Source organism: Capra hircus, chromosome 1 (assembly GCF_001704415.2).
Source record: "Capra hircus breed San Clemente chromosome 1, ASM170441v1, whole genome shotgun sequence".
NCBI lineage: Eukaryota > Metazoa > Chordata > Mammalia > Artiodactyla > Bovidae > Capra > Capra hircus.
This window is the reverse complement of record NC_030808.1, coordinates 7,426,663-7,570,841: the sequence shown is the minus strand read 5'-3', so window position 1 is coordinate 7,570,841 and position 144,179 is coordinate 7,426,663.

Here is a 144,179-nt window from a genome sequence, read left to right as displayed (position 1 = left end):
TTGATCAGTAGAGATTTTAGCTAGAAATCTGCAGTCATTTGTTTATTTAGCAGATATTCATTGCAAGGAAATCAACACTGGCTATTTGCTGGAAGAACTGATGCTGAAGCTAAGGCTCCAATATCTTGGCCACCTGATGTGAAGAGACAGCTCACTTGAAAAGACCCTGATGCTGGGAAAGATTAAAGGCAAAAGGAGAAAGGGGTGGCAGAGAATGAAACGATTGGATAACATCACTGACTCAATGGACATGAATCTGAGCAAAATCCAAGAGATGGTGGAGGACTGGGATTCTGGGATGGTGCAGTCCCCAGGGCTGCAAAGAGTCAGACTTGACTTAGCTACTGAAGAATGACAATTCATTGAGCACCTCTTGGCTGCCAACTGTTTTTCTAAGTGTTGGGATGCAATGGTGGGCAAAGACAGCAAAGTCTCTGAGCACATAGAACATGTAGTACTGGAAAGTAACCATTGAGAGTCAGAATAATGAATAAAAAATGTACATTCAGATAGTGATAAACTATGAAGAAAAGAAAACAGGATGAAGGGATGGATGGGGAAGGGGAAGAAAGACATTTATTAATGGTGGTCAAAGGTGTCTTATCAAGAAGGTGATAACTGTACTGAGACCAGAACTTTAGACCAGTCCATCCACGTGAAGAGCTGAGGTAGTTGTTTACTAGGAAGAGGAATGCACAAATATAGGGTTTTGTTCTAAACGTTTTCAGGAACAAGTAGAAGCTGGGTGTGAGTAAAGGAATAGTTGGTGAGGGTAATAAGTGTGATGGGATGTGAAGTCAATTAAGTAGAATGCTGCTTATGATTATATTTTATTTTTATAATATAAAGATATTTCAATTTTTAGATATTTGAAAATTTGAATAAGTGATTTCAGTTCAGTTCAGTTCATTTCAGTCACTCAGTCATGTCAGACTTGTTTTCACCCCATGGACTGCAGCACACCAGGCTTCCCTGTCCATCACCAACTCTTGGAGCTTGCTCAAACTCATGTCCATCAAGTTGGTGATGTCATCCAACCATCTCATCCTCTGTCTTCCCCTTCTCCTTCCCCATTCAATCTTTCCCAGCCCCAGGGTCTTTTCTAATGAGTTGGCTCTCCGAATCAGAAGGCTAAAGTATTGGAGCTTCAGCTTCAGCATCAGTTCTTCCACGAATATTCAGGACTGATCTCCTTTAATATGGACTGGTTGGATCTCCTTGCAGTCCAAAGGACACTCAAGAGTCTTCTCTAACACCACAGTTCAAAAAGCTTCAATTCTTCGGCACTCAGCTATCTTTATGGTCCAACTTTCACATTCATACATGACTACTGGAAAAACCTGGGAGAGGGGAAAAAATAACTTCATATTGGAATATGAACAGAAAGATGATTACAATAAACTTCAACATGTCAAAGTTTCCGTAAAGAAATGTTTGCACATTATCTGAGTTCTTGCCACTTATCCTGAAACTGGGTCTTCTTTTGGCTTTAAGAACACCTTCATTTTCTTATTTTTCTATGACTATAATAGATAAATTGGCTTATCTTCTCTTTCTGATCTCTATATTTTAGATTTTGATAGTATAATTGATCTATCAACTATAGATATATAGATAGATATTTAGCCAATTTTAATGTACCTGTTCAATTATTATTTAAGATAAATATCCAAAATGAAAGTGCTGGGTTAAGTAGGATACACATTTTACATTTGAATAGTAAGATATTTAACATTTACAGATGTGTAAAGAATTCAAAGGACTTCCCTTGCATTTTTGCAGTCTCACATATAGTTAAAGTATTCCAATAAGCACTTAGAATTGGAGTCTTTGAAATTAATCATTCTGTATTTATTTGTAGCATTAACTTTGGTCCAGTTATAGTCTCCACATTCTTCTTGATATTTTTATTATTTATTTTACTGCTTATTTTTATTACAATTCCAATAATAAAAGACTCCCTCCCCCCAAATTCTATGATTGTGGTCTCCAAAATTATTTAAGAAATTTCAGAACTCTTCAAATCAAGGTTATGTTCACAAATGACTTAAAATTTGTTTCAAAAACGTAAGCAATTTTGAATATCCTTCTGTGTGATTTTGCCACAGATATATTTCATAATTCGGTACTAAGTTAAAATGTTATTTATTAGATTTCAGTGTTTCAACGTCTCCCTTTGCAGCTGCAGATGATAGCCTCTCAGCTACACTGATGAATTTATGGGAGGTTTACATGAGGAGGAGGCTGCCAGCTGGTCAGCTCACAGTTCAATTTGGATAAAAACAAGGTCTGAGAAAAAAAAGATACAAATGAATTTATTTACAAAACAGAAATTGACTCACAGAAGTAAAAAACAAATTTAGGGTTACCAAAGGGGAAAGTGTTGGGGGAGGGATAAATTAGAAGTTTGGGATTAATACACAAACACTACTATACATAAAATAGTTAACCAACAAGGACTCACTACATAGGACAGAAAGCTATACTAAATATCTTTCAATTATTTTGTCCTATCCTATACATGTATACTCATTTAACACTTGGTGAAGGAAAAAAGCATTAGCTTTTGTTTCAGACATAAAATATGAAAAGATTAATCAGCCAGTAGGTATGTCTCCCTTGAAAGTTTTATCCTATTTCACCTGAATTTCCTCATTTGCAAAAGACAGGTCAAAGCTACTTCCTAATAACACTTTACATACATGTATTTACCATTTAATTGTTTGGATTTGAGGGTAAAAGCATTTTACCTTAATTAGTTATCACACAAACACTGTCCTTTTACACTCTTTAAAATCATTGAGGATGTTATAATGCTTTTATTTATTTCTATCAATGTCTCTGCATTAGAAATTAAAAATGAAAAGTTTAACTAATACAGTCTTGTACATGAATTTTATTTCAATAAAAGCAAAGAAAATAAAAGGTAAAAAGCTTAAAAATACCTCTAAATTATTTAAAAACAGTACTTTTAAAGAACCTATTGCATAATAAATTAAATTATGTTTTTTCATGAAAAATACTTATTATTCTTCAAAAAAGTAAATAATGAGAAGACTGATATTACATACTTGCAAATCTGCCCAATATATTTAATAGAAGAGGACAGGATTCTTTTATCTGTTTTTGTATTTGTTTTTCAAAATATTGCTTTTATTAAAATATATGAAGAAAATTCAGCCTCATGCAGATAGGTAGTTGGACAGCAAAGCAATATTTCAATTGTATTTTCTGATAATTGTGAACATTCTGCTTTGATATTACAAAGACAAGATAAATGTCAATTTCTGTTTCATCATACAGAAAATTAAAAAGATATGTGCATGATTTAATAATCTAATTCATCATAGTTTTAAGTGAATAAAATATTTTATGTATATATCCTATCTTTGCCAACAAATGTCCGTATAGTTAAAGCTATGGGTTTTCCAGTAGTCATGTGTGAATATGAGAGCTGGACCATAAAGAAGGCTGAGCACAGAAGAATAGATGCTTTTGAACTACAGTGTTTAAGACTCTTGAGTCCCTTGGACAGCAAGGAGATCAATGGAGTCAACCCTAAATGAAATAAACTCTGAACATTCATTAGAAGGACTGTTGCTGAAGGTGAAGCTCCAATGCTTTGGCCAACTGATGAGAAGAGCCAACTCATTAGAAAAGAGCCTGATGCTGGGAAAGACTGCAGGCAAAAGGAAAAAGAGAAGCGGAGGATGAGATGGTTGGATTGCATCACCGATGCAATGGATATGAATGTGAGCAAACCCTGGGTGATAGTGAAGGACAGGGGAGGCTGGAGTGCTGCACACTGCAGGCCATGCAGTTGCAGAGAGTTGGACACAAATTAGCGACTGAACAACAAAAATCCTGTCTTAGGCCCTGTTATTTTTCAATAATGTAACATAACAGCACAGTCTTTCTAGTGAGTCAGATTAATCCTAGCTCTTGAGCCTTCTAGTTGTGTGAAATTCTTAAAATTTCTGACTCTCAGTTTTGTTAGAGTTGTTTAATATGTATGGGTGTGCATACTAAGCCACTTTAGTCATGTCAGACTCTTTGTAACCCTATCGAGTGTAGCCTGCCAGGCTTCTATCTCCATGGGATTCTCCAGGCCAGAACACTGGGATGAGTTGCCATTCCTTCTCCAAGGGAACTTCCCAACTCAGGAATTGAACCCATGTCTCTTATGTCTCCTGCACTGGCAGGCTGGTTCTTTGCCACTAGTGCCACCTGGAAAACCATATGTGTGTGTGTGTGTGTGTGTGTATGTGTGTATATATATGTATATATAATATATATATAATGCATAATATATAATGACAATTAAAGATTATTCTCCCTGTATAAAAGGATCAAATTATAAATTATTGTGAGGGTTAAATTGTTTCAGGTTTGTTAATATTTTTCACTTTATCAATTTAAAAAATAAACCATAGCTCATAACAGAAACCATTTATGAGTGTGAAAGTAAATCTTTCCTTATCATTTTGATCATCAGGTTGCATTTTATATAAGAGAGAAAAGCACTTTCTTACACCTTTCTAAACATAATTAAATGTTATTTGAGTCCATTAGACATGACACCTGTCAGGTAAGCTTTTAACAATTACCTTATTCAAGATATCTGCAAAATAATCTCCCAGGTGAGATACTTTTTCTTGGTTTGCTTTTTTCTTTCTTCTCAATGAATAGTTTCTGTACTTTTTCTTATTGCTTTGAAGTTAAAAAGTCAATTATCTTTATAAAAATTTTAGAAGCCCAAAGTTGTTTCAAATTATATATAGTTGGAACAATATAGACCTTTTAATAGTAAGTAATGGAGTGTTTTCAATAGATGTGATAATAACAGGTAAGTTTATTTCTCATCCTATGTAGAACTGAGAAATATTTAACTACCCTGTTATTTAGCATAATATATTTAAAATAATGATGACAATAGCAGTAAATAAGAACTAAAACAATTCCTGATGCAGATAATCATGTCAGGGACTCACAATGGTGTGATCACTCACCTAGAGACAGACATCCAGGAATATGAAGTCAAGTCGGCCTTAGAAAGCATCACTACAGACACAGCTTGTGGAGGTGATGGAATTCCAGTTGAGCTATTTCAAATCCTGAAAAATGAAGCTGGGAAAGTGTCAGCAAATTTGGAAAACTCAGCAGTGGCCACAGGACTGGAAAAGGCCAGTTTTCATTCCAATCCCAAAGAAAGGAAATGTGAAAGAATGCTCAAACTACCATACAATTGCACTCATCTCACACACTAGTAAAGTAATGCTCAAAATTCTCCAATCCAGGCTTCAGCAATATGTGAACCATGAACCTTCAGATGTTCAAGCTGGTTTTACAAAAGGCAGAGGCACCAGAGATCAAATTGCCAACATCCACGGGATCATCGAAAACCAAGAGAGTTCCAGAAAAACATCTATTTCTGCTTTATTGACTATGCCAAAGCCTTTGACTGTGTGGATCACAATAAACTGTGGAAAATTCTGAAAGAGATGGGAATACCAGACCACCTGACCTGCCTGTTGAGAAATATGTATGCAGGTCAGGAAGCAACAGTTAGAACTGGACTGGTTAGAACAACAGACTGGTTCCAAATAGGAAAAGAAGTACATCAAGGCTGTATATTGTCACCCTATTTATTTTACTTCTATGCATTGTACATCATGAGAAACGCTGGGCTGGAGGAAGCATAAGCTGGAATCAAGATTGCCGGGAGAAATATAAATAACCTCAAATAGGCAGATGACACCACCCTTATGGCAGAAAGTGAAGAGGAACTAAAGAACCTCTTGATGAAAATGAAAGAGGAGAGTGAAAAAGTTGTCTTAAAGCTCAACATTCAGAAGATCATGGCATCCGGTCCCATCACTTCATGGGAAATAGATGGGGAAACAGTGGAAGCAGTGTCAGACTTTACTTTTTGGGGCTCCAAAATCACTGCAGATAGTGACTGCAGCCATGAAATTAAAAGACGCTTACTCCTTGGAAGGAAAGTTATGATCAACCTAGACAGCATATTAAAAAGCAGAGACATTACTTTGCCGACAGAGGTCCGTCTAGTCAAGGCTATGGTTTGTCCAGTAGTCATGTATGGGTGTGAGAGTTGGACTATAAAGAAAATTGAGTGCTGAAGAATTGATGGTTTGAACAGTGGTGTTGGAGAAGACTCTTGAGAGTCCCTTGGACTGCAAAGAGATCCAACCAGTCTATCCTAAAGGAGACCAGTCCTGGGTGTTGATTGGAAGGACTGATGTTGAAGCTGAAACTCCAATACTTTGTCCACCTGATGCAAAGAGCTGACTTATTTGAAAAGATCCTGATACTGAGAAAGATTGAGGGTATGAGGAGAAGGGGACAACGGAGGATGAGATGGTTAGATGGCATCACTGACTCAATGAATACGAGTTTGAGTAGGCTCTGGGAGTTGGTGATGGACAGGGAGGCCTGGTGTGCTATAGTTCATGGGGTCACAAAGAGTCGGACACGACTGAGGGACTGAACTGAACTGAACTGAAAACAATTTCTGATTTTTTGTCTCTTCTATGTACTCTGACTATTTACTTAAAAGTAGAAAGATGTAGAAAAGGAGCCTTGAACACATATGTTATTAATAAGATTGTCAAATTATGTTCATTCTGAATTGATAATTATGATTAAGATGAATAATTTTAATTGTTATCAGTTTCAGCCTTTATCTTTACAAATTGTGTGTCAAAACTTTCTCAAAATGATCAAAATATGAATATGCTATTTGTAACCAGGAATACAGTGAGGAGGAGAGGTGTGACAAAGTTGACATCTGTTCAATAAATATTTTTTTCAATCAACGTGTCTTACGATTCTCTACAATGTCAGTTGCTCCCCACCTCCTTTATTTGTCTTGTCTTGGAAAATACATTTTGAATGGGTTTCATGAATTCGTTTTTATGTAAGAGATGAATTCTATAAAGTCTAGACAAAAGTAAATTATTCAACGAGGTAATGTTGGCTTGAAATGGGATAGATTTACAGTAGATAATGCTGTAAAGACAAAAACACCTTGAACTGTTGAGTCAATAGGTACTCTTAAAGATCCCACTCAGATTGTCATGCTGAACTACTGCATTGTCGGTTTTCTTTTACCATGATGATTTCTCTTGCACTTTGTCCTGTCTAATCTTTTGTCTCTCCAGACATTTGCTTTGTTTTGGTATAACTCTGGCTGGAAAAAGTGGAAAATACTTTGAATGAGGTTTTCTTTAATACCAAAATTGTTTCTCCATTTCTCTGCATAACCTTGAAAAATAAACCATAACAACAAAGACAAGGAAATATGTGGTTAAAAAAAAAAAGAAAAACTTTGTTGACCCTTTTATCACTGAGAAAGACACTTTTACAGTTTCTAGAATACCAGTTAAAAGGTGATAGATGGGTGATGGATCATTTATTTAACTATTCTTATATTAGATTGATATTTTTATCTAAATATGATTATGGGGCTTAGGTTGAGCACAGAAGAATTGATGCTTTTGAACTGTGGTGTTGGAGGAGACTCTTGAGAGTCCCTTGAACTCCATGGATCACAAAAAACTGTGGAAAATTCTTCAAAAGATGGGAATATCAGACCACCTTACCTGCCTCTTGAGAAGTCTGTATGCACTTCAAAAAGAAACAGTTTGAACTGGACATAGAACAACAGACTGGTTCCAAATTGGGGAAGGAGAACATCAAGGCTGTATATTGTCATCCTGCTTATTTGAGTTATATGCAGAATACATCGTAAGAAATGCTGGGCTAGATGAAGTACAAGCAGGAATCAAGGTTTCTGGGAGAAATACAAATAACCTCAAAATCACAGAGATACCACCCTTATAGCAGAAAGTAAAGAAGAACTAAGGAACCTCTTGATGAAACTGAGAGAAGAGTGAAAAAGCAGGCTTAAAATTTCAAAAAAACGAAGATCATGACATTTGGTCCCATCACTTTGTGGCAAATAGATGGGAAAACAATGGAAACAGTGACAGACTTTATTTTCTTGGCCTCCAAAATCACTGCAGATGGTGACTGCAGCCATGAAACTAAAAGACACTTGCTCCTTTAAAGAAATGCTATGAAAAACCTAGACAGTGTATTAAAAAGCAGAGATACTACTTTGCCAATAAAGATCCATCTAGTCAAAGCTATGGTTTTTCCAGGAGTCATGTATGGGTGTGACAGTTGAACTATAAAGAAAGCTGAGTGCTGAAGAATTGATGCTTTTGCACTGTGGTGTTGGAGAAGACTCTTGAGAGTTCCTTGGACAACAAGGAGATCCAACTAGTCCATTCTAAAGGAAGGAAATCAGTTCTGAATATTCATTGGAAGGACTGATGCTGAAGCTGAAACTCAAATACTTTAGCCATCTGATGTAAAGAACTGACTCATGGGAAAAGACCCTGATGCTGGGAATGATTGAAGGCAGGAGGAGAAGGGGATGACAGAGGATGAGATGGTTGGATGGCATCGCTGACTCGATGGACATGAGTTTGAGCAAGCTCTGGGAGTTGGTATTGGACAGGGAAGCCTGGCATACTGCAGTCCATGGGGTCACAAATAGTTGGACACGACTGAGTGACTGTACTTTATTTGGACTGCAAGTAGATCAAAAAAGTCATTCCTAAAGGAAATCAACCCTGAATATTCTTTGCAAGGACTGATGCTGAAGCTAAATGTTCAGTACTTTGTCCACCTGAGGCAAAGAGCTGATTCATGGGAAAAGATGTTTATACTGGAAAAGATTGAAGGCAGGAGGAGACAAGCACGACAGAGATTGAGATGGTTGGATGGCATTACCGACTCAATGGACATGAGTTTCAGCAGACTCCAGGAGATGGCGATGGGCAGGTAAACCTGGCATGCTGCAGTCTGTGGGGTTGCAAAGAGTTGGACATGACTTAGTAAGCGAACAACAACAACAACAATGATTGGTTATAGTAAAATTTAGTATGATATTTTATGAAAACATGTATGCATAGAGTAAGAGAAAATAAGCAAGCAGCATGCAGGAATTTGAGGTTTTGATAGATAATTTAGAGGAAGTTATACCAATAGCGCTATGTAGGGTGAATAGTAAGGTCAGTTGAGCAAAGTGAAATAAGTATGGAGGTTTGGAAGTGAACTGGGCATAAGTTATCCAGCTATTCTTTCCCATTCTCCTTTGCTAGATCATCCTCTTTAGCCAGTCCTTTTTCATGATTTTATTCATGCTCATTAATTTAAAACTTAGACATTCAGATTATTCACAAATGTTATGTCCAGTTCATATAATCAAACTTACTACTAGACTTGTCTATTTGGGTATCTAAAAGTCACTATAAACTCATAAGTCCAAAATTGATATTAGTGCCATTATTCCTAAACCCAGATTCCCTATAGGACAGAGTTTCCTATCTTCATGAATAGTATGATGTGGAGATAAAAGTCAGGCAAAATAAAGAGTTTAAAGATTTCTTGATTAAAAAACTAGTCATTGGTCTTTGGTGGAGATGATACATTTGTAAGATAGTTTTGACTTAGGAAAGAAAAGCTAAGATGAAATTGATTCAGAGCTTACTGATTTTGACATGACGATGAGAAATCCAAACTGAAATATGTGGATGACTTCTGAAGCTGTGCAGTGAAATGATGAGGAAAGTTCACCACTGATAGCCAAGAACATTGAGATTCAATTGAGGTAATTTGAATTTGTGTTATGGTGGCAGCTGTTCAGCTGGTGCGTTCCCAGCTGTCCACGGAAGTTCTTGCCTCCTTTCTTTCTTGGTAATATAATGGGAACTGCCCACGTGGTTGCCTAGCTAGACTCCATTTTTTTTTATCCTTCTCTCAATTTAACTTTCTATTGGAAAAAATGTATTAATATGACTCCTCCATGTTCTCCCTTCTTGCATCTTGCTGATAGTTCTTGCTGATGACCTAACTTACACTGTACACCAAGGCCTTAAAAATGGCAGAGCCACAAAATGAAAGAGATAGATATTCATGATTGAAGAACCATCTGACCATCGACCATGCTTTTCTTATAAGAAAGAGAAGTAAAGTTTCATTTTTTCTTTAAGTTGTTGAATTTTAAATATCTTTGTTATAGTAGATTAATCTCTCCTACCAATGCTAAAGGGAGAGTACACACACACAAAAGTGTTTTGTGGCTCTAAGATTTACTGATGATGTGACCTGGGATAACTGATATAAACTCTTTTGATTATACTTACTATAAATAGAGACAGTTGATAAATCAACAGTTTGTTTAGTGACAATATAAAGTGCATATGTTAATTACAGACCTTCTAATTCCTTTGATCATTAGATGGCTTACTATTTATTTTTCAATCAAGGCTTGCCAAAGATGTAGTGTATTAAATAAATAAATGTTAATGTGATAGAAAGTTCATTTTCCTGCTAAGTTCAACATTCTAGTTACTATGCTTTACACTGGAGTGGAGTTTTTATTAAAAAACTAAAACTCAACAATGCCATAGATGGTATTTATCCTTAACTAGTGTAATTTTCTAGTAAAACACTAACAAACATGAATAGCATCAACAAGTAGCTTGCCTTTGCAAACTAATGAGGGTAAAATTCAGTTACCTTGATTCTTTATTTACCACAATAATTATATTTTTCATGTGGAATATATGAATTGCATTGTAAATAATTTTTATGAGTATATGCAATAAAAAACAGGTAGTAGGAAATTTTTTTGAATTGTGCTATGTACTTTTTTATACAGTTTTTAAATCGAGTAGTTTATTCACCTTGAATAAAAAGAATGGCATATTCATTAGAATGTATTTGAAATAGAAATTTATTGAAACAGTGACAATGTACTCCTATGACCTTTTGGTTTTTATTTTTTGGCACTAATATACAGCCTCACTTTTCCCCAGAGGAGAATTTGTTTTCTTCTGACTAAAGGAGGACCATGTTAAAGAATGAATCCAGTATTATAGAACCATGGGATTTTCTAAAGTGGCTAGAAAATAATTAGGAATTTGAAGGTTTCACTTTCAAATTATTTAAACACACTATCTCTATCATGAATGGGACTAATTTTCTAAACCATTCACTGGGATACTCAGAAGACTGAGAAGTAAGTAGGGAATGCTTTGGTTCTTAGTTACCTTAGTTTAAATCATGATTGAAACGTTGATGGGAGACCTGAAGGAGTGACACCTCAGGCTTAATTTTGGCCCCACAGAGCCAGAGGGACACAACTTTCTCACCCTCAGACTCTCCTGAGGGGAGGATGGACTTGCGGTGGGACAGAAACATAATAGAGAGCAAAGGCATATGCCCCTGACTATGAATGAAAACTTTCTAAAACAGTGAATAGAAACTAATTCTCCATGATATAAGGAGCATTTTCATATTGCGAAGAACCTGAAGATGTTTCTATCAATCACTAAAAAGAATCAATCAATTAAAAAAAAAAACACAGAAAAGCAACAATAACAAAAACACACACACACACACATACAACATTTATGATTTAGGGGAACATTTAGAAGATGAACTTGTATTTTGATGGCATTTCCAGGGAAATTGACTCACATAGCTGTGAAGAATAAAATGAAAGCCATCTCTCCAACAGAAAGTCATACTGATCTTTAAAGGATTGAAGAACATTTTTAAACATAAAAAAGGAGAAAACCATTCAGAAATGAAGCATCAAATGTATGCATGTTTGGGTGAAATTGGAGACTGAATTTAATGAAATTCCTTGGGGTTATAAAAAATCGAACAGATGTACTCTAGGAGTTGTCTAAGTTTGGTGATGCTTATAAACATCTGGCATTACTGAAAAGATAAAGTATGAAAAAAATGTAGAACCTGCAATTTCTGGTTCAAGAACTTGGAAGTCCCCACTCCATCTTAATAACAAGAGAAAACCTGGACAGACTAAAAAAGTCAGCAACGCTGCTTGTATCTATAATAGAGGGAGGCCACAAAGCAAGTCACTGCTTCTGAAACTGAAAGACAGGTTAATAAACATCATGACTTCCCCAAATAAGGACCCCTGAGCAAAATCTACCTTGGAATTAGTGCCAGGGAAGATTGACAAGTTGTTGGAGACTCAGTGTAGATAACCAGGAGAGTTAAAAACTCCAGGGAGATTGTCAGAACTACACCCAGGAGCTCAGCCAGGTTCTGACAGTAAATACTGGAGAAAATTTCTTTCCTGAGACTAGTTATTCTTTACAAGGTCTGTCATCAGGGGCAATGAGTTAAGCGGTGCCTGTGGAAAATTCTTCAAGAGATGGGAATACCAGACCACCCTCACCTGCTTCCTGAGAAATCTGTATGCAGGTCAAGAAGCAACAGTTAGACCCTGACATGGAACAACAGACTGGGTCCATATTGGGAAGAGTACACCAGGCTGTATATTCTCATCCTGCTTATTTAACTTATATGCAGTGTACATCATGCAAAATGCTGTGCTGGATGAAGCACAAGCTGGAATCAAGATTGCTGGGAGGAATATCAATAACCTCAGATACGTAGATGACATCATCCTTATGGCAGAAAGTACTAAAGAGCCTCTTGATGAAAGTGAAAGAGGAGAGTGAAAAAGCTGGCTTAAAACTCAACATTCAAAAAGTGAAGATCATGGTATCTGGTCCCATATTTATCACTTCACGGCAAAGAGATGGGGAAACATTGGAAACAGTGACAGAATTTAATTTCTTGGGCTCCAAAATCCCTGCAGCCATGAAATCAAAAGAAATCCTTGGAAGAAAGCTATGATCAACCTAGATAGTGTATTAAAAAATAGAGACAATAATTTGCCAACAAAAGTCCATCTAGTCAAAGCTATGGTTTTTCCAGTAGTTATGTATGGGTGTGAGAGTTGAACTATAAACAAAACTGAGCACCAAAGAATTTATGCTTTTGAACTGTGGTGTTGGAGAAGACTCTTGAGAGTCCCTTGGACTGCAAGGAGATCCAACCAGTCCAGCCTAAAGGAGATCAGTCCTGAATATTCATTGGAAGGACTGATGCTAAAGTTGAAACTCCAATACTTTGGCCACCTGATGTGAAGAACAGGGTCATTAGAAAAGACCCTGATGCTCAGAAAGATGGAAGGCAGGAGGAGAAGGGAATGACAGAGGATGAGATGGTTGGATGGCATCACCGACTCAATGAACATGACTTTGAGCAAGCTTCAGGAGTTGGTGATAGACAGGGGGAAGCATGGCAGTCCACGGTTTCACAAAGAGCTAGATAAGACTGAGCGACTGAACGGACTGAAACTTCTGGCCTATTCGCAGAGCCTAACTGACCGTGAAAAGGCCTGCCCACTCTGGCTGTTGTGTCTCACTCATGGGACTGGGGGGAAACCATGAGAAATTCTTGTTAAGTTCACAGTCCAGGAAAATACATAAGCAAGGAGGCAATTGTTTCAATGCCACTTCTGCCACTAAAAGCTGGTGAAATGTTGGACAAGTCACTTATCCTTTCTGAATTATAGCTTCTTCATTTGTGAGGGGAGATATTTATATCTTATATCACTAAGATCTTGCTGGCTCTGAAATTTTATTTTTCATAGTGCAAAATCTATCTGCTAAATGCATTCACTTAGAAAGGAAACTCAAACTATTGTTATTTTCCACTGTGCTCTGTGAAAGAAGTATAATTTTAAGGTTAAAATAACATGTTTTGCAGCTTTTAAGCAATGTGACTAAACACACTGAAGATTAACATGCGCTTTACGATTTGTTGAAATATAACGAGGCAAACTCAGTAAACTTACCTCAGTCTTTTCTGAAACCTCTTATTTTACATTTTTATAGGAACCCTAGAGTAAGACAGGTACTTCCCTCTGGTTAGGGAGGCAGGAATTTGGGGTATAATTATTGACAATGGTGCTGGGAGTGCCAGGAATTCAATCATGATCTTGCATCTAAGCCACCTCTTTTGATTCACTTTTTATTAGTAATAATTGTGATGCTCAACTTCTTCATATGTCTGTTGATTCTTGTGGCTTTTCGGCTGTTCCTATATTTAAGAAAAACATGGCTATTTATTGGGCACTTAAAATCAAAACAGATACTCTGTTGTTAATTCTCTTTTTCTGTTCAAGATTTCAAAAGTCATTAATAGCACAATCTATGAATATTGTGCAGCAGTGTTTATAGAAATTTATAGAAATATCCAAAAGTACAATCTGAAATTTTACACTAATATGTTCTTACACTAATATGAAAGATATTTGGCTATAGTCAGCTCTGTTCTAATTTACTTTTGAATGTGAGCTAAATGAATATAAAATTGTTCCTGTCAAAGTTTTATGAGTTGTTGATCATCACAACTAGTCATTGAGGTAATTTCAAGATAAAGCCAGAGAGCGAGGGCTGGTTACTACATTATTTGTGTGTGTGTGTGATTTTTCTTTCTTTTATTGTCGGGAAAATGACTCTTCCCCTAATATATAATAAATTGGCTGGCCAATATTTGGCAGGATCAAAAATCTTAAAATCTGAAAGAGTTTGGGCTGGTGGTCTTAGAGAATGGCTCTAACTTCCCATAAATAAGTTTTATTATTGATATTTTCTGATAAACTCAATATATGTATTAACAGCTATATAAAACAGAAAACATCAAAAAATATGCTTTATAAACTTGTAAGACTGTTCACATTGGTGTTACATGTTTTTACAAGACCGGTGTCTGTGCAGTAAAATATATAAAATGATGGATTCCTTGTGTTCTGTCCTATTTTGTAGTAGATTCCAGTAACTGCCAAGACCACATTGGTGGGCTTATGAACGGTGATATCCACACTCCCCACCCATGGTGAATCATTTCATGGTGAGACTCATGAAGGGTGGAGAAAGTTTCAGTGTCTTGAGGCCTCTTGAAGAAAAACGTACTGTGAAACTGTGAGTTTCTTGTCCTAAAGACAATACAAAATTTGCAAGGATTCAGTGACATGTGGTTAGTCCATCTTGAACTCATTATTAGGAACTTGAAAAAAAATTAGTATGGTTTCTGCTACAGTGTTTTTTTAAAAAACATTATGATTAAATGTATGGTTGTTTGTTTTTGTACACCCTTTTGAGTTGGTAATCTTTATAAGTAGGCTAAAAGAGAAACCTACATTCTATTTTATAGTAGAAATGTAAAATTCCTAAGAGCTCTATGCCTTATGAACTTTATATGCACTGAAATCCTAGCTAGAAAAATAGCATTTAGATAAAACTGCCAAGAGCACATAGCCTTTCATTTTGTATTTCTTTTATTCTGTTTCATTTTGTGCCCTCTCTCTGTATATATAGATACACACACGTATACATGTATATATATACACATCTATGTAAATTTATAGGCTTCCACAGTGGCTCAGATGGTAAAGAATCTGCCTGCAGTGCAGGAGATGCTGATTCAATCCCTGCATCAGGAAGATCCCTTGGAGAAGGAATGGCAACTCACGCCAGTATCTTTGTCTGGAGAATTCCATGGACAGAGGAGCCAGGAGGGCTTCAGTAATGGGATCGCATACAGTGGAACACAACTGAGGGACTAATACACACATACACACACACACACACACACACACACGTGTGTGCATGCTAAGTTGCTTCAGTCGTGTCCGACTCTTTAGAACTGTATGAACAGGCTCCTCTGTTCATGGAATTCACTAGGCAAGAATACTGGAGTGGATTGCCATGCCTCCTTCAAGACAATCTTCCCCACCTAGGGATCAAACCCAAGTCTTTTAAGTCTCCTGCATTGACAGGTGGATTCTTTACAACTAGTGCAGAATATCTAAATGAATGGGAAGTTATACTTGTTTTTCGTGTTTCAGAAGGCTCAATGTGGTTAAGAGATCAAACCTTCTGAAAATAGCCTGTAAATGCATTTCATTCTCAATTAAAACCTTAGAAGGAATTTCTGAACAATTTGATTCTGAATGGAAATGGAAATGACCAATAATAATCAAAGCAACTTAGGAAAAAACAAAAATGAAGATGAACAGTACCTGATTTCAAGACAATATAAATCTGCATTAATTGAGAAAATTTAGTACTTAAAATTAAATATCCAAACCAATTGAACAGTATAGAAAGTTTATAAATAAACCCACAAATATGGACAGAGACATACATACATAGATAATTCAGAGGAGAAACATTTACTTTTTTCAACAAATGTTAAGGGAACAAATTGATCTCAGTGTGTTAGTTTGCTAGGGCTGCCATATAAAATTTTATGAACCGAGAAACAATAGAAAATTATTTCTCACAGGTTGGAGCATAAAAGTCCAAGGTCAAGTTGTTAGGAGGGTTAGTTCCTTCCGAAGTCTCTCTCCTAACTTGGGGATGGCTGTCTTTTTCTGCTCTCTTCACATGGCCTTCTCTCTATGTTTGTGGTGTCCTGATCTCTTTTCATTAGAGCATGCCCTTTTCACCCTTTTTTTTAACCTTGATTACCTCTTTAAGGACACGGTCTCCAAGTACAGTCACATTCCGAGGTTCTGGGGGGTTAAAACTTCAACATATGGATTTTGGGGGCACTCACTTCAGTCTATGACAATATCCATTTGCAAACAAGTGAATTTCAATCTATACCTAAATATCTGTCCACAGAAAGATTTGCAAGTTAAATGTGTATAGCAGAATTATTCATAGTTGCCCAAATTGGAAACAACCTAAATCCTCCTCAGTAGGTGAATGGATAAAAATTTTGTTATATTCTTACAATGGATTACTATTCAGCAATAAAACAAATGAACAACTGATACACGCTACATCATGGCTGACCCTCAAAATCACTGTGCCAAGTGAACAAAGCCAGGCATAAGAGATCACATATTTTATGATTCTATTTATACTAAACGTCTATAAAAAGCAAATTTATAGACCAGAAACTAAATGACTAGTCGCCTGAGGCTGAGGGTGGGAATAGGGATTAACTGTAAATGGCTACAAAAGATCTTGTTAGAGGAGATTGTAAAAATGTTCTAAAACTGATTTATGGTGAAAATTGCATCACTTGATAATGTTCCAAATAAGATATATTGATGGCAAATATATAATAGCTAAGTGTATTAGTCATTAGGAAATTGAAAAGTAAACTTTAATAAGATATCACTACACACCTATTGAAATGGTTATATTTAGAATGACTGGACATGTTAATCATTGGCAGTGATGTGGAGGAATTGGAACACTGACACTCTGCTGGTGGAAACAGAAAATGGTACAATTGCATTGGAAAAAAATTTGGCAGTTTCCTTTAAAAATAGATGTGTAGCTTTTACAAGATCCAGCTATCCACTCCCAGGTGCTTGTCCCAAGGAAATGAAAACATACATCCATACAAAAAAACTTTATAGAAGTGTTTGAATAGCTTTATTTGCAATAACTAAAAACTAAAAATAATCCATCATATGGATTAATAAATGATATAACCTAACAATGGAAGAACACACAGAATGAAAAAAAAATCATCTATTGATAAATTTAACAAGACAGTGAAAGTCACTCAGCCATGTCAACTGTTTGCAACGACATGGACTAGGTAGTCCATGGAATTTTCCAGGCCAGAATACTGAGTGGGTAGTCTTTTCCTTCTCCAGGTGATCTTCCCAACCCAGGAATTGAACCCGGGTATCCCACAGTGCAGGTGGATTTTTTTACCAGCTGAGCCACAAAGGAAGCTCTTAACAACGTAGGTGGATCACAAAATAATTATACTGAGTGAAAGGAGCCACATAAACAGCAACAACATCAATTTGTTGCTATTTTGTCACCTAGCCATGTCTGACTCTTTGTGACCCCATGGACTGCAGCACGCCAGGCTTCCCTGTCTTTCACCATCTCCTGGAGCTTCCTCAAACTCATGTCCATTGAATCGGTGATGTCATTCAAACATCTCATCCTCTATCATACCCTTTTCCTCCTGCCCTCAATTTTTCCCAGCATCAGGGTCTTTTTTAGTGAGTTGGCTCTTTGCATCAGGTGGCAAAAGTATTGCAGATTCAGCTTCAGCATTGATCCTTCCAATGAATATTCAGGATTGATTTCCTTTAGGATTGACTGGTTTGATCACCTTCTAGTCCAACAGACTCTCAAGAGTCTTCTCCAACACCACAGTTCAAAAGCATCTATTCTTCTGTACTCAGCCTTCTTTATGGTCCAACTCTTACATCCATACTAAGTACTGGAAAAACCATAGCTTTGACTATACAGATCTTTGTTGGCAAAGTAACATCTCTTCTTTACTATGCTGACAAACCTAGACAGTGTATTAAAAAGTAGAGACATTACTTTGCCTACAAAGTTTGGTGTAGTCACAGTCTAATCAAGAGTGACAGAAATTATGTAAGGGAATTCCTGGTTTGGGAAGGGTGAAAGCAAGATTGATGAGGTAACTTATATGTGATGAATATGTTGACCATCTTAATACTGGATGGTGTATTAGTCAGGGTTCTCCATAGACACAGAACTAGTAGAAAGTGTGTGTGTGTTGAGTGTCCATAAAGAAAACTTATTATAGGAATTGGCTGAGACAATTATGGAAGCTAAATTTCACAGTTTTCAAGCTGGAGACCCAGGAAAGCTGATAGTGTAATTTAGTGAAAATTGGAATGTCTGATGATTGGGAGCATTCTTGTCCAAACATAGGAGAAGATGAATGTCTCAGCTCAAATAGAGCAAATCATCCTTCCTCAGGCTCTCAGGGTTCGCTGGTGCACACCAGCATTGGTAAGATTAAATCTTCTTTCTTCAGTCTACCAACAGGCAATGTATTATGTAACAATGCAAGGACACCCAGATCTAAACCTAAACAAAATATTCATTTCAGTTTTTTGTTTGCTTTTATACAGAAACTTACATTGTACTCATTCTGTGCCAGAGGCCATAGTAAGGATAGTGAAAATATACCCTTCAGTTCAGTTGCTCAGTCGTGTCTGACTCTTTGTGACCCCATGAATTACAGCATGCCAGGCTTCCCTGTCCATCACCAACTCCCAGAGTTCACTCAAACTCATGTCCATTGAGTCAGTGATGCCATCTAGCCATTTCATCCTCTGTCGTCCCCTTCTCCTCCTGCCCCCAATCCCTCCCAGCATCAGAATATTTTCCAGTAAGTCAACTTTTCTCATGAGGTCGCCAAAGTATTGGAGTTTCAGCTTTAGCATCAGTCCTTCCGATGAACACCCAGGACTGATCTCCTTGAGGATGGACTGGTTGGACCTCCTTGCAGTCCAAGGGACTTTCAAGAGTCTTCTCCAACACCACAGTTCAAAAGTGTCAGTTCTTCGGTACTCAGTTTTCTTTACAGTCCAACTCTCACATCCATACATGACCACAGGAAAAACCATAGCCTTGACTAGATGGACCTTTGATGGCAAAGTAACATCTCTGTTTTTGAATATCCTATCTAGGTTGGTCATAACTTTCCTTCCAAGAGTAAGTGTCTTTTAATTTCATGGCTGCAGTCACCATCTGCAGCCTTACCTAAGCCTTATAGCAGCTCTCTGAGGTTTTTAAAAATTATTTACGTATTTGATTGCACTAGGTCTTACTTGCCACATGTGGGATCTAGATCCTGGACCTGGGATCAAACCCTGGCCCCCTGCACTGGACCACCAGGGAAGTTCCTTTCTGAGGTTTTATAACCATATTATTGAAAATCCTTTCTAATGGTTGTTTAGACCAGCTACTACTACCACTTCAGAGTATCAAATATTCATATCTTCCACACTTTATATAATTTCAAATAATATAACATATATTGCTACTAAATATTTTTTATTCTTTTTTTAAATGAGTTCTAAAATGATAATCTATTAGAATTTTAGAGGAATGCATTTCCAATTGAATGCTGTTTTTAAAAGGTATTTATTCTCAAGGACTATTCATAAGCGTGTGTATGTATTGTGGTCAATTGCTCAGACATGTGTCTGACTCTGAGAACGCATGGACTGTAGCTCACGAGGCTCCTCTGTCCATGGAATTTTCAGGGAAACAATACTGGAGTGGGTTGCCATTTCATCTTCCAGGGGAGTTCCCGACACAGGGATCAAACGTGCTTCTGCTAAATTGGCAGATGGATTCTTGACCACAGCACCACCAGGGAATCCCTGTTGATAAGTAAACAGACTGATTATTTGCAGTTTTCAAGTTCAGAATTTATCATCTAATTTTTACCTGACATTCTGTTATTCATTCATTAGCATTTCCATAAACTCAAAGATGTACTTTTTTTCAAATGAATGATCTTGTTTTTAGGATTTTTTTTATGTCAATGTGCAAAAGCCTATTTTATTTCTGTAGAGAAAATCCATATATTTCATCATATTTCTGAACGGCATCAGGACTTCCTCTCACAAATTATTAAGCTTCTTGTCTTTAAATGCTATTATAAGACAATCTATCAAGGCAGTGTGGTATAATATAAAGTTCTAGGTTTTTCCAAAGTTCTTTAAAATACCTCATACTTTATAGTGATTTGTAAGAAGCATTTCTTTTTTTTAATCTTATATAGGTGATACATTTTAATATTTGTACAAAAATGTAAAGTAGGCACCTGAAATTTAACTTACATAGTTAAACCCCTTTGCACAGATTTATTTTTTTTTCTTTTTTTTTTTAAAATTTTTATTTTTACTTTATTTTACTTTACAATACTGTATAGGTTTTGCCATACATTGACATGAATCCAGCACGGGTGTATATGCGTTCCCAAACACAAACCCCTCTCCCTCCTCCCTCCCCATAACATCTCTCTGGGTCAGCACCATGTACCAGCCCCAAGCATGCTGTATCCTGCATCGGACATAGACTGGCGATTCGATTCTTACATGATAGTATACAAAATAAAAGCCATATGATTATCTCAATAGATGCAGAGAAGGCCTTTGACAAAATTCAACATCCATTTATGATAAAAACTCTCCAGAAAGCAGGAATAGAAGGAACATACCTCAACATAATAAAAGCTATATATGACAAACCCACAGCAAACATTATCCTCAATGGGGAAAAATTGAAAGCATTTCCCCTAAAGTCAGGAACAAGACAAGGGTGCCCACTTTCACCGCTACTATTCAACATAGTTCTGGAAGTTTTGGCCACAGCAATCAGAGCAGAAAAAGAAATAAAAGGAATCCAAATTGGAAAGGAAGAAGTAAAACTTTCACTGTTTACAGATGACATGATCCTCTACATAGAAAACCCTAAAGACTCCACCAGAAAATTACTAGAGCTAATCAATGAATATAGTAAAGTTGTAGGATATAAAATCAACACACAGAAATTCCTTGCATTCCTATACACTAATAATGAGAAAGTAGAAAAAGAAATTAAGGAAACAATTCCATTCACCATTGTAACGAAAAGAATAAAATACTTACAAATATATCTACCTAAAGAAACTAAAGACCTATATATAGAAAATTATAAAACACTGATGAAAGAAATCAAAGAGGACACTAATAGATGGAGAAATATACCATGTTCATGGATCAGAAGAATCAATATAGTGAAAATGAGTATACTACCCGAAGCAATTAACAAATTCAATGCAATCCCTATCAAGCTACCAGCCATATTTTTCACAGAACTAGAACAAATAATTTTAAGATTTGTATGGAAATACAAAAAATCTCGAATAGCCAAAGCAATCTTGAGAAAGAAGAATGGAACTGGAGGAATCAACTTGCCTGACTTCAGGCTCTACTACAAAGCCACAGTCATCAAGACAGTATGGTACTGTCACAAAGACAGACATATAGATCAATGGAACAAAATAGAAAGCCCAGAGATAAATCCACACACATATGGACACCTTATCTTTGACAAAGGAGGCAAGAATATACAATGGAGTAAAGACAATCTCTTTAACAAGTGGTGCTGGGAAAACTGGTCAACCACTTGTAAAAGAATGAAACTAGATCACTTTCTAACACCGCACACAAAAATAAACTCAAAATGGATTAAAGATCTAAATGTAAGACCAGAAACTATAAAACTCCTAGAGGAGAACATAGGCAAAACACTCTCCGGCATAAATCACAGCAGGATCCTCTATGATCCACCTTCCAGAATACTGGAAATAAAAGCAAAAATAAACAAATGGGATCTAATTAAAATTAAAAGCTTCTGCACAACAAAGGAAACTATAAGCAAGGTGAAAAGACAGCCTTCTGAATGGGAGAAAATAATAGCAAATGAAGCAACTGATAAACAACTAATCTCAAAAATATACAAGCAACTTATGCAGCTCAATTCCAGAAAAATAAACGACCAATCAAAAAATGGGCCAAAGAACTAAATAGACATTTCTCCAAAGAAGACATACAGATGGCTAACAAACACATGAAAAGATGCTCAACATCACTCATTATTAGAGAAATGCAAATCAAAACCACAATGAGGTACCACTTCACACCAGTCAGAATGGCTGCGATCCAAAAATCTGCAAGCAATAAATGCTGGTGAGGGTGTGGAGAAAAGGGAACCCTCCTACACTGTTGGTGGGAATGCAAACTAGTACAGCCACTATGGAGAACAGTATGGAGATTCCTTAAAAAACTGGAAATAGAACTACCTTATGACCCAGCAATCCCACTTCTGGGCATACACACTGAGGAAACCAGAATTGAAAGAGACACATGCACCCCAATATTCATGGCAGCACTGTTTATAATAGCCAGAACATGGAAACAACCTAGATGTCCATCAGCAGATGAATGGATAAGAAAGCTGTGGTACATATACACAATGGAGTATTTCTCAGCCATTAAAAAGAATACATTTGAATCAGTTCTGATGAGATGGATGAAACTGGAGCCTATTATACAGAGTGAAGTAAGCCAGAAAGGAGAATGGCATTGTAACATGTTTTTAGGATTAGGTATTCAGTTCAGTTCAGTCACTCAGTCATGTCTGACTCTCTGTGACCCAGTAAACCGTAGCACGACAGGCCTCCCTGTCCATCACCAACTGCCAGAGTCTGCCCAAAGTCATGTCCATCAAGTTGGTGATACCATTCAACCATCTCATCCTCTCTCATCCCCTTTTCCTCCTGCCCTCAATCTTTCCCAGCATCAGGGTCTTTTCAAATGAGTCAAATCTTCATGTCAGGTGGCCAAAGTATTTTAGTTTCAGCTTCAACATCAATCCTTCCAATGAACATTCAGGACTGATCTCCTTGAGGATGGACTGGTTGGATCTCCTTGCAGTCCAAGGGACTCTCAAGAGTCTTCTCCAAAATCACAGTTCAGAAGCATAAACTCTTCTGTGCTCAGCTTTCTTTATAGTCCAACTCTCACATCCATACATGACCACTGGAAAAACCATAGCCTTGACTAGACGGACCTTTGTTGGCAAAGTAATGTCTCTGCTTTTTAATATGCTCTCTAGGTTGGTCATAACTTTCCTTCCAAGGAGTAAGCATCTTTTAATTTCATGGCTGCAGTCACCATCTGCAGTGATTTTGAAGTACCCCCCAAACAAAGTCTGTCACTGTTTCCATTGTTTTCCCATCTATTTGGTGTGAAGGCATGGGATCAGATGCCATGATCTTCATTTTTTGAATGTTGAGTTTTAAGCCAAATTTTTCACTCTCCTCTTTCACTTTCATCATGAGGCTCTTTAGCTCTTCTTCACTTTCTGCCACAAGGGTGGGTGGTGTCATCTGCATATCTGAGGTTTTTGATATTTCTCCTGGCAATCTTGATTCCAGCTTGTGTTTCTTCCAGTCCAGCATTTCTCATGATGTACTCTGCATAGAAGTTAAATAAGCAGGGTGACAATATATAGCCTTGAAATACTCCTTTTCCTATTTGGAACCAGTTTGTTGTTCCATGTCCACTTCTAACTGTTGCTTCCTGATCTGCCTACAGATTTCTCAAGAGGCAGGTCAGGTGGTCTGGTATTCCCATCTCTTTCAGAATTTTCCACAGTTAATTGTGATCTACACAATCAAAGGCTTTGACATTGTCAATAAAGCAGAAATAGATGTTTTTCTGGAACTCTCTTGGTTTTTTGATGATCCAGCAGATATTGGCAATTTGATCTCTGGCTCCTCTGCCTTTTCTAAAACCAGCTTGAACATCTGGAAATTCACAGTTTATGTATTGTTGAAGCCTGGCTTGGAGAAATTTTTAGCATTACTTTACTAGCATGTGAGATGAGTGTAATTGTGCAGTAGTTTGAGCATTCTTTGGCATTGCCTTTCTTTGGGATTGGAATGAAAACTGACCTTTTCCAGTCCTGTGGCCACTGCTGAGTTTCCCAAATTTGCTGACATATTGAGTGCAGCACTTTCACAGCATCATCTTTCAGGATTTGAAACAGCTCAACTGGAATTCCATCACCTCCACTAGCTTTCTTCGTAGTGATGCTTTCTAAGGCCCACTTGACTTCACATTCCAGGATGTCTGGCTCTAGGTGAGTGATCACACCATCATGATTATCTTGGTCATGAAGATCTTTTTTGTACAGTTCTTCTGTGCATTCTTGCCACCTCTTCTTAATAGCGTCTGCTTCTGTTAGATCCCTAACATTTCTGTCCTTAATTGACCCCATCTTTGCATGAAATGTTTCCTTGGTATTTCTAATTTTCTTGAAGAGATCTCCTGTCTTTCCCATTCTATTTTTTATCTCTATCTCTTTGCATTGATAATTGAGGAAGGCTTTCTTGAGTAGGCTGCCTCAAAAATAGATACACAAAAGGCCATCAGGCCCATGAAGACAGGTTCAACATTATTAGGTAATGCAAATTAAAATATCAATGGGATATCATTTCATTCCTGATAGAATGACCATCACCAGAAATGAAGAGATCATGAATGCTGATGTATATGTGGAGGAGAGGGAACCCAAGCATTGTTGGTACCACTATTGGTACAGCTGTTATAAAAACAGTATGGAATTTCCTCAAATAAATAAAAATAAGTGAAGTAGCCCAGTCATGTCCTACTGTTTGTGACCTCATGGACTGTAGCCCACTATGCTCCCCCATCCATGGAACTTTTTATAACTAAAAATAGAACTACGACAAAAGCCAGCAACTCCATTTCTGGGAATATATGCAAAATAATTTGAAACACTAATTCAAAAAGGTATATGCATTCCCATGCTCATAGCAGTATTATCTACAATAGCCAAGACATAGAAACAATGTAAGTGTCTCTTGATGGATGAATAGATAAAGAAATTGTGATTATATATACAATGGAACATTATTCAGCCATAAGAAGGTAAGGAATCCTTCCATTTGCAACAACATGGTTGGATGTTGAAGGCATTATGTTAAGGGAAACGAGTCAGACAGAGAGAGACAAATACTGTAGGATCTCACTTATATCTGAAATCTAAATAGAAACATAAAACAAACAAATGAAACACTCACAGCAAAAGAGATTAGATTAGTATCAAAAGTGGCAAGTGACTGAAGGGGAATTGAAGGAAGGTGGTCAAAAGATACAAACTTCTAGCTATAAGATATAAGGGTGTAATGTACAATACCATGACTATGGCCAACTATGCTGCAGGATATATAGAAAAGAGAATAAATCCTAAAACTTCTCATTACAAGAATTTCCCCCTTTTCTCTCTTTTTCTTTCTTTTCTTTTTATTGTATCTGTATGAGAAGATGAATACTAGCTGACCTACTGCAATCATTTCACAAAATATGCATATCAAACTATCATGCTGTATGCCTTAAACTTGTAGAGTCAATTATTTCTCTAAAATAGGAAAAAGAAATCTCAGATTCACCATTTGAAAATATTCACATTTCTTTAGTCACTTGTATATGTTTTTTATCCTGCTCTCTTTTGGGTGAACTATATTAAAAAAGAAGTGGATTTTATATTTATGTGTTCACTGATTTTCTTTTTAAATAAATAAGAGCTGAACATCGTATATATCAGGTTTTTTGCACAGGACATGGGGAAAATAGTTGTGAATACAACAGCTTATGTTCCTAAGGAGTTTGATGGCTAATGGTTTAGACAAATCATTAGATTGTTGTTGCTTAGTATCCATGCTGTGTCCAAGTCTTTGCAGCCTCATGGACTGCAGCATGCCAGGCTCCTCTGTCTTCCATTGTCCCCTGGAGTTTGCTCAGATTCGTGTCATTGAATTCATCCTATTAAAGTATTCAATTCATGTCCATTGAATCCTTAGATAGGTACCTGTAATAAAGTTTTAGAGTGGCTACTATGGAGCACAGAAGAGGAAGTAACTAAGTCTCCACTGAAGAGTATGTTAGAACAGTAGGTCTTGCTTAGAAAGGTTTGAGGAGAAACAGATTGTTGAACTGAGTCTTGAACACTGAGTTTTTACCAGATGGATGAAGGTTGAGGGGGATTAGCCACTGAGGAAGAAAAGCATTACAAAAAATAGATGTATGATGGTGACTGAGATATTTCAGGGACCAGAATGCAGAGTCTTATATGGGACTGTTGTGTTTATTAGAGGCCCCTAAAGCAGGAAGAGAATAGATATGAAATGGCCTTGTATGTGACACTAAAGCATTTGGAATTTATGTGGTACACTCTATGCTTGGATAGCCACTGGAGACTCTAATTAAAGAAAGAAGAATGGGTTTCAGAATGAGCTCTGTGTGACATGTGAAGATAAATGAACCAAAAGAAGGCAGAAAATACACATAATGACTATTTTGTTAATCTAAGGAAAATTACGATAGTGACAGTGAGAATGGAGAGTAGGGGCTGTCTCTGGGGTATTTTGAGAGCATAGAATTAGTAGGTTGGTTTGGTGGGGCAATGGGGTATCGAGAAGCTGGTAAGGAACAGAAGGGGGTCATTATGACTCCTGGATTCCTGATCTTTGAAAAGCAGGTATAGCTGAAATATGTAAGATATGAAAATTCCTTTGTTTTATCTCATTTTATTGAAGAGTTCTTGCTTTTCTTAGCCCATTCTTCACACCAATCTATTCAATTCACTGATCAAAATCTAAAGCAGAAGAAATATATACAGGTTTCAAAAATAATGCCATTAAGTCGCAAGCAAACTGGCCTCTGACTATAACAATATCCCATTGTGTTCATTATCTTATCTTAAGGTGGAGTCATTCTTTATGTAAATTCCCAAATACTATTTTTTCTTATTTACTTTATATACTGTTACTGTATGGGCTTCCCATGTAGCTCAGTGGTAAAGAATCTGCCTGCCAATGCAGGAGACTTAAATGTTCAATCCCTGGATCAGGAAGATCTCCTAGAAAAGGAAATAACAACCCACTCCCATGTTCTTGCCTGGAAAATTCCATAGACAGAAGAGTCCAGTGGGCTACAGTGCAAGGGGTCGCAAAGACAACAATTTAGTGACTGAACATTCATGCACTATTACTATATGTGTTAAGAGTCTTAACTTTAGGATGAGTGGATAGAAATTACCCTCAAATATAAATTGCATGAGTTGAGGGCTATATTCCAGCATTAAGCACAAGGCTTCATATAAACAGTCTTGTTGATTGAATGAATGAACAAATAAAGAATTACAGAATAATAAACTCATTGTTTCATAATGCCAATCAGTTGCTCAGTCTGTTGGGATTTATTTAGAAATGAAATTTCTTTATGATACTATAATAGCAAAAACATTCAGTTCAACTTGGTTTTCCAGCTACCAATCATCTGCTCTCTAAATGCAATCTAAATTATGTCTGTAACCTGGTATTCTTTATTCACCAAATATAAATAATGTTTTCAGAAATTGTTTGGAAGCTGACCCAGTGGGCAAGCACTCTGAGTTACTTTAGATAGAACCTCATTTTAAGAAACGCACATATTAACTTAGATAGCACATTTCCTCCTTTATTTTGTCCTGTCACCCCATGGGCTATTGCTTGGAAGAATTCCAAAGCAATTCTGAATACTAACATGCAGAATTTTATGTGAAACTTACCTAGGACAAAGGCTTCTTGTATTTTTTTCAATGATCACTTTCTTTCATGGCCTGGCGCATAAAAGATGGAGACTTTTCTGCCTCTATTCCTGAATAATGGATTTTAGAAACATATTAGACATCTCCAACATAATATAAACCCAGGGAGTATGTGGTGGAATATCTTAGAAAGGCCCTGCCAATAAACACAAAGAATTAATCAGCCCACACTTTTGTTTTATTAGCCTACCCTCTCTCATGAGATATAGTGGTAGTAAACTTAATTCATCCAACATTCTTTAATACTTGCCAGATAAGAAGGGCTCCTTGCCCCTACTTCAGTGACAGGTTGATAGTTGCATTCTGGAAACATTTGTCCAGATCCAACAGCTTGGGTTCAATGCAATTTATTTACTTGGGAGTCTTTTGGCAGGAAGTGCTATACACTTACCTGGCAGAAGGGGAGAGGGTGGGGGACTTCACTTCAAATTGTGCTTCATTTTAAATTCACTCTGAAGGAGAATAACTACAGAGCATAACTAAGAAGGATTATTTACAGACCTTACAAAGTAGGGTTAAAAATAGCCTCACCCTAGCATCTGAGATGGAGTTTGATTATCCTACATGTCTTCTTTTTTTTTTTTTTTTGTACATCGTGACATTAAAATAATGAGTTTATTCATATATTGACTTGATAAAGCAAAAGCCAATGATTGCGGGTGATAGGATGCTGAAGAAAAGAAAGTGTCAGCACTTATAAATATGAGCTAATTTCAAGCTAACTATATTAGGATTTACTAGTTAAGAAAGCTGACATCATTAGTGGTATGTTATATTCTGTTTCACTTTGCTATGCATTTTTTTTTTCCTTTTTCCTCCCAACCTCTTTTTTTTTTTAAATTTTATTTATTTTTTTATTTTTTAAATTTTAAAATCTTTAATTCTTACATGCATTCCCAAACATGAACCCCCCTCCCACCTCCCTCCCCATAACATCTCTCTGGGTCATCCCCATGCACCAGCTCCAAGCATGCTGTATCCTGCATCAGACATAGACTGGCGATTCAATTCTTACATGATAGTATACATGTTAGAATGTCATTCTCCCAAAACATCCCACCCTCTCCCTCCCTCTGAGTCCAAAAGTCCATTAAGGATATATTTCCCCAACTTTAGCTACTTTCTGAAGGCAATGGCACCCCACTCCAGTACTCTTGCCTGGAAAATCCCATGGACGGAGGAGCCTGGTAGGCTGCAGTCCATGGGGTCGCAAAGAGTCTGGCACGACTGAGTGACTTCATTTTCACTTTTCACTTTCATTCATTGGAGAAGGAAATGGCAGGACACTCCAGTATTCTTGCCTGGAGAATCCCAGGGACAGAGGAGCCTAGTGGGCTGCCGTCTATGGGGTTGTAGAGAGTCAGACACGACTGAAGCGACTTAGCAGCAGTAGCAGAAGCAGCAGCAGCAGCTACTTTCTGGGGACCCTCCACTTTTATTTGAATTTTTATTGTAAGCCAGACACAGGATCATAACTCCAGCTTTGGATGTTCTTTTGATGCTGTGAAGCTTACATTCATATTTCAGGCCCATAGGGTTCTAATTATATATCTTCTCTGTTTCACATCAGAGATGTTCTCTAGGCATGGATGGAGAAAACTTACCAAGTCCCTCTTGCATTGGGGAGCATATTTTCCTGTTAGGAGGCCTTGGAGCTCCAATTTAGAGACATTTCTACACCTACTGTGCATTTCTGACAAAAGGGATCATAGATGGCTCGTCCTGCTTCTTGTTTCGTATTGTCTGCTCTCAGTTCAGTTCAGTTCAGTTCAGGCACTCAACCATGTCTGACTCTGTTCAAAACCCATGGGCTATAGGATGCCAGGCTTCCATTGCTCAAACTCATGTCCATCGAGTCGGTGATGCCATCCATCCATCTCACCCTCTGTCATCTCTTTCTCCTCCTGCCTTCAATCATTCCCAGCATCAGGGGCTTTTTATTTTCTTTTATGGCAAAGTGCTTGGATTTTTTGTTTTTCTTTTTTTATTTAATTTTATTTTTAAAATATAAATGTATTTATTTTAATTGGAGGTTAATTATGTTGCAATATTGTATTGGTTTTGCCATACATCAACATGTATCTGCCACAGGTATACGTGTGTTCCCCATCCTGAACCACCCTCCGTCCTCCCACCCGCACCATCCCCAAGCATCCAGTATCATGCATTGAACCTGGACTGACGATTCATTTCATATATGATATTATACATGTTTCAATGCCATTCTCCTAAATCATCCCACTCTCTCCCTCTCCCACAGAGTCCAAAAGACTGTTCTATATATCTGTGTCTCTTTTGCTGTCTCGCATACAGGGTTATCGTTACCATCTTTCTAAATTCCATATATATGCGTTCAGTTCAGTTCAGTCGCTCAGTCATGTCTGACTCTTTGCGACCCCATGAATCGCAGCACGCCAGGCCTCCCTGTCCATCACCAACTCCCGGAGTTCACTCAGACTCACGTCCATTGAGTCTGTGATGCCATCCAGCCATCTCATCCTCTGTCTTCCCCTTCCTCCTGCCCCCAATCTCTCCCAGCATCAGAGTCTTTTCCAATGAGTCAACTCTTCGCATGAGGTGGCCAAAGTACTGGAGTTTCAGCTTTAGCATCACTCCTTCCAGAGAAATCCCAGGGCTGATCTCCTTCAGAATGGACTGGTTGGATCTCCTTGCAGTTCAAAGGACTCTCAAGAGTCTTCTCCAACACCACAGTTCAAAAGCATCGATTCTTTGGCGCTCAGCTTTCTTCACAGTCCAACTCTCACATCCATACATGACCACAGGAAAAAACATAGCTTTGACTAGATGGACCTTAGTTGGCAAATTAATGTCTCTGCTTCTGAATAGGCTATCTAGGTTGGTCATAACTTTTCTTCCAAGGAGTAAGCTTCTTTTAATTTCATGGCTGCAATCACCATCTGCAGTGATTTTGGAGCCCAAAAAATAAAGTCTGACACTGTTTCCACTGTTTCCCCATCTATTTCCCATGAAGTGATGGGACCGGATGCCATGATCTTTGTTTTCTGAATGTTCAGCTTTAAGCCAACTTTTTCACTGTCCACTTTCACTTTCCTCAAGAGCCTTTTTAGTTCCTCTTCACTTTCTGCCATAAGGGTGGTGTCATCTGCATATCTGAGGTTATTGATATTTCTCCCGGCAGTCTTGATTCCAGCTTGTGCTTCTTCCAGCCCAGCGTTTCTCATGATGTACTCTGCATATAAGTTAAATAAGCAGGGTGACAATATACAGCCTTGAAGTACTCCTTTTCCTATTTGAAACCAGTCCGTTGTTCCATGTCCAGTTCTAACTGTTGCTTCCTGACCTGCATACAGATTTCTCAAGAGGCAGGTCAGGTGGTCTGGTATTCCCATCTCTTGAAGAATTTTCCACAGTTTATTGTGATCCACACAGTGAAAGCTTTGGCATAGTCAATAAATCAAAAATAGATGTTTTTCTGGAACTCTCTTGTTTTTTTCGAAGATCCAGCGGATGTTGGCAATTTGATCTCTGGTTCCTCTATCTTTTCTAAAACCAACTTGAACATCTGAAAATTCACAGTTTACGTATTGTTGAAGCCTTGCTTGGAGAATTTTGAGCACTACTTTACTAGTGTGTGAGATGATTGCAATTGTGTGGTAGTTTGAGCATTCTTTGGCATTGCCTTTCTTTAGGATTGGAATGAAAACTGACCTTTTCCAGTTCTGTGGCCACTGCTGAGTTTTCCAAATTTGCTTACATATTGAGTGCAGCACTTTCACAGCATTATCTTTTAGAATTTGAAATAGCTCAATTGGAATTCCATCACCTCGATTAGCTTTGTTCATAGTGATGCTTCCTAAGGCCCATTTGACTTCACATTCCAGGATGTCTAGCTCTAGCTGATTGTGAATGATCACACCATCATGATTACCTGGGTGGTGAAGATCTTTTTTGTACATCTATGTTCAAATTTTATATTTTTGAAAATATGTAATCTTCGTAAAACCCTTGCTTTATTTTTCATATTCTATATCAATGTTTAGGGAAATATAGTCCTTGGGTCAAATCTTGGCCTGCTGATAATTTTTGTGTGGCTTTTGGGTTAGTATATATATATACACACACTTTCTATTTTTCCTCTTGGTTCAGAAGCCTAAAATCTTTACTATATAGTCTTTTCTGAAAATGCTTTCTGTTCGCTGTTTAGACGTTGGACTAAAGGACAAATTATCCAGCCCAGTACAGCCAATATACAATAATAAATTATTTTCTAAAATATGTAGTGTTAATAGGGTTGGATTGTTGGTTCCCTTAGGGTAAGGATCTTGCATGAATTTTTTCCTTAACCATCTCTATGAGGGTGCCTGTTCTTTCTTCCTTATGTGGTCTTATAAGGGCACACACATTGAGGTCACGAGCGTTCTCCCTCCTATTAAATCTAAAAACGTCTCTCATGCTTTCAAGAGCTCATCTTATTTGCTTCTTTAATAAAATTTGCTGCTCTGATGGTTTTGCTATCCCTCTTTCTGTGTCTGAGAGAAATAAAGAGAAAGAATATGTGAGTGTGTTTTAGGGATTGGCCCGTCATCCTTAAGACAGTGTCATGATTATAGGTAATTACTTAGCCATTAAAAAAATAAAATAATGCCATTTGCAGCAACATGGATCATATAGAGATGATCATACTAGGTGAAATATATCAAAGACAAATAGCATATGATATCATTTGTATGTGGAACCTAATAAAAATGACGGATAAAACAGAGACTCACAGATTTCAAAATCAAATTTATGGTTACTAAAGGGAAAACATGGAGGAAAGTGATAAATTGGGAGATTGAGATTAACATATACATGCTATTTACTATATATAGAATAGATAACTAATAAGAACCTACTGTATAAGAGAAGTCTACTGTAATAATCTATCTATATGAGGAAAAGAAAGAGAATGGATATGATTCACATTGCTGTACACCTGAAACTTAACACAACATTGTATGTCAACTTTATTCCAATAAATTAAAAAAAAAATCCTTAGAAGTTAATTCTTAAGTTAATACCCATATAATGCCTATTTTTTTTACTCACATCTGAATCTCAGTTTCCTGATGGGAAAAGTGGGAATTACAATATTTACGTTTCAAGTTTATGTATTTTTGCTTTTTGTTTTCTTTTAATGACTATATTAGAAATGTACTTGTTTTTCCTGTTATTGCCCATGAGAAGTTTGGCATTCATTCACATTGACTGGTGACTTGTAGTATTGTAGTCTGATTCTAAAAATTCACTAGTTTGAGAAGAAAACTTTTCCCGCACCTCTGATTTCTTATATCCTTATTAAGAAAGTGTGTTTGTGTAAAACCTATCAGCTTAAAATTTAAAATAATGCTTTTTACAAAATTGCCTTACTCCCTGTCACTTATAAAACAAGTTTAATCTTTTAGGGCTAAAAATCTTATTTTCTTTTGTTGCTTAAGTGCCTGAGGAGCCATGAAGAGCTAGGTCATGAATAATTTCTTCAGTCATATCATTTTGGAATATTTTAAAAAGACAGGCACATATAATACATTTTCAGAGTTGTTATTTATTTTAAATCTTGAATAAATTTTTACACCATGAAAAATTAGTTAGATCATCTGCTTTAAGGGGCAGTATTTTTCATAGTCAGTAAACCAAAGCAAAACAAATTTGTTGTACATGTAAAAATACTAATAATGAGAGAAAAGATATTTTCAAAGATTTGCTCTGATAAATCAGCAAATTTTAAATATGATAGAGATGGCCATTTACTGCTTTCCTAATAATTTTATCCAATTTATTTTCTATTTTATGTCATTATAATGATCTCCTTTTCAATATTATAATACAATCTTATTTTCCTATTGTGTGATGTTTTTTCTCTACAAATTATACATGAGTAGAACTGTCACAGAATAAGAAAATTGGGAAGAGATATATATCTTAATCCAGGAAGTCTTCTATTAATTGGATATTTTTAGGTATTTTTAGGCAAGTATAAGGTTGACACTTATTTTTATAATTTATAAATATCTTTACTATTCTATTTACTATTCTGATTTGTTATGTAGCAACCATAATGATATTATAATTTTTCTTTTGAAAAATTACAGTTGTTAATTATATTTTCAAAACCTTTTATTAGAACCTTTTTTTTTTTGCTTTTCTGAAATTACAGCTACTTGATTTTAAAAAATTTTATTGTTAAATTTCATTGTTGATAATTGACCTAGGATTTTTACGCTGGTATCTTTACAGGTTTCCCAGGTGACTCAGATGGTAAAGAATCCACCTGCAATGTAGGAGAACCAGGTTTGATCCCTGAGTCAGGAATATCTCCTGGAAAAGGGAATGGCAACCCACTCCAGTATTCTTGCCTGGAGAATTCCATGGACAGAGCCTGGTGGGCTACAGTCTATGGGGTCACAAAGAGTCAGACATGACAGCAACTAACATTAACTAAACCAGATATGAGATTGTCCTTCTCTTTTTGAAGCTCTGTTAAATAAGTAGAGGTGTTAAATTGAGATTCGTGGTAGCCAACCAAGAGATTTATTATTTTTAAAATCAATTTATTTTATTTTGGTTATGCTGGGTCTTTGTTACTGCAACCAGACTTGCTCTAGTTGTGGCAAGCAGGGGCCTAGTCTTTTGTGTGGTGCACAGACTCTAGGCTCACGGGCTTCAGTAGTTGCCACACACATGCTCACTAGTTGTGACTCTCAGCCTCTAGAGCATAGGCTCATGTTATGGTGCATGTAGTACCAAATAACAGTAGTTAATTGCTCCGTGGCATGTGAAGTCTTCCCGGGTCAGGGATCAAACCTGTGTCTCCTGCCTTGGCAGGCAGATTCTTATCCACTCACAATCAGGGAAGTTCCAGGAGGTTTACTTATATTTATATGCAAATGCTCACAGTAGAATCCCTTATGGAGTCAGGGAAGAAGAAGAAATTGAGCAAAGAAATTGATCAAAATCTTAGCTTTCGTCCAATCCCACCAAGAGCTCCTAGTGTATGTGACAACAGCGCTTGACTTTCCTCAGGGAAAGGGGGTCTCCTTTTCTTCCAGAATCAGTCAGTTATTGGTTCTGGGGCTACCTAGAGGGATCTCAGGGAAAGTAAATTTCCAGGCACTTCTGGCTCTAAGAGACCCTTTATCCCAGGGAAAGTTTTCTAAAGAATGTCACAAAAGCCCACTCTTAGAGGCAAAACACTCCAAGACTGGATAAGCACCTTAGGGGAATACTGACCATGCAATTCAGGGATAAATCCTGAAAGAGATGCTACATGTGTTTTCAGATTGGCCAGTCTAAAGTATGCTTCTTAAATAAGAAGAAATGAATCTAGTCCACACAAATAAATTTGATCACTAAATAGCCTGGGTCCACTTTTGAAGTCAACCCCTAAGACTAAGTGTATTATTCTTTCTGAATTTAGCAAAACTGCCTTTCCCCCACCCACAGACTTTATGCTCAGAATTGCGTGAGAAGATTCCAAATATGAAAGAGATGCTAAAATAAGACTATATAAAGCTATCCGTTTCACGTGTGAAAATGACATTTTGAGAGGTAATTTTAAAATAATATGAATTAGCTCAGATTGTTTTAAATATGCTCATTATTAGCTGAAATATTTTGGCACAAATGCAGCATGGAATTTCTGTGATGTCTTATTGGAGGAACTAAACTTATTTAGGCACAGGCATTTTAGGGTCTCTAAAAGTAGAAGGAGGAAGACAATTTTTAAAACACTATGCAAGTGTGGCCAAATGTCAATGTGTAACAGACAAACATAATTTCTATTTTATACCTAGTATTTTGTACAGGGGTTTAGAGTTAAGCCTGTAGTTTTCTAAAGATGATGCCAAGAAGCAGATATAAAAAATGGCAAATATTCAATATATATTTGGAGTCATAGTCTTAAATACATTTAAGTATATAAAAGATTTAGTAGACTATTGGCCAGAGTTTCATCTCATTATGTAGGACATTCCTTTATTCTGGTCTTGCTACATTAATTATATTAGTATTTACTAGGTGACTATTTTGTTAGGAATATCTGTTAGCATTGTTCAGTTAAGGCAAGTCCTTTCCCCTAACTCTGTCTCAAAGACCTTTTGTTATATGTACAATAACAGAAATTACTTAAAATCTTCTGATGCATAGAATAGGATCATAAATTTGACAATAACATGACAAATTTTTAGCAAGAGGGCTAAAATTCTTCAAGTGATTATATAGTTCAAAGACAATGAAAGTGTTAGTCACCCAATCATGTCTGACTCTTTGCCACCCCATAGACTGTAGTCTGCCAGGCTCTTCTGTCCATGGAATCTCCAGGTAAGAATACTAGAATGGGTAGCCATTCCCTTCTCCAGGGGTCTTCCTGACTCAGGGATTGAATCCTTGTCTACTGCGTTGCAGGTGAATTATTTATCATCTGAGCCACTGGGGAGAATGTCTTTATTTGTCAATTAAACTTCTGAAATTTTGAGCTGATGTTCTGGAGTTGCTCCTGGCTATTGCTCTGATCTGTGACTGGCAGCTTCTGGAGGACCAGCTCCTCCTGGGTCACCAACACCTCATCTTTCCTCTGCAACCTTCCTATGCCAGGAACATCCTCTAACTGACACCTGCTCTGCATCCCTCTCCAGTACTCTTGCCTGGAAAATCCCAGAAAATCCCTGGTAGGCTGCAGTCCATGGGGTCGCTAAGAGTCAAACACGACTGAGAAACTTCACTTTCACTTTTCACTTTCATGCATTGCAGAAGGAAATGGCAACCTACTCCAGTGTTCTTGCCTGGAGAATCCCAGGGATGGGAGAGCCTGGTGGGCTGCCGTCTATGGGGTCGTACAGAGTCGGACACGTCTGAAGCGACTTAGCAGCAGCAGCTGCACACCTAGATGATGACACAGGAGACTAAAAGTTTTCTGATGCTGGTTCTATGTTCCTCTCTCATCCTTCTTATCTCACTCAATTATTCACATCCTTTTAGGATCACCTTGAGTGTTATCTTTCCAACATTCAGGTAGAGTTAATTCTCCATGAATATGCACACCAAGCTTCTTTGTCCTTTGCTATTGCCCAGAGTTTGCTCAAACTCATGTCCATTACATCAGTGATGCCATCCAACCATCTCATCCTCTGTCGCTTCCTTCTCCAGCCCTCAAACTTTCCCAGCCTCAGGGTCTTTTACAATGAGACAGCTCTTCACATTAGGGCTCAAGTATTGGAGCTTAGCTTCAGCATCAGTCCATCCAGTGTATATTTAAGATTTACTTATTTTAGGATTGACTGGTTTGATCTCCTAGCTGTGCAAATGACTCTCAGACCATGGGCTTGCTTCTGTCCAAATATCAGGGGCTTTCTCATGGCACTCTGTAATCAGAGACATTCTGTAGAAGAAAAAGGGGGATGTGTTACTTCATAGGTGTTCTGCATTCTCCTGACAGATACTTTCTGAATTATTTATTTTAGACTAAGAAGCTTGTAATTTTGATCTCTGTTATTCAGTAAGAGAGCTTCCCTGGTGGCTCAAATGGAGAATCTATCCTTTAGGACTATCCTTTTTCTAGAATTGGTGCCCTAGCATTCTTCAAAGTTCGTGATTGTGGGGCATAGTGTAGGGGTCCTATAGATACTTTGCTTGTCCTATAGATACTATGCTTCTCTGGATCTTATAGATATAGATATCCTGTAGATACAGACAAACATAGTGGAATGGCCAATCCTGAAGAGCCAAGGGCAGAGGCTGAGGACACAGATGTCCATTCCATTAAAGGACCCTTTACTTTTTTCCTGTTGGAAAGCTGTTATATAGAAGGAAGAGTGTGGGCAACAAAACAAAATCTGGATTGAAAGGAATTGGTTTTCTGCTTGTCATTTAAAGAGAAAATAACACTTCTTGGTTAATTGCTAATAATTCAGGGCACTATTTTATGGGCTTCCCTGGCTTCTCTGGTGGCTTAGTGGTAAAGAATTTGCCTGCAAGTGCAGGAAACACCAGTTCAGTCCCTCGATTGAGAAGATCCCTTGGAGTAGGGAAAATACAACCCAGTCCAGAATTCTTGCCTAGAGAATCCCATGGACAGAGGAGCCTGGTGGACTATGGTCAATGGCTTCCCAAAAGGCTTGGACATGATTTAATGACAACAACAGATATATATCTGTGTGCGTGTGTGCGTGTGTGCGTGTGTGTGTGTGTGTGTGTGTGTGTGTGTATGGACTGCATTATGTGTTGGTCATGCTAAGGGCAGTTGATTTTGCTTAGCCGCATTGTTTAGTTGAAGTCAATTGTGGATTAATGTGATTCCTAGAATAGTTTTAGGATAGTCCCAAGCACATGCCTAAGAGTTCCATCAATGCATCAGATTAGATGAGGCTTTGTAAGGCTTTCTGAGTCATTTTTAAAGCTCTCTGGATTATCATCTTTATTTTAAATTACCATGCAAAGGGCCTTGGTTCAGCTGTCCCTTATTCTGTCTAAAGGCATATGAGATACAAATTTTTCCCACATGTAGTTATAGATGTTTGGGGAATAACATTTTAAAAAGTTAGGTGTGTCAATAAAATCAGATTTTATTTTTTGACTGTATGCAATTCTTTGTTCCTTTGAGAAATTCATAGCTACTCTTTGCTATATACTTGGCTTAAGGATCTCTACTTCTGAAGAATTGCTTGCATTATAAAAAATCCATTTCTGCATGAATGTATGACCAGATTTTTTTTTAATACTGACAACAAATTCACAACCAACACAGGCCTAAAGAGACATGGCAACAAATGTTAATGTGATATTCTGGATAAAACTCAAGAACAGAAAAAAGGACACTAGGTAAAAATTAAGGAACTGAATAAAGCATGACTTTATTATAATAAAGGAGAAGGATATGGCAACCCACCCCAGTATTCTTACCTGGGAAATCTCATAGATAGAGGAGCCTGGTGGGCTACAGCCCATGGGGTATCAAAGAGCTGGACATGACTGAGTGGCTTTCACTTCATTTCACTTTTGATAACAAATGTTTATTATAATTAAATGTAGATAATAATGTTTCAATATTATTTAATTAATTATCACAAATGTACCATACTTACATAAGATGTTAATAAGAAAGCTAGGTATGAGATATAATGGAATTCTCTATACTACATTTGTAATTTTTTTGGTAACTTTAAAACTATTCAAAAATAAAAAAGGTATGGAAAAGTGTCTCATAGCCAAAGTCGCTTTGAGCTTTACAAGTGGCATAAGCCATTTGTGGTAGATAGATTGCAAAAAAGATCCTAAATTCTTGACCCCATCTGTGTTTGTGTACTTTGCAATGTATCTTTACAGTTCTTCTCATCATGAGGAATATTTTTGTCCATACCTAAAAGTTGCATTGACCTTGTGACTTTCTTTGGACAATAGAATGGGAGAGAAGCAGTGTGGCGCGAGATTCTAGCCTGGGTCTAGGTCTGTAGAGCCTATGTGCTTCCCTTTTCCCTTTGACCCTTGTCTTCACTATGGTAGAGGTTGAGACCATGAGTGGCAGGGCTGTGTCAGCTTAGTCTTGCAGCCAAGGCCCTGGGCACTTGAAAGCCTGGCCAAGATCAGCCAAGCCATGTAACTGACAGCTCAGTGCAGGTGACTCAGTGACTACTGAGGGGAGGTGAGGCCAGAACTCCCAACTGATTCACAGTCGCAAAAACAGAGTTAAACTGAGTTTAAATAACTGAATTTGGTGGTATTTGTTAGTGCACATTCCTTATATGCCATCAATTCTATACACACAATGAACTGAGTTGATTTCACATTTACCTTATATATAGCAAAAAAAAAAAAAAAAAACTCAAATGAAATTGCTTTGTGTTGTTAACTTGGTAACCCTGAAATAAATAATAATTTTCCCATTATATCCTATCCTAGCTTTTTCTAATCAGTCTTTCATTAAAAATTATGTCATGGATTGGGTTTATTGAAGAATGCAATCCTGCATTTTGTTTCCTCCCTATGATTAAAGTTTATGCCAGTGTTGTTGGTTTTCTTTTTGCTAGAAGAAAAAATATCAGAAGCCCTCTTGCCATTAATGATCATCTCCTTTGAGTCTCCTTTCTGGATACCCGTCTCCATAGCTAACAGGAACAGTTCTTTGTGAAGTGCCTACCAATAGCTTGAACCTACCTTGTCAAAGTTCCACTGAAGATTATAACTGTGAAAATTGCATAGTTGGATGATCAAAGTTCAAATCCGATCTGGGCAAAATTGGCAGTATGTGCTTTTGGTACCTTATCATGCTGTTTCCGTGAGACTTCATGGTCCCCAGCTTGTTTTCGTTCAGTCACCAGTTGTGTGCTACTCTTCCCAACCCCACGGACCGCAGCACGCCAGGCCTCCCTGTCCCTCCCCATCTCCCGAAGTTTGCCAAGGTTCCTGTCCACTGAATCAGTGATGCCATCCAGCCATCTCATCCTCTGAAGCCCTCTTCTTCATCTGCCTTCAATCTTTTCCAGCATCAGAGATTTTTCCAATGAGTTGGCTGTCCACATCAGATGACCAAAATAGTTCAGCTTCAGCAGAAGTCCATCCAAAGAGTATTCAGGGTTTATCTTCCTTAAGATTGACTGGTTTGGGACCCTTAGGAGACTTTTCTAGCACCACAATTAGAAATTATCAATTCTTTAGTGTTCTGCCTGCTTTATGGTCCAGCTCTCACAACTGTACATGACCACTGGAGAGACCATAGCCTTGATTATTATATATTTTTGCTGTCTCTGCTTTTCAACACACTGTCTAGGTTTGTCATTGCTTTCCTGTCAAGAAGCGATCATCTTCTGATTTCACAGTTGTAGTCACTGTCCACAGTGATTTTACAGCCCAAGAAGAGGAAATCTGTCACTCAGTAAGTTCAGTTCAGTCGCTCGGTCATGTCCAACTCTTTGTGATCCCATGGACTGCAGCATGCCAGGCCTCCCTGTCCATCACAACTCCTGGATCTTGCTCAGACTCAAGTCCATCAAGTCGGTAATGCCATCCAACCATCTCATCCTCAGTTTATCACTACTTTCGTGTTTTCCCCTTCTATTTGTCATGAAGTAATGGGGGCTTCCCTGGTGGCTTAGCGGTAAAGAATCTGTCTGCAATGCTGGAGACACAGGAGATGCTGGCTCAATCCCTGGGTTGAGAAAATCCCTTAGGAGGGCATGGCAACACACTCCGATATTCTTGTCTGGACAGTCCCATGGACAGAGGAGCTAGGTGGTCTACAATCAATTGGGTCACAAAGAATCAGACACAACTAAAGTGACTTAGTGCTCATGTCGCCAGATGCCATAATCTTAGTTTTTTAAATATATAGTTTTAAGCCAGATCTTTCACTCTCCTTCACTCTCATCAAGAGGCTATATAGTTCCTCTTCGCTTTCTGCCGTTAGCATGGTATCATCCACATATCTGAGGTTGTTGTTTCTTGATTCCAGCTTGTAACTCATCCAGCCTGGCATTTCTCATGATATGCTTAGCAAATAGATTAAAAAACAGGGAGACAGCAGGCAGACATGCTGTACTCCTTCTACCTCATCTATATTACATGGAGATTAAATGACGGGACACTTAGGGCTTAGCAAGCAACACGGATCATGGCAATCACTCAGTAAAAACTGCTACTGTTTCTCCTATAAGTCAAAATTGAAAATCTTGCCATGATCTCTGCTAATGTTTTATTTTAGCATGCTTTTGCTATAAAAAATAGCATAAAAATATGCAAAAAAATAGCATACTTTCATTTAGAAAGTTAATTTTTTAAAATCAATTCTTGTATTGATAAGTAGGGCACAACAATAATAAAGAAAAAGAGAGAAAGAAAAAAAAGCATTTAGAAGAAAAAAATTATCAAAGATAAAAGGTTATTTTTTAATTGAAGTGTAATTAACTTACAATGTTGTGTTAGTTTCTGGTGTACAACATATTCATTCTCATTATGGTTTATTACAGGATATTAGATATAATTCCCTGTGCTTTGCAATAGGACCTTGTTGTTTATTTTACATATAGCAGTTTGTACCTACTAATTCCACACTCCTAATTTATCCCTCCCTCATCCCTTTCCCTTTTGGTAACCATAAATTTGTTTTCTATGTTTGTGAATCTATTCTGCTTTGTAAATAAGGTCATTTGTATCATATTTTAGATTCCACATGTAAGTGAAATCATATGGTATTTGTCTCTTTCTGATTTAGTTTGCTTAGAATGATTATCTTGATTGATATTCAAGCTGCTTTTGTGTCTTGACTATTGTAAATAGTGTTGCTATGAGCACTGGGGTCCATATATCAAAGACGGAAGTTTACAGAGTGACCACCGCTTATATGAATGAGAGGGGACTAAATGCTTTCTCTATATCTGTATCTGTGTGATATTCTCAACACCTCAGTGGGATAGGTATGATAAACAATTTTTTTAAGAGCTGCGAAAAATTCGACTAAGAAGCTTTGACTAATTGCCCAAGAACCAGAGATAATGGTTGATGGAGAAAGAATGCAAACCCAACTCTGCTCAACAGTGAGTCAATGGCTCCCCTAGGACCTAGCCTAACTAAATTGATCCACCTGTCTTCAATAGATACCAGGCTTTCCAAGCTGCCAAGGAGCATGTTACTCTGCCAATGAAAACTGACCTTTCTCCCCATACCTACCTTCAAAAAGCATACTCATTTTACTCAGATATATCATGATGGTCCATAACTGGAGTGATTTTTTAAATATTCAAATATGTTTGTTAAACAGATGAAACAGATGTTTGAATGCTAATGGCTGCCTCCTAGATACTCAGCTGTTCACTGAATCCTAGCCTTGTTATTCCTGGGTTATACAAAGCAGCTTTGCTCTTTTGCTTTCCATTTTGCTACTGGATTTTTAAGCAAAAAGTGAAATTTATTAGGAATATTTTAACTTTTTTTGTCCCCTGATTTAAACATCTACAGCTTTGATTCCATCTTTAAAATGTGTAGTTAAAAAAAAAAAAACACAGCATTTTTGTAACAAAATTCCCTGATGTGCTCATGCTGTATTTAATTAATGATATGTGCATCATAATGAGTCACAAATTTTCTGATTCTCCACTTCTTCCTTCCTGAGGAAGACAGACAATCTCCTTTTGCAACAATTTTGAATGCGAGTGTAGATATTGAAGAATAGTACATCTTTTTCAAGCACCAGAGAACTTCTATCAGGCCTATGAATAAGATCTCCACCAGTTCTATCAAGTCCTGAACTATGAATGGGCCTCTTTATGTCAAGTATAAAGGAAATAGCATTTCTTTGGGTGTGTTAGAGAGGGTTGGTAGTTTTGGAGAAGGAATTGCTAATAAATTTCCTATCCATGCCATTGACTCTTATTTATTTATTTTTATTTGTTTGAAACAAAACTTACAAATCAAAAGTTAGAATCTCTTACTTCCTTGAAACTTTTTTTTAACAGGATAGAATTAGTAGCTTATATTGGAATAGGAGTATGTGTGGTTTATTATAAAATTACTTTATAGCAAAAGAGGTTTAAATGATTTAATAAGTTTGGAGACTAGTGCAGATGTCTTCTTAGGCATAGAAATCTTACTGGATACTTTGTTCTTGAAATATTTCTAAATGATTTTTGTCTAAAAATTTTAGGAAATTCCTGGAAAATAATTCATAAACTAGAATAAAACACATAGAATGAGTTTTCAAATATTTGTTTCTTTATATTTTGTCTCTTTTTTCTTTATGTTTTAATGAACCTATATGGTCAAAAATCAGAATTCAAAATACTTTGACAAGAATCAAGATTCATGTTTTGTTAACTAGAATAGTAAAATTTTCATCATAACCTATGAACGAATAAATAGTATTGAAGTTTAAGAAAGTGGGAAATGTCAAAGCACTTACAGATTTTATTTTCTTGGACTCCAAAATCACTGCGGATGGTTAGTGCAGTCATGAAATTAAAAGACACTTGCTCCTTGGAAGGACAACTATGACAAACCTAGACAATGCATTAAAAAGCAGAGACATCACTTTGCCAACAAAAGTCTGTATAGTCAAAGCTATGGTTTCTCCAGGAACTTCCCTGGTGGCTCAGACGTTAAGGAGTCTCCCTATAACACGGGAGACCCTGGTTCAATCCCTGGCTCAGGAAGATCCCCTGGAGAAGGCAACAGCAATCCACTCCAGTATTCTTGCCTAGAAAATCCAACGGATGGAGGAGGCTGGCAGGCTACAGTCTATGGGGTCACAAAGAGTTGGGCACGACTGAGTGACTTTGCTTCACTTCTTCATGGTTTCTCCAGTAGTCATGTACTGATGTTGGAGTTGTAAGATAAGAAGGCTGAATGCTGAAAAATTAATGCTTTTGAATTGCAATGCTGGGAGAAGACTCTTGAGCATCCTTTGGATAGCAAGGAGATAGAACCAGTCAATTCTAAAGGAAATCAACCCTGAATATTCTTTGGAAGGACTGATGCTGAAGCAGAGGCTCCAGTACTTTGGCCACTTTGGCCACCTGATACGAACAGTCAGGTTATTGGAAAAACACCCTTGATACTGGGAAAGACTGAAGGCAAAAGGAGAAGAGGGGTAGTAGGGGATGGGATGGTTAGATAGCATCACCAACTCAGTGGACATTAATTTGAGCAAATTCCAGGATATAGTGAAGGATATTGGAGTTTGGTATGTTGCAATCCATGGTGTTGCAAATAGTTGCAAAGAGTTGGACTTAGTGCATGAACAACAGCAACAATCAAAGTTAAAATATAAACTTGGAAATTATTATTAGGATTTGGATAACATTTCCTGCATTGCTGACATAATTAGCATATTTGTGTGAGAAAGTTCAGAACTCATCAGCTCCATCAAAGATAAAGTCATATTTAGTTTCTCCACATGTCAACAAAATGAAGATACAGCTTCCTAATGATTCCAATCTATTATTTGTTATCACTAGATTCATGCTTTAAAAATGAGAAACGTTGACTCCAGGATTCCAATTTCCCAAAAGAGCTGCAGTAAAGAGGCTGCTTCTTTCATTTATTGTTACTTCAGGCCACTGGAGCTTGCTGCTGCTGCTAAGTCGCTTCAGTCGTGTCCAACTCTGTGTGACCCATAGACGACAGCCCACCAGGCTCCCCCATCCCTGGGATTCTCCAGGCAAGAACACTGGAGTGGGTTACCATTTCCTTCTCCAATGCATGAAAGTGAAAAGTGAAAGTGAAGTCGCTCAGTTGTGTCCAACTCTTAGCAACTCCATGGACTGCAGACTACCAGGCTCCTTCATCCATGGGATTTTCCAGGCAAGAGCACTGGAGTGGGGTGCCATTGCCTTCTCTACTGGAGCTTGCTATAACCCGATTATGAGCACCAAGGATGGTACACATGCAAGCATGCTCAGCTGTGTGCGACTCTTTGTGACCCCGTGGACAGTAGCCCACCAGACTCCTCTGTCCACGAAGTTTTCCAGGGAAGAATACTGAAGTGGGTTGCTGTTTCCTTCTCCAGGGGATCTATCTGACCCAGGGGTTGTACCTGTGTCTCTTGCATTTCCTGCACTGATGGTGAGTTCTTTACCACTGTGCCACCTGGAAAGCTATACAGAGCTATGGATTCTTTAACAGGCATACAAATTTTGTCATCTGCCAAAATGCTTCTTGCATAGATAGAAGACAGGATGTGTTTTTCCATAAAATATGTTCAGTTCACACCTACCCTTTACTATTATACATTTGATTAAAAACTTAATATTATTTTACATACAAAACATATTTGGAAGAATTTTTCCATCCTTGAGAACCTTTGAATCTGCATGGGGTCAAATAATTCTCTTGTAATACCATTTAAGCTTTGAGAGAACACTTCATGGTGATTCAAATCAAATAATGTTCAAACTGACAAGTTAAATTTTAATTCTGGAATCACAGTATGTAAAGATATCCAAACATTGTTTTCATCAAATATATTTGACTTTTTTCTTATGAACTGTAATTACTGATGCTTTCATTATAAAATTAAGTCAATAAATGATAAAGCCACTAAATATCTAGTAACTAAACATGACTAAAGTTGAAATGATTCTGACTGTTTGGAAGATGATGGGGAGAAAAATGTAGCCATATGTCCAAAATAAATATATCCTTTTTTTTTTTTTTTTGCTGTGAATATCATGGGTTTGCACTAAATTTATTATTTCCAAAAGAATAAGGCAAACCTCTGGTTCTTTTATTGAGACTGAGTTATATTTAGGCCAATTTTAGTTAAGAATCAGGTCCTCAGATACCCTCAGATACAGAGGGCATGAAGGAATCAGGAGAAATATCAGGATTTATAGAATGTGTCTAAATTCCATTAAATGTCGCTCCCTTGAATAATTCTTATAGGTCATAAACATAATTCCCTTCACATATGGTGTATTTTTTTTCTGTGCTGAATTTTTAGTGCACAGATACAAATGGAGCTAGCTTGCATTAACGTGACTCCTAAAAGATTAGTATTCAACGTTACCCTGTGAGAAAAACTAAATCTTCCATTTTACTGAGCATGTTGGCATTATTCTATAGAAAGCAGCTGTGGCTAATTCAGTCATATCTAAGAGTAACTCCCACCTGTCAAATGTATTTGGCTCCATTTATTCCTCCATAATTAGAACATTCTATTGGTTGATTTTTTTTTCTATTTAAAGCAAGCCATAGTTCTTCCTTTATGAAATCTATTATTAAAATTACAGTTTTAAAGTGTTATCATTATTGCAATTTTGTGTCCACCAGATGCTTTTTCAAGAGAAATAATTGCTACATATTTTATGGAAATATGAGTAAGTGAATGTATGTGTGTGCAGGCATATATGTTCATATTTTAAAATAAGCATGTAAATGAATTACATCAAAAATTACTAAAACCCATCTGTTACCATTGCTATGATACATTCAAAGGCAATAAATAAATAAATAATAAGACATTTAGAGCATAGGCTCTAAAAAGAAAGAAATCCATATACATATAAAATCTCTTATCTTTCTTACTTTGATGAGCTTTCTCAACCATCCCTCTCAGAACTCTGTAACTTTTCCTGCTCTTGAGATAGGTGAAAGTAGGAAAGACATGGGGAAAATGGAAAAACAATATGGGACCCTAGAAGTATGGTTGGGGTAGGTGAATGGATATATTTTGGGGTGTCTTTATAGAAGGGAACAAGCTTCAGATTCTCCTACCTAACCAGGGGAGCTCAATCGAACCTGACCACTACCTCTACAACCATTGCTGCATTGGGACAACTCCTCATTATAATCTGTCGTGCGATTATGTATTTGCAAAGTCTCCAAAATAGACATCATTCAAGGGTGGGGCTACCGAAAACTGATCACTTTCTGCATTGTGATCTTAGTTCAGTTTCTTAAACCATTCACCAGAGAAAGTCATTAGTCCTATGATCAATAAACAATCTGTGGACATTTACTGGCTATCTGTTGAATGAATGATTCCCACATATACAAATTATCTGACAATCTTTCTCAGAGTTTTAGAGTTTATTTAGAGCTTTGGTGGGCTTCCCAGATGGCTCAGTGGTAAATAATCTGTCCACCAATGCAGGAGATCCAGAAGATACCATTTTGATCCCTGGGTCAAGAAGATCCCCTGAAGAAGGAAATGGCAACAAACTCCAGAATTCTTACCTGGGAAATCCCATGGACAGGAGAGACTGCATGCCATGGTCCATGGGTTCACAAAGAGTTGGACACGACTGAATAGCTGAGCACACACATAGAGCTTTTGCAAATCCTGTGGAGAACAGAAATGAAATAGGACAAGCCTTGACTATCTCCACATAATCTGACTCACAAACATTGTGATGGAAAATAGTTCTTTCCATCTTCAGTGGGGTAAAAATAATCCCCTGTAATCCTCCTTTTACTTTCTTTTGGAAAAAGAACAAATTGTAACTAAGAAATAGAAATAATCAATTTTTAAAGTATAGTAATATACTATTTATTAGCATGTATGTAAATAATTGATTATTTTTAAAGAAAGATAAGTTTAAGCAGCTTTGTTTTCATTTTAAAATAATGCCTTATAAACTTTACAATAACCAGTAATTTTCATACAAGTCTTTACAATATACTGCAAGTTTGTCCAAATAATTGGCATTCAAAGACAATTCAACATCATACACATATCATATAAGCTTTAGAAACATTAACTGTATATCATCTTTAACAATATGGATGAGGCTGATTTAATTTTGATCCCTAATGCAAATATATTTTCAAGTTTATGTATTTTAAGTTTATAGGTCAAAAATTATGTTGATAGAAGTATATGGTATTATACAATATAGGTTTTTAGATTGACCAAACAACCCACAGAAAGCAAAATTGGTACTGGTGAAAATAAACTAATTATGAATTATAATTCAAAAACAAAATGTTGTTGCAATTGATAATCACAGTCAACTCAAGTAACACTAAGAATGGGCTTCCACGGTAACTCAGTGGTGAAGAATCCACCTGCCAACTGAACTATAACAATAATCAAAGCACAGTATATTTCTTCTAGCCATCTTTTTAGAAAGCACAGCTTAAAAAGCATAGTAAAACTAAAAAAAAGAAAAAAACAAAGAAAGGGCAATCAGGCTTTCTTTTAGTAGCCAGACATGGAGAAGCTAAGGAAGGGTGCCTCCCTGGGTGGAGCCTAATAAGCCACCAGCTCATAGTGGGACATGGAGCCATGAGCAGTTGGCTGAGGAACAAGGGAGGACTTAACACTGGGAAGGGAACAAAGGTCCTTACTTATAAGGAAACAAAGAAAGTTGAGTGATTTGAAGCCTAAATTTCAAAGCAATATCTTTGGACTGTTCCCTAAAGAAATTAGATAATCTCTGAATAAAATAACTCATTTATTTCCTGCTCTAATATTAGTGATTGCCAAGCTTTCATTGTGTTTAAGTACCATTTGATGTAGCTGATTAAATTGAAGGACTGGCATTTCGTTAATTCGTGCAGAGCTCTTAGAGTCAGCATCCCAACTGACTCTAAGTGTGGATGACTACAATTTGAGAAGCATTTGCTGTTTCTACAGTAAATATGAGCTAGGGTAAACTTCGGGAGTTGGTGATGGACACCGAGGCCTGGCTTGCTGTGGTCCATGGGGTTGCAAAGAGTTGGACACGACTGAGCAACTGAACTGAACTGAATTGAATTACTGTTTCTACTCTCTTGCCTTTTAAGGATGTCATCTCTTTTCTATATCATAGGAAAAACTGAAGCAATCACAGTTAAGTTGCCCAAACTTCTCAGTCAACCACTCTTCCTCTTTCTATGGTGGCTTATTCGATGTCATGCTAGTTTTACCCACTGGTAAGTGATGGTATTTCATATTAAAGAGTCTTAAAGTTTGTGAGGGAAAACCATGACCTTGCTCGGCTCGACCACTCGTCCCAGCGGATGGATCGGGGAACCCAGCGGTTTGGCCATCCTTTCCAAAGTGCAGATGACTCGCAAAGAATGAGGCAGGTGCCATTTGAGTACTGGGTTCTGAAGAGGGTCAACACTGCAAAGTTCTGAGGTTCTGAATCAAAGTGGGTATCTTTAATCAACACTCACAAACTACATACCGTGCTGATTAAGGCCAAAGGTCTCATGCGTGTGTGCTAAGTCACTTCAGTTGTATTTGACTCTTTGAGACCCTATAGACTGTAACCCGCCAGGCTCCTCTGTCCATGGGATTCTCCAGGCATGAATACTGGAGTGGGTTGCCATGCTCTCCTCCAGGGGAGCTTCCCAACTGAGGGATTCAAGCTGCATCTCTCGTCTCCTGCATTGGCAGGCAGGTTCTTAGCACTAGCACCACCTGGGAGCCCAAAGGTTAATGTTATTACACTGTTATTGGAGGGAGAGGCGTACAGGGTCACCCATCCCTGTGTTGTAAGCAGATCCTCACGTGTGTAAAGTTCTAAGATGCACAGAAACAGGCTTTGGTACTGAAATTGAAGCCCTACTGTGCTCAAGAATCTTCACAGTTTCTAGTGGACATATTCTCTTTTTAGGTATGAAGAGAAATTCTCCCATTTTTGAGCTACTCTTTTATGTCACTTCTACAAAATGGCATGTGACTTTATAAATATTTTTTTAAAGAGACAGTTTTGTAAATATGTAATATATTGCTAATTTGATTTTGAATTGTAAATGTCAAGTATTCTGTTTGGAGGTTTCTATGTTTTATTATAATGTGTTAAAAAGGAAAACTACATTTTTAGAAAGTTTTATGAGTAAATTTAATGTACTGAAAACAAAAAATTAAAACAGTTTGCATATGCAGCCATCCATTTTTGGTTTTAATAGGCTCATCATACCATTTGATCATCTAAGTTTGATGCTTTTCCTTTGTCCCATGCCCTCTCATTTCCATGGTGTCATTAATTTATGTCTTTATGATTGCCCCATCTTCCTCTAGCGCTTACTGATTTTCCAGTATTTAAACATCCAACATCCTCCATTTTAACATTCCATTCCTTGCTTCTCCTTCTATCCTTTTGTCAATAACAACAACAACAATTAGTCAATCTAAGAAAGATTTATTGGAAACAATTGAAGATTATTACCTGGGAAAAGCCACTTTGAGAACTGTTCCACCCATTAAAGTTCAAAGAACAGTAATACAAGTTTTTGAGGCAGAGGGCTGTGCCTCTGTCAATGATGGATTACTGACAGCTTAGACAATCTAGTGAGTAGTGGATCAGGGGTCATCGTGGCCTCTTACAAGAACAAGAAGGAATGTTAATTTTTAGGGAGTTGCTGATCCCGTTGCCGGTCCCAGGAGAATGTTTTTTTTTTTTTAATGGTTGAGCAGGTATTTCTGCAGTGGGGAGGATGAGGAGGTTTGGTAGATGCATAATACAGAAACACAATGAACAGTGGGGGTGGGGAAGGGGAAGACAAACGGCAGAGGAAATTTTTTTCATGTTAAAATTTTTCTTGCTATAAAATATAAATTTTATTTGTAACTATCTCTTCCCCCACCTTTCTTTATATTTTCCCTTTTAAAAATATTTATGTATGCTCACTGCCTCTACTTCTTTGCCATCTTAGACCCCTCATCCTTCTCTATCTGGCTTATGCCAGTTAATCTCCTCTATCACTTCTGTCATTAACAGGATCTGCCAGATCCATGCCAACACTCCATTGGACACTTTTTGGGCCCAGTTTATTGAATCTTTTATATGTCTCTTCCTTATTCTGAAATATTAATATTTGCCTTCCTTGGCATTTTTAAAATGGTTTTGCAATGGCAACCCACTCCAGTATTCTTGCCCAGGAAATCCCATGGACAGAGGAGCCTGGTGAGCTATAGTCCATGGGGTCACAAAGAGTTGGGGATGACTGAGCGACTAACACTTTCTTACAGAGGAAAAGCTTTTCATTCTTTTTTAAGTCTCTTAGGCTAATCTGCTTCCCTGTCACACAATTATACAATATTTAATATTTTCTAAAGTTTGTTCCTATTCTAATTTAAACTCTATTTCTATGTGGTTTCATCCTTTTACATAAGTATGACTATCATGTACATTCCAGCCAGTCCCAAATATGCATCTATCAGACTAACTTCTTTTCCTAGCTCCAAGCCCACTTTCTTATCTCCATCACTATACAAATATATTAGATACTCGAAGGTTAATATGCACAAAACTACACCTGTGATCTCTTCCCTGCTTCATAACTGTAGTTTGTATTTTGTTTCTCATTATATGACCAGCAGGTACCAGTGGTTCAAACTAGATTTTGGGGAGCCATTCTTTATTTCTCTATTCAAATCATGTGCTGTAAAAAGTTAGCAAATACTGCTTACAGTGTAAATATCTTTGTATTTCACCCATTTTTCTATCCTCACTCATACCATCCTCAGCTATACCAACATCCTTCATTTCCAAGACCATTGCAATAATATTTTCATAACTATTTACCTTGCAGCAATTCTTATACTTTGACCAATGATGTACAAACATGAAATTTGCTATTGTTTTAAAAGGGCTTCCCTCGTGGCTCACATGGCAAAGAATGTGCCTGCAAAGCAGGAGACACAGGTAAAGGAGTCATGAAACCAAGTGTGGCATGACCCAGACTGATGTAGGAATGTGTTATGGACTAGAAACACGTGCTACTCTCTTTAAAGGGGGAAGCCGCCACTGGTTTTAGCTGATTGTTCCACAAGAGAATATAAAGTTGGTGTTTCTTGACCATACAATTTTTTAAGGAAAGCTGTGCTTACTTGTCTTTTTCTATGAACAGCAGACATGCAATCATTTTCTTAACACCTGCATTCCTCGATGGATTCTAAGCCACCAGTTTTATTGTCCAGCACCTAGCAAGTGCCCAGAAATTGTTTTTGCATAAATGAATGCATGAGTGAAAACAGGAGAATGGAGGAGGAAGTGAATCATTCTTCTTACATTATTGTTGTTTAGTTGTTAAGTCATATCCAACTCTTTGCGACCCCGTGAACTGCAGCACACCAGGCTTCCCTGTCCTTTCTTACATAGGGCAGGGGGAAAAAGACTGAGAGTGAGAAAAATTAGAATATTTGACATAGCTTACTCTTAAAGAATGAGTAGGATTATCCCAGGCAGCAAGTGTGTTTCAGGCTAAAAAACAACATGTGCAAATATACAGTTGTGTGAAATCGTGTGACTCATTAAGAAAACCCAAAGTCTTAACATTGTTATTGTGTGGTCCACAGGGATAGATATAAATGATGAATTCTCCAAAAAGAATGCTATCATTGGGCATGCTTTGCCCCAGTATTTGTACGTTACTTGATATGAGTTAGGGAGACAAAGATTTGTGTTTCAGAAATATAATTGAAGCCACATTATGAAGAATGAATTCTAGGGGACAGAAGATAGGAACCCTGGCAAAGTAGTTACTATAATAACTCAGGTACAAGCTGCTTAAGTTACAAATTGAAGAAAAGATACAGGGTAGATGGAAATGAATTTAAAAGATATTTAGGAGTAGAATCAACAATTCTACATCCTATCTCCTTAGGAAAACAGCCATACTAGATATTTGTTCTTCCAAAATATATATATATATATATATATATATATATATATATATATATTTCCTCTGTGTATTTTCCTAAACTTCTCTGGTGGCTCAGATGGTACGGAATCCACCTGCAATGCAGGAGAGCTGGGTTCTATCCCTGGGTTGAGAAGACTCCTCTGGAGAAGGGAAGGGCTACCCTCTCCAGTGTTCTCACTTGGACAATTCCACGGACAGAGGAGCCTCGCAGGCTATAGTCCATGGGGTCGCAAAGAGTGAGACACAACTGAGGGACTAACACTTTCACTTTTCACATGTTCCCAAATGACTCTCTCTGCTGGAACTGCATTCATTTTTACTGATGACTCAGTGGGTAAAGAACCCTCCTGCCAGTGTGGAGGAGACACAGGAGATGCGGGTTCAAACCCTGGGTCAGGAAGATTCCCTGGAGATGGAAATGGTAACCCGTTCCAGTATTCTTGCCTGGGAATCCCATGAACAGAAGAGCCTCCAAAGGGTCACAAAGAGTCAGGCACAACTGAGCAACTAGGTATGCATACCTACCCAAGGAGGGTAGTACATAGACCCTTATCTGTCCTTTACATCCTTGCTCCTCAAAATGTGGTCTCAGAACCAATAGCAATGAATTCACTTGGGAGCTTGCTGGAAATGTAAAATCTTAGGGGCATCTAGACCTAGTGGACTAGAATCTGCTCATTAACAAGATTCTCAAGGGACTTATAAACACACTAGCTTTTGACAAGAGCTATTTAAATCCCAGCTCAAACTTCATCTCATCCAAGAAGACTTTTTGGGCTTTTCCAGTCTCTCTAGTCCAACAAAATAAATAAAGCTGACTCCTATTATGTTTACAAGCTTCCATATATCAGTTTATTTGTATCATAGTTACTTATACCCAAGTATTTTGCCTCTCCCTAAATTGTCAGGGACAGATTCTGGTCATTTTAGAACAGCCCTGCCCATAGCTTCTGTGCAGGACTTGGCTCACTACAGGTTTTTCCCAAGAGACAGTGAAAGCAACTTCTTTTGATTCCATTGGCAGCCAGGTTGTACCTTCATGTCTTATGATGAAGCATATTGTTGATTTCATCTCATAGCAATAATTACTTGGTTCCAGTAAAGCATTATCTATCATTACCTAGTGTTAAAAGTTTTCATTTATATTTTGTAACAACATTAAGGATGCCACGTCTGTTCATTTAAAAACCAAAGAATTGATATGACCAGATGGTGGACTTCTTATCAGTTACCATTCTTAATGTAACATTTTTCTGAATTCTAGTCATATCAACCTGAAAGCGATCTCCTTCAGAGCTCATCATAAATTGATTTGTCCATCAAAAAATCACTGAATTTCCTGAGATCTATGTTATTATATAGCTCTTACATATTTATAAAACACAACCTTTCTTAGCTTTTGCCTATTGATTTTATGCTTGGGATTTCAGGAAAAAAAGAAAATTCTACGCTAGACTGTTTAGGTATTATCTGACAAAAATTTTCCATTTTTGGATGGTAAATTGAGTTAAGGTTCTTTAAAAAAAAATGGGTCACTCAAAACATCATTTTCCCTTAAGCAGCAGAGTGTACTTGAATGGTTTGGACTAAATGTTTCAGATAAAGGAAGCACTCTTTCAAAAATAACATGCAGTTAACAGCTGGAAAAGAAGCAGTGAAGCGTTAAACTGTCCATTAAACTTAAAGAATAACTTGGCTAAAATCCTTCCTAGCCATTAAAAGCACTGAGTGTACTTTTGGACTTTATGTAACTATACTTAGCATGCCTGTTAAAGCCATTTATCAATATTTTTTATTTATCATTTAGACTAAATAATTAATGCATATCAGTTTGGAACGTCTCCCTCTTTTTAGAAAATAATACAGGTTATTTTTAGTTTCCATGAGATGTGCTATAAATATTTCAGAAATTAATAATAATGAGACCCTTTGGAAGGAACCAGTAGGCATTTTAAAGGTTAGAAAGGAGTGTCTTCAATTTAAAATTATTCCACTGGCTTCGTTGTGCATGACTGCATGCTCAGTGGCTCAGCGATGTTTGACTTTTTTGTGATCCCATGGACTGTAGCCTGCCAGGCTCTTGTGTCCATGGGATTTTTGCAGGCAAGAATACTGAAGTGGGTTGCCATTTCCTCCTCCAGAAGATCTTTCCAACTCAGAGCTCTAACCTGTGTCTCTTGAGTCTCCTAAATTGGCAAGTGGATTCTTTACTGCTGAGCCACCTGGGTAGCTCTGTCTTGGTTGTCAGGCCACTTAAAATAATTCAGAAAGAAAATTAGGTAATATTTGAAGTTGAGTGAGGGGTGGGCAGAGACAAAGAGGCAACAGCATGACTGCATGTGTCAGTGCCAACTGCTCATAAGGTAATTTTCTTGTCCTTGTTACTGATCTGAGGGATTGAAAGCAAAGGACTGTGCGCTTAGTTGACTGAATGCCTGTCAGTTTAAAAAATAAACTTTCAGACTTTCTTTCTTTTCACCTTTTTTTTTTTTTTTTTGCTTTAAATAGAGGAAAGGATATTAGCATTTCTTGAATGTCTTTGGTGGGTTAGAATGTTTAATGTGTTGTAATAGCTTTGATATGTGATTAGCATAATAATTGGGCTCTGATGGGATGAAGAAATTTAGGCTTAGAAGAAACATGGGCAACCCACTTCAGTATTCTTGCCTGGAGAATCCTAATGGACAGAGGAGCCTGGCAGGCTACAGTCCATGGGTTCACAAGAGTTGGACACAATTTAGCAACTAAACTGCCAACAACATGGTAGTAGTTTAGTTGCTAAGTTGAGTCCGACTCTTGTGAACCCATGGACTGTGGTCCACCAGGCTCCTCTGTCCATGGGATTATCCAGATAAGAATACTGGAGTGGGTTTCCATTTCCTCCTCCAAGAAGGAATATTAATCTGCTCTAAATTACAGTGATAGCTTCAGAGTGGGATTTAAACTCAGGCTAGCTTGTAGATTAAAGAGTCATCAGTAGATTAACCATTATCAGTGGCATCCATCATTTCTGCTAATCCATCACCCATCTTCTCTAAAGAGACTGTGCATTTTTCCCTATGTCTCCTACTTTCTATTTACCTTCTGCATTTCCCATCCTTCTTCAGCTTTTTTCTTTTTCTTCCTTTCAGTTCAGTTCAGTTCAGTTGCTCAGTCGTGTCTGACTCTTTGCAACCCCATGAATCACAGCATGCCAGGTCTCCCTGTCCATCACCAACTCCCGGAGTTCACTCAGACTCACGTCCATTGAGTCGGTGATGCCATCCAGCCATCTCAGCTTCTGTTGTCCCCTTCTCCTCCTGCCCCCAATCCCTCCCAGCATCAGAGTCTTTTCCAATGAGTCAACTCTTTGCATGAGGTGGCCAAAATATTGGAGTTTCAGCCTCAGCATCAGTCTTTCCAATGAACACCCAGGACTGGTTTCCTTTAGAATGGACTGGTTGGATCTCCTTGCAGTCTAAGGGACTCTCAAGAGTCTTCTCCAACACCACAGTTCAAAAGCACCAATTCTTTGGAGCTCAGCTTTCTTCACAGTCCGACTCTCACATCCATACATGACCACTGGAAAAACCATAGCCTTGACTAGATGGACCTTTGTTAGCAAAGTAATGTCTCTGCTTTTCAATATGCTATCTAGGTTGGTCATTTTCTTCCTTTAGGTTCCCTGAATTTTTGTAATTTGGAATTTAGGAAACTATTAGCTGCTATTTGCTTCTGCCAAGTTTTCTGTCATTTCAAATTCTGGCACTCAGATTATATGTATATTAGTCATTTTCAATTGATATCTTATGTTCCATTCTCTTTCATTTTTTCCCAGTTTCTTTTCCTGTGTGTGATTCTCTTTATTTTATATGGATACATCTTTTAGGTCAAAACTGTATTCTACTATATCCAGTCTTTTCTTAAAACTATTCATTGAGTTTCTAATTTTTAGATATTTCATTCTTAGTTTTAAAGTCTGAATAATTTTAAGTGAGTCCAAATTTTGGTCAAAATTATCTATCTTTTAATATTGGCATGCTGTGGTTCATGGGGTCACAAAGAGGCGGACACGACTGAGCAACTGAACTGAACTGAATATATTTTTTCACTGTTTTTTTAAATTTTCTTGTTCATGTGATTTTCACAGCTATCATATCTATTGCTTTCATGGTATTACGCAAAATCAACATTTTATTATTCTAATAATTGGTTCTTCCACTTGTATTGACTGCAATATGTTTAGTCATGCGTCTGTTCTTTTGCCTGGAACAATGCAATACAAGATGCAGTGTATAAAAAATTCTAGTGTCTCTGGATACTGCTGTCTTCTACAGAAGGCTGATCCTAAATGCTGGCAAGCAGCCTGATTGGGAGCAAGTCTTCTTAATCCAATCGGGAATTCAGCAGAGTCAAGATTTGTTTGCAGTTTTCGTAAAGCTCATTCTATTTCTGTTTCAACACTGTTCTAAATATTTAGGTCTCCATGGGCTCCAACTGAGATCTCAGAATGTTTACTAAAGCCCTTGTTCCTTGGTCAGATCTGAACTCCAGTTTTGGTTTCTTAACACATAAGTTTACCAAAACTTTACTCTGAATTTCAGTAGCTTTTGGCTTATTTCCTAAACTTGCTGCTCCATAAAGCTTAAAAATTTGGCACCTGTCTCAAAATGAGAAACCTCCTACTGTCACACCCATTTCTCTCCACCTTTTCTTCTTTACATGGTCTAAGCACATCAATTCTTGATGACCTTGCCAGCTCCAAACTCTCCAATGTTGACTTTTCAGACCTGTGCTATTATTTAAAATTCTTCTGATTTCTTAGACTTGGACTTTAGATGATTTTGCCACCTTTCTCTTGTATTAGAATTTAGAGTATTAAAAAGTTGGATAAATGGGTTTTAATCTGTGTTCACTTGTGCTGTGTATGGGCACTTGAAAAATTACTTAATTTCATTAATTTCAATGAGGAGTTAGCTTTCTCATGTATAATATGAGGATAATGCTATTTAGCTTACAGTGTTACTGTGAAGATTAGGCAGTGTATGTGGAATATTTTGAGTAGATTCAGTACACTGGAACTGTACTTAAAAAGTGCTTTGTAGCCAATGTGTTTTTTCACCACATGCAAAAACAAAAACAATCATTGTTAAAGACAAAAGCTGTAAAATTTCCCACATTAATTAGATTTTTTATATCTATGAAATTTGTATAATTACACAATAGAAGAATAAGATTAACGCCATTAAAGATAGTATAATAAATGTCTTCAAGTTGAACTCTAAGTATTACATTAAAAATTAAGACTCTGGGTACCAATATATTATCACTTACATGGTTGAAAGTGACACATTTTAAATGATGCAGTTATTTTCAAGAAGAAGAAGCCAAATGCAGAGATTGGAAGTGCATTTGATTTCTGTTGATGAGCATAAATATAGTCCAAGACTGAAAAAATAAATTTCAAACTTCAACATATTCCTAGAATATAATAGTATTAAAGATATATGTTAGGATAACAATGTTCCTACATACCTCCTTCAGAGGCATTACTCAGTCATGTCTGGCTCTTTGCTACACCATGGACAAGTTCATGGAATTCCCCAGGCCACAATACTGGAGTGGGTGGCCACAGGAATCACACCCAGGTCTCCCACATTGCAGGCAGATTCTTTACCAAGTGAGCCACAAGTGAAGTCCAAGGATATTGGAACGGGTAGCTTATCCCTTCTCCAGTGGATCTTCCCGACCCAGGAATTGTCTTCTGCATTGCAGGTGGGCTCTTTACCAACTAACCTATCAGGGAAGGCCAGAATATAATAGTATTAAAGATATATGTTAGGATAACAACATTCCTACACACCTCCTTCAAAGGCATTACTATTTATCAAAAATTTTTATCTTGAATTATGATTAACGAATCCTAAAAATATAATAATGCATAAAATTTGTTACTCAGTTTTATAGCAGTATATTCTTAAAGAAAATTATAATGCCTAAGAAATTATTTCACTTCTATTAATTTGATTTTAATTCAAATAATGAAAAGCATTGTAACATAAAATGAGCTAAAATGATATGAACAAGTACTCGAGTGCTTACAGTTTTAAATGATTAAAATATTTAATCAGTGTACGAAGTGTCACTATTTCATTTGGAAAGTTTTGAGTAATTTTTAATAGTTCTACCTTGGGAATGGAGTTATACAGGTCTTATTTATTTTAATGATTTCTGAAATGGACTTGAAAAACACATTGAAAATCATTTGAAAAGCAGTATGTAGTAGTTTTATGACAATATTGTATGGCTTTTGAAATTATACAGCAATTTTCCATCTTAACCGTTTTAAAAAGTTAGTTTGTTAAGTTCCAAAAAGGTAGGGTAGAATCATATTAGGCAAGAAAGGATATGTGTGTGTGTGTGTGTGTGTGTGTGTGTGTGTGTGTGTGTGTGTATTTATTTATTTATTTATGGGTGATTAAATCAATGTTAAAGGAAAGTATTGGCTTCACCTTTGTAAAGTAAATTAGGTAAATGCATAGCTTGAATTAAAATTCACTTTAGACATATGATATCCATTTCAGTTATAAGTTATTACTTGATAAATTGTTTCATCATTTTTCTTCTTATTAATAATCACTTTTACACAAAATATATGCAATAAAATTGAAATTACTTATTATATCATTTTACATTTTGAACTCTACAAATGGTCAGTTTTGAGATACTTAAGTCGTGATATATTTTACTGGCATTTAGTTTAACTTTTGTTGTTTTAATTCTTATACATTAAATAAAACAACTTGCTTTTTGAAGTTCTGCTTTGAATTTGTTGGACTCATAGCTAAGATGTGAGTAATTCAACAATTTTCTCCTTTTCACATTATTTTTTTCACTAAAGTGAATCTCTTTAAGTGTCCAACCAGAGGAAAAATCAAGTAATTACAGAATTTTTAAAATTTACTTATATATGGCAATGGCAACCCACTCCAGTACTCTTGCCTGGAAAATTCCATGGACAAAGGAACATGGTAGGCTGCAGTCCATGGGGTCACTAAGAGTCGGACACGACTAAGCAACTTCACTTTCACTTTTCACTTTCCTGCATTGGAGAAGGAAATGGCAACCCACTCCAGTATTCTTGCCTGGAGAATCCCAGGGACCGGGGAGCCTGGTAGGCTGCCGTCTATGGGGTCGCACAGAGTCGGACATGACTAAAGTGACTTAGCAGCAGCAGCAGCAGCATATTAGAGAAAGTGTGGGCAAAATAAATATCACAGTTGGCAGATTTGATTTTCTTGGGCTCCAAAATCAATGTGGGTGGTGACTGCAGCCATGAAATTAAAAGATGCTTGCTCCTTGGAAGAAAGCTGTGACAAACCAGGACACTGTATTAAAAAGCAGAGACATCACTTTGCCGACGAAAATCTGTATCGTCAAAGCTACGGTTTGTCATATATCTTTTCTTTTTAAATTTCTAAATCCAAATGCTTCATGTTATCTTATTTTAAGACTCATTTCAGTAGAAATCATTAAACCTCACATAGTAATAATCTTTTGGTTTATAATCTTTTATGTTCCCCTGCTCCTGGGGAAAATTTTAATTCCTGATAGAATTTTACTTATGATAGTGATTTCATGGTAGAGTACAGATCTCCCTAAGGTTCCCTCTGCCTTAATAATAACATATTTGGATGTGAAGGAAGCTAAAAGATAATTTACTTCCAGTACATAGGCTACAACTGAGAGCTATAAAGCTAATGTAGCTTGATCAAATTTGTAGAGCAAATGAGTGGTAGGAATAGAAATAGGAGGAAGTAAGTGCAAAATGGAGTGACTTTCAGCTGCTGAGTCCTCTGTGAGTGCCTTAAAAGTGTTATCTCTTTAAAACTAATATTCCTTTAAGATAGATTTTTCCCCTTTTGTAGGTGAGAAGCTAGATCTTGGGTAGAGTAAGATAACTATGAAAATGACATACTGTTTTCTCCATGTAAACTTGTGAAGATGTTTAAGTACACATGGGGAGATAGACAATAAACCTTAGTGCAAATAATTGCCTCCATCACCCATCTTGATGATACTATATTTATTAGTGGTCAGACAGACACAGTCGCTTTGGTGTATTAGCAAACAGAGCTTTCTAGACTAATGTTCAAAGAGAGTTTTATCCAGTCATAAGGTTCCATATTTCTTTAACCTTCCAGTACCAATAATTCAGCCTCATTTTCTGCCCCTCTGTGGGAAGTCTACTCTTTCTTTAGGTCCTCCTCCCCATGTATACCTATGGAAACCTCTGGGAGGGCTTCCCCAGGCCACAAGTGGCCTCTGGGCCATCTTTGCCCTCTGGGCCGTCTCCTTGGCTCTTCTTCTTCTCTGCTCTAATTCTTTACTTTTGATCTGTAGACCAGTATTCTTAGGGTGTGGTGCTCCTGTGGTACTATTGTTATCTATGTTGTAGACACAATCCTTCAGTTTTTCACAGTTAAAGTTCAGGCCATAAAATTCAATAAGGTTTTTGTGTTGCAGCAGTGATAACTCTAAATTGGCTGCTGAGCCCCCTGCAGCTAGGGGCCATCTCTACATTTCAAGGAGGGTGGCCAGGTAAACCACAGGATGCCTGATTCAGCTTGAATTTCAGAAACTAACAGAATAACATTTTAGTGTAAAATTGATCAAAATATCAGGACACATGCTAAACAGAAAAAAAAAATTGCGATCTCTATCTGAAATTTCAATTGAACTGGGTGTCTGTACATTTTTATTTTCTAAGTTTGGCAACACTAATTTCAGGACCCAGGTTTCCTTAACCCCATGAGAGTTCTTCCCAGAGTTCAGCTGTCTAATTCCACATGTCCTTCCTTTTAACCCTTAGATATATCATTTACCATATCAAATTTCAAAAGTGCAATTAAAATATGTAACTTGTGCTTTTCTTAGACAGTTACCATCAGAAGCCCTGACCCGTTTACAGGCTTTGGACATAAGGATGATTACTTAATCCTTCTGAATCTACTTTTACCTTTTGCTGTGACCTAAATTTTATCTGTTGCTATGACCTCCTGAAATTCATCTGTTAAATTTTAATACCCAATGTGACAGCATTTGGAGGCAGGGCCTTTGGGAGGTGATTGCCATGAAGAGAGAGGTCTCATGAATGAGATTTATCCCCATTGTTAAAAAGACTCCTGTTCTTTATCCCATGGAAGACACAGTGAGAAGATCTGTTCAGTTCAGTCATTTAATCATGTTCAACTCTTTGTGACCCCATGGACTGCAACATATCAGGCTTACTGGTCCATCACCAACTCCCAGAGCTTGTTCAAAATCATGTCCATCGAGTCAGTGATGCCATCCAACCATGTCATCCTCTGTCATTCCATTCTCTTCCTGCATTCAATCTTTCCAGCATCAGGATATTTTCTAATGAGTCGGTTCTTCACATCAGGTGGTCAAAGTATTGCAGCTTCAGCTTCAGCATCAGTCCTTCTGATGAACATTCAGGATTTATTTCCTTTAGGATTGACTGGTTTGATCTCCTTGCTGTTTAAGGGACTCTCAAGAATCTGCTCCAACACCACAGTTCAAAAACATCAATTCTTCAGCACTCAGCTTTCTTTATGGTCCAACTCTCACATCCATACTTGACTGCTGGAAAAACCATAGCTTTGACCAGACAGACATTTATTGGCAAAGTGATACTTCTGGTTTTTAATATGCTGTCTAAGTTTGTCATAGATTTTCTTCCAAGGAGCAAATGTCTTTTAATTTCATGGCTGCAGTCACCATCTACAGAGCCCAAGAAAGTAAAAAGTCTGTCACTGTTTCCATTGTTTCCCCATCTATTTGCCATGAAGTGATGGGATCAGATGCCATGATCTTAATTTCTTGAATGTTGAGCTTTAAGCCAGCTATTTCATTCTCCCCTTTCACTTTCATCAAGAGGATCTTTAGTTCCTCTTCACTTTCTGCCATAAGATTGGTGTCATCATATCTGAGGTTATTGCTATTTCTCCAAGCAATCTTGATTCCAGCTTGTGCTTCATCCAGTCAGGCATTTCACATGATGTACTCTGCATATAAGTTAAATAAGCAGGGTGACAATATATAGCTTTGACATAGTCTTTTCCCAATTTGGAACTGGTCCATTGTTTCATATCCGGTTCTGACTATTGTTTCTTGACCTGCATACAGGTTTTTCAGGAGGCAGGTCAGGTGGTCTGTTATTACTATCTCTTAAAGAATTTTCCACAGTTTGTTGTGATCCACACAGTCAAAGGCTTTAGCATAGTCAATGAAGCAGAAGAAGATGTTTTTCTGGAATTCTTTTGTTTTTTCTATGAGTTAACAGATGGACATCTTAATCTCTGGTTCCTCTGCCTATTCTAAAGTGGCCACTATAAACCTGACCTTGGGCTCTGGCTGGATATTGAATCATCCAGTGCCTCGATCTTGGAATTCCCAGCCTTCACAACTGTGAGAAATATATGGAGTTTGTTACAGCAATCCAAATGGACATCCATATTTTGGCTCAGCTCAGACTATAAGTCTTGTCTTTCATGGTGGTTATGAGAATTAAGGGAGATAACAAAGGAAAAGGCACTAAGAAAACACATTCACATTCAACTATAAAGAAATACATATGTTTAATATTGTCTTGGAGGTTATAGCTTACATGGCTTCATTTCGTGGGATAATAATGGGGAGAATTTGGAAGTCACAGTCATATGATAGAAGAGAAATCAACAAAAGGGTCAAAATACCCAGTTTTTGGCCCCCTTTCTCTCTGGATGTCTTCCTATGTCAGTGTATCAGCCTGGACCATAGTGTCTTTCCTGATTCGAATCTCAAATATTTCTGATTGAAGTTCTCCAAACTGCTTCTGCCTTTTTGTTTCTACTGTTATTGTTCAGCCACTAAGCCCAAGTCTTTGCCACCCATGGACTATAGCAAGCCAGGTTCCTCTGTCCTCCACTATATCCTGAAATTTGCTCAGATTTATGTCCATTGGGTCTGCTATCTAACCACCTCAAAACTTTGCCACCCACTTCTCCTTTTGCCTTCAATCTTGACAAGCATCAAGGACTTTTCCAGTGAGTCAACTCTTTGCATCAGGTGGCCAAATTATTGGAGATTCATTGTCAGCAGCAGTCCTTCCAGTGAATATTCAGGGTTGATTTCCTTTAGGATTAACTGGCTTGATCTCCTTTTAGTCCAAGAGACTCTCAAGAGTCTTCTCCAGTACCACAATTCAAAAGCATCAATTCTTTGGTGACCAGTCTTTATGGATCAAATCTCACATTCATGTATGACTACTGAAAAAGCCACAGCATTGACCATATGGATCTTTGTCGACAAAGTGATGTCTCTGATGCATACTGTAAACCTCACACTTCACTGAAGTTGGTCATGCTGTGTGGTAAGTCCCTCAGTCCTTAATCTTAGTATTTTGTGTGACGTGACCTTAATTCTTAATGTTCAATCTCATGGTGGTCTGGTTTACTTCTGTTCCTCAGTGGGTATATGTAAGCTCTCTTTTAATATGGACTGTTTCATTTCATTTGGAATCCTCAAGAGTTTTAAAAGAAGGAATTCTGCCTCTTCTCTTGATATTTAAAAAGTTCTTTCCAAATAATTTATCGAAAATTTTGCTTTCTCCTAATTAGTTTTAAAGCCTTTTTTTTTTTTTTTCCTTTCTGACATGTTAATGTATTCCTGGAGTTAAATGGTATCAAAGACTCTGGAAAATTAACTGAGCCATTTCTAAAATTCCCACATGATATGCTTTTGGAATCCAAGAGTCAGTGAGCTTTTGTTCCTAACTTAACAATTCATTTGAGCCTAAAAATATGTTTTCTTTTAGTGTGACTATTGCAGAAAGAAAAAAAAAAAGTCAAAAAAATCAAGGTAGCAAAGCAAAATAAATTAACAGATATACACTACATATAAAAAAATAGGTAAACGATAAGGATTTAGTGTGCAGCATGGAAACTATATTCAATATTTTATAATAAACTAATGAAAAATAACCTGAAATATACATATATATATGAATAACTGAATCACTTTGCTGTACACCTGAAACTAACACAATATTGTAAATCAAGTATATTTTAGTAAAATTTGAAAAAAAAAAAAGCAAAGCATTCATTTGAGTACTGCTCTGAGGGCACACCAAGATATATAACTTTAATATGATTTTACCCTTTTCCTAGAAGGGTAATATCCTTCAAGATTTACTAATTCCACTTCTACCTTCCAAGGTAGTTATCTAGCAATAAACATATTTTGTTTATAACATTAAATAACTAATAAAACTCTGTGAATAGTTTAATTGTTGACGAGATCTTTGGAGATAATTGTTCTATGTTGCTGCTTTTAAGACACATACACTTCCAAAATAGAACTATTTTTTAGAAAAAACAGTTCAAGTACTCAGATGCCATGAGAAATGTTACTTCTTTGGCAGGACTGCTTCCCTGTTGTTGACTAGTTGGCACATGCATTGTGCTATCAAATTCTATCATTTATCTATGCTCAAAAATTACTCAGACATGAAAGAAAATAATTTGGCAAACCAAACTTATGTGTTCTATGAAAACAGAAACAGTTTTTATGATCAATTATTTGAAAGTTCACTTAAAAATATTTTGTATTCATTAACATTTTAAAGTATTTCCTTTTTGCTAGAGAGAGGAAAGGAGGAATGGTATTCTTTGTACACTTTGATAAATAAAATTTTACTATATGAAGTTTAGAGTATTTTTACAAAATATACTGTTTTTATGTAACATTTGACGTTTTAACAGTAGAATTTTCTATATTATTTGATCCCAAATTTAAAAAATATAAGCCCCAAATTATAAATTATTCTTGTTTGGAATAGTTAGAAAAAGAATAGAGAATTGACAAATAAAATATGAAATGCTCAGTTAAATCGAATTTCAATTAATTTTTTTAAAACATAACTATGTCTCATGCAATATTTGGGATATGATGCTATAAAAATATTATTTATATGAAATTCAAATTTAATTGAGTATCCTGAATTTATATTAGCTAAATGTGCTAAAACTAGAAGGAAACTCAAGCAAATGATACAGAAAAATATTGCGGTATTTATCAATGAAGTTTGGGTGGGAAGTAAACTTGTATCTTGAAATACAGTTCTAATTTTATTGGCTGTGAAGTGAGAAAGTTAGTTACTGCACCTTCTTAGAGGAAGTCATTGCACTCCATAGGTGGGGCCAAAGTCCGCTTGGATTTTAGAGATAAAAGAGACACACAGAGATTGAGGGATTTGCCTAAACTAGCAAATGGTGCAGCTAAGACTACTCTACGTGGCAACAGTCCATTTGTGTCCAAAGACACCCCGACCCCCATCCATCACTTAAATGCTCCACTTCCGTGAGGGCATTGCCACATACCAGACAGTTGCTCATCTGCAAAGTTCTTAATCTGCATGATAAGACCTGTCTTTCAGGATTGTAAAGGCTTGCTAAAACATATTTGTAACATAATACACATGGTACTCACTTAACCTAAATATTTATTTTCCTTATTAAACACTTACATTTCTTTGAATCTCTGGGATCATGACAAGCATCAGAAAAAAGGACTTGGGAATGAAATTGAGGGGCTAGGGAGATTATTTTGAATAATTTATTTGGAAAGATATTGAATCATCAATTAAAATTAAAAAAAAAAAAACAAGGGAAAGAAATGCCTTTTTATATCAGTGTTTATTTTATCCACTACCAGGCATAATAAATTTTCAGATATTGCATGGAAAGTTGTAGAGATGGCAATCCTGAAACATATTTAGTAAGGAAGGGAGATAGAGAATTTATGCTAATAGGCTTAGTGTTACTAACTTTAGGTATGCATATTCATATTAGAATTGATATTACTTGTACTTACTGTACCTTGCTCATTATTCTATTTCAAGTATTTATTAGAACTCTTACAGCTTAATCTCTAATTTTGTTTCATAAGTATTTTTCAGTCAGTTCAGTTGCTCAGTGGTGTCCAACTCTTTGTGACCCCATGGACTGAGGCACGCCAGGCCTCCCTGTCCATCACCAGCTCCAGAGCTTTCTCAAACTCATGTCCTTTGAATCAGTGATGCCATCCAACTATCTCATCCTCTATCGCCCACTTTTGCTCCTGCCTTCAATCATTCCCAGCGTCAGGGACTTGTCTGATGAGTCAGTTCTCCACATCAGGTGGCCTAATTATTGGAGCTTCAGGTTCAGCATCAGTCCTTCCAATGAATATTCAGGACTAATTTTCCTTTAGGATGGACCGATTTGATCTCCTTGCTGTCCAAAGGACTCTCAAGAGTCTTCTGGAACACTTCTTCAACAACTGATGCTTCTCCAACAATTGATGCTTCAAAAGCATCAATTCTTTGGTGCTCAGCTTTCTTTATGGTCCAACTCTCACATCCATATTTGACTAATGAAAAAACCATAGCTTTGACTAGACAGACCTTTGTTGCCAACGTAATGTCTCTGCTTTTTAATATGCTGTTTATGTTTGTCATAGCTTTTCTTCCAAGGAGCAAGCTCCTTTTAATTTCATGGATGTAGTCAGCATCTGAAGTGATTTTGGAGCCCAAGAAAATAAAGTCCGTCACTGTTTCCATTGTTTTCCCATCTATTTGCCATGAAGTGATGGGACTGGATGCCATGAACTTAGTTTTTTGAATACTGAATTTTAAGCCAGCTTTTCCACTCTCCTCTTTTATTTTCATCATGAGGTTATTTAGTTGCTCTTCACTTTCTGCCATAAGGGAGGTGTCATCAGCATATCTGAGGTTATTGATATTTCTCCCAGCAATCTTGATTCCAGCTTGTGCTTTATCCAGTTCAGTATTTCTCATGATGTACTCTGCAAAGAAGTTAAATAAGCAGGGTGATACTATATAGATTTAATGTACCTGTTTCCCAGTTTGGAACCAGTTTGTTGTTTCATATCTGGTTATAACTGTTGCTTCTTGACCTACATAACCATTTCTGAGGAGACAGGTAAGGTGGTCTGTTATTCCCATCGCTTGAAGAATTTTCCACAGTTTGTTCTGATCCACAAAGTCAAAGGCTTTAGCATAGTCAATGAAGCAGAAGGAGATGTTTTTTCTGGAATTCTCTTGATTTTCTATGATCCAATGGATGTTGGCAATTTGATTTCTGCTTCCATTGCCTTTTCTAAATCCAGCCTGAACATCTGGAATTTCTCAGTTCACAAACTGTTGAAGCCTAGCTTGGAGAATTTTCAGTGTTACTTTGCTAGTGTGTGAGATGAGTACAATTGTGTGGTAGTTTGAGCATTTTTTGGCATTGACTTTCTTTGGGATTGGAAGAAGACTGACTTTTCCTAGTCCTATGGCCACTGTTGAGTTTTCTAAATCTGCTGGCATATTGAATGTAGCAGTTTCACAGCATCATCTTTAAGCATCTGAAATAGCTCAGCTGGAATTCCATCACCTCCACTATCTTTATTCATCCTGATACTTCCTAAGGTCCACTTGCCTTTGCACTACAGGATTTCTGGCTCTAGGTGAGTGATCATACCATCATGGTTATCAGGGTCATTAAGATCTTTTCTGTATAGTTCTTCTGTTTATTCTTGCCACCTCTTCTTAATATTTTCTGCTTCTGTTAGTTCCATACTGTTTCTGCCCTTTAATGTTCCCTTGGTATCTCTGAGTGAACTCCGGGAGTTGGTGAAGGACAGGGAGGCCTGGCGTGCTGCAATTCATGGGGTCGCAAAGAGTCAGACAAGACTGAGCAACTGAACTGAACTGGTATCTCTAATTTCCTTGAAGAGATCTCTAGTCTTTCCCATTCTATTGTTTTCCTCTATTACTTTGCATTGATTACTGAAGAAGGGTTTCTTATCTCTCCTTGCTAGTCATTGGAACTCTGCTTTCAGATGGAAATATCTTTCCTTGTCTCCTTTGCCTTTTGCTTCTCTTCTTTTCTCAGCTGTTTGTAAGGCCTCCTCAGACAACCATTTTGCCTTCTGGAATTTATTTTTCTTGGTAATAGTTTTGATTACCACCTCCTGTACAATGTTATGAATCTCTGTCCATAGTTCTTCAGGCACTCTGTCTATCAGATGAAAGAAAGAAAGTGAAAGTGAAATTGAAGTCGCTCAGTCGTGTATGACTCTTTGTGACCCCATATACTGTAGCCTACCAGGCTACTCTATCTATGGGATTTTCCAGGCAATAGTACTGGAGTGGATTGCCATTTCCTTCTCCAGGGGATCTTCCCAACCCAGGGCTCGAACCTGGGTCTCCCGCATTGTAGACAGGCGCTTTACTGTCTGAGCCACCAGGGAAGTCTATCAGATATAATCCCTTAAATCTATTTGTCACTACCACTGTATAATTATAAGGGATTTGATTTAGGTCATACCTGAATCGGAGAAGGCAATGGCAACCCACTCCAGTACTCTTGCCTGGAAAATCCCACGGGTGGAGGAGCCTGGTAGGCTGCAGTCCATGGGGTGGCTAGTAGTCGGACTCGATGGAGTGACTTCACTTTCACTTTTCTGCATTGGAGAAGGAAATGGCAACCCACTCCAGTGTTCTTGCCTGGAGAATCCCAGGGACGGGGGAGCCTGGTGGACTGCCGTCTATGGAGTCACACAGAGTCGGACACAACTGAAGCGACTTAGCAGCAGCAGCAGCTGGTGGCCTGGTGTTTTTTCCCTACTTTGTTCAATTTCTGTCTGAAGTTTGCGATGAGGCAGTCACCATTGAACCATAGTCAGCTCCCAGTCTTATTTTTGCTGACTGTATAGAGCTTCCCGATCTTTGCCTGCAAAGAACATAATCAATCTGATTTTGGTATCTGGTGATATCCCTGTGTAGGGGCGTCTCTTGTGTTGTTGGAAGAGGGTGTTTGCTATGACCAGTGCGTACTCTTGGCAAAACTCTGTTAGCCTTTGACCTGTTTCATTCTGTACTTCAAGGCCAAACTTGCCTGTTACTGCAGGTATCTCTGATTTCCTACATTTTTAGTCCCCTCTAATAATAATGGACCACCTGGTAGCTCAACTGCAATGAATCCGCCTGCCAATGTAGGAGACATGGGTTTGATTTCTGGCTAGGGAAGATCTCATGGAGAAGGAAATGGCAACCTTCCTATATACTTACCTGGAGATCCCATGGGCAGAGATGTCAGGCAGGTTACAGTGCATGGGGTCACAAAGAGTCAAACACAGTTAGTGACTAAAACAACAATAATGACAATAGAAAGTCACATTATAAGAGAGATTCTGTACAAGCACTTGATCTGCTCATGAAACCCTCAAGACATATCTATGAGGCATATTGTGTGTGCTTTTATTTTTCCTGTTTCAAATGTGAGTGAACTGAAGTTTGTGGGTTCAGTAAATGTGCAAGGTTACACAGTTAGTAAGGGAATAGACAAGTCAGAGCCCAAGAACCCTCTTTTTCATTATGTTCTGCTACTCCACTTCTTGTTGTTATTCAGCCACTCAGTCATGTCTGACTTTTTGCAACCCTATGGACTGCAGCATGCCAGGCTTCCCTGTCCATCACCAACTCCCAGAACTTGCTCAAACTCATGCCCATCAACCATCTCATCCATTGTTATCTCTTTCTCCTCCTGCCTTCAATCTTTCCCAGCATCAGTGGCTTTTCTAATAAGTTGGCTCTTCACATCAGGTGGCCAAAGTATTGGAGCTTCAGCTTCAGCATCAGTCCTTCCAGTGAATATTCAGGACTGATTTCTTTTAGGATGGACTGGTTGGATCTCCTTGCTGTCCAAGAGACTCTCAAGAGTCTTCTCCCACACCATAGTCCAAAAGCATCAATTCTTCAGCCTTCTCTGTGTTCTAATTCTCACATCCATACATGACTACTGGAAAAACCATAGCTTTAACCAGATGGACCTTAGTCAGCATAGTAATATGTCTGTTCCCAGGTGTCTCAGATGGTAAAGAATCTGCCTGCCAATGCAGGAGTCCCAAGTTCAGTCCTTGGGTTGGGAAGATCCCCTGAAGAAGGGATTGGCAACCCACTCCAGTATTCTTGTCTGGAGAGTTCCATGGACAAAGGAGCCTGGTGGGCTACAATCCATGGGGACACATAGAGTCAGACATGACTGAGTGACTAACACACACACACACACACACACACACATATAGGTTTGCCATGGCTCTTCTTCCAAGGAGCAAGCATCTTTTAATTTCATGGCTTCTAGTAGTGTCTTCATTGACTCTGCTGAATGACTCTACTTCTAATAATGTCTTAAATCTATTAGTTATTCTCCTTTAGGTTCCTATGTCAAATTAATGCTGAAAAAAATTAACTATCACTCCTAGATTTAGAAGCTTTTTTTTTTTTTTCCCCTGTACAATTTCAAGCCTTTGAAGTCTTACCAGTTTTAGGGTTGTCTTGATTTGCTGTTTAATTTTTCTAAAATAATATTTTAATGGGCTTTCTGATTTAAATGTATTTTGTTTTAAATTTTGTATGGATATTTTCTGTCTTGAGGTTAGCTGGGAATATTGATGCTACTTTGACTCATGTGGGAAGAGAACAAATTAGCCAAGATGACGTGTTCAGGCTGTCTCGCTCCATGTTTTATAAATAATGCCTATGTAACAGCTGAGATAATTTATGGCACTGTGCACGTGTGGCCCAAGGTGCTTGCTTGGTCATGGGTTATGCTGTGCTGTGAGCGCTTGTAAGCTGCACCTAGAAAGCAGCAGCATTACTGATGCATCACAGGTGTCTCCATTGGGTCAGCCATGAGAGGAGAGAGTGTAGCTTGTCTACTGCTGTGGCTGCTGTGTCAGCCAGGAGAGAGGTTGTTTGCTAGGTTATGCTGTGACAGCTGCTATGGCTCCTGTGCCAGTCTGGAGAGAAAAAAATATACACCTGTAGTGTCTATGGCTCCTCAAGTCTTCTAGCCTCTTAGCTCATGTCTTGCTTACCCTGTGTTCAGCAAACAGTGGGGACAGTGTAAACACCAAGACAGTGTCATGAACAGGATCAGCAAGACAGCTCATGCTATTTTGAGGACAGATTAACAGCATCCTGAAAAGATAAATGGAAAGGTCCTCATTTTGGAGTATCAGTAGAGTGCAGGCTAAGAGGTGCGTCTGGACTTGGTCCATAATCTTTGAGCCACAGATGTGTCTGCTCTTGGCCATGACATGACCGGTATGTGCTCTGAATTCAGCTGCTTAGCATGACTCCACTACGGTTTCCTCATTTGCAAAGTGAGCATGATAAGGCCATTTTTTGTAACACTGTTGTAAAGGCTTACTAAGGCATATTTATAGCATGATATAAATGGTTGGCACTTAATGAGTGGTAGTTATTTTTATTAATATGCTTGAAGCCAAGACCATTGAATTAATTTTCCGCAGAGATAAGAAAATGAGCTTTTTGACAATATTTTTCCCTGCTATGGGATTAATAGCTAGATGATCACTAATGAGCCCATTCAGCTATTGTGACAAGTAATCTATAGTGCCTGGACAATAAAATCTCTAGTGATACCATTTATGCTTATTGTGGTTTCAGCTTTAAGATACTATGTGTACCAATTTGCTTGTTTTGCTTTTCAGTGAAGAGACAAGTTATTTTATACAATTTACATTTTTATGACTGCTAATTTCATCACTGGAATTGAAATAAATGGCAGTTCCAGAGATGGGCTTCTAGCCAAGCTCTAGTATTCAACAATGCTACTTTCCAATTCTCACTCCTCGTTAGATGTACTATGTATATGCAAGATTGTTGAGCCTGGAAAATACGTTTTCATTTAAGATACTAAATACATTAAGTGAGTAGTTCAGTGTGAACATCACAAAGTTTTAGAACACTCAGTTCAGTTCAGTTCAGTCGCTCAGTCGTGTCTGACTCTTTGCGACAACATGAACTGCAGCACGCCAGGCCTCCCCTTGTCCATCACCAACTCCCGGAGTTCACTCAAACTCACGTCCATCGAACCAGTGATGCCATCCAACCATCTCATCCTCTGTCGTCCCCTTAGGTGAACTCAAATTGGTGCTAGAAAAACTCTTTACAGTATTTGAAACTATTGACTTGTTTGTTGATTAAAAAATATACAGTGAGGAACTCTATCCAAAGTATATGCTGATTTTTTTTTTCATTAAAGACCACAGAATAAACAGAAAATCCACTGTAAGAGCACAGATGAGCATTTTTCAAAAATTTTGAGAATCTCTGAGGAAAATAAATTAAGAAGCATGGGAAAAGTCATTTTTCCTCCAGTCTTTATACAGCTTTGTGAAAAGTCACTAAAGTAATCCCATCAGAGTCAAGGTAACTAATTTAAATTTATGGAGCTTTCCTGAAAATAACTCAATTAAAAATATCTCAAAAGATATTTAAAAATATCTTTTTTAATATGTAAAAACAAGTCAAATCATTATTATACTTACAATGTATTATAATTAAACAGTATTTTGCATCATTTCTCAGAAATGTGCAGTTTCCTTAATGCCATTAGACATTAAACTGTTTTAGCACATTAACTGTGTTTTATCCTTTGCTATCTGACAAGTCATCTAAAATGTGCTACATTTGCTCTCACTACAATTTCAACAGTAACTTATTGAGAGATAGAATGTAGTTTTCCAGAGTATTATTTTAGTTTTAAATACTTTGTTTTGGTTATTTCTTTGGTCCTTAGTTCCTACATGAATCTGCACTACCAAAGCCTGTCTTTAATGTGACATCTTCAGCAGACTGTAAGACAGGTGCCTATTGGTCTCATCCCCAATGTCAAAAGCCACTGCAATTACTTAAAGACTGCAATTGACATTATTGGTCCTTATTAGTTTTTAAATAGCCTGAGAATATTTTATGCAGGTCAAGAAGCAACAGTTAGAGCCAGACATGGAACAACTGACGGGTACCAAATTGGGAAAGGAGTATAGCAATGCCGTGTATTGTCACCTTGCTTATTTAACTTATATGCGGAGTACATCATGCAAAATTCATATGCAATGCTTGGATGAATCACAAGCTGGAGTCAAGATTGACAGAAGACATATCAACAGCCTCAGATATGCCAATGATTCCACTCTAATAGTAGAAAGTGAAGAGGAACTAAAGAGCTTTTTGATGAGAGTGAAAGAGGAGAGTGAGAAAACTGGCTTGAAACTCAACATTCAAAAAATAAAGATCTTGACATCTGGTCTCATCACTTCAAGGCAAACAGATAGGAAAACAATGGAAACAGTGACAGACTTTATTTTCTTGGGCTCCAAAACCACTGTGGATAGTGACTGCAGCCATGAAATTAAAAGACGCTTGCTCCTTGGAAGAAAAGCTATGACAAAACTACATAGTATATTAAAAAAGCAGAGATATTACTTTGCTGACAAAGGTCTGTCTAGTCAAAACTATGGTTTTCTAGTCAAAACTATGGTTTTTCAAAACTATGGTTTTCTAGTCAAAACTATAGTTGTCATGTATGGATGTGAGAGTTGGACCTTAAGGAAGGCTGAGTGCTGAAGAACTGATGCTTTTGGACTGTGATGTTGAAGACTCTTGAGAATCCCTTGAACTGCAAGATCAAACCAGTTAATCCTAAGGGAAATCAATCTTGACTATTCTTTGGAAGGACTGATGCTGAAGCTAAAATGCTAATATTTTGGCCACCTGATGTGAAGAACTGGCTCATCAGAAAAACCCGTGATGCTGGGAAAGATTGAAGGCAGGAAGAGAAGGGGACAACAGAGGATGAGATGGTTGGTGGCATCACTCACTCAATGGACATGAGTTTGAGCAAGTTCTGGGAGTTGGTGTTGGACAAGGAAGCCTGGCATGGACAAGGAAGTCCATGGGGTCACAAGGAGTTGGGTATGACTGAGAAACTGAACAGCATGGTTTTTCTAGTAGTCATGTAGAGATGTGAGTGTTAGACAATAAAGAAGGCTAAGCACTGAAGAACTGATGTTTTTGAATTGTGGTGCTAGAGACAACTCTTGAGAGTCAATCCTAGAGGAAATCAACCCCGAATGTTCATTGAAAGGACTAATGCTAAAGCTGAAACTCAACATTTTGGCCACCTTGTGCAAAGAACCAACTCATTGGAAGAGACCCTGATGCTGGGAAAGACTGAAGACAAAAGAAGGAGGCAGCAGAGGATGAGATGGTTAGATAGCATCACCAACTCAATGGACATGAATTTGAGAAAACTCTGGGAGATAGTGGAGGACAGAGGAGCCCAGAAGGCTACGGCCCATGGGGTCACAAAGAGTTGGACATGACTTAGCAACTGAACAGCCATGTTTTTAAATCTATACTCAAGGGTACTAGAAATTGCCAAAATATCAATCATGTCTTTCTTGAGATACATATTTATAGTTCTATAAATTATAGTCATAAAATTGAGTTTATTCATTTAATTCTATATATATATAATTATATATATATATAATATATATATAGTTGGCTATCTATTTTAAATATACCAGTGAGTGCATGTCAGTCTCAAATTCCCAATATATCCTTTAGTTGCAGATAATTGTAAGACATTGTTTTCATGAATTTTGTTGTTTGTTTATTGGTGGGAACCTACAACCTTGATTTCTGTTTAGCTTATGTTCAATAATAAAGTAATACTTAGATTCTTAAGGCAGTTAAGAAGTATGCTTTAAAGCTTTGCTAGAGTTGTTGGATTCCTGCTGAACATCTGTTTCCAGGGGATAGAAAGTTAACATTTACATATCCCAAGTACCCAAGCAGCTAGCATTCTAGAAGTGAATTGCATTCTCTGCCTAGATTTGGGACATTTCCATGGTTCCAGGTCCCAGGTCCCAGATCCCTGGATTGAGACTATAATAGTATGTTATTGAACATATTAAACATGCTGTTTGGTGGGGTCCAGACTGGCCCAAATGGTTGGTATGTGTAGGGTGAGTTCCATGTGCTGAAACTTGTTCCTGGGGCTCTGATTAAGACTGGATGTTCCAGACTTTCCAATGATTTTCAAACATGAAATTTACTTTGTTACTTGAAACACATAAGAGGCTTGTTTTTTACCACCAAGCCCCAAATAATTCAAATGAACTGCTTTTGCATTTATCCTTTTGGCTTCATGATTTGTAAAAACAATTATAAATAGGTAGATTGCATGTTAAATGGTAAAAGCCTTCGAAAATGAGAGGCTACTCATTAGTATTTATTATACCTGTGTGTACGACTATTATCCAGTTTTTGTTTTGCACTCTAAATCCTAAAATGTGTTATATTGTTTCTGTCAACTTTGGTTGCCAACATAAAGTCAATATAAGTTGGTTTTGCAGGAGTTTACATATAATCTTTAACAGCTGGACTCAAAAATAGTTCAGGTTTTAAAGTTGGAAATAACTTCAATTTTACTAGGTAAAGAAACACAAATCTGAAAGGAAGGATTAGGTGATGTAATTTCTTCTGTTTGATACTAAAATTCCATAAGAATATATATTCAAGAAATGTAAAAATATGGCTGAGTTGCACTTTTCTCTGACTTTGAGAAGTGTGGGCAACTGAATGCATTTTATGAACATTTTTTATGCCTTGTAAAAAGAGCATTACACGTATATTTTTAATTCTATGTAACAATGAGCTTACTTTCTCTCTGCTTTTATACTCCTTTCTGGTTTACTACCTTAGGCAGTAAATCAAGAATCTAATATATTGAGGGAAAGGGGTTGCATGTCAAAAGCTTCTTTCTTCAAGCAAATATTTGGTGGATTCCCACATGTCTACTGAAATAGAAACTAGTGAATACTATGTATGCTTATCACAATATTCTTTTCAGGACTTTGGCAACAAAATTATTTAAGTATGGCTTTCTATCTTGAAAGCCAACCATGGATTTATGAGGAGGGGAATATAACTAGAAATTACTTCTTACAACATTAAGGAGCTTTTGGATTAAAGATCTAGCAGTACTAATTAAAATATTGTGGTTTTCAAGGGAAGTGGTGAGTTGCGTTTGATTTATTCTGCATTAAGGTAACATCATCTCTCAACTCATCTAATGTTACCAATGGAGTCAAGCCATTTTGACATAGATGGATTTGATGTTTTGAATTTGATGTAAATACACAATTAACTGCAATTTATACCTAATCACAATTTATGCAATGTGCACTGGGCACTCTCTCATGAGATCGGGTCAGCATAGTGCACAGCAGAATTAGTTTAGTCTTCGTGGGTTCTGCATCCCCAATATCTGGATTCAAACTCTGACTTTCTCAAATACAGTCTCTGTGATTTGGAGCCTATCATTGAACTCTCAGCTTCATTTTTCTTTTTGATTTAAAAGGAGGATTATAACTGTATCTACTTCATGCTATGGATATGAGCATCTAATGGAATTATTCATGATTTTTACTAGAAATTCTCTCAAATAAATAACTTTGTACTGCTAACTGATTCCAAAGGTAAGGAAAAAAGGAATTATTCTGCTTATATATAAACTGACTCAACTAATAACTTGCTGAAAAAATAATGGATATATCATATGAAAATGTAAAAGTAATTTTAGATAAGGTATGAAGTAGCCTTCTAAAATGTGGCTTCCACTCAGGGTAGCTTTGCTAGTGGACAGTGAACGTGGCTGTTGTGAACAGACAACTTACACACTCTTACTCCCTCCCACGTGCTCTCCTACACTCAACTAGCAGTGTGCACACACCCTGCCACCTCCACACCTGTCTTCCTTGTGGGATGACCCAGTCAATTTGTCTTCAGCTTAAGGCAGCAGGGATACTAGAGAAGGGATCTCAGCGGGTGCTGGGAGCAAGGTCAGCAAGCAGCCTTCGACTACACTGTAGGCCTACGGGTTCCCTCTATGTCTGTATGGTCAGGTGTGTGCCTTGGGGACTTATGAAGGAGGGCTCTGCATTGCTAAGCAAGGGGTTAGCCAGCCAACTTGGAATCTCTGCCTCTGACCTCACATTTTTTCAGAGTAGCAATAAATCTTTCATGTGAATGGTAACCCATTAGATTTAGTACTTTATGCAGAATATGATCCAAGTACCTGGATATGATACTGATGACCAGAGTCTCACTAATTACTCCAAAGATGAATGATGCTGTTCTGAAATGGACCGGTTGATGGTCCAGTTATTTTAGGTGATTAGAAGTAAATTGTATTGATATTGACTCCATAGCTTCATCCAAAATGCACATTTACATTAATAAAAGTTGATGAAAAAGACAAAGACAAAGAATTTCATTATACAATGAACTAAAATCATACATCAGCTGCCAAGGCATTTTCCAAATTGAGTGATAATATTAGCATCACTTGTCCATCTTCTCATGGCTTATTCTGCCATCAACTTGAGGTACTTCAAAATTCATTATTTCTCTTTACTTTAAAAAACTTCTTTACCTACTGCTGTCATTTGATTCCCCTTAAGGCACAGCTCAGATTATATTATTTCATAGCTTAGAACTCCTTCATTTAATCATTTGAATAATGAATCATGTTATGGATTTACAAAAAAAATGCTATTCCTTTGCTTTCTTTAGATCTTAGTTCAGATGTTTCTTTAACATTCTTTGACTATGCTACATGAAGAAATAGCTCCCCACTCAGAAAGTTCTCTAAACTTCATACCTGCTGTATTTTTCTCTAAAACACTTGTTGCCCACTTTCATCACATGTCTTGGTTGTTTTGTGCTTCTCTTCACTCAAAATATAAGCTCATTGAGGAAGGAGACATTGCTTGTTTGCTTTTTAAAATGATGTATTCCATAAGTACCCAGTGCCAAGAACAGTGTGTGCTTGCTAAGTCACTTCAGTCATATCTGATACTTTGTGACCCCATGGATTGGAGCCCACCAAGCTCCTGTGTCCATGGAATTCTCCAGGCAAGAATGCTGGAGTGAGTTGCCATTTTCTCTTCCAAGGGATTTTTCCTGACCCAAGAACTGAATCCGGATCGCTTACATCTTCTGAACTGGTAGGTGTTTTTTGTTTGTTTGTTTTTACCACTAGCACCACTTGGGAAGTCCCACAAGAACATAGTAGGTGCTCAATAAATATTTTCCATAATGAAATGATATTACTTTGGCCTACACAGTACACTCAGATATCCAGGAAATCAGGAGAAAGAGGTGGCTAATGCAAAGAATAAAACTTAGAAAAATAAACCAAAGAGAGGAGCCAAAATCCTTAAATTTCCCCCAGGGAAGAGCTTAGTATACAAAGGATTAAGTCTATAAGAATTGGATCAACTCTTTTTACATTTGGTCATGGTTCATATCTAAGGCATCTGATGTGAAGATTTCCCAGTAAAGATTGATGGTGGATATCAAAGATTAACAAAGTAAATTCTACGTTTTAGTTGGTAATCAGGGAATTTATGTACACTGTGATGGAAAGGGAATTGAAGTAGTTCTTCCCTTGGAAGGTGATTAGGGGTGAATTAGGTGGTGGTTCAGGGCTCAGTTCCTCCAGAGACTGACTATAATGGGAACAAAGGACATAGGTCGAAAGCTAGTTGGGCAGAAGAGGTCACAGATGGTTGAGGTTCAATAGGGGTACTCTAGGCTAATGTTTTCTTAGATCCCCCAAAGATACAGTTAACTTCTATAGACATAGAACACGACATCTGGGTGCACCATTCTATTGTCTGGTTGGAGAAGAGGTCCTGGTATACTTCTGAATCTGGCTCATTTGATGCAGAACCTGGATGAAGTTGTACCTACTTGATGTATGTTAACACTTCCAGCTGCTGGTGGGTCTTAACCAACATTCAAGAGACAAACTCCCTTTTTTAAGGACAACCTCTCATCTTTTCACCTCTCCCACTTCCCCACTCTTGGTGAACCTACTTTTGCTCCATCAAAGCCTTCTGTACTTCAACCACTCCCTCCATCTCTTCAGTCTGTCCTGTCCAGCCTCCTGAAGCAAAGTTACCTTTAAAGTAATTTCATGGTTTGTCCTTCTACTGTAACTTTCTTAGATGTCCTCATTCCTGGCCCTTGAACACAAAAGCAGAGACAGTAGTACGATTACTGAGATGATCAAATAATTCCATTACCCTTGGGTTTGCTGTTCAGAGTTAACTGTGATCCTCAATGCTGAAGGACCACCCTCAGAACAAACTTCAAATTTTCTCTTCTCTCTGCAAGCTGTGACCTTCTGCAATTCAGCACCTTTCAGCAGCCTGTGACCTTTTACAAATAAAATTAACAACAAAAACAGAACTGCCTTCACTCCACTTCAAAATTCTCCATATCTTCTCTTCTGTGTCTCAGGAAATAGTGACTCTTCTCTTTACCTTATCATCCTAATCCACCTACACCTACTTCCATCGGACATTTGGAATGCCTATGCTTCTTCACTTTCTCTCTTGACAAAGTCCAAAACTAGAGACTCTGGTTTCAACTGGTTTTCAATAAGCCCATTTGATTGGACTACTATTTTGTTTCTGGGCTTCCCTGGTGGCTCAGAGGCTAAAGCATCTGCCTGCAATGTGGGAGACCTGGGTTCGATCCCTGGGTTGGAAAGATCCCCTGGAGAAGGAAAAGGCAACCTATTGCGGTATTCTTGCCTGGAGAATCCCATGGACGGAGGAGCCTGGTAGGCTGCAGTCAATGGGGTCAATTTTGTTCCTAGGTTTTTCTTTTATCACATACATTTCCTTTCTAGCCCACCTTGCTTTTTCTTCAAGTCATCTGTAGAATAATATTTCATCTTCCCTAAAGATAAAATTACTTCCAACCTCTGTTGAAATCACAACTTATTATTAGGCCTGTCCCTAGATGTATGGATGCAATCAAAGGATCAACAACAAAGCTTGGAAATAGGTAACAAGTCCTTCCCCAGTTCAGGTATGTAATTCTTGGGCAAATTTTGGGGAAAGGAAAAAATGAGTGAAGAGGACATACTTTATGCTTCTTTTTTTTTGACTTCTTTGATGAAGTTTTTCTTTAATAAAATTTCTCTGCTTTGTTTGATAGCTTGACACAAATTGCTCTCAAATATTTATTTTTAAATGTCATTTTTCTTTGGAAATTCATGTAATGCTAGAAATATTTGCTTGGCTATCCTCATAAAAAAATCTGCTTATATTTTCTTAAAATTCATGAATTTTATTCTTTATGCCTACACAACATATTAAAAATCAGAGACAACATTTAACTGAAAAAGGTTCATCCAGTCAAAGCTTTGGTTTTTCCGGTAGTCAAGTACTATGTGACAGTTGGACTACACAGAAGGCTGAATGCTGAAGTATTGATGCTTTCAAACTGTGGTTCTAAAGGAAACTTTTGAGAGTCCCTTGGGCAGCAGAGAGATGAAACCAGCCAATTCTAAAGGATATCAACCCTGAATATTGATTGGAAGTACTGATGTTGAAGCTGAAGCTCCAATACTTTGGCCACCTGATGTGAAGAGACAACTCATTGGAAAAGATCCTAATGCTGTGAAAGATTGAAGGCAGGAGGAGAAGGAGATAACAGAGGATGAGGCAGTTAGATGCCCTCATTGACTCAATGGACATGAGTTTGAGCAAACTCAGGGAATTGGTGATGAACAGGGAAGCCTGGTGTGCTACAGTTCATGGGGTGGCAAAGAATTGGACACAACTGAGTGACTGGACAACAACAGAAGCATTCTTTAAAGCAGTCTCAAATTTGTAGAAGAACTAAGCAGCTGGTATAGAGGTTTCTCATGTAACCTCACTCCTAACATTTTTCTCTATAACATACAGTATAATTGTTGTATTTAAGCAGCCAATATTGATACATTGTTAATCAAATTTCAAATTTTATTAAGGTTCACTCTTTTTTTAAATATTTAATTGGTTGCAGCAAGTGGGATCTTTAAGTTGAAGAATGCAAGCCCTTAGTTGTAGCATATTGTATCTAGTTCCTTAACCAGGGATTGAACCTAGGCCTCTTCTATTCAAAACATGTAGTCTTAGCCACTGGATCACCAGAAAAGTCCCAAAGCTTACCCTTTACACTTCATCATTCTATGGGTATTTATAGCTGTATAATTCCCTGCAATTCCTACCAATTCAGTGTCATACAGAATAGATTTAGCATCCTAAAAATCTCCTGGCTTTAATTATCCTTTCCTTTTTCCTTTTCCTAAAGCTCTAGAAACCATCATTCTTTTTACTGTCTCCATTTCTTTGCCTTTTCCAGAATCTCATACTATTGGAATTATAGAGTATGCATTGTTTTCAGGCTGGCTTTTTGCACTTAGCTATATGCATTTAAGTTTCCTTCATGTATTTTCATTTCTAGATATCTCCTTTTTATCACTGAACAGTACTCTACTGCATAAACATACCAAAAATTAGTTTATTCACTTAATCTATGAAAGACATCCTGATTATTTCCAGTTTTTGGCAATGATGAATAAAGTTGCTATAAACATTTGTGTTCGGGATATTGGGTGGACATCAGTTTACTATTCAGTTTAGTAAATATACAGAAGCAGAAATGCTGAATATTATTATAAGACTATATTTGATTTGTTAAGAATTGTCTTCCAAAGTGGATTTACAATTTTTGGGTTCCCAGCAGAAATGATTGAAAATTCTTGTTGCTCTTCATTCTTGCCAGCATTTGATGCTGTCAGTTCTAAAAACTTCTTTTAGTGATTCTAATAGATGTGTAATATCTCACTGTTGTTTTAATTTGCAATTCTTTAATGACATATGATGTTGACTTAGTATAAAGCAAATCCAAGATATCACACTAACACTGATAGAATCCAAATTCTGTTTCGAATTTGGTTGAATGGCACATTGCTTTAATTTGCAATTAATTCCCTAGTGACATACATTGTTGGTAATCTTTTCATATGCTTATGTGCCATCTGTATCGCCTTTGTGAGGTATTCAAATCTTTTGCTAGTTTGTTTGCTAGGTGATTGCTGAATGTAGAGTTCTTTGTATATATTGGATGCAAGTCTTTTATCAGATATGTGTTTTGGAAATATTTTCTCCCAGTCTCTGATTTGTCTTTATGCTCCCTTAAAATAAATCTGCTTATCTCTTCATTCACCATCCTTGTGCCTATTAAATTAAGTCAGCTCCTCATTTTAGTAATCAGTAGGTTGATTGTCTTAGCTCTGAACAAATGCCACTGGTTTTTATTATATTGCTGTGTCCTCGGGCCCACACATCTCTACCCTTCAATTATTCTTTTTTTTTTAACCTTAAAAAATGCACTAATAAAAAAATGACTGTTTTCTTTTTCCAGTTGTTTAGGTAGAAACTAAGTCACCCTTGGCTCCTCTTTCTCTCATACTTCCTATTGAATCAATAAACTCTGCTGGCTCCCTTTTCAAAACTTTTCTATAATTCAAGTAATTTTCAGCTACCATTCTGATCCAAGCCATCTTCAGTCATATCCTGAATTATTGAAATAGCTTCAACTAGTCTCCCTGTTTCCTCTCTTTTCCCAGGAGAGTACATTTCATTCTGACCAGAGCAATAAAATGGCTCAAAGATAAGGGGCTTCCTTTAACACTCCATTGAGAATTCTAACCCGCTTCGCCTTCACTCCCTTGACTTTTAAGTTATCTATAACACTTACTATCATATAATCTACCATGTGTTTTCTTCATATACTTTGTTTATTTTCTGGTCTTCCAACAAAAACCTCATCTCCATTAACAGGAATTTTGACTGCTTCTTCATTATTGTAAACATAGTGTATATAACTCTGCCTATCACAGTGTAGGTGTTCAATAACATAAAGTAGGGTAAATATAAGATTTATAAATTGATTTTATAGCTATTTGGACACATTTATTTTATTTTCTCTTGGACCCTAAACAGTGGGTCTGTGTTTAAATGTTACTTGGATTCTCAAACCTTCCCAAAACTGTATATTGTTTATAACTATGTGTTCAATAAATATTTGTCAAATGAATAAATGTACTTATAAAATACCATTCTATGACCAAATTCAAAACATAATTTATATTTTATTATTGTTAGCATGACATCTCAGGTGTCTGTCCATACTGAGTAAGTCAATGTTTGGCATACATATATTACATTAAAAGGAACAGGATATTAAGTTTTGGTTTTTCTCATGAGATTACATTGTTGGACAGGCATACTTAAAAATGACTGTCATAAAATACTGCTTAAAAGAGAGGAGAAATTTTACACACAAATATATTAAAGATTTTTAAAGCATTTTTAAGTTAAATAAGATGCTGTTGCTGTTTACTCTCTAAGTCGTGTCTGACTCTTTGCAACCCCACAGATTGTAGCATGCCAGGCTCCTCTGTCCTCCACTGTCCCCTGGAGCTTGCTCAGATTCATGTCCATTGATTTGGTGATTTCCCACCATCTCATTCTCTGCCACCCCCTTCTTTTGCCCTCAATCTTTCCCAGGATCAGGGTCTTTTCCAATGACTTGGCTCTTTGCATCAGGTAGCCAAAGTGTTGGACCTTCAGCTTCACCATCAGACCTTCCAATGAATCTTTAGGGTTGATTTCCTTTAGGATTAACTGGTTTGATCGCCTCATAGTCCAAGGGACTTTCAAGAGTCTTCTTTTGCACCACAATTCAAAAGCATCAGTTCTTCAGAACTAAATAGATACAAAATATATTTTAAGGTAGTATTCATATATAAAGAATAATAAAAATAAAAAAACACATATACACTAAATGAAAATTGACTTTATAGACATAATATTTCTAATTCATATAAAAGTTTTATACATATAAAAACTAGTATGTGTGTATATGTCTCTACATTTTTGATTTATATCTTTATTTCTAGTTGCATCTATAATTCAGTCACAGAAGTCATACCCACTTGCCAAAATCTTTGATGAAATTTCTTCCCCCAGCAGAATCATCAAGTGACTAATATTACCCCCTTTTAAAACTGAATTCTTAACTAATAAGATGGTGGATATATAGCTATAAGTAGACAAATACTATCGCGACCTATTTTGATTTTACCACATTAACTTTTGTTGGTAGGGCTTACGGGATTAAACTTTTTCAGTTTTTCAAAGTTGGTTTTTTTCCTCAAACAATGATTTTATTCTTTATCTGAAGCATCTCTTTATTGTTATACTGCTTGTTAATAAAACACAACTTATTTGAAAGGAAGAATTTATTTATTCTGTCATTTTAACTGAATATTTCTCACCACACACTTCCAGGAAACTGATAAAGAGGGACTTTACCTAGTTTGGTTATTATATATTTGTTTATAGCTGAAACTTACATTGGGCAATTCTCTTAATGTTCAGTTGTAGTAGCAAAGCCAAATCCTCATTGCATAATGTGTATATAGAATATCAGAATGTATTATATCAGTAAGACCAGGCATTGTTGTGTGTTATATTAAGTAAGAGTTTAAGAGAGGAGACATGTTATAAATTTCCATAAGTGATAAAATTACTTTGCATTCTTGCATAGTGTAACCAAGTGCTGATATGGAATATGTAAATATAGATGTATAGGTTGATAGTGATCAAAATGTCAGCAATCTTCTTGGCAATTCAACCTCTCATGCTATTTTCACGATTCCATTACCTCTCACTCTTTTTTGCAGGTATGGATCTTGTGGATGATTCAAAGAACTATTGTTACTTTAAAAGAGTGGCTACATGGCCATTGCTTCTCTTTAGTTCCTTTTCTCTGTGTATCTGCTACATGGTCACTGGATTTTGACTCTGCATTTACATTTCTCTTATTCTGGCAAGGATTTTAGTTATGTCAAGAGAAAACATATTTCAGTCCTTAAGAACTTAAAACACAGAGCTGAACAACTTGGGTATGAATCATAAAGAGCTCCTGAACTTATTGAGTGTGTAACGTTGGGGAGTTATTTGACTACTCTTTGTCTTAGTTTTACAACCCTCTTAGGGCATTAAAGAAGATTCATTGAGCTGATTTTTGCAAAGTCCTTAGAGTACTGACTTATATAATATATAGTATATGAAGATTTATGACTATTACTCTATTGTAAGAAGTGTAGAATAAAGCGAGGGGAAGAAGCATGCTGAGAGGATGGAGAAAGAGGCTTTGAGTGTTGTCTTCTGCCCATCTCCAGGAAGACCTCATTATCACAGACCAAGGTGAATGGCATTTGGGGATAGTGCATACCTGACTTTGGTGCCCTGCATTTTATGAACTTCATCCTCAGAAGTTGCTTTCAAAAGTGTTTGTGTGACTATGTACACATGCTAATGAGAATGAAAAGGGATTTTCTTTTTAATGGGACATGGCAAAAATGGTTAAAGAGAATACATTAGTTGTTGTGAAAACACACGAGACACTATACAAATATAATCTGAATTGTTACTTGTTCAAATCTCCTTGTCCTCAGGGAATTAAACAGAAACAACAACAAGAAGAAGAAAAGCTCAGAGCAACTGTGATGTTGAAAGCTTTGTGGAAAAAAGGCTTCGGTGTTTTTCAATAGCTCACATCTTTCTGAAACTCTGTGCATGATTTATGTAAAAGATAAAGCATAAACTAGAGTTAGGTGGATTTGAATTGCAGTAGGAATTTCTGCCAAGCCAAGCAGCAAAGAAATTCCATAACCCTTCAATGTTCTGGCTTTATTCCATTTGAAAATATTGAAAAATAACAGATAGCCCTCACTTTTAGAAAACAGTCACTTAGACATAAATTGTCTTGATTGTTTAAAATGGAGTAGGTTTAGGAAGTTTAAATGTTCCTTCTGAATTTTCATTTAAATATTTAAATTAACAAATTTTAACTTTATTGATTTTTTTTTTTTACTATTATTACTATTACTGTGCTGGCAAAGTAATTATGTTTTTTCCCCCCTTTTGAACTTCGCAAGTTGCCATCCTATTAACATGTTTTAATTAATTCCATAGTGGCTTCTTTTTACCCTGTATTTCCTCCATTCTACTGGCTCCAAAGGGCCTAAAATAAAGACTTGAATCAAGTAGGTTTAAATTTTTTTTTTTTTTTTTTGCCTGTGACTGGGAAAAGTGAAAGGAGAGGAGAAATGAAAGCCAGGCCAGGAGACATTCTTGAGCTGGACTGATACTACCACATTCAACTGGGCTTGGATCCTGCCAGATACTTCTGAAGTGCTCTTTAGAATGTGCCTGAGAATTATCCAGTCAAGGAATTGCCCTTTCATTTGCCCTAATGCAGCAAAAAAAATATTAAAGCATCTGATTTATGCCAGGATGCCTTGCAGGACATTAGCTCTCTGGTGATCCCACACTGCAACAAAGATTAAAGGAGAATGGCATGCGATGCAGTCAGATGAACTGCTGTTAGATTACATTGATGCAAAACTGTTGTATGCAGCAAGGACTAGAGAAAAAGTGACCCATACAGATACGTATAGAGTCCAACCTGCTTTCCAGGGAGAAAGCAGGAAAAGTATCATCTCTAGTCATTTCATTTCAGCTTTATGACTAAACTTGCTTACTAAAAATGATGAGTGAAACCCTGGTTATATTGTGTAGACCATCTTCATGCTTGACTACAAGGGGGATACAAGGTTGAGATTCATTGACTATTCCAATATAAAATGAGAGCTTAATAAATATGCTTTTTTTAAAATTATTTTTTCAAGTATTCACAAAATTTCACAGGGGTAGTTACTGTTGGGGCTTCCCAGGTGGCACTAGTGGTAAAGAACCCACCTGCCAATGCAGGAGATACAAATGATGTGGATTCTGTCCCTGGGTCAGAAAGGTCCCCTGGAGAAGGGCATGGTAACCCACTCCAGTATTATTGCCTGGGAAATCCCATGAGCAGAGGAGCATGACAGGATCCGTGGAGTCCCACAGAGCCGGACACGACTGAAGCAACTAAGCACACACACACAGTTATCGTTTATTTCTTTATTAAAAAGTAAACTGAGATTCAGTGAACTCAAATAACTTTTCAAAGTCCCTTTGTCACTTTGCTCCTAAGTCCTGGAGTATGCTCTCCTTTCTTTTTGGTTGTTGTTGTCACACCACATCACCTCCTACACAACAGTGTTTGCAATGGAGAAGGATATGTTAAAACACCTCCCACAGAAGAAAAATACCATGGATTATAATAAAGGCATTGTAATGCTCATGAGTAGTTCTTTGAATGTTATTCCTTTTGCCTTGGGGGATAGTTTCTCACAAGCTTCAGCTCTACCAATCTGTTCCTATCTATGGAGAAATGTCCAGACCTCTTGGATTTAAAATTATGGTTCTCTTAAATATGCAAAATTTTCATAACTTTCATTTATGAACTATCATTAGCTATAAGAAAAGCAAGTTTTTTTTTTCAAATAATCATCACATAGAATATAATTTACTTGTCTAAATTTCAAGGGAAAGACTCTTTACAATTCTATTAAAGCTACAAAATAGAATGTGAGTACATATAATTACTTTTCAGCAAAATATTTTCTTCTTTATACTACTTTTTTAAAATAAAATATGTCTATTTATTTTCCCAGCTGACTATTTTATTTAGGCTTTAATTAAGAATAATACACATTTTATAGGCATTGTAAAAATAGTGAATCACTCTACTTTTGTTGAAAAACAAAGGGAAATTCTGTTTTAAAACTACTAATTAATGTTATCTTACATTGCCAAGATTTTATAAGCTTATCAATTCTGGACTGGTTAGGTTACCCAAGTGGGGAAAAACAAAACAAAACAAACGTTACTTTAGTTTTCTTCTAAAAAAAGAACAAAAACTAGAAGCATTTCTCAGCCCCCAAACATAGCAGTACATATTTGTTAACAGTCTGTAAGAATACATATTTGACAACCCAACTCATAAAAAATTATTCTAATAATTTAACCTCTTCATATCATTTATAATGAAGATTTTGAATTTTCACACTCTCAGCTTATTTTAATTATATTACTTGGTTCTGTATTATGACAGTTGATACTGAATTCATCAAAGAAGTATGACAGTGACTTAGACAGCAAAGTCATGAAGGTATAATTTAATTGAAGTAGGATTTTGCTGAGAATGCTATCTCTGGTTTTACTAAGATATTTTTTACAGCCCATTGTTAATCCTTTTTTTTTTTTTTTCCAGAAAGCAGAGCCTGAGGCATAAATTTATGTGCTATGGTTTTATTAGAGACTACTGTCCAAGGGAAGCGGAAGTGAGAGGAGAGGAAAAAGAAGACACTTAAGGAGGGAGAATCCCCTGGAGAAGGAAACGGTACCCTGCTCCAGTAGTCTTGCCTGGAAAACGTCATGGACAGGGGAACCTGGCTGGCTACAGTCCATGGAGTCCCAAAGAGTTGTACATGCCTTAATTACTGAGAAAACAAAGTGCAGAGAACAAACAAGAGTATGCTACCAGCTGGCCCCTGCTTGAGTTAGGGATGGCTTCCTTTGTATATCTGCCAAGAAACCATATGAAACTCTGTCTCTCAGGACAGCCTGTGGTTGGATGGGGAATATTGTGGAGTGAATGCATTCTTTCAAAATTCATATGTTGAAACTGTACTCCCCAGTGTGAAGTCATTAGAAGAAGGGATTTTAGGAGATGATTAAGACCAGAGGAGGTCATAAAAGTGAAGTCTCCATGATGGGATTAGTGCCCTTATAAGAGTCACGGGAGAGTCTTCTTTCCAGTCTATAAGCTCTGTCACGTGAGGACAGAAGGAGAAGTCAGCAGACTGACTCTGGCTCTCATCAGAACGCAACCACACTGGAATCCTGATCTTAAGCTTCCAGCTCCAGGATTCAGAGAAATATAGTTGTTGTTTATAAGCCACCCAGGCTATGGCATTTCTATCACAGGCCAACTAGGCAAAAAGAAGGATATAGCCCATGGGTTCCCATATTTTGTTGGTCAGATTACCCCACTGGGAGTTACTTTCCCAGCACTTCTCCCAAAAGGAAAAGTGAGAATTTTCAATAAATCCTACAAGAAAGCAACCCTGAATATTCATTGGAACAGCTAATGCTGAAACTGAAGCTCTAATACATTGGCCACCTGAAGCAAAGAGCCACATTAGAAAAGATCCTGATGCTGGGAAAGATTAAAGACAAAAGGAGAAGAGGGTGGCAAAGGATATGATAGTTGGATGGCATCACCGACTCAATGGACATGAGTTTGAGCAACCTCTGGGAGATAGTGAAGGACAGGGAAGCCTGGCAGCTGCTCCATGGGGTCACAAAGAATTGGACATGACTTAGTAACTGAAAAACAACAGCAGGGTAATGAGCTGAAGGGTTGTGCACTGGTCAAGTCATTAGTCAGTCCCCGTAGCAAGAGCTGAAGTAGTACTGCAGACTTGATCTCCACTGTAGAAGCTTAGAGAAAACAAGTGAGTAAAAGAGATGGCTGAGTGGGTCTAGGTTTTCAATAAGAAGCCATTGATATGGTCAGTAAAGCACTACATTGCAAATCATTGTCTTAATGGAAATAAATCACATTAATTTGGTTACTTCTAGAAAAATCTCCATTTTATAGAAGTCTAATAATATGTGTAAACTTTAAAGGACCCTGATTCTTTGATGTAAAAAATAATAACTTCACCTTCCCCCAAGATAAATAGATAATTCTCCCTCTCCCCTACAAAAGACATAGTTTCACCAAAAATTCAAGGCACTACAATTCCTGTTAGTTTTATGTATACTACATAGAGCAGTCTTTTGGAAAAATAGGAAATGATTTAAAAATAGTTTAGAGGTATCTAGAAAGACAATTAATGACCTAGAAAAGATATGAAAGATTAAAGCAATGTCTTTTCACTAAGAAATATAACCACTTAAAATGACAATTGTCACATATCTCAAGTAACATTATTTAGAAGGAAAAAAAATGTGTGCAACAGATATGTAGGGTGAACTTAATTATTTGTAATACACAAATAACTCCTTCAAACAAAATGGAAAAATTTTTGCTTTAAAGAAAAAGTAAAGTCTATTAAAAACAGCTAATAATAGCTAACCTTTATTGATCTTTTAGTAAGTGCCCTTTTATGTGCTAAGTATTTTATGTGTATCAAAGCTTTTGATCATCTCAACAACCCCACAAAGTAGATTCAGTATTTAAGAATAGCAAAACAAACCTCAGACAAAAAGAGACTAACTTGTTAAAAGTTACAGAACCAGTTACTGGTAAGGCAAGATTTGATCTATGACATCTGACTCCCCAGTCAAAACCTGTAATGAATGTGTTACAATTTGCCTTTGGGCAGTTTATATAGAAGATGCGTTAAGGTTAATAGTCAGCAACAACCAAAAAGGTTTAGCCTTTATCAATGTAAATTTTAGCAAGACAATGCTATTTTATATTTATCAAATTGACATTTTTTTCATTACTTCATTAACCATAGTAACATGTAATGGTAATAAGATTCATTAAAATGCTAATATTCTATCATCTAATTAACTCTACTTTTAGGAAACAAGAATAAGAAACTTGTCAGGTAGGGGCAGACATTTATATACCAAGATGATCTTCATGACATTATAGAATTAGCCTGCAACCAGCAACCTAAATGTCCAAAAATAGAAAGATGATTAAATAAGCTTCAATATAACAAATTATGCTATCATTCCAAGTTAAGCTTTTGGATTCTGCATAGCAAAGGAAACCATAAACAAAATAAGACAACCCCCAGAATGGTGGAAAACATTTGCAAATGATGCAACTAACAAGGTTTTAAACTCTAAAATATACAAGCAACTCATGCAGTTCTAGTTCATAAAAACAAACAATACAATTACAAAGTGGGCAGAAGACCTAAATAAACATTTCTCTGAGGAAGACATACAGATGGACAAAAAGCACATGAAAAGATGCTCAATATTACCACTTATCAGAGAATGCAAATCAATACTACAGTAAGATATCATCATATCACACTGGTCAGAGTGGCCATTGTTATGCACCGAGCCCCTATCTCCGAACCAACCGAGAGAGAGCAAGTCTACCACAGTAATGAAAAGGCAAAAAGGGAGTTTATTTCTAGCGCGCTAGGGCCCAAGTCTCATCCAGCACAGTGGGATCTGACAAGAGCCCCGAACAAAGAAGTATGGCGGCTTATATACAGGCAGTTCTTGTCTCAGTTACAGGAGTAGCTGGCGTTACATGATTGGCCAGGCAGGATGAGCGCATGTCCTGTCTCTTTCTGGTAAACATGACTCAGGTCCTAGAGCCCGTTGTTTGGTCCCTAACATTCCCCCCGTCCTTAGATCATATAGAGGAATCTTCCTCTCGGTCCTGAGACACAGTTTGATATTGCTGTCGAAGCACAAACAGCTGTACTGTATTTATGCGTTCCTTTACAAAGGCTACAAGTCTATTGATAATACATGGGCCAAAGGTAAGCATCAGTAGAAGTACTAGCAGGGGTCCCAGCAAGGTGGAGATTAGGGTGGTCAACCAAGGAGATTGTTGAAACCAAGACTCAAACCATCCTTGTTGAGCCTCACGTTCTCATTTATGTTGGGCTAGTCCCTCTCTTACCAAAGTAAGAGAGATTCTCTTACTTTGGCCATAGATTCTCTAACTATTCCTGTGTGATCAGCATAAAAACAACACTCTTCTCCTAGGGCAGCACAGAGTCCCCCCTGTTGCAGAAAGAGCAGATCTAATCCTCTTCTGTTTTGCAGAACTACTTCAGATAGGGAAGTTAAAGACGATCCCAAATGCCTATTAGATTGCTCTATACAGGTGATGTCTTCATCTATGGCCGCTCTCAGGGAGTTAAATCCTTGGCTTTGCAGGGACAAAGCTGTTATTCCTGTTCCAGCCCTGGCTATTCCAAGACCGAACATAGTTGCTATGGTTATGGCAGTAAGAGGTTCCCTCTTGACTTTGTAAGTTCTTTCTTGAGGATTTGGGGTCAATTTTTGGGCCCAGTAATCATATATTGTTTCCTCTGGTCAGTACAGAATCTTTGGCACGATTGCTACCATAACACAGAATTCTTCTTTGGGATTGAAGATTGAGCTGTGTAAGCATGGAGTCAGCCCCGTGTGTGAACAGACCCACCATCTTCCCATTCGTGATATTAGCCACCTGGCTATGGGCAAGTCTGTAGGCTCAACGACACGCACACACAGTGGAGACTTCTCTTATAATACCTTGCGCATACATAACCCTTTTCCCCATACGTCTCTCATTGTAAGGCCTACTTTTCGGTCTCCCCATGGACATTGAGGAGGATCGGTGCCATTGGCCAGGTCGTAAGAGGTGTTGAGGCCTACTGCCTCGTAATAAGGGGGAATTAAGTTGTAACATAACCAACAGGATTTAGTTGCCTCAGGATGGGTTTGATTTAAGGTAGCATAAGCTGCCTTTACTAATTTCTATAGTGGATCTGTTTGTCCGAGTTTAGCAAGGGGGCCTGCCTCTGGGTCTTTTGTTGGTCCCTGGGATGTAGGTAGGGAGGTTGTCGGGTAGAGAGTTGCATGGACCTGTTCAACGGGGTTTGGACCTATACTATACATTTGTACTGGTTCTAAAACTTGACTCACAACAATGATCCCATTATAATACTCCCGGTATGGGAACCCATCAGTTCTGGTCTGAAGCCCTCATGATATCCCGTTGCCCCAGGCCTTTTTTTTTTTTTTTTTTCTTTTTTTTGCTTTGTCAATGTTAAACCTTATTTTTACCTGGGCAAAGTTATGATCCTTTTCCCAATCGGAGTACGAAGGTACGGGTCCTACAAATGAGAAGTTAAGCAAGTCCCAATTTCCTACATCCCACCGTCTATACCCTGGAGTCTCTGACCCATCATTGGAAGTTACGCAGTCCCAAGATTTACAATAAGAGTCCTGTATCCCCCCACAGATCTTCCAGTTATGCCTGGGCGCATCTGGACATGCCCAGAATGCATGATTCCGGAGCTTGCCCCTCTTCCAGGGTACATTCACCACCGGCTTAAGGTCAAAGCATAAGTCTGGCCACCAAGTATTTGGTGGATGTGTTGTGGTGGTGGAGTTAAGCATCTCACGTGTTGGTCCATTTTGCAGTTTCCAGGTGATTTTGACGGGTTGGTGCGGATTCACGCTGGCAGCTTCGGAGCAGAGTAACATGGTCATCCATAAGATGGTCCAGACGAGTTGTCTGGGTCCTGTTGACGACGCCGGAGCTTCAGCCTCAGGGAGTTGGACGGGTGCAGAGACGCTTCCCATTCTTTTTTAGCGTCTTCCTGCTCTGCTGAAGTAGCTGGGCGTACGTGGTTGCAATGCATCCAAGACCCGATACCGTCAACCTTTAGGGCAGTTGGGGTGGTAAGAAGAACAACATAAGGACCCTTCCATTTGGGTTCTAGTGCCTTGGTTTGGTGCCTTTTGACCCATACCCAATCTCCTGGGCCAATGTCATGTGAGGGAATAGTTCCCTTATTTTGACCCACATGTATTTCCCGGAGTAGTTTCCAGACACGAGAGCGCACCTTGCTTAAGGCCATCAAGGCCTCTTGGAATTGTCCCAACGTGGGAGGCGATAGTTTCTTCCCTTCAAATATTGGACATACAGGGGGAGGTCTCCCATACAGAATTTCAAATGGGGTCAGATTAAGTTGATAAGGAGTATTATGCGCACGGAAAGGGCGAAGGGAAGGAGGGTCACCCAGTCTCCGCCAGTCTCTATAGCCAATTTAGTTAAAGTTTCTTTTAGGGTCCGATTCATTCTTTCTACTTGCCCTGAGCTCTGTGGACTGTATTCACAATGTAACTTCCATTTAGTCCCCAGGGCTAGGGCAAGGCTCTGAACTATTTGACTCACAAAAGCAGGTCCATTATCAGAGCCGATGGTCACTGGCAGGCCAAACCTGGGAACTATTTCTTCTAAAATCTTTTTCGCCACTATCATCGAGGTTTCTCCCTTTGTAGGAAAAGCCTCCACCCACCCTGAGAAGGTATCCACTAACACTAACAAGTACCGGTAACCACACTTGCCTGGCCTTACCTCGGTGAAATCTATTTCTCAGTGTTTCCCTGGTCTTTCTCCCCGATACCTCAGTCCTGCATGTTTTCCTTTTCCTGGCCTCATTTGTTGACACACCTTACAAGCATGCACTATGTTCTTTACAGTTGTCTGGTGCCAGGGAAATCGCAGACGCACAGTTTGAAAGCATCAGAGTCTTCTTTTCTCCCAGATGAGTAGACAAGTGTAAATGCTCACATAGTTGCCATCCCAACTGAGCAGGGAGTATCAAGTAGCTGTCTGAGTCTCAGTACCATCCATCTTCACCTTTTGAAGGTTGGTGTATTCTTGGATCCAAGCAAGGTCTGTGGATGAATACTCAGGGGTTGGGGGCAGAGTTCCCATACCTGGAGGTGGAAGTCCGATCGCCAACACAGGGGTGATGAAATCTTCATCAGCTACTTTTCAAGCTGCCAGGTCTGCGGCACGATTCCCTCGTGCTGTGGGGCTGTCACCCTTCTGATGTCCAGGTACGTGTACTATTGACACAGCCCAAGGCATCTGTACAGCCTCTAAAAGTCTACGGATTTCAGGCAAGTTTTTAATTTTTCCTTCAGCTGTCAGAAACCCCCGTTTCCGATATATCGGGCCGTGGATGTGTACCGTGCCAAAAGCATAGCGACTATCAGTGAAAATAGTTATTCTTTTTCCTTTGGCTCTCTCTAATGCTTGAATCAGGGCAGTTAACTCTGCCTTTTGTGCTGAGGTATCCTGGGGAAGGGCCTCTGCCCATATAGTCTGTCCAGAGTCATCTACTACTGCTGCTCCTGCCCGTCTCTGTCCATCTTTCACATAACTGCTGCCATCTGTGAACAATTTTAGCTCACTGTTATCCAGTGGAGTATCGGTTAAGTCCTTTCATATTGCTGTTACTCCAGCCAGTATCTCATCACAATCATGAAGGGGGCTATTTTCCTCCAGACTGGGCAAAAGAGTGGCCGGATTTAGAGTGCAGGGCGTTTGGAAATGAATCCTTGGGGTGTCAAGTAGCAAGGCCTGGTAGTGTGTCAAGCGGGCATTAGAAATCCATTTACCTGGGGGTTGCTTTAAAACTCTCTCTATGGCATGAGGAGTGTAGACCAAGAGTCTCTGTCCATAAGTCAGTTTATCAGCATCGTGGACTAAGAGCGCGGTGGCCGCGATGATACGGAGGCAAGGTGGCCATCTGGCTGCCACTGGGTCCAGTCTCTTGGAAAGGTAAGCTACAGGTTGCTTCCATGGTCCCCATCTCTGTGTTAGCACCCCTTTTCCTATCCCCGGCTTTTCATCTACAAAAAATTGGAAAGGCTTAGATGGATCAGGGAGGGCAAGGGCAGGAGCTTCTAGCAAGGCTCGCCTGAGCTCTTGGAAGGCCTCTTTCATTGGCTCAGTCCATTTCCAGTCCTTGTTTTCTTTGGTCCCTTCATATAGGGGCCTGGCCTTTTCTGCAAACCCCAAGATCCATAACCGGCAATATCTCTCAGTTCCCAGAAATTCTCTCACTTGTCTAGGGTTAGCCAGCTCAGGGATCTGGAGGATGGTTTCTTTCATAGCCTGTGTTAGCCACCTCTGGCCCTGTTTCATCTTATAAGCGAGGTATGTAACCTCTTGCTTGGCAATCTGGGACTTTTTGGCACTGGCCCTGTAACCTAAAGTCCCCAAGGTTTGGAGAAGGTCACCTGTTGCCTCTTGGCACTCTTTCTCTGTAGCTGCTGCCAGCATAAGGTCATCAACATATTGTAATAAAACAATGGTAGGGCGTTCAACCCGATACTCATGGAGGTCTTCGTCCAGGGCCTCATTAAATAACGTGGGCGAGTATTTGAAACCCTGTGGTAAGCGAGTCCATGTCAGCTGCATAGGGGTCTGACCACCGTCTTCCTGCCATTCGAAGGCAAAGATCTCTTGGCTTGCGGGGGCAAGAGGCAAACTGAAAAAAGCATCTTTTAAATCTAAAACAGTATACCAAATGTAATTTGGAGGCAAGTTGCTTAGCAATGTATAAGGGTTAGGAACCGTAGGATGAATATCACTCACCCGTTTGTTGATTTCTCATAGATCTTGAACCGGTCTAAAATCAGTTCCCCCAGGCTTTTTCACAGGCAACAGGGGAGTGTTCCATGGGGTCCGGCACCTTTTCAGGACCCCAGTGTCTATGAGGCATTGTATATGAGGAGTAATTCCTTGTTGAGCCTCTTGACTCATGGGATACTGCCGTACCCTCACCGGGGAAGCACTGGCTTTCAGTTCCACAATGATAGGGGGCCTCTGTTTGGCTAGTCCCATTCCTGCTGTTTCAGACCAGGCCTGAGGGTATCTTTGAACCCATGGTTGTACTTCAGGGCTTATTGTCACTGGGGCCTCTGGCAAGTAGAGTCTGTATTCATCTTTTAATGCCAGAGACAGGACCTGAAGAGGATGCCCGGTCCCATCTAAAACTGACACTTGTCTGTGGTCGAAATGAATTTGGGCATTCACTTTAGACAGTAAATCCCTTCCCAACAAGGGCGTTGGACACTCAGGTATCACCAGAAAAGAATGGGTTACCTGGTGGGCCCCCAAGTTCACATGCCGTTTTGTAGTCCATCTATATCGTTTAGTCCCGGTTGCTCCCTGAACCCAGCTACTTTTCTTAGACATGGGTCCATCTTTTTGGTTTAAGACTTGAGTATTGGGCTCCTGTGTCCACCATGAAGCCAACCGGTTTCCCCTCCACATTTATAGTTACCCAGGACTCGGGGAGGGGCTTCGAGCCCTGACCCCCCTAGTCGCTATCCTCACCCGCGTAGAGGATATGACTGTCTGGAGAGGGAGTCTCATTCTTGGGGTTCTTGGGCCCCTCTTTTAGATTTTTCTTGGGGCATTTATCTTTCCAGTGTCCAAACTCTTTACAAAACACACATTGGTTTTTCTCAAGCTTACGCCTTGTCGTTTTTTCTTCTGTTTTTGAGTCCAATTTTTTTCCTTTTTGGAACCTGTTTTTGTTTTCAACCCCAGCAAAAAATATCTGGGCCAGCTCTTTTTGATTTTTACGGTTTTCTTCAGCTCTAAATTTTCTTTCTTCTCTTTTAATGTGGTCCTCTCTCTCTTCTGGGGTCTCTCCATGATTAAAAACTCTCTCGGCTGCCCTCACTAGATCCTGCAAGGATTGTTCACTTAACCTCTCTATCTTTTGTAACTTTCTTCTAATATCGGGGGCTGCTTGATTTACAAATGCTAACATAACTGCCGCTCGTGACTCACCTGCCTATGGGTCCCTAGGGGTATACTGTCTAAAAGCTTCCATTATCCTTTCAAGGAAGGCTGCTGGGCTCTCATTTGGCTCCTGCCTCACTGAATTTATTTTGGCCAAATTAGTCGGCTTCCTGGTGGCCGCTCTAAGGCCAGCCATAAGAGTCTGGCAGTACACTCGGAGACACTCCCTACCTTCAGCGCATTCGAAGTCCCAGTTGGGTCGCACCAAGGGGAACCCCTCCTTAATGAGGTTAGGCTCTATTGTGGGCCTCCAATCCACCCCTGGCATATTCTTCCGAGCTTCTGACAGGATCTGTTCACGCTCCTCTGTAGTGAAAAGCACCTGTAACAGTTGCTGACAATCATCCCAAGTGGGATTGTGAGTAAAAAGGATAGACTCTAAAAGACCAATAAGACCCTGTGGTTTTTCAGAGAAGGAGGGAGTCTGGGTTTTCCAATTGCACAAATCACTAGTGGAGAAGGGCCAATACTGATATGTCCGCTCTCCACCCTCTCTGGCTGGCCCTGCCTGGACCAGAAATGCGTGAACAGTGGAGGAGACTTCTGGGTCTTCTTCTTCCACTACACTGGCCATTTCCCTTGTTCTTCCCCAAGTTCCCTGGCTGGGGCCCCCTTCTCTGGGAGGAGCTGAAGGCTCGGTTCTCCTCCTGGCTTCTCCCGATGAAACCTGTGGAACCTGTGGAAGCAAGGGCAGATGTGGATCCGCATACAGGGGTGGGAACAATTCGGTCTCCAGGTCTATCAGATTAGGATACAGAGAAGATTCCTGGAAGACCAGCTTTGGTCAATTCTCATCCTTTTTTCCTTTTTTTTTTGTTTGGAAGCCTTCATGACTCGCACCTGTGGGCTTGGCGAGGTTGGAGTTGGGGAAGAGGGACGGGGAGGTTTAGGAGGTTTAGAAGGAGCGAGAACAAAGGGTTTAAGCTATTCCAGCGGGTTTCTCACTAGATCCTGCCAGACCAGAATGTAGGGAGTCTGATCTGGGTGCCCGGCAGGACTAGGAGTAAGCACCCTCTCTTTAACTGCCTGGATAATTTGGGGATTGAAGGTTCCCTCTTGTGGCTATCCGACGTCAAAGGTGGGCCACTCGTCCGAACAGAAAGGCACCAGTTTGCTCTTCTTCACCAGTAATGAAAGATTCTGAGCTCTAGACTTGAAATCAGAGAAGTGGTCAGTCATCAGAGACAGCGGAGTAGAACTAGTCTGCCCCATGGGTACAGAGAACACGAACAACAACGAGACTCACACTGACAGTGCCAGCACACAGAGACACAGAAACAACACAACAAACAGATTCCAACTCTCAATATTACTTTCAGTCCTCTTTACAGCACTAGAAACCCCTTCTCTACTTGCAAGTGTCTTACCGTCAGGACGTCCTCAGTGCCAGCTGCCCTCCCGTTACGCTACCGGGGACTCAGCCTCACACTGGACTTGCCTCTGCAGTTTATACCCAGATGCCTCCCCAGTACGATACTGGGCCCCAGACTTAATCTGGGCTTCTGCAACGTTAGCACCGGTGCTCAGAGCTCTTATCTCCTAAAGAGGTTACTCCCTTCTACCAGGAAAGTTGTCCTCCCCGGTGGGACGGAGATCCCAGACGAGCCCCCAAATGTTATGCACCGAGCCCGTATCTCCGAACCGACCGAGAAAGAGCAAGTCCACCACAGTAATGCAAAGGCAAGAAGGGAGTTTATTTCTAGCGCGCTAGGGCCCAAGTCTCATCCAGCACAGTGGAGTCCGACAAGAGCTCTGAACAAAGAAGTATAGCAGCTTATATACAGGCAGTTCTTGTCTCAGTTACAGGAGTAGCTGGCGTTACATGATTGGCCAGGCAGGATGAGCGCATGTCCTGTCTCTTTCTGGTAAACATGACTCAGGTCCTAGAGCCCGTCGTTTGGTCCCTAACAGCCATCATCAAAAAATCTGCACAATCAGTGCTGGAGAGAGTATAGAGAAAAAGGAGCACCCCTACACTGTTGGTGGGCATGTAAATTGGTTCAACTACTATGGTGAAGCATTTAGAGCTTCCTTTAGAAACTAAAAATAGAACTACCGTGTGATCCAGCAATCCCACTCCTGAGCACCTATCCAGAGAAAACCATAGTCTGAAAGGATACGTGCATCTCAATGTTTATTACAGCACCATTTACAATAGAAGCATTTACATTGAAGCAACCTAAATATCCACTGCCAGAAGAATGAATAAAGAAGATGTTACACACACACACACACACACACACACACACACACACACACACACGTATATAGTGGCAATAAAAAGATGTGAAATAATAATACCATTTGCAGCAATCTAGTTGAACTTTGAGATTATCATAGTAAACGAAGTAAGTTGGATGACGATAGACAAACATCGTATAGCTCTTACATGTGGAATCTAATTTAAAAAATAAACAAATGAACTAATTTACAAAACATAAATGGACTTACAGCTATTGAGAGCAACTTACAGTTACAAAAGGGGAAATGTGGGGGATAAATCAGAAGTCTGGAATGAACGCACACACACACATTACTATATATAAGATAGATAATCAACAAGGACCCACTGTATAGCACAGGGAAATCTACTCAGTTTTCTGTGATAATCTATATAAGAAAAGAGTCTTAAAAAAGAATGAATATAGGTATGTATATAACTAAATCACTTTATTGTACACTTGAAAGTAACACAAGATTGTAAATCAAACATACATCAATAAAATTTTTAAAGAAGTGAAAGTTAAGAGGAAAAACTTATGCAAATGTAAGGAAATCAAGAAAATATTCAAGCGAAATAAAGTTGTGTTCATATTATGACTTTAACTTAATTAAAAATGTATATGTATTACTTAGCCATTTTTAGGGCATGCTCTTTTACAGACTTTATTTTATATTTTATTATTAGTCTTTCTTTAAAATTACAGATATTATCAAACTATTTAAAATATACGCTATTGAACTAACTTTTAGAAAACCTAATACCTTTAAAACAACCATATAAAGAAAACATTAAAAATAATAAAATAAATACCCAGAGAAGTAGATTCCAAAGGCTGAGGTTATTATCAATACAATGATGTCTAATATCAAATTACTTTCTCTTTGTTAACTATTAATAACTCACAGTTTAAAAAAATAACTCACCCCTGATTCTGCTCTTCCTCTAAACTCATATATATATGGAGAGAGAGAGATGTATATACTTGAACACATGGGTAAACACTCACAAATCACATTATGATTTATATCTTCTACTCTTTCCTTGCAGTTCTCCCACAAAGTGATTACTTTGAAATAAAATCCTAGCTCTTAACTCTAGGCTCATCTCTCCACTTCTCCCTCCCTGATTCCCTTTATTCCACCTACGAACACTATCCAAGAAAATGAACACTTCTTTTTCTGTTTACCATCAGTCAAATACATCACAATTGTGTTCCACAAACCTAATTTTAGATCAGCTGCTCTTCCTCTGAACTCATCAGATCTTTCTGGGAAAGTAGTCCTCCTTCTGCTTTCTTCTTCTTGAATTACTCCTAAATATCATGTAAAGCCTGGCTCAAGGATGAGTGCATTTCTTCCTCTAGAAAACAATAGTCTTCTATCCAGCCCTGGACATTTCTCTCTCCAACCTACCACTATTCTGCACATCGCACTCGGCATTGCAAATACTGATTCATATTTTCTGACTAACTCATCAGTGTGATGGCTTCTTGTTAGAGTCTTGAATGGAACCTGGCATACAAAAGGCATTTAGTAAATACAGTAAATATTCAATAAGTACTTGCTGACTGAATGAACAAATAAATCTAGCTAAAGTTCATTATGGAGAAACCATTGAAAAGGTGACCACCGATAGAAGGAAGATTAAAGAATGTTACTTTGAAAATCATACTTCTGTGTTTGTATTACTAAGATTAGACACTTCTGCTGTTTCACTACAATGCCATCTGTCAATGTATTTTTGTTGTTGTCTGTTGTTCGTGGGTTCCATTGCTCAATCATGTTTGACTCTTTGTAGCCCCGTGGACTGTAGCCCACCAGACTCCTCTATCCATGGAATTTTTCCAGTCAAGAATACTGGAGCATCTTGCCATTTTCTATACCAAGGGGACTCTCCGGATCCAAGAATCGAACCCATACCTCTTATGTCTCCTTGACAGGCAGATTCTTTACCACTAGCACCAATGTTGATTTGGCATGAAAACATATTTTTGTTGTTGCATATTGTCCCTGAACAATATACCACATTATTGTTTGTGAAATAATTCCATGTATGAGAAAATGTTGTCTGTATTCCAAGCTCATGATTTATATTTTCCCTTTAAAAGCACAGCTGATCTAAAATTAGGTTTGTGGAACACAATTGTGATGTATTTGACTGATGGTAAACAGAAAAAGAAGTGTTCATTTTCTTGGATAGTGTTCATTTTCTTCATTTTCTGTGTTTACAATCACTCATGTTTATCACAATCAGGCAAAAACTCACAACTTACTATTAGGAATGAAAGTAAAACTGCCTATATTTTGATAAAATACTTGCCTAAGTTAGTTCATACACTAAGAAATTGTTCAGTTACATGTAAGTAGCCATTCCCTTGATTCCCATACTTCTGATTAATCTTCGTTTGAACTATTTATTTTTAAATCTTCCTTTCATTGCCCCCTTCAAGGGCTGCCTTTTCTCACCTAAACTATTGTAGATATTTTTTGACTTGTCTCCATGTCCTCAATATCTTCTGTTCTTTGCATCTTTCCTTCATTTCTCTCCCAATATATATCCATTTCCCATAGAATATAGTTCTGGATTCAATAGCTCATTATGTTACATTCTACTCCTATCAGACTATAAGCCTATGATAATTATTTTCTTGTGCATTCTATTCAGTAAAGCTCAGATTCAACACTGTAGTCAATTTCTTCTAGAACCCAAGCCCAACCTTTGTAGTTGCATCTCTGCCCACTCTTCTCACATATTTTCGTTCAGTCTCTGATCGTTCTTAGTTACAAAATACTTTGTCATGATTTTGTTCACATTGTTCTATTTTCTTTTTCTTGCTGCCTGCCATGATTATATTCTTGTTCTAAAATCTAATTCAAATGTTAATTTGTCTATAAATTATTTCTATATTCCACAAATCAAAATGATTATTTGTGTATATTTTCATTGTCTGAATTTCTATTACAGATTATTTTTAAATTGTTTGCTTATCTTTCCCCAATCTGGAATTGTGAATTCTTGGAAAACAGAGTTTTTATAGCTTTCATTTATTTTATCTAAGTTCTATATAGCTTAACAGATGTGTGTTATGTGTGCGCATTTATTTAATAAGTAAATAAATATCTACTGATTGGACAGAATGTTCTTCACAAATGCTCAGAACAGTATGTCTGCAACTAGTCCTCATGAAGCAACAGATTAGGGGTGTGGGATAACCTACTTTCAGTGCACTGCTGCTGCTGCTGCTAAGTCGCTTCAGTCGTGTCCGACTCTGTGCGACCACAGAGATGGCAGCCCACCAGGCTCCCCCATCCCTGGGATTCTCCAGGCAGGAACGCTGGAGTGGGTGCCATTTTCAGTGCACTAGGACCTGTTTCCTCCAGGTTCACAAGCAACCTGTGAATGGTGGTGCTAGGGATCATGTATGGAGGGCCAGGCTTATTTATGATGAACTAGATGTTTCTATAACACCCAGTATACAGAAGAAGAAACTGAGGCTTGTATGGATGAGTCCTTAAGCCAAGAGTTTTGCTAAAGATCTCTTTGATCAGTAATCAGAAGGAGCTGGAAGAAGATTTCTTCAATAGTAGTCTAAAGAAAGTGGAGGAGCCAATTACAAAACCCAGATGAGGTAACTCCAGTTGTCCCCTGGCCCCTTGCCAAAATCATCTGTCTGCTCACTGATAGAGGGGACCACAGCTTCGGCTACTAGCACACTAGCCCACCAATCAGAAGAGATGCATTAAGAGACAGCATCCTTCACCTTGTCTGTTATCTAAATGATCTTCCTTACTTTTCTCCTATGCCTTGCTATGTCCTATCCAAAAAAGTTCATGGAACATCTTTCATCTTTTTTTCTTTCTATCTTTCCTCTTTTCTTGTTATAAACAACAACAACAACAAACTCTGGACACATTTCTTCTTCCTAATAAAAAATACCTGTTTCTTGAAGCTTTTTGCTCAAGTTCTTCCACTTTTATTTGTAAAATAATTTATTAAAATGAAAGGAAAGCATTCTGGATACTGACTTGAAGTGATATATATGGTAGTTTCTCCAAATTCTCAACAGTGATTCTTTAAGAAATGATTGCCAAAGATATGAATACATAAATATTCATAGAGATAAGGTAAACTTTCAACATGTTTGAAAGATCGAGAAACAGGGCCAAAATGTAGCTTACCCTTATTACCATTATTTAAATGTGATTAGTAAATCTCAAACCCAAGATTGGACAAAGCTTTTATCCTTGGCAAATTCAAGGTACATTTAGATTTAAGAAAGCAATGTTATTTCCCCAATATTTGATCAATATTAAGAGAGATAATTTGTTTCAATGCACTCAAGAACTGTTTTATATGAAGATGAAAATTAGTTTAAAAAATGCAGTTGATATAATTATTTTCTTTTTCAATATATGTGATGCCAGAACTCCTGCTTCTCTCAAGCAGTATTCATTGGATAATCTGTTTACAAAGCCAAGAGATTTTAAGCGTTTGGAAGATTTCCAAAGAAATAAATATATTTGTTGAAAACAGTTTTAAATGTATATGTGTAATATATATATTGGGCTTCCCTGTGGCTCAGCTGGTAAAGAATCTGCCTGCAACACAGGAGACCTGGGTTCCATCCCTGGGTTGGGAAGATCCCCTGGAGAAGGGAAAGGCAATCCACTCCAGTTCTCTGGCCTAGAGAATTCCATGGACTGTATAGTCCATGGGGTCACAAAGAGTCAGACATAATTGAGAGACTTTCACTTTCATTTATATATATAAAAAACGCATATAGGAAAATGTTTGGTTCAAAAGAAAGGAACTCTGTATCCCTGTAGAGTAGTAAGTAAAGTTTGTTTTTATGGTTATTTTTTACTAAAATAACTGTAGATGCTAAAATATATTAACCCTGAAAATATACTGGATAAGAAAAAAACAACCAAATAACCCATTAAGCCTACAGCTTCTGTCAGAATATCTTATTACTTTTACTCCCAAAACAAGATGTAATTTATCTTTAAATATAGTTGATAATGTATGTCTTATCTATTTGGCTGTTTATATCACTTGTCCAGCTCATTAAAGTAACTATCTCATAAATGAATGTACTTCTTTGTCCCCAATTTATTTTAATTTTTGTCGTTGTTATTGTTTAGCTTTAAAACGGAATGCCTACACAAGTTCATATATGCATTTAGGAAAGATAAATTTGCTGTTATGTTGCATATTTTCATTGGCTCTCTTTTATCATAAAGAGAATATTAGTTACTCAATCATATCCAACTCTTTGTGACCCCATGGACTGTAGCCCACCAGGCTCCTCTGCCCATGGGATTTTCTGGGCAAGAATACTGGAGTGGGTTGCCATTCCCTCACCCACAGGATATTCCCCACCCAGGGATCAAACCCATATCTCTTGCACTGTAGGCAGATTATTTACCATCTGATTACCCTGTAAAATGTTATTAAATAATCAACATTTAAACCTTTACCTTGTTTCCCAAGAAAGAATGATTGATTTTTTTCTGATTTATAATAAAGGTGACCACAACATGAAGGCCTAAGAACATTTTGTAATACCTATATTTCAAAGACTTTTAAAGTAATTGCATTTATTTTATATTACAAAGCAAAAGAAATCAAGTGAGCAAAACCAAATTTAAATAAGTTGTTTTAGTACAAGTGCTTCTTGACTTAGCCATGTTGATTTCTTTAGCATCCCAAGTGACCTTCCAATGTAAGCATCTAACTCTTTGCAGAGGCTGTAACACATGGACACTAATGGCGGGCTCTAACTTACAGAGACTAGTAAATTAATTGGTGGAATTATCAAGTAACTGCTACTAGATTTAGGGCTATTTTGACCAAAATCAGCCAACATCATGCTTTAAGTGGCTGCATAAATTTCACCATATTTACCATCAAAAGTATAAGCTACTATAGTACCTAAAGATCAGACCGTTCTACTGATGGTAAGAAATACTATCATCATCTCTAGCTGGTTAAGGAAGTAATGTTTTCAGTTACTGAACGTTAATAATAAAATTTAGTCAATAACATTTTGATTTACACATATACTAATCTCTGCAAGAATTTCTACAAGGATTAATCAGAAAATACTTATTAATTTATTAGAGAAATCCCTTCATTAAGATATTCTATGGAGTGGTCTATGTAAGCATTTGGTACAAAGTATAAATTTAAGCTTCTTAAGATGACTCTACTCTCAAATAATTTTGTTTTCAAAGATCACATCTCTTGAGTAATGACTAATTTTCTCCCAGATATTAGTAATCAAAATTATGTGAAATGGTGGTTCTCCATGCCTTGTTCTCTCACTGAACGAAACAACATATTTCAAAATTGGGACTCTGGGACATTTGGTTCTTATAAATCACATTTTTTTTCCTAGTAAATAAAGCAGCTGATTCATGGACTCATATATTATCATATTTCTGTATAAGGTTATATAATACATTTTTAAGAAGAAAGTGATAAAACATCAACAAGATATCATTTGTTTATTAGTATTTTCTTTGAGTGCCCAGATGGATAAGAACTTGAAAAATTGCTTTTCAATAGTTTTGGCTGTGTAAGCATTAATCATTTGGGCATCTGTATCACACATCTGGACATTTTACTCAATTGTTTTCTTCCTTAATCCAGCTTTTATCCAGTTTTTTGGTGCAGTAAAGATGTTATCTGTCAAGCACATCATCTGCATTCTTATCACCCTCTGCACATCTGTTCCTGACATGACCTTTAACTAACTTCTATGTAAGCAGCAGCCAGTTTCTGGCCCTAGTTTGAAAACTTGAGTTAGTTTCTAGTTAAGAAAGAAGTGCAGAAAGGCATTTACTGGACAAGGAAATAATAGTGCACTTATAATATATTGCTTTCTTACTATACCCCAGGGTTTTCATCATATAAGTTTGGTTGTGTACTGTGTACTGTTATCTTGGCTTTGTGATCCATTAAGTACTTGGAAAACTCTCTTAACTATTCTGGGTCTTACTTTCCAAGTTTACAAACTTTAACAGTAACATAGTTCAGTATGTTTTTGTGTTTAAAAAATAACACCAGATTAATCCTCTAAAGGAATTTCTAAGTATATGGTACAGTATTGTATTATAAGCACAACTATAAGCAGAGTAGATCTCTAAAATGTTTTTATCTTGCATACCCTTTGTAAAGCAACACTCAGTTGGAAAGGAACTCTCTATTTCCCACCATTCAATTGTAAAGTCTCTTCTACATGTGAATTTTATGTCTGACAATTTAACATAAATATTTTAAGGCAACCTTAGAATAAAATAATACTTACTTTATAACATATGTGATCAAATCAGTCAATCCTAAAGGAAATCAACCCTGAATGTCCACTGGAAAGACTGATGCTGAAATTAAAGTTCCAATACTTTGGCCACCTGGTGTGAAGAGCTGACTTGTTGGAAAAGACCCTGATGCTGGGAAAGATTGAAGGCAAAAGAAGTGGGTGACAGAGGATGAGATGGCTAGATAGCATCATTGACTCAATGGACAAATATTTGAACAAACTCTGGGAGATAGTGGAGGACACAGGAGCCTGGCAAGCTGCAGTCCATGGGGACTTAAGAGTAAGACATGACTTAGTGACTGAACAACAGCAATGATATATCTATCTCTATTTATGGTGCCATTCAAAGCAAATTAAGAACCAAAACCTATTAGACCTGGAGACTTCTTAATTCTCCAACAGCCGATTTTTATTTGAGCAAACTTAGGAAAATGTACAAATACACGTAGACATGTACAGTTATATCAACCTGGAGACGATGTGATTTCTAAGTCCATAATGTATACAGCTTGTGAAGTTTGGGTGTCTGAACATTCTGCTTGCAAAATTTACTTTTTTACTTTTTTTTTTTTTTGCTTACAAAGTTGGAGAGGAAGATTATTAGCCCCAGCATATTTAGTCTTGGTGGGAAGAACATGAGATTAGAATTTAAGAAATAAAATTACAGTACATTTTCTATGTCAGTAAGAAGTTGCACTAAAGTGCACCTTTAAATTTGTGAGTACATCATGATCTTTAACTTAGGAAAAGATGATGAATACCTTCAGATACTTGCAACTATTTTGTTAAATTAAAGAAAAACCATACACACTCAATTGGAACACAAGTGAGCATTTATTTTCTACTTCTATACTCTTATATAACTTTTCCTCTGCTATCTCAGGATTCTTCACTTTAGCAAATGACATTTTGCAGCAAGACAGATCAGGTAAGAAAAATAATAGTGGGCATGAGAGGCAGTGTGCTATAATTGGCTAGAAATATACACCCTACTGCTCAACAGTTAAGATTAGAATTCTGAATATCTATTTCCTAGCTACATGATCACCATAAAAGTCATTTAATCTCCCTGTCTCTCAGTTTCCCCATGTATGAAATGTGGATAATGATGATAGAGGGGTTTTTACAAAGCTAATTAACTTTACAAATACTCATTGCTGGGAACAGTGTTAACTCTCAGTACAAAATCTATAAATGTCGGGGTTTTTTTATTTTTTTTATTTTATTTTTTATTTTTTTATTTTTTTTTAAATTTTAAAATCTTTAATTCTTACATGCGTTCCCAAACATGAACCCCCCTCCCACTCCCCTCCCCATAACATCTCTCATTAGACATACTCAGTAGAATGGAACAAACAGTGGGAGAGGAAGGAAAATTGTATTCTGTTATAATTAGTATTGATAAGAATAGAAAAATGTACTGTTATGGCAGTCTTTGGATGATATGAGTTACTCACAGGGTTTATACATTTGGGAACTGAGATATAAAAAGACACATCATTTTCTGGTATTGAATGTCTATTTAGTGCCAAAGCTAAAATAATAGCCTCAGTTCAGTTCAGTTCAGTCGCTCAGTCATGTTTGACCATTTTATCAAAAGAGCCTAATATGATAAATGCCTGAATTTTAAGATGTATTAAAGAGTGGAACAGTTGAAGCTACAAGAAAAATAGAAAGTTGGGTCTGAGGTCTACTTTGAAGTTTGAGGCTGTATCTTAATACTCTACAACATGTAAAAGGGTGGGATACACACAATTCTCATTAAATAAGTTCTAATCTTTGAAAAAACAGAGGGCAAATTCATGCAAACTTTCAATCCACATATTCAAAAGGAGGTAGATAGCTGTTTAGATACAAAATGAAAGAAAACAAAGGAGATATTCAGTGTTATAAGTATAGTTATGATTGGGCTTCTCTGGTGTCTCAGACAGTAAAGAACCCACCTGCAATGTAGGAGTCCTGGGTTCTATTCCTGGGTCAGGAAGATCTCATGGAGGGGGGCATGGCAACCCACTCCTGTATTCTAGCCTGGAGAATCCCTGTGAAAAGAGTAGCTTGGTGGACTAGAGCCAATGTGGTCACAAAGAGTTGGACACGACTGAGTGACTAAGCACAGCACACAGCAAATGATTGGGTTCCCTAAGGGGAAAACTAAAAGAGGGCTTCAGAAGAGAGACCAATATGGTCATCTAGTCCTATACATTGTTTTGAATCAAATGATAAATTTAACTCTACTAGTTCAGGGTGGAATTGCAGATAGAGGACAAAATTTCCTTAGTATTTCCTATATCAATTCCACATTGTTATATAGCAGGTCCCTTCAGAGGAGACTGGAAAATCTAGGGAAGGACAAGAAGATGATCATTCATGTCTATCCAACAGCTAACCGATTGGTGTCATCCTAGACTCTTTCTTGGCCTGAAACATCCTTCTTGATTCCTCTCCCCATTGTAACCTGAATTCATCTCAACTTTGTTTTTTTTTTTTTTTTTTTGGTATCACTTTATTCCATAGAGTCTTTTATAGTTGTGTAATGCACTGAGTGTATGCCTACTCGCTCAGTTCAGTTCAGTTGCTCAGTCATGTCTGACTCTTTGTGAGTGTCCAACTCTTTGTGACCCTTTGGAGCATAGTTTGATTTTCAAATTACAGTGAACAGAAATACTGAAGGAAAGAGAGTTTCATTATGGGGCATTTCGTAGAGTATAAGCAGTGAACATGTCATTAGGACTTGTGAGAAATGGTTCCGTTCAGTTCAGTCACTCAGTCGTGTCTGACTCTTTGTGACCCCACGGACTGCAGCATGCCAGGCCTCCCTGTCCATCACCAACTCCCGGAGCTTACCAAAACTCATGTCCATTGAATTGGTGATGCCATCCAACCATTTCACCCTCTGTTGTCCCCTTCTCCTCCTGCTCTCAATCTTTCCCAACATCAGGGTCTTTTCAAATGAGTCAATCCTTTGCATCAGGTGACCAAAGTATTGAAATTTCAGCTTCAACATCAGTCCTTCCAATGAGCACCCAGGACTGATCTCCTTTAGGATGGGCTGGCTGGATCTCCTTGCAGTCCAAGGGATTCTCAAGAATCTTCTCCAACACCACAGTTCAAAAGCATCAATTCTTCGGTGCTCAGCTTTATAGTCCAACTCTCACATCCATACATGACTACTGGAAAACCATCCCTTGACTAGATGGACCTTTGTTGGCAAAGTAATGTCTCCGCTTTTTAATATGCTGTCTAGGTTGGTCATAACTTTCCTTCCAAGGAGCAAGAGTCTTTTAATTTCATGGCTGCAGTCACCATCTGCATGATTTTGGATCCCCCCAAAATAAAGTTTGCCACTGTTTCTGCTGTTTTCCCATCTATTTGCCATGAAGTGATGGGACCAGATACCATGATATTAGTCTTCTGAATGTTGAGCTTTAAGCTAACTTTTTCACTCTCCTCTTTCATTTTCATCAAGAGGCTCTTTAGTTCTTCTTCACTTTCTGCCATGAGGTGGTGTCATCTGCATATCTGAGGTTATTGATATTTCTCCTGGCATCTTGATTCCAGCTTGTGCTTCATCCAGCCCAGGATTTCTCATGACGTACGCTGCATATAAGTTAAATAAGCAGGGTGACAATATACAGCCTTGACATACTCCTTTTCCTATTTGGAACCAGTTTGGTGTTCCATGTCCACTTCTAACTGTGGCTTCCTGATCTGCCTACAGATTTCTCACGAAGCAGGTCAGGTGGTCTCGTATTCCCAACTCTTTCAGAATTTTCCACAGTTGATTGTGATCCACACAGTCAAAGGTTTTGGCATAGCCAATAAAGCAGACTTAGATGTTTTTCTGGAACTCTTTTGCTTTTTTCTATGATCCAGTGGATATTGGCCATTTGATCTCTGGTTCCTCTGCCTTTTCTAAAACCAGCTTGAACATCTGGAAGTTCATGGTTCATGTACTGTTGGAGCCTGGCTTGGAGGATTTTGAGCATTACTTTACTAGCATGTGAGATGTGTGCAATTGTGTGGGAGTTTGATCATTTTACTGAGCATTTAAAAGCTATGACAATTCTAAGCAGCTATATTGGTCAGTTTGGTAAATAACAAATTACTGATAGTAAGGGCCCTGTTTCTGACTTGCAGATGACTCCCTTATTTCTATATTCTCACATGATGGAGAGAGATTATCATTCTTGTATCTCTTCTTATAAAAGCATTGATCTTATTCAAGAACTCCACCTTTATAACCTAATTACCTCCCATAGGGCTCATCTCCAAAGAGCATCACAGTCAGAATTTGGGTTTCAACTTATGCATGCTAGACAAACATAAGCATTGAGTCCATAGCAACACCCTATTTGTCTCTAATTCTTTGAGACTGTTTAGTTTCTTGGTGCTTCTTCCTTATATGCCTCAGTATCATGTCATGATGCTCTCTTCAACCCAGATTGTGGGTTCATATACAAATGAACCCTGGTGGCTCAGATGGTAAAGAATCTGCCTGCAACACGACAGACCCAGATTTCATCCCTGGGTCAGGAATATCCACTATTGTAGGAAATGACAACCCTCTCAAGTATTCTTGCCTGGAGAATTCTATGGATAGAGGAGCCTGGTGGGCTACAGTGCATGGAGTTACAGAGTTGAATGCAACAAACAGTTTCATGTGTGACTTAGCATGACTGAACTAAAAGGATCTACTGCCACAAATAATGTACTCTAGACTTTCTCTTCAAAGCTGATTCTTTCAGACCACATGCCCACCCCATTAACCATCACAAAGATCAATATCATAGCATATATGGCTGCAAGAATGAAGCCCTTAGGGCTGGGGACTATTTTCAGAAGTGTGCATAGTTTTAGCAGGAACCTCAAATGAAATTCATCATATATTATCTCTTCATCCACTGACCATCACTGAAATGGTCAGCAGGTGAGATCTTAACTGTTTGGTTCCCATAGTAATGCATTTTTGTTGCTATTCTGATCATGGCATTAACTCCATGTAGTATTCTTTTAGGCTTCCTTTGTGGCTCAGGCGGTAAAGACTCCACCTGCAATGTGGGAGACCCGGATTCGATCCCTGGGTCAGGAAGATCCCCTGGAGAAGGGAATGGCAACACACTCCAGTATTCTCGTCTGGGAAATCCCCTGGACAGAGGAGCCTTGTGGGCTGCAGTCCATGGGATCCCAAAGAGTCAGACACAGTTAAGTGACTAACACACTTAATCATTCTTTCCTCTTTTTTATCAGGCTGTCATTCCAAGCAATTCGTGAACACCTCAATACCAAAGACTGATTGCAATTATTCTTATAGTGCTGGCACATCTCATAGTGTTTTTCATACATTAGATCCTCAAAATGTGATGTTGACCAAATTTTCCATGGTGAGTCACTGAATAAATTATAACACTCAGTAAGCTGTTTAGATGGAAAGAACTTCCTTGTGATTTAAGGGGTCAATTATATGTAGGTAGAGAATCAGCAGATTATTTATAGAATCACATCTGATGCAGCTTAGCTGAGACATAAGTTTTCACTTTATCATCAGTCATTCTGTTGGGAAGACAAGATGTGGCCAGGATGAGGTTTTCTAAGATGACAATTAATCAACAAGGGCTTAACAAGATGTTGGGCAGAATTTGGAGAAATGTTACCATCCTTATTGTCCTCTACAAGATATGCAATTCTGTATTAAAGACATTGAGATAAGAGACACTCCTTTAATTTGCATATATCAACAATTTCTTTGTTTTTAACCTAGAATATCACCTCACCTCACACTATCTCTCACCATCCTGAGACGGTGTTTTTAAGCCAGTGGTCAAATCCATATTGGCATATGGGGATCAGAAGACTGCAGTGCCAAAGAACTAAGGAGGAACTAGAAATGCAACAAAGAATCAAGAACCACAAATCCATGGCTATGAGAGTGAAAGATGGTGGACAAAAAAATCAAATTAAGGAGCATGATCAGTCTCAGCTTTTGGTGGGGAATGTTGCAATTCTGTAAATGCAGAAATCAACTCCCAGGGAGCTGTAGATGAACTTTGGTAGGATCAACTCAATGGCAACTTAGAGGCAAAAAGAACATTTTCTGACACCCCAGACAGCTGTGTGATTCTCTTATTTATAGTTCTGAGGGACACCAATTGCTTCATCTTAGAACTAGATATACAGATGGGCATCTTATTAGAAAGTATTATGCGCAAAATACCATACAAGGCATTTAGAGAAATGCAAAAGATTTTCTTACAGGTCAGTTTGATAGATCAAAGACATGCTTTTAGGGGGAAGAAAACAGATAATTAATCTCAGTGTATGGCAAATGACAAATTAGAAGTAAAATATACAGGGGCATTAAAAGTTCAGAGAAGGGAGGAAGAAATCAGTGAGGTCCATGACTGTCTGAGAATGATTTATCAGAGAGGATGGGTTTTATTTAAAATCCAAAGTCTAGATAAGATTTAGGTAATTGGGGAAGCAGGAGGAGGACATTTCAGGGTGGTGATAAATATGAATGAAGTGTGGATGCTAGATTGTGTAAGACATGTTTATGATCAAGAAGATGGAAATAAAAAATGTTCCACAGTGTAATAAAACATAAGATGGAAAGGGAGGTAAAGGCCAGACTGCTGTAGGTGAAACCTTGGTTCTATCCTAACCTTCAAAAAGAGGATTTATGAACAAGAAAAATATAACAGGACAAAGAGGGTAGATCCATGTGTGGTAGTGTGGGTCACAGATTATATAAAAGAGAGATCCTAAATGGAGAGTTTTAAAAAATAAACAGCTCCCTGTGCCTTGGTAGACCAAATCAAAGTCTTCAGAGGAAAGACCAGTGGAGAAGGACAAATGTGTAAATAATTAGTTGAAATGCACTTAGTAGAAGAATAGCAAAATTCAACAAAATGATGGAGGGAAAAAAATTTTGTGGTCTGATTAGCCTTGGAGGATATGGATGAATGAGTCTCTAACATCAAACTAACAAAACTTGCCCTCAAAAAAACTTGAAAGTGATTTGAATTTGCCAGGTAGATTTAAAGAGGAAGTAAACAGAGACTGACCCATATGGAGAACAGACATTTCAGAGGGAGGAATTCATATCAGACCATGCATCCCACAATGGCCGGGACTGTTACCTGGATTCCTCATTGTTTGATTTCTCAACCCCAACTCTCATTACTATTTTCTTTTCCTGTAATTTCGTATCTTTTCTGACAGGCTATCACATTCTCTTTTTCTCCTAAGTGGGTTTTTCCTCATTCATCCCTCAGTTGTTCTTTTTGCTACTTTTGGCTTCTTCATTGCTTGTAGCAAGGAAACTGTTGTTGTTGTTCAGTTGCTAAGTCATATCTGACTGTTTGTAACCCCATGGATTGCAGCAACTCCAGGCTCCTCTGTCCTCCACTATCTCCCAGAGTTTGCTCAAATTCATGTCCATTTAGTTGGTGATACTATCCAACCATCTCATTCTCTGCCTCTCCCCTTTTCCTTTTGCCTTCGATCTTTCCCAGCATCAGGGTATTTTCCAAGGAGTCAGCTCTTCCCATTAGGTGACCAAAGTATTGGAACGTTAACTTCAGTAACAGACTCTCCAATGAATATTCAGGGTTGATTTCCTTTAGGACTGACTAGTTAACTGTAGGCATAGTCATATTCCAAGATCGCTCTTGTTTCAGCCAAGTAGCATATAATTGCACTATATCTGAAACTGGAAACGAATTATTTCATCTCAAGACTAAACAATGTAAGTTATTTTTGCTGCCATCTTTTCTGTTTTTATCCTTTAAAGAGGTAATTTTGTTCTCCTTACTTTAATTGGTTAATTTAATACTGTTCCTTGAAAAGCACAGCAGATTGGAATTCCTTCATTTCCAGAACACAAGTTGAAATGTCATTCCACTAATAGAAAAAAGGAACTATAAAAAGGGGTATTTTTCTTTTTTTTTTTTTTTTTGTAAAGGGTATTAAGGTAGTATATGCTAGTGTTTTATAAAACTCATTGTCATGTTAATACTAATCCCACTCTAGAGTTGAAGAAATGAAGGCAAAGAGACAAATTTCTGTGGTTACTGGTTTTAAAACTGGGATTCAAAACATTTGTGTTCTTTAAAAAATATAGTTATTGAATATTGTATACTATAATTGATTGCTATTCATTTTGAAACCCTCCTAGGGTCTCTGCCTTATCCCATTCTATTTCTCCTTTATTCAGAAAATTTCAGAGGTAGGCACAATTCTAAACACTGCATTCATTACATCTTGCCCTTTGATTCTATCAGATATGTTAGATTCCCCAAACTACATATTATTTAGGTTTTCAAAGTCTATACTTTACATAGGAAGAATTTTTTATGTTGGGTTGGCCAAAAAATTCATTCAGGTTTTTGGTACTATCTTAGAGAAAAAAACTAAATGAACTTTTGGGCCAACTCAATATACTATCCTTTATTTATTTATGATCCTATAATTTACTGATGCAATTCTACATATACTTCATTAATTTTTCAGGTTGGATTATATTCTATTCCATACATATACATTAAGATATATATATCCACTGTACTGTGAATGGGTTTTATTCCTCAAGAGTTTACTTTTAAAATCAATGGAATAAAGACTTTTATACATGCTTTTTGGTGCACGGGTATACAGGTTCTGTAGGACACTGACTCATATTTTTCATCCGAGTGAATATGATTTATTCAGTGATCCTGTATAAACGTATTATGAAATGTATATACATATGCCTTTATGATTGTGCTTGTAAAACTAAAACAAAAAATCATAAACTGTACTTTTAAAAATATATATTCTATATAATCCACTTGAAAGTGAAAGTGAAAGTAGCTCAGTTGTGTCTGACTCTGTGATCCTATGGGCTGTATCCTTGGAATTCTCCAGGCCACAATACTGGAGTGGGTAGCCATTCCCTTTGCCATGGGATCTTCTCAACGTAGGAATTGAACCCAGGTCTCCCACGTTGTGGGTAGATTCTTTACCAGCTGAGTCACCAGGGAAGCCCAAGAATACTGGAGTGGATAGCCTATCTCTTCTCCAGTAGATTTTTCCCACCCAGGAATTGAAGTGGGGTCTCCTGCATTGCAGGCAGATTCTTGACCAGCTGAGCTACCAGGGAAGACCAATAATTAACTTTTAATTACTTTTTAAAAAATGCTCATTTTGGCCCAACAGATCTTTGACTAAATATCAAGTCGCCATCTTGATTTCAAGCATTGCTCTCAAGTATATTGAGAAGAGGAATTAGTAAGCTTAGGATATTTTAGTTAAGGCCAAGTGATTTACGCTGTGGTCCAACTATTGCCCCAACATATAAGAGTCTTAACACTAGTAAGTTTTACATTTCACTCACAGTAAACTCTGCTGTGGTCGCCAAGACTTCTCCCAAGAGAAGAGAGAGATAATGTGTTATGTATCTTCTATGGTTTATGCTTCTTTTGCCCACAGTTCGCTAGAAAATAAAACAGCAGAAAATTTGGTGACACTGATAAATATTTGGTGAATGCCCTCATCTTTGCCACAGAGGGCATCTGTTTCCTCAGTGTTACTCAAAAGTACTAATTTGTTTTTGAAACAAATGTAGTGATTTACTTTCTCATCAGAAGTATATAACTATACTGGTTTCTCCATGTTGTCATGCAAACTTACTTTCACAGACTATTTAGTGTCTGATGGGAACAAAATCGTAACTCATTGTGATACTAATTTGTATTCATCTCATCACAAGTGTCTTTTCAAATATTTATGGGTGAATTGCATTTCTTCTTCAGTTACATATCTGTTGAAATATTTTACTATCTTTTGGCTCAGTAATGCTTAAATACTCCTATTGTTCTGTTAGGGTTATTGCACTTTTTAAAAATTCTTTATCTGTTCTTTATGTGCTCTCAACTTTTGTTTTTCAAATAGCTCTTTTCCCTTTTAAATTGTTTTGCACTTTCTATGGTAATTTTGACAAAATGCATATAGTTGAATTGATTAGTCTTTTACTTTATGGTATGCTTTCTGTGCCTTGTTTAAAGATGCCTTTAGTCTTACATCTTAAAGTGACTTTGCTATAATTTTCCTTAAGATTGTCTTTCTCCATAAATCTGCAAAATTGCCAGTTTCATAGCCAGACATTTATATATTCAGTGACTATTAGCTACAGATATCAAACCAGTCTTAAAGGAAATCAACTCTGAATATTCATTGGAAGGACTGATGTTGAAGCTGAAGCTGCAATACTTTGGCCACCTGATGCAAAGAGCCAACTCACTGGAAAAAAACCCAGATGCTGGGAAAGATTGAGGGCAGGAGTAGAAAAGAGTGGCAGAGGATGAGATGGCTGGATGGCATCACTGACTCAATGGACATGAACTTGAGCAAACTGCAGGACATAGTGATGAACAGGGAAACCTGGTGAGCACACTCCATGGGGTCGCAGGGAGTTGGACATGACTTAGTGACTGAACACACATGCTCTTATCCAAATACTCTACTAAGTGCTAGAAGAGAAATGATGTTGAAGACATGTCTTCCTCTTTACTCTCATTGATTATCATTAAACCTTCAAAATGATAAGACGTAGATTGTGCTGATGTCTTCTAAGACTAGAGATATTGAATAACTTGATCTTGACTACAAACTTACTTAGGAGATGATCTCAACTTGTGTCTCCAATAACCATGCATTTAAACTCTATGTTACTCTGGAAACTCTAATTCAAGACATAGGTTCATTCTAGAATGAAACAGGTAAGGACTAGTGCTTTTTCCATTAAACTATAGTCCCATCTAGTCTCTTCTATGAAGCAGTCTTGGATGTAATATCCAGATGTTTTCTTAGCTTTACTGTTTAAGGCCCCAGAATTATCCTACTAAAGACTGCATTAAAGATATTCAGTTTGGTGGTTAGCGGTTCAATTTTCTAAAAAGCTAAACTGATTACCTAAATTTCTTTCTTTTTCTATGCCTCTGGATAACATAAAGCAATCCTAAGATATAACCTGTCCTCTGCAAAAGTATAATTTAATTGACAGGTGAATTTTGTGTCACGAAGGAACTAAAACCATGCAATGACTATTAATAGATTTTATCACATTATTAACACTTCAAGCTATCTTGTATTATAGATAACTTATTAGTCATTTAATACATATAGATAAATCTATGTAAGATAATATTCATATTTTTATTATGCAAAGACATTTATTAATGTTAATAAGAAGAAGCTGCTCTTTAACCAAGGTTATAATTATAATTTTACGACAGCTATGTATTCATATTGTGTAAGATTTGACTGTTGCTTCCAACCTGTCACTGTTCCCACTATCATTCTCTTTGCTGCATGATCTCACACTTTCTCTCACCAGTAATAAAGTATATTTCTCTGCCATGTTATGTTGGATTCTGCCCAGTGTCTTGCTTTGTTCAATGGAATAGGAGTAAAAGCAACTGCAGCAGTTCCAAATCTAGGCTTTAGTGGCATTACACATTGATGCCTCTTCTTTCATTTCTGCCATTGCAATTAGAAGAACATACCCTGGCTGACCGAATGATCCAAGGAGAATTAGAAACACATGGAACAGAGTTCCAATCTGCAGCCTGGTTCCAAGTTTAACCAAATCCAGCTGCTTAGTCAGCCAACTTCCCGCAGACCAGCAGGCGCAAGAGTGTGAGTAAGTGATTGCTGCAAGTCACTGATTTTTTAAGATAGGTTGTTGCATGACACTATTTTGGCAATAGATAGCTTATCTACATGCATTCAGAAAATTTGTTTAGGACGTATATGTCAGATCTGGAGCTAGAAGTTGATAAAGACAAGAGAACCGTGAAACACGACCTCATAAACTACAGTCTAGAGAGTGAGACAAGTAAGTGGATAATATCAATATAATATGGACAAGTCTTTCGATCAGAGAATGGTGCTATGGAAAAGTATGAGATTGGTGCCTCATTGATATTTGCAGATTTAGTGTAAACTCTCTATAAGAAGTGTTGACTACATAAACAGTAGAAGTTTGTCTTGCAAAAAGTATATGGAGGAGTGGCATGTATCCCGAGCAGAGTTAACAGGATGAGTGATCAGAGAGCACTGAACACTTGAGGGGCAAAGAGAAGATGAAAGTGACAATGTGTGTGTGTGTACTAAGTCATTTCAAATTCTTTGTGACCCCATGGACTGTAACCCACCAGGCTCCTCTGTCCACGGAATTTTCCAGCAAGCATACTGGAATGGGTTGCCATGCTCTCCTCCAGGGGATCTTCCTGACCCAAGAGTTGAACCCACATCTCTTATATCTCCTACACTTGCAGTTGGGTTCTTTACAACTAGCTCCTCTTAGGAAGACCCGAGAATGACAATAGTGAATGTCAAAGAAAAATGAAGGTGGGAGCTTTTGAAATCTGTGAATGTTAGGCAATGTGGCATCTCATTAACCACAATAAGGTGTTTGGACCTAACTCAGAACACTATGGCAGAGAAGGCAATGGCACCCCACTCCAGTACTCTTGCCTGGAAAATCCCATGGACAGAGGAGCCTGGTGGGCTACAGTCCATAGGGTCACTAAGAGTCGGACACGACTGAGCAACTTCACTTTCACTTTTCACTTTCATGCATTGGTGAAGGAAATGGCAACCCACTCCAGTGTTCTTACCTGGAGAATCCCAGGGACAGGGGAGCCTGGTGGGCTGCTGTCTCTGGGGTCGCACAGAGTCGGACACGACTGAAGTGACTTAGCAGCAGCAGCAGCAGCAGAACACTATGGTAGCATTGTAGGAGGGAATTCTGGCTTTTCTTTGCTACATCTTTTATTGTTTAGTTGACTCTGCCATGAGGGTGAAGATGTCTGTGCCTCAGTGCCTGATAAAATCCTCTTCCTGGAGCACAAACTTAATGCATTCCATGTGTTAAAAAGTTTTACACATTTATATTTGCCAATTTCAGTTTTTGGGAGGCAAATGAGAATATGAACAAAACAAGTGGTTAGTCATATTTAATATCAGTTTAGGGCTACATGGTGGATCAACGTATTAGATCATCTCGCCTGCCTTTCCTGGCCATGTCGGGATGGAGTAAACCTCGGACCAGTTGTTTCCCACTGGTTTGTCTGGTCTCATTTTAAAATAAGCAGATGAAGGGACTTCTATTCTCTGGAGAAGTTATTTCAGGCTTAATAAAGTTTGCTGCTAGGAAATGTTTTTCTGATAGTCTGGACAAACTTTCCTTGTACAATTTAATCACACCACTTTTAGTTTGGTTTTCAAAACCATCTGAATACTCTTTTTTCCTTTTAGTCACACAATCACTTAATGTTAAGATCATTTTTTCCCACTTTCCAGATCCTGATTTTCACACATATTTGAGCTTGAATCTTTTTCTCTAGATTTATTAGCTCATATAGTTAGGTCCATTTCACTCTATTTTTCATCTAGTTTTAAGCACTTCTATTCCCCTTTTTATTATCATCTCCCCTAGTGGTGTTTGCATCATGCTTCTGATGAAGGTAATTAGTGAGCTGTTTGTTCCTCTTTCATGGCCATGGGTGAAGACGTTATGTGAAATAAAGCTCTCCTGCTGATCCTGGCTGGGTCCTCTGGGAGACTTCCTCACAGTTCTACACTCTGCCATTATCGTGAGTTACTTTTTCCCTTTCTTTCCATCTGCAGAATATGTTAACAGCAAGCCATGCAAACCAACTGAAAATGTTCAAACCTTTGTTTCTGACATATTAAAAAAAAGAGAACTAGTTGAATGGGTTGTCTATTTAGACATCATAACATCTTAGTTCTTCTCTCTTTTTCTTTTACTAGTAAGGGGCACCTGGATATAGAGTCTTTGTTCTTAAGAGTCTTTTCCAAACAGACTATATCTGCATCACAATTCACACACTCATTGAAGCTTTGAGAATGGGCCTTGGCCATCCTTGTGAATAGCAGAGAATTGTTTGTAGAGATTGGACTGTCCCCAGTCTATGGGGCATTGCGATAAGTACTGAGGTAGGAGATTTTTATGGAGCTATTTTTGTATATGCCTGGTTCCTCTTGATTCAGAAGGGGCATTTATTCTAAGGTGAAGAGCACCTTTGCTGTGCCTAAGGACAGTATAGTTCACCATTCTTTAGTTCCAAAGAATATTTTCCAAAATAATGTTCCTTGTACGCTTTCGTTTGAAAAGAAGTGTTATGGAGAAGAATACAGATGGGGTGGGATGGAGGTGTGGGGGAGGGAAGTCCAAAATATGAGCAGTATTTAACTATTATGAATATCATTATGTATATATACATACATACATATATATATGTATATACATATTTAAAATATACCCTCTAACGTTAAATGGGGGAAAACATCTAGTTCTGAATGAGGCAATTGTATTAAATAAACTGATTTTTGTCCAAAAGGACAGTCTAGGTGGACGGCTTATAGTCTAGGTGGAGGGCCTAGATCCACACCCCATTTTAAAGGCTACAGGTATTTGGATTTAGGACAATCCAGTGCGGAAAGGTCAAGTGAACCTCCCAATTTTTAACTTCTGAAAACAAGGATTCAAGACTTTGCTTTGTCGAAGGATTCCTTATGTGTAAATGCTAAAGCTGAATTCAAATTCAAATTTGTCCAATAGCCAAGTCATATTTGAACCATTATATACATTGTGCTTAAATGAGGTAATGCATATAAAAAGTCATGCTTGGCCCATAGTCAGAGCTTATTCTAGATTAACTATTACTAATCAGGAAGTATGGCATGACTACTTATTTCTAAACAAAATTCAAGATTTGAAAAAAAAAAAAAGTAAATGTTCCCAAAATACTGTTGAGAAATTCTTTTAGGATGTCACTGTAGATGTGCAGATATGGAAAAAGAAATGCAAAAATAAGTTGATTTGTTTAAGTTAAACAAAAGTGAAAACTTTAAAAATTATTTTTACAGCATCTTTATGGTAATCTTTCTTTGAAATTCATTAACTAGCTTTGTGTGCATGCTAAGTCACTTCAGTTGTGTTTGGCTCTTTGTGACCCAATGGACTACCAAATCAGGTTCAGCTGCTCATCACTCCAAAAGTTAATACTCGAGAGGTAAATGTTGGTAGAAAGGACAGGTGCTTTTAATCAGAATGTCAGCAATCTGGGGGAAACTGTGGACTCAGTGTCCCCAAAAATCACCTCTGAAGATTCTGCTCAGCCATGAAAGATTTTAAAGGGAAATAGGGAAGTCATCTCTATCATTGAGATGGGGGTGGGGCAGTCAAAGCATCACCATCCCCCACTATCTGTGGGTTTCTGTGTAGGCTTGTCATGGGGTGATTTTTCTTTGGGTGCTATTTTGTTCATATGATGTGTTCAAGAGATAACTGAAGGGGAAGATACAGAAGAGATCTAGTCAGCTCTTAATGACTTATTCTTCATTTCTATGTCTTTGATAGGTGTGCTAGGGTCAGAGGTGAATAGATCCTGGGGGTGCCTGGTTCAAGGTTAATAATGAGTAAAAGGGGTCTCCTGCAGAGAGCACTTTGTACAAAGAGCTCATTCTTGCCCAAAGCTGCTTATGTATCCACATTCCAATCCCTGGGACTCAAGACTATCACCTCATTAGGAAAGAGGGGTTTTGCAGATGTAAGTAAGTTAAGGATTTTGATGAAAGATTATCCTGCATTACCTGGATAGACCCTAAATTCAATGACAAGAGAGGTGTACAGAAGACACACAGAAGAGGTGATGTGAAGAAAAGTGTATAACTTGGAGTGATGTGGTCATGAATCCAGGAAAGTCAGCAGCCAGAAGTTGGCTCTCAGGTGAGATAAAGAATCTGCCTGGGCATGCAGGAGGCACAGGAGACATGGGTTCAGTCCCTGGGTCAGGAAAATCTCTTAGAGTAGGAAATAGCAACCCACTCCAGTATTCTTGCCTGGAAAATTTCATGGATAGAGGAGCTTGATGGCTATAGTCCATGGAGTCACAAAAGAATGACTTAGAGACTAAACAACAACAACAAAAAAATACCATCTAAAGTCATCCTAGAAAGTTATCAGTTGGCTGCAACATACACATTGCAATATACAGCAAAAGGTTTATAAATTAGTCATTAATCCATTGTGTATTGAATAAATGTCATTAAACATTAATAGTTTGGTAAGTTAGAATTACCAGACATTTCTTCAGAGCCACCAATCAGTGGATTGCAAGTCTGGATGAGAAGTTTAGAGTAGTAACAGTAATAATAATATTCCTACACATCCCTGCATTCCTATGCAGAGAAATTTTATTATCCTTGAGGTATTTTCACATACATCCTCTCATGTTATCACTAATTCAGCTCCCTCATTTTACAATGAGACAACTGAAGTTGTAACAGCTAATTAGAGGGTTCACAAAGCTAATTAATGAAAGATAAGGATTACCACAAAGATACTGTAAAACTAATTTTTTAAGGAGTAAGGTAATTTAAGTGGCCTACCCTTAAAGTATGGTTTTAGAATGCTGACTATTAGCTCATTAAATTTCTGTACATGTAGCCATGTTTATTACATAAGCAGCATCTCTTGCTTTTAAACTCTACAAGCAATGGGGAATAGAACTCTTTCTAGAGAGTTATTTTGATTACTGATTTGTTAGGGGAAGCACACTGATTGAAACAGCCTACCCTGGCCAGGCACCATAGCAACCATTTGCATGAGTTGTTTTACAACAGGAGGTCCCTGTAAGGAACACAGAACTAATAAGCCACCACCAACTGGAAGAGTTCAGGAAAGGTCAAAAGGAGACAGTACATGTCCAACCACCTCCCAGAATCCTTCTCTCTGCTATCCATCTTGGCTGAACAAGGCTGCACCACCAGGAAGGACTCTGAGTCAGAATAACTGGCTAAAGACTACCCAGAAACTAATCCCATCACCATAAAACCCAAGACTCCCAGCCATGCGGCAGAGCTGTTCTCCTGGGTTCCCTTATCCTACTGCTCTCCTCCTGGGTGCCCTTTCCCAGTAAAATCTCTTGCTTTGTCAGCTCATGTCTCGTCTCCTTGGCCAATTCATTTCCAAGTGTTAAGACAAGAGCCCAGTTTTGGGCCCTGGAAGGGGTCCCTCTTCTTGCAACAGATTGATAGAAAGATATGTGGATCAATTTATTTGTTTACATGAGTATAGTTTTTGAACATTTGCTATGTATGTACTAGATATGCGATTATTTGCTTATGTCTTGCTGCATGATCACATGGCCTACAGTGAAATCTCCTTAAAAATTTTTATCTGTTTTTCTCAGTATTGCAATTCATAGACTCTACAGTGGTACCATGGTATCTATGAATTACAATACTGAGGGAAACATAAAATTTTTCAAGGAGCTTCTACGTTAGGCAATGTGATCGTGCAGAAAGACGTAAGCAAATAATCATGGGTTCAAGGACAGATAAAGTGACCGTAAGTGTGTCTGGATGGCCATAAGGCAAGGGCGCGTAGCAGTGGAGGTGGTGGTGGGGTGGACAAAGTTGCCAGGGGTCCTTGGAGCAGGGCCTCTGTGTTAGGGTAACACAGGTTGAGAACTTATATTAAATGTATGGTGAGAACAGTGGCAAGACCCTGAAGTCTAAACATAAACCGTAAGTTTAAATGTAAGCTGCCATGTTTTGTAATTTTATGTACATTGAATCGCCCCACTGCATCTACTGCCAGCACCACAGCAAAACAATTATCTCGATTCCAAGTATTGATGGGAACTAAATGTTAGAAGGGTGGAACTGGAAGAAGACCACACACCACCAATCTTTGACCGGGATTTGTTTCTTACATTTATTGTCTCTGTAGGATAAACGTTATATAATTTGAAATTATGTAATTTCGTGTTTCAATTATGTCTGGTGAGAGCTTAGCACTTCTCTCCCCAGCCCTGTCATTGGTTTTCTGTGTTTAAATGGCCTTCCATTACAGAAACTGTGTAAACTCGCCAGTCAGAATGCCTTCCAAATCCTATTCTAAGGGGCTCTTTGACACTGTTTTGCTGACTTTTGGTTTATTAAAGAAAATTCGACTATTTTCATGTGAATTCAATATCATATTATAGAAAGCATCTAAATAGCAATTTGTAAGAAAATCAATGTTTTCTAAAGGGAAAAATAATGATAGCAGTCAGAGACCAACCTAAATCATGGAAATTAGGAAGGGATAATGTTTTTCATTAAGTTAAGTTTAAAGAGACATCATAAACAGATTAGGCTTGTGTGTCATCTGTAGATCCAAGAGTGCTTAAGTACTGTTAATAAAAGTTTCATCATTCAATTTCTTCCTCTCATTTTTTCCTTCCTTCCTTCCTTCCTTCCTTTCTTCCTTTCTCCTTCTCTCCCTCCATCTTACTTGCTTTCTTTTTTCTTCTTAACATTCATTCACTGAGACATTCTATTACTAGGGGTACACTGTTGGAATATTAAATCTGATACAAGGCCCATTAAAAACAATTGATTCACCAGGATGTGTTTGAAATATAAATAATTGTTGGACTAATGCTTTATGGTTAAAATGGTTCCAAAACTAGACTCATGTCTAGTTTGGTTTTCCATATTGGTATTTAAAACATATCAGTCAGGCAGTTCAGGCCCTCAGTCATGCCCTCTTTGCGACATCATGCAGTGCAGCACTCCAGGCTTCCTTGTCCTTCACCGTCTACTGGAGCTTGCTCAAACTCATGTGCATTGAGTCGGTGATGCCATCCAACCATCTCATCCTCTGTTGTCCCCTGTTCCTCCTGCCATCAAACTTTTCCAGAATCAGGATCTTTTCTAATGAGTTGGCTCTTCACAACAAGTGGCCAAAGTATTGTAGCTTCAGTTTCAGCATCAGTCCTTCCAATGAATATTCAGGGATGATTTACTTTAGAATTGACAGGCTTGATTTCCTTGTAGTCCAAGGGATTCTCAAGAGTCTTCTCCAACACCATGTTTGAAAGCATCAATTCTTTGTTCCTCAGCCTTCTTTATGGTCCAGCTCTCACCACCATACATGACTACTGGAAAAACCATGGCCTTGACTGTACAAATCTTTGTTGGCAAAATAATGTCTCTGATTTTGAATACACTGTCTAGGTTGGTCATAGCTTTTCTTTCAAGGAGCAAGCATCTTTTTAATTTCATAGCTTCAGTCACCATCTGCAGTGATTTTGGAACCCCCCAAATAAAGTCTGTCACTGTTTCCACTGTTTCTCCCTCTATTTGCCATGAAGTAATATGCCATGATCTTAGTATATTGAATGTTGAGTTTTAAGCCACTTTTCCACTCTCCTTTTTCATCTTCATGAAGAAATTTTCAGTTCATCCGCATATCTAAGGTTATTGATATTTCTCCTGGCTACTTTGGTTCTAGCTTGCGCTTCATCCAGCCCAGCATTTCACATGCTGTACTCTGCATATAAGTTAAACAAGCAAGGTGACAGTATACAGTCTTGTCGAACTCCTTTCCAAATTTTGAACCAGTCCATTGCTCCATGTCTGGTTCTAACTGTTGCTTCTTGACCTGCATAAGGGTTTCTCATGGGGCAGGTAAGGTCATCTGGTATACCTATCTCTTTGAGAATTTTCCATAGTTGCTGTGATCCACACAAGTTAAAGGCTTTAGTGTAGTTAAAGAAGAATAAGTAGTTGTTTTTTTCTGGAAATCTCCCAATTTTTCCACGATCCAACAGATGTTGGCAATGTGATTTCTGGTTCCTGTGCCTTTTCTAAATCCAACTTGAACATCTGGAAGTTCTCGATTCATGTAAACAGAATTTTATTTTCACCACTCTGGAGGCCGGTAGTCCAAGAGCAAGGTTCCTTCTAAGGCATCTTCTCCTGGCTTGAATCTGGCTTACATTTCACTGTCAAGCTCACATGACCTCTTCTTTGTGTGCATACTGGGGAAAAAAGTGTGAGCATGCTCTCTGGTGTACTCTTTTCATAGGATATTATATCACGAGTTTTAACATCTAACACTGATTACTCGCCAAAGGTCTCATCTCCCAATATTATCACATTGGTGGTATGGTTTCAACATATGAATTCTGAAGAGGGACACACTTTCAGTTCTTCACACACTAGATATTTTCATAAGTCTATAAATTTGAGAATGGAATTCTTTGGCCACCTGATGCAATGGGCTGACTCATTGGAAAAGACCTTGAGGCTGGGAAAGATTGAAGACAAAAGAAGGGGGTTGTAGAGGATGAGATGGCTTAGACTCACAGACTCAATGGACGTGAATTTGAACAAACTGTGGGAGATAGTGAAGGACAGGGATTCGTGGCATGCTGCAGTCCATGAGGTCATGAAGAATTGGACATGACTTAATGAGTGAAAACAGCAACAAAATTCTCAGTGAAGAGGTTGAGACAAAGATTTACTTCATTTGAACTCTAGAAGAAACTGTTTATAATGACACCACAGAATACAAAAGCACTTACAGCTTCTTATTGCATACCAAGCAAACCAATGCATGTGTCTATATTCTTGGGCCTCTGTGTGGATAGGTAGAAGATAGACCTTTCTAAAGAATTTGTTGCCAAAGCTCCATTAATTAATAAATACTTAATAGTGCACATGCAGCTTTTATTTAAATGAATCAATATACTCTATTCTTAACTCAAGTCCCCGTTTTGTTCAGATTTCCTTAGTTTTTATCTAATAATCTTCTGTTCCACAATATCATCCAAGACATTACATTATTTTCACATCTTATATTATTCTTGACAGACAGTCTCTCAGACTTTCTTAGTTTTCTGATGCCCTTGACAGTTTTGAGGACTAGCCTGGTATTATGAAGAATGCTGCTCCATTTGGATATGTCTAATGTTTTTCCTTTATGGTGAGTTGGGCTTATGTAAGTTTTTGGAGAAAAAGACCACTGAGGGGATGTGCCCGGCCCATCACAGTACTTCAAGGCACACATGTCAAGGTGACTCATCACTGCTGGTGGAGCCCTGTCACACACAGTTATAAAGGGATTCGGGATGAATTTGCTCTGTCACTTCACTTAGTACCATTCCTCTCTTGGGGGTAATATGACCGAATTGGGCCTCTGGAAGAACCAACCTACAAAGGAAAGATGTGAAAGCATTCATAGCATCTGCAGAAACAGTGGGTGAGAAAGTGAATGGTGTGTATGATAGGCAGCTTCTGAAATGTCTCTCAGAGGTCCCAGTCTCTTGGTGTTTATGTCCCTTGAGAGTGAACAGGACTCAAAGACTTGTTTTTAAGGATATAACACAAGTGGTGAGATGTCACTTCAGAGGTTAGGTTAGAGTAAGGCCCATGAGCATTTATAATTTGTTAATAATTTCTCTGATTTCTTCCTGGCTCACATCTAGATGAATCAGTTCAGGAGGAGGGTAAGCATTCTTCGGCATGCAGGAAAGCTTTATTTCTCTATCTCAGCGAGTACAGAAATGGTTAGGTCACACTCATTACTCTCCACCTACTGATGTGCATTTAGTCATGTGCACATGTATGCACACGGGTGCACACACATACCCGCACCTCTTACTATAATGCAAGTTGAAAATTCTCAGAATATTCAAGTAATGTTCTGCTCAACAGCATATGTATCTAACATATCCTAGGAGGAAGTGAGTGGAAGTAGTCAACTGCCATCTCCATTATATAAGGGCAGCAACAGGCGCCTCCAGCGGAAAAGACTAGTAGAAAGTGATCTAAGCAGAAAATAATATCTATGGCTTTTCTTCCCTGGCAGCTCAGTGGTAAAGAATCCACCTGGCCAATGCAGGACATAGGTTCAATCCCTGGTTCAGGAAGATCTCCTGGAGAAGGGGATGACAACCCACTCCAGTATTTGTGCCTGGAAAATCTCATGGACAGAAGAGCCTGGTATGCTACAGTCCATGGGGTTGCAAAGAGTTGGACATGACTGAGCAACTGAGCATATGTGCACATTTTGTTAATAGCACTAGAAAATAAAGCTTGGAAATTGTCCTTAATGACATAAAGTGCTATGTTTCAATATTAAAAGTAGAAGCAGTACCTACATTCCTACTGTGTGGCACCTGAAAAAGTTATTCAGCTTCCATAGTGTTGCATTAGAGAAAAGCAATCATACTTCCAAAAGGCTGATTTTCTTAATTCTGGGATTCACAGCAACCTGAACTGAAATTATTTAGAGATACTATAAAAATCAAAGTTGGGCATCTGTTTATGTCATATCTAAAGTTACTCTATATCCTGCAACTTCTTTTTTTAGATTATAAAATTTATCAATATGATATATGATATTTGGAGTTTCTCAATGAATGATTCAAAGAAGAAAATTTCATAGACAAAACTCTTAATCTGGACTTTCCTTCCTTCCTGCTTCCCTTCCTTCTGTTTTCTTCCTTCTGTCTTTCTTTCAGTGGAACTGTAATCATACTTTTTATTTCTGGATATTTTTTACATTAAGGTTTTTACATGCAGGGCATAAAATGTCACTAAAAGGCAATTTAATTTAGTAAGCAGGCATAAAAGAGCATGTTGTTGGCATTATTCAAGATGGAAAGATGTACAATCATTCTCAGGATGACTACCATTTAAATGGAGAGAAAAAGTAAGAGTGCATACAATGATAAGTATATGACTGAGTGCCAAAATAGAGCTCCTGAGCATTTATAGAAAGTTGGTATTTTTCCCAGTAGTGGAAATCAGGAAAGGATTAGTTTTTTTATGTGCTGCAATTTGAGATGGGTAAACTAAATGAGGAGCATTTACTATTCCAACAGCTTTGAAGGAGGGGGCACTCTTAGTCAAAGCTAAGAGTGTGAATTGAAGCATACAGGATTTGGAAAGTCACTTAATGTTAGGTAGGAATCTGTCTGAATGGTAGGTGCCAGGCCAAGAAAGATCATGTGTGCCGCATGCAGTGTGTAGAATCTATCTGAGAGTGAACCGAGTTATAGAAAGATAACAACGGTAGCAATGTTAAAGATGGATCAAAGGATGAAAGGTCAGAAATCGGTTAAGAGCTTATTGTCGTGTGTGTGTGTGTGTGTGCGCACGTTCTCAGTCACTCAGTCGCATCCGACTTTTTGTAGCCCCATGGATTGTCACCAGCCAGGCTCCTCTGCCCATGGAATTTCCCAGGCAAGAATACTGGAGTGGGTTGCCATTTCCTCCTGTAGGGGATCTTCCTAATACAAGAATCAAACCTGCGTCTTTTGCATTTCCTGCATTGGCAGGCTCATTCTTTACCGCTAGTGCCACTTGGGAAACCCTTACTGTGATATACCTTTCAAGAACTGATAAAAGAAAACCTAGACTAAAGTAATGAATGGAGAAATAGAGAGTGAATAGAATAATGGATTTGGGAGACAATGAGGAAATAGAATAACAATGATTATGAGTCATATCTAAATTGAAAAAATTTGGGATATGTTGAAGTACTTATAGAATTTTCACATGGGATTATTGCAGTGAATTTATTCCTTTTTGCCTCTTAAATTATAGAAAGAAATATAGGCTAAAACATATAAATGTGGTTGTCATCACCATATCACCTGGGTAGTAGATCACTAATGGGTAGTCATAGAAGATGACTGGAAATGGAGCCTTAAAGGAGAATTGGAAAAGATAGGAAAAATCTCCTATGTGGCAGATTTTTTTAAAATTAATTGGGCTCAGGAGCAGAGGGACAGAAGAGCCAGAATCATACAATATCATGGAATTCAGGGAAAAAAAAAATAATGTTTTAAGACAGAACAAGGAATCAGTAACATAAAATGCTGTAGAAAGAACAAGAAGGAGCATTACTGACAAAATATTGTTAAGTTAGATCAGAGGTGACTCTCAAGTCATTACTTTCAGTGGGTGAGACGGTAATGAGAAACGTGCAATGGAGAATCAAATGACAAGAGCTTACAAAGTACTTGGTTAACATTGAAGCAGGGAGTACGGGCTTATTTCACCAAGCTTACAAGTGAAAAAAAGGGCCAAAGAGAAGACAGATATGAACATTTTAGCATGTTAATAGGTAAAGAGCATAAATCCAGCAAGAAGACTGGCAGAATGTATGTCTGATAGAGCAATATATTGTTCTAGGCAGGAAGGTGTTAAATAGAAATTTGTAGATGTTTTAACCTCAGCGTTTATGAAAGAGATAGTCTTCCTCTGAGGAAGTTAGAATGAAGAAGGAAAACATGCAAAAATATAAAGGCACTCTTAGGAGAACAAGGAAGTTGAGAGATCACATGCCAGGTGGTCTTGATCATTTCAGTGACTTGTCAATGAGATCATCTGTTCATCAGTTAAAATTTATGATTCCAGGGAGTGTTAGGAACTTCAAGACGTTGAAGAAGGTTTGGATCTGTTGCTATAGGGAGTGAAATACAGAGTGAAAAGCAGTTTGAATCACTTGCATTTCTAATGAAATCAGTGAGTTGAAAGATTTTTCTCCCCCTCTAGCCAGACACTTTTGCACAGACAAGAGTGGAGAAAACAGATAATGAGGATTTTCCAGGGCTAGGATTGGGGAAAATAAGTGTGAACCCTGCAGGAAGCATTGCAGATGACACTGCAAGAAACTTCTCAAACTGTTTTAACAAGAAGTCACCAACTGAGTTGAAAGAAAATTGAAATTAGAGGGGAATGATGAACTACTATAACATGGAGAGATTTGTACAATAAAGATACAAATTAGATTCTGTGTGCATTGTGGGGTAGCATGTGGATTCAGGGTGAAGCAGTGGTCAGAATCTGACAGCTTGAGCAGAAGCAGTTAAAGGGATGACAGAACTAGGGTGTGGATATGTCAAAAAATGGTTGTGTTGGCACAGAGGTGGAGGTCACTGGGGTTCAATAATTTTAAGACGTGTGAGGCCACAGGGTGAGAATGATGACAGGGAAAGGGAGAGATTGAGGTTGTGAACCAGGTGATGAAGCCAGTGGAAAAAAGATTTCATGAGAATTCATCATGCCCCCTGCAAAAGAGGAGATTAGTTATTTAATTATTAGGTTAGTTATTTCATTATTTTTAAGTAGTGCTGCTTTTGTGGGGATTATTAACAAAAGTCAGGGCCAGTTTTGGTCAGAGTCCACAAGTTTTATAGAAACTTAGACAGAGTCAATATGTCTTATGGAAACATAAGATCATAAGAAGCATAATGACCACCAGTACAATCTGGACTGGAGTGCTGGGTCCATGGGACCTCACTTTTAGATGGACATGATCCTTGAAAAATATCCAGTACAGAGTAAATGAAATGGCAGAGAGGACTTGAAACCCTTACTGTATCAGAGATGTCATCTTCTAGGAAGAAACAGAATCAAGGGGGATATATTTCTTGAATTTAATCTTCATGTAAAAATGAAATTAGATTTAATAATTTAATTATGATTCTGGAGGCCGGAATTAAGATCAATGGATGAAAGATATGGAAAGGCAAGACTTGACTTAATTAAAAGAAAAACAGTTTGATGACCTCCAAATGGAAAGTGCTTCTTGAAGTAATAGAGGCCATGCTATGGAACATACAATGGAATGGTTAGACAATTCTTGCATACACTGAGGCCCACAAAAGACCATAATTGGTATGACCTAGAAGCTTATTAGAAACGCAGACTCTCAGGCCCTATCCCAAACCTGCATTTTCACATGTACTTTTTAACAACATCTTCAGATGACGGTTGTGTATATTGAAGCATTGATCTAGAGCAGTGGTCTCCAGCCTTTTAGGCACCAAGAACTGGATTCATGGAAGACAATTTTTCCATGACGAGGGTGGCAAGGGGATAGTTCAGGTAGTAATGAGAGCCAGGAAGAATGATGGGGAGAGGCAGAAATGGCCCACCGCTCACCTCCTAACAGGGTAAGGATTGGTACAGGTACACAGCCCTGGAATTGGAGACCCCTGATCCAGAGGACATTCCTACATTAGATACACAGTTGAGCTGCTCAAGCTATAGTCCCTTTCTGTACTAAGACTTTTGTCATATATTCTGGTTCTAAAAGGAATTCTCTCCTTCCTGGGTTTAAATTTATCTTTTAAAAATTTTAGTCCTCCCTTCTGCAAATGAAAAAGTCCATTGGATTTTTATTCTTCTTATGAAGTTTTTAGTTTTGTAAGATTATTTTCATATAGCATCACACCAAGTTTCATTAACATAGTGTTGACTTCAGAAGTAGTCACAACCTAGAAGTTGTTCAGTTCAGTTCAGTTGCTCAGTCATGTCTGACATTTTGTGACCCCATGAACCACAGCACACCAGGGCTCCCTGTCCATCACCACCTCCTGGAGTCCACCCAACCCCATGTCCATCAAGTCAGTGATGCCATCCAACCATCTCATCCTCTGTCATCCCCTTCTCCTCCTGCCCTCAGTCTTTCCCAGTGTCAGGGTCTTTTTCGATGAGTCAGCTCTTCGCATCAGGTGGCCAAAGTATTGAAGTTTCAGCTTCAACATCAGTCCTTCCAATGAACACCCAGGACTGATCTCCTGTAGGATGGACTGGTTGGACCTCCTTGCAGTCCAAGGAATTCTCAAGAGCCTTCTCCAACACCACCGTTCAAAAGCATCAAACCTTCAGCACTCAGCTTTCTTTATAGTCCAACTCTCACATCTATACATGACCACTGGAGAAATCATAGCCTTGACTAGATGGACCTTTGTTGGCAAAGTAATGTCTCTGTTTTTAATATACTGTCTAGGTTGGTCATAACTTTCCTTCCAAGGAGTAAGCGTCTTTCAATTTCATGGTTGCAATAACCATCCGCAGTGATTTTGCAGCCCCCCAAAAGTAAAATCTGCCACTGTTTCCACTGTTTCCCCATCTATTTGCCATAGAGTGAGGGGACAGGATGCCATGTTCTTAGTTTTCTGAATGTTGAGCTTTAAGCCAACTTTTTCACTCTCCTCTTTCACTTTCATCAGGAGGCTCTTTAGTTCTTCTTCACTTTCTGCCATAAGGGTGGCGTCATCTGCATATCTGAGATTATTGATATTTCTTCTAGCAATCTTGATTCCAGTTCTGCTTCTTCCAGCCCAGTGTTTCTCATGATGTACTCTGCATAGAAGTTAAATAAGCAGAGTGACACTATATAGCCTTGAAGTACTCTTTTTCCTATTTGGAAACAGTCTGTTGTTCCATGTCCAGTTCTAACTGTTGTTTCCTGATCTGCATGCAGGTGTCTCAAGAGGCAGGTCAGGTGGTCTCGTATTCCCATCCCTTTCAGAATTTTCCACGGTTTATTGTGATCCACACAGTCAAAGGCTTTGGCATAGTCAATAAAGCAGAAATAGATGTTTTTCTGGAACTCTTTTTCTTTTTTGATGATCCAGCAGATATTGGCGATTTGATCTCTGGTTCCTCTGCCTTTTCTAAAACCAGCTTGAACATCTGGAATTTCATGGTTCACGTATTGCTGAAGCCTGACTTGGAGAATTTTGAGCATTACTTTCCTAGCATGTGAGATAAGTGCAATTGTGCGGCAGTTTGAGCATTCTTTGGCATTATCTTTCTTTGGGATTGGAATGAAAACTGACCTTTTCCAGTCCTGTGGCCACTGCTGAGTTTTCCAAATTTGCTGGCATATTTTGTGTAGCACTTTCACAGCATCATCTTTCAGGATTTGAAAGAGCTCAACTGGAATTCCATCACCTCCACTAGCTTTGATCATAGTGACGCTTCCTAAGGCCCACTTGACTTCACATTCCAGGATGTCTGGGTCTAGGTGAGTGATCACACCATCATGATTATCTGGGTCGTGAAGATCTTTTTTGAACAGTTCTTCTGTGTATTCTTGCCACCTCTTCTTTTTTTAAAATTTAAATTTATTTATTTTAATTGGAGGCTAATTACTTTATAATATTGTATTGGTTTTGCCATACATCAATATGAATCCACCACGGGTGTACACATGTTCCCCATTCTGAACCCCTCTCCCACCTCCCTCCCCATACCATCTCTCTGCGTCATCCCAATGCACCAGCCCGAAGCATCCTGTATCTTACATGGAACCTGGACTGTTGATTCGTTTCTTATATGATATTATACATGTTTCAATGTCATTCTCCAAAAACATCCCACCCTCTCCCTCTCCCACAGAGTCAAAAAGACTATTCTATACATCTGTGTCTCTTTTGCTGTCTCACATACAGGGTTATCATTACCATCTTTCTAAATTCCATATATATGCATTAGTATACTGTATTGGTGTTTTTCTTTCTGGCTTACTTCACTCTGTATAATCGGCTCCAGTTTCATCCACCTCATTAGAACTGATTCAAATGTATTCTTTTTAATGGCTGAGTAATACTCCATTGTGTATATGCACCACTGCTTTCTTATCCATTCATCTGCTGATGGACATCTAGGTTGCTTCCATGTCCTGGCTATGATAAACAGTGCTGCGATGAACATTGGGGTACACATGTCTCTTTCAATTCTGGTTTCCTCAGTGTGTATGCCCAGCAGTGGGATTGCTGGGTCATAAGGCAGTTCTATTTCCAGTTTTTTAAGGACTCTCCACACTGTTCTCCATAGTGGCTGTACTAGTTTGCATTCCCACCAGCAGTGTAAGAGGCTTCCCTTTTCTCCACACCCTCCCCAGCTTTTATTGCTTGTAGACTTTTGGATAGCAGCCATTGTTACTGGCATGAAATGGTACCTCACTGTGGTTCTGATTTGCATTTCTCTGATAATGAGTGATGTTGAGCATCTTTTCATGTGTTTGTTAGCCATCCATATGTCTTCTTTAGAGAAATGTCTATTTAGTTCTTTGGCCCATTTTTTGATTGGGTCGTTTATTTTTCTGGAATTGAGCTGCAAGAGTTGCTTGTATATTTTTGAGATTAGTTATTTGTCAGTTGCTTCATTTGCTGTTATTTTCTTCCATTCCAAAGGCTGTCTTTTCACCTTGCTTACGGTTTCCTTTGTTGTGCAGAAGCTTTTAATTTTAATTAGGCCCCATTTGTTTATTTTTGCTTTTATTTCCAATATTCTGGGAGGTGGTTCATAGAGGATCCTGCTGTGATTTATGTTGGAGAGTGTTTTGCCTATGTTCTCCTCTAGGAGTTTTATAGTTTCTGGTCTTACGTTTAGATCTTTAATCCATTTTGAGTTTATTTTTGTGAATGGTGTTAGAAAGTGTTCTAGTTTCATTCTTTTACAAGTGGTTGACCAGTTTTCCCAGCACCACTTGTTAAAGAGATTATTTTTTCTCTATTGCTTATTCTTGTCTCCTTTGTCAAAGATCAGGTATCCATAGGTGCGTGGGTTTATCTCTGGGCTTTCCATTTTGTTCTATTGGTCTATATTTCTGTCTTTGTGCCAGTACCATAGTGTCTTGATGACTGCGGCTTTGTAGTAGAGCCTGAAGTCAGCATATTAAGTCAACACACAGAAATCCCTTGCATTCTTATACACTAATAATGAGAAAATAGAGAGAGAAATTAAGGAAAAAATTCCATTCACCATTGCAACAAAAAGAATAAAATACTTAGGCATATATCTACCTAAAGAAACTAAAGACCTATATATAGAAAACTTGCCATCTCTTCTTAATATCTTTTGCTTCTATTAGGTCCCTACCATTTCTGTGCTTTATTGAGCGCATCTTTGCATGAAATGTTCCCTTGGTATCTCTCATTTTCTTGAAGAGATCTCCAGTCTTTCCCATTCTCTTGTTTTCCTTTATTTCTTTCCATTGATCACTGAAGAAGGCTTTCTTATGTCTCCTTGCTGTTCTTTGGAACTCTACATTCAAATGGGTATATCTTTCCTTTTCTCCTTTGCTTTTCGGCTTCTCTTCACAGCTATTTGTAAAGCCTCCTCAGACAGCCATTTTGCTTTTTCACATTTCTTTTTCTTGAGGATGGTCCTGATCCCTGTCTCCTGAGAGTCATGTTTTATTTCACAGGAAGTTTTCAGAAATTCAAGCCAAGGAGATAGCATCTCAAGTAACAGGAAGAGAACTGTCCCATAGGTGGGGGAGGGATGTGAGGAGTCAGGTTATACACACGTTTGCAACAAGAAGCAGGTAGTCTGAACATCAAAAGACTATTGCTCATTAAGGACAAGTAGATATCTCAAGGTAAGGAATTGAGCATTTTTCTATTCATGGGAAGATGCAAGTCTGGGCTTACTGAAGGCATGCTTTTGTGTGCGTCTCAGCTACCTTTGACCAGTGCTCACTGTGGGGAGTGGCTGGTGGCTGCCAGTTAGCCCCCATTGTTCTTTCTGGGTGCCTCTTGGGCTCAGAAATTCACGTTCAGAGGGCCAGAATCACAGACCTCTGTGACATCCTTGTTTATTGATATAGAAAGAAATACTCCATTTCACAAGAGTAAGAACTTTGATGTCACTGTTTTGAAAATAAAGTTTTGTGTGTCATGAAAGTTTTAACTGAAACACTGTTTCAACAGTGCTTTGAAAGCGGCAAAAATAATATCTGCAAATCCCTATAGCATTCTGCTTCCTCCCTGCATCATAGCCTTTTCTGATTATTCAGTGATGAATCTGGGACTCTTCTGTGAGATGTCTTTTTTTCCTATTGACTAAGGATTTTACTAAGTATTTTTTAGTAAGCATTAATTTTAACTGGCCAGTAAGATAGTTCTTTGTCATAAGTGGTGTAGAGAAAGAATTCTTGCTATCTTGCTTTTGTATTGCTTTTGTTTTAAACCCTCCATTTTTCAGGCAAATTCACTGTCTCTATTTTTTTATTACTTAGCTTTGTCTAAGGTCTTGGAGTTTTTCCTTTTCAGACAACTCAAGCTTTAATTCACTTTTAGACACTTGCTGAGAGTAAAAGACAGTGAATCATTTATCAACAGAGAAAAGAAATTGATAAAAAAATGGTAATAATTATCTGCATGTTTACTATGTTCAGAAAGCACATTCTTTGATCTTTTTTTCCCTCTCCAAATGGAAAGAACTTTTAATTAGCATAAATATGACACAGATCCAATGGAAATGAATAGAGCTTTGAGTGTACAAGTCTCTCTCATGCCCTGATATTGTTTTGTGTATGTTCAATAACTGGGCTTTATAAAAATCTCTCCTGTCAGCAATGGTACATCACAATTTACAATGTCTCCATTCCAAAGGGATTTTTATCACTACTTAGAAAAGTAGCTGATTTACAGCAAGTGGTGACAAGCAAGAAATCATGATTTTTATAGTGGAAAAAAATGGTAGTTTATTGTCTCCTCTTTTAAATTGGGGGAATATGTGCTATTTGTGATGAATAATATACTTGGCAACCCAGCTGAAGCCTTGTACCTCAGGTTGTCTTTTGTCTACTGGCAACTGTATTATGGACAAAAACAAATGAAAAAAATTCTTAAAGATTGTTTCTCCTAGATTTGCAAATACTTTTCTGTATGAAGCTCAGTTATAACAGTGATGCAGAACAGCTATACTTTTGTGTGTTTAATAACCTCAATCTCTGCTCATCACTCTTTAAATTTACCACTTGCCCCGCTGTCATTTCATTACTGTTCCCATTACATGTCTCTACATTTTATATTTGTTCTTTTATCAAATGAACCTAACCTCCACTTGCAACTATGAAAAAAAATACCAGCATAAATCTGTCAGTAGCATGGAAAGCTTTTTTCAAGTTTTGAAAAAGAACATTAATTTTAAAAAGTTGCTGCCTCTACTAACACTCACAAAGGTCCTTGGAAATTTAAGCCATTTTCTAGTTTGTTTATAAATTATATTTTCCCTGGAGTGAAACATCTTATGATTTCTGTTTTTCTTATGCGACTTTTTGGATACACAACAGGATTGCCTCCTTTCACTAACTCACTTTTCCAGACTTCCTCTTTTATATCCTTCCCCTGGGTCCTTTGAACTCCAGTTTCTTGGGGCTCCTAACTTTCCGTCTAGTGGTTGGCTGTCTTCACCTAGGTGTCTTTCTTCACAGAATCCTTTTTCATGAGCATCTTTTCCTTAAATGTACTTTCCCATAGCATATTCAGCCTATAAGAGCTATGTTCAATACATGTTATCATTTTTGTAATGCTATTTCAGCTAGAGATCCTCTTCTGGCCCCATGGTTTACAACACTCTCACTAATAAGCCTTTAAAATGTGAAAATGTGGGTGATCCTTTCCAACCTCCTACAGCTGTGTTTCTTTTCACTTCTTTGTTAATTCTTGTCTTCATTATAAACCAATTATCATATCCATTATTGTATAAATGCTGAGAACTTTGTGGAGGTCACTGATTGAAAGGGAGGAAAGACTTTTGTATGGTCAATCCCTATATGGTAGGAGACATATGAGCAATCCTGCCTAGTGACTTTGGCAGATGTACTGAATAACATGGAAATGTATTGCTTTTTCATTGATGAGATGTGTTTCATTATTATTTGAAGACTAATGAAATCATATGTGTGTGTCTGTTCAGTCACTTAGTCATGTCCAACTCTGTGACCCCATGGATTGTAGAGTGCCAAATTCCTTTGTCCATGGCATTCCACCCGAGAATATTGGAGTGGCTTGCCATTTTCTTCTCCAGTGTGTCTTCCTGCCCCGGGAATCGTACCAGCCTATCTTGGGTCTCCTGCATTGGCAGGCAGAATCTTTACCAATGCACCACCTGGAAAATGAAACCATGCAAAAGAAAAAAAATTGTGAAGTCGGCCTATTGTATTTTTCTCTATTAATAACACTTTTTTTTCCCTTTATTAGGGAGAGAAATGATTGGGAATAAACCATATCATGATACAATAGGCGAAAAATAAACTATGATGAAAGGAAATGTGCTTTGTGCCAGTCTCAGCCTATCAGTAACCAAAGTCATATTGGATTGGCCTTTGTGGTTCTTATTATGATTGCAGCATCGCCTTTAGCAATGACCACCAGGAAACTTTGCAAAGGTAAAGTTTTATTACTCACAGGACCTGGGGGCTTCCATGATAGCTTAGTTGGTAAAGAATCTGCCTGCAATGCAGGAAACCCCAGTTTGATTCCTGGGTCAGGAAGATCCACTGAAGAAGGGATAGGCTACCTATTCCAGTGCTCTTGATCTTCCCTTGCTATACCAGGAAGTTGTTTTTTTGAGAAAATTGAAGGTTAGGGACTTAGGGTTTCTCAACTCATTCTTTATTGGCTAATTTAAAACATAAGAACTGGCATAAAATTTGGGAAGAGGTAAAAACCAATAGCCCAAATCAATCTAGATCTCTAAAACAAAGCCTGGGGTTGGGAGGCAGCCTAATTCTTTATCTAGTCAAGTTTCTGGAAAAATTACTTGAGCTAACCATCTTTGAACTGGGTGCTTCTCTGAAATGGATGTTTAAGCAATCAAAGCTTAAGTCAGGCACTTGAATTATGAGAAGGGGGAAAAAAGAAACATTGTAAGGTATTATATTATCCACTTGTATTGTCCTACTTCTGTCTAATCCTGTCAGAGTTCTAGAAACACCATACATGTGGCCATGAGCAAAGTTGAAAGGAGGTTTAATTTGTTTTGCTGTTCAAGGGCTTTGTGAAAGAAAACAGAGATGCCTCCATTCAAGGCAGAATTGATATGAGCCAGCTTATAGTATTGACATGTCCTTCTGTCATGCTAAAACTTACCAATTATTGCCCTCACACGGAAATTAAAATTTGAAAATTCTCTGATGCACGTTAGGTTGTTAAAGTTGATCTCTTCTTCAGTCGCTGTGCTAATAGTTTAATACCATCATGCTTTTCAACTACAGAGGGGATAACCATAAAAATATTACCATTTTTTGAGTTCTATTATGTATCTCCCAACTTTTATTCCTCTTTCACTTCTGCACCAACTCTGAAAAAAAGGCATTGTTGTCTCCCTTTGTAGCTAAAAAAATAATCAAGACTTAGGGTGGATATATAACATGCCCAAGACTACATGGTTAGAGAGTGACAGACACAAACTGAAAACCCAAGAATGTCTAATTTCCAATCATAAGCTTGGTGCATTCATTTGTACCACAGTACCTCTCATAGAAAAACGTATCTGCTCAATGTCCTGAGACTTGAGCTAATCTTGTAGGAGAATATAGGTCAAGTGCAGTTTACTCAGCAAAGTAAATATTTTGTTTTCCCCTAATCAAGCTCCCAAGGCTTGTCTGTAAAACCAGACATTCTCTTAGACCTGTTACACAGGTCTGTGTAGTAGAATGTATCCTGGATCTAGTATGATCTTTTTTCTTTTAACTTGAGTATAACCATGTTACAAGTTTAAACCAGATTCTTTAAATTTTGCCTGGTAGGTATTTTGATTTCTAGTAAGAGAGAGTAGAGCTCATGTTATGATCACACTGCTAAGTCACTTCAGTCGTGTCCGACTCTGTGCGACTCCATAGACGGCAGCCCACCAGGCTCCCCCATCCCTGGAATTCTCCAGGCAAGAACACTGGAGTGGGTTGCCATTTCCTTCTCCAGTGCAGAAAAGTGAAAAGTGAAAGTGAAGTCACTCAGTCGTGTCTGACTTTTAGCGACCCCATGGACTACAACCTACCAGACTCCTCCATCCATGGGATTTTCCAGGCAAGGGTACTGGAGTGGGGTGCCATTACCTTCTCTGATCACACTACTGACTTGTAACAATTTGAACAGACAATCTTTATATTAGCTTACAATGTACTTGTCACTTTCTAAATTTCTAAGTCGTGCTACACAAAAAGCTTTGGTCTAAATTGGATATAAAGTTGTTTGAAAATAAGCTTCTTAATATAATTTTTTAAAATTTAATTATAAACACATACAATACATACATCAAAAATTCGTGGATAGGACAAAGAAATATTTAAGGTCACATTGAATTTTTTAATAAAATGATCTAACTTGAAGAATATGAAGAATGTTAAAATAAAAAAGTAGAAACTTTTATTTATTACAGTAACTGTCACTACTCATACACTTTTAAACAATCTGATAATGGGGGACTTTTTGAGAAAAAAATGGTAAGATCTTTCAAATGCTATATCAATGACTTATTAACATTGAAAAAAGTATTAAAATCTTAGAATCTGACATTGATGCCTTTATGATCATCTAAAGGAAAATTCATGCCAGCAGTAAGATGCTTCTTCATTAGGAATTCAGAATATATTTTCTCTATGGAATTTTTTATTTCTTATTTTCCTCATCTAGAATCATAACCTTAAAATATCTCTCAATTTTGCATTTAGTAAACAATTGAAGCAGCCTATCTTTTCTATGTGTTTTTCAGTCCAATATTCAACCTCATTGTAACCTGGCTCATTACCAAATATTAGAAATATCAGACTTATAGAATAACATGTTATATGCTTGGTACTAATCTGCTTCCTGCTTATTTCCTACTAATTATTTGCCACATTTTGTGTCATTTTATTCATGTGGTGAAATTGCTGGTGTGTTTTACCAAAAAATGACTCAGGATGCAGTCAATGGATTTGGTACTTAATCCCAGTTCACTTACTAATTTATCTAACTAATGCAAGCTTTGACATTCTGATGTAAAAATGAGGAGATTGCAGTAAATGACTGCTATGCTCCCTTTGAGCTTTAAAGCTTTTGACTCTGAAGTCATATGATAATGATAAACAAAAATTCAGGGAATTTGGTTGGGTGTGGTTGGATAACATTACATTTTGGCATCTTCCATAATGTATCAGGGTGTTTCATTTTCGTTAACATCTTAATAGGGAACACGTAATTTATTCGTGAACATAAGCATTACTAATAAATGATACTTTAAAAATGCTGGCATAAGCACTGAGAAATTAGTCAAAAGACTTTGAAATTAGGAGAAGTAACAAATGTTGGCTTTTTAAAAGAGATAAATAAAATTTTGTGCATCTAAAGAACAAAAATAATAATCCAAACCAGATCATAGGAGAAGATCTGGAAAACATTATTGAATATAGGAGTGTAAAAGTAAAAAGAAAGAGCAGAGTGCTTATGAACTGTGGTCAAATATTCTAAGACAAAGTTACCATGATTTTAGATCAGAAAGACAGCTAGTTAATAAACCTGCCAGATTTTATAACCTATAACCTCTGTGATTCAAAGTCCTTGGAAGACAGATATAAGATATGTAAATAGATAATAGAAGATGCTGGCTTTTAAGGGTTATTAATTGTAAGATTCTCAGATACCTACATACATTTTTCCTAACACATGATTATAGCAGCTAAACATTCCTGAGGGGTTGAAGAAGCACTATGTGCCAAGTTCATTATGTGTATTCACTCATCCAGTTCTGCAAAACTTCACATGAGAGTTTTGCTATTATCGACATTTTACAGATGAAGTAACTGAAGCTATGCAGTCAGTAAAAGTGCTGGAGACAGGATTTGAACCCAGACAGGCTTACTCCAGAGCCCTTACTTTTAAGCACTTTGTCTATGATACTTTGCTTCTTGTGTTTGTATTTCATAATTATCCTACATGGGTGAATAGAATCAGAATTGGTCAGCTTTGAACAAATTTGGCAAAGCAGGGCTTTCTTTTAGAGTGACTTTGATGGACCACTCAGAGATAACACATTTCCATTTGAGTTTTATAC